The sequence below is a fragment of the Phoenix dactylifera genome, chromosome 2, assembly GCF_009389715.1.
Source record: "Phoenix dactylifera cultivar Barhee BC4 chromosome 2, palm_55x_up_171113_PBpolish2nd_filt_p, whole genome shotgun sequence".
In the NCBI taxonomy this organism is placed as follows: domain Eukaryota; kingdom Viridiplantae; phylum Streptophyta; class Magnoliopsida; order Arecales; family Arecaceae; genus Phoenix; species Phoenix dactylifera.
Window position 1 is genome coordinate 22043342 of NC_052393.1, and position 144179 is coordinate 22187520.

At 41.3% G+C, this 144179-nt stretch overlaps 5 protein-coding genes and 2 long non-coding RNA genes across 10 annotated transcripts; 3 read left to right on the top strand and 4 right to left on the bottom strand.

Moving 5' to 3' along the window:
• Positions 1–31033: 31033 nt before the first annotated feature.
• Positions 31034–33461, bottom strand: LOC103716999 (pistil-specific extensin-like protein). Its single transcript, XM_008805223.3, is given in 3 exon segments — positions 31034–31392; positions 31395–31579; positions 32122–33461. Coding segments are annotated over 3 exon segments (516 nt in total). The 5' UTR covers positions 32306–33461; the 3' UTR covers positions 31034–31245.
• A 160-nt stretch (positions 33462–33621) lies between these two features.
• LOC103717014 (phosphoglucan phosphatase DSP4, amyloplastic) lies at positions 33622–85670 on the bottom strand. 4 transcript variants are annotated; one of them, XM_039123663.1, is made up of 15 exons: positions 85504–85668; positions 85338–85401; positions 85184–85225; positions 68106–68208; positions 67890–67966; positions 67722–67798; positions 66453–66533; positions 61590–61722; positions 51470–51529; positions 46794–46850; positions 41673–41768; positions 37058–37117; positions 34390–34497; positions 34178–34309; positions 33622–34084 (listed from the first exon to the last, which is right to left on the bottom strand). In XM_039123663.1, the coding sequence occupies exons 1-14, from the start codon at positions 85527–85529 to the stop codon at positions 34190–34192; spliced, it is 1104 nt and encodes a 367-aa protein (XP_038979591.1). In that variant the 5' UTR covers positions 85530–85668; the 3' UTR covers positions 33622–34084; positions 34178–34189. The 4 variants fall into 4 exon arrangements, with proteins under 4 accessions (XP_038979591.1, XP_038979592.1, XP_038979593.1 ...); XM_039123664.1 differs by having other exon boundaries at positions 85338–85390; positions 85504–85667; XM_039123665.1 differs by lacking the exon at positions 46794–46850 and having other exon boundaries at positions 85504–85670.
• Positions 48892–49485, top strand: LOC120109914. Its single transcript, XR_005510720.1, has 2 exons — positions 48892–49250; positions 49440–49485. It is a non-coding gene; the product is annotated as an uncharacterized LOC120109914 (long non-coding RNA).
• An 11561-nt stretch (positions 85671–97231) lies between the features above and the next one.
• On the top strand, positions 97232–100153 carry LOC103717000 (probable glucuronosyltransferase Os03g0107900). The gene is made up of 3 exons (XM_039123666.1): positions 97232–98229; positions 98326–98567; positions 99210–100153. Exons 1-3 carry the CDS (start codon positions 97540–97542, stop codon positions 99691–99693), a joined length of 1416 nt encoding a protein of 471 aa, XP_038979594.1. The 5' UTR covers positions 97232–97539; the 3' UTR covers positions 99694–100153.
• Positions 100154–100800: 647 nt separating this feature from the next.
• On the bottom strand, positions 100801–102129 carry LOC120109915. The gene is made up of 2 exons (XR_005510721.1): positions 101991–102129; positions 100801–101294 (listed from the first exon to the last, which is right to left on the bottom strand). It is a non-coding gene; the product is annotated as an uncharacterized LOC120109915 (long non-coding RNA).
• Positions 102130–108983: 6854 nt separating this feature from the next.
• Positions 108984–132400, bottom strand: LOC103717001 (zinc finger MYND domain-containing protein 15; the record flags this gene model as incomplete). The annotated part of the gene is given in 10 exon segments (XM_039123955.1): positions 108984–109465; positions 109550–109663; positions 114157–114288; positions 121031–121089; positions 121092–121137; positions 122685–122785; positions 122854–122992; positions 124841–125008; positions 130752–130865; positions 132191–132400. Coding segments are annotated over 10 exon segments (1176 nt in total), but the record flags the coding sequence as incomplete, so codon positions are not given.
• A 7239-nt stretch (positions 132401–139639) lies between these two features.
• LOC103717002 (ACT domain-containing protein ACR10) lies at positions 139640–143743 on the top strand. The gene is made up of 6 exons (XM_008805228.3): positions 139640–140111; positions 140411–140647; positions 141237–141342; positions 141737–142076; positions 142667–142951; positions 143163–143743. Exons 1-6 carry the CDS (start codon positions 139958–139960, stop codon positions 143298–143300), a joined length of 1260 nt encoding a protein of 419 aa, XP_008803450.2. The 5' UTR covers positions 139640–139957; the 3' UTR covers positions 143301–143743.
• The last annotated feature ends 436 nt before the right edge of the window (positions 143744–144179 follow it).

Here is a 144179-nt window from a genome sequence, read left to right on the forward strand (position 1 = left end):
CTAGATTAGGCTAAGAGAAACCTTGTACTCATGCAAGGGAGTCCCTAATACACATAAATGATGAGTTAATTAATAGAAAAGAAAAAAAGAGAAAGAAAAGAAAAGATTTAGGGAACGGGGGAGTTGAATCAATTAAAGTTCCCTATATTATAATTGGCACGTAGATTATGGCCCTTGATACAAGACTAAATGTATTGTAAATGCATGTCACAGTTGGGCAAGAAGCTAGGGAACAAGAGGAAGAAGTTCCCCACTGCCTGCTGTAGATTTTTGGAGGCGTATCAGGGCTGTGCCGGATTGACAGGTGAGTGGGAGCCATGTACTTTGCACCATGAGCATTCTTAATTCATTTTCATGAATATCGCCAAGTGTGAATTGATTCCACTTGTGCATATTGACTGATATTGTAGTAGATTCCTCTATAATCTTGATTCTCCATGCTTGATTATTCTGTACATGCATTTGAGGGAACATTGAGAGGAATTACGAGAGGTTGATGAGTAATCAAATTGATTCCGAATTGTGAAATGATTTCTTTTGTAAATTGATTTCATTTCCTCTATTTCAAAGATTTGTAGAGCCTTTTTAGTGGTATATTGAGTTGTATTGCACTTCCTTGACCCTCACTTCTAACCCTGATGTTAGTTTATGATTGGGTCATGATTAAGTGAGTGGTAGTCTTGATTATGCTCCTTTTTAGTAGAGTATTGGGAGGGTGCATTATGGCATTTATGCATGGCTTGGCAGTATCTGCAGGACACCTATAGTCGATGGGGTTGAACATCGGCCTTTGTGCACATAGTAGCCTTCTGGGTGGGCGGAGCCCAGTCCCTTCCTAGGGGGGGACACGGCCCTAGGCGTAGGATCGGCCGGTCCTACGACTTATATTCTGCTTGCCGCCGGGCATAGTAAGACCCCGCGAGGTGCAGTATGGCTTTCCGCGGATGTAGAATTCCCGCGAGGTGCCGTTTAGTATGTAGATGTGAGATGGATTTCTGTTCTGGATACTGGCCAGTATTTATATGATCAGTGTGGTGTCTTATCCTGCATATGCATGTGACAGTAGGGAGTTGTTGCTGGTTCGCCTGGGGCGTAAAACCCACCTCCCGATAGCTGTCTAGCATTTATGTTATCGGTATGATGTCTTATCCTGCATATGCATGTGACAGTAGGGAGTTGTTGCTGGTTCGCCTGGGACGTAAAACCCACCTTCCGACAGCTGTCTAGTGATGATTTACATATTGGTGTGGTGTCATATTCGATGTATGCATATGGCAGTAGGGAGTTGTTGCTGGTTCGCCTGGGGCGTAAAACCCACCTCCCGATAGCTGTCTTGTTGATGATTCAGCCTATTGACACCTGATTTATATGATTCAGTACTATGACCTGTTGAACATATTCATGAGTAGCATATATGTTGACTTGATTATTCCATATATGCTTCAGATGAGTTGATATTGATTGTGGTGATATTGATGATTTACTCCATATTCTTTATGTTGAGTTCATGTTCATCTTGTTATTGATCTTGAGATTTTACCTCGAGCCATAATTATATCTTGTCTCATGTGCATAGTACTCTCTACTCCACTCACTGAGTATTTATATACTCACTCCCCAGTTTGGTGTTTTTGATTGCAGGGCAGGTATTGTATAGAGAAGAGCAAGATTAGTGGTTGCCTGCTAGCTGTGCCGCTCCATAGTATAGTATAGTATAATGTAGATAGAGGTTTATACCCTTTTGGTGTATTATAAACCTTCTATTGTATATAGTGTATAGTTACAGTCATAGATCCTGTTGTGGATATGGGTTTGACCATGGATGGATTGGGAAGCATGTATATATATATGTGTGTGCAGATCAGTTGTGTGCCTGTGATAATGTATTGCTATATATTGTCCAGGTTTATTATGTGACAGATTATGTGATTACTGCTCTGACAGGTAGTGTGTTATATGTATTGAGATAATCCTGACAGGTCACCATAGGAAAGGTGATCATTTTGTGCATGCATCATGCCAAAATTTTTCAGAATTTATGGATGATTGATAGGTAGTAGGGTTCTACGTGGTGGCTGGTGGCCTTATGCCTACCCGCACCCTAGGACCGTCGCGACGGCCCGCCGGGAACGGGGCGGGGGTCGTGACACTCTTGTAGATCGATCGCTTGTGATCGTTCGGGTGTGTGCTATCTCTGTAATCAGTTCATCCTTATTGAGATTTGGAGCGGTGGAGGACGTAGGCTATTTGTAGCCGAACCTCGTTACATTTTTTGTGTTTGCTTTGCTATTTTCTTCCTTCTTCTTCCTTTGATCTTTGATAATCCGTTGCGGTGCTCAAGTGTTTTATCCTACTGATACCACGGGGTAATCTTTTGCCCTTCGTAGGCGGAGCGAAGAGGTGATCCTTGAGTCCGGAGTCGAGGGAGCGAGAGAGTGCTTATCCGTTTGTATCTCTCATGCTTGTCCGACGTCGGTGGCAGCGCTGGTGTGAGTGGGTTCCGGTGCGGGGCGCCGACAACAATTGGTATCAGAGCTATTGGTTATTCTGCAATGGCGGATGAAGGGAAGTTGCGAATTGAAAAGTTCAATGGCACGAACTTCGGGTTTTGGAAGATGCAAATAGAAGATTACCTTTACCAGAAGGATCTCTATTTACCTCGTGGAGGTAGAGCAAAGAAACCAGAGAAGATGTCCGATGAAGACTGGGAGGTCCTCGATCGGAAGACGCTCGGCACCATCAGATTGTCACTTGCATCCCAAGTGGCATTCAACATCAAAAACGAGAAGACGACGATGGAGTTGATGGCAACATTGTCGCGGATGTACGAGAAACCCTCAGCATCAAACAAGATATTTCTCATGAAGAGGTTGTTTAATCTTCGTATGAAAAATGGCGGCAGCATAGCAGAATACCTCAACGAGTTCAATGGACTCACGGCCCAGTTGGAGTCAGTGGAGATTAGTTTTGACGTTGAGATTCGGGCATTGCTAATCCTCTCCGGATTGCCTGATAGCTGGGAGGGCCTGGTGATGGCGGTGAGCAACTCTTCGGCAACGGGAAAGTTGATTTTTGATGACGTTGTGGGAGTGCTTCTGAGTGAAGAAGCAAGAAGGAAATCTTCTGGAGCTACGGAGTCGTCTGGAAGTGCACTAAACACCTCTGACCGGGGAAGACAAAAGAAGGACGGTCGATTTCGAAGCGACTCGAAGTCGAGATCCAGCAGGTCTCGAGCACCTCAGAACAAGGGAGCGAAGTGCTGGAACTGCGGGAAGACGGGGCACTTTAGGAGGGATTGCAAATCTCCTAAAGGGAAGCAAGGCGACCACACCGAAGGAGTCAGCAAGGATCTGGCAAATCTTGCTGAAGACGGTGATATGGATGCCCTCGTTCTATCTTTGTCTACCTGTGACGAGTCTTGGGTGATAGACTCGGGCGCGTCTTTCCATGCTACATCCCAACGGAAGCTTCTTGAAGGATATGAGAAGGGAGACTTTGGCAAAGTCTACCTAGGGGATGGAGAGCCTTGCACCATACAAGGAAGGGGAAGCGCGGAAGTGAAGTTGGTTTCTGGATCTTCACTTGAGCTTGAGGACGTACGGCACGTACCTCAACTGCAGAGGAATCTGATTTCTGTTGGACAGTTGGCGAGCCAGGGGTACAAGGCTACTTTCACAGCTGATCAGTGGAAGATATCCAGAGGTTCGTTGACGGTGGCTAGTGGCAAGAAGGTTGGGACACTTTATGTCACCAACGGCACGGAGAACTCTATTGGAGTTGTTGCAGCAGATGTGGACACCAAGTTATGGCATTGTAGATTTGGGCACATGAGTTATCAGGGACTGGAGGTGATGCACCAGTTGGGAAAGCTGCAGGGTCTCAGGAGTGTTGAGATGGACTTCTGTGAGGATTGTGTTCTAAAAAAGCAGAAGCGTGTTTCATTCAACAAAGAAGGTAAACCTCGGAAGCAAGAAAAGCTAGATCTCGTGCACACGGACGTGTGGGGGCCTGCACCAGTTTCTTCCATTGGTGGATCTCAGTACTATGTTACTTTTATTGATGATGCTACCAGGAAGCTTTGGGTGTTCTTCTTGAAGCACAAGTCAGAGGTATTTGGGGTCTTCAGGAGATGGCAGGTGATGGTAGAACTCGAGACAGGAAAGAGGTTGAAATGCCTGAGATCGGACAACGGTGGTGAGTATTGTAGCAGGGAGTTTGAGGACTACTGTGCAGATGCTGGGATCGTCAGGCAAAGGACAGTTCCAGGAACACCACAACAAAATGGAGTTGCTGAAAGGATGAACAGAACAATTAATGAGCGTGCCAGGAGTATGAGGATACATGCTGGATTGCCACAGCAGTTTTGGGCGGAAGCAGTTAACACTGCTGCCTACTTGATCAACAGAGGGCCATCAAAGAAACTTGAATTTGGGATTCCTGAGGAAGCATGGACAGCGAAGAAGATTGATTTGGCGCACTTACGAGTATTCGGTTGTACCAGTTATGTCCATGTTGATTCCAGTCAAAGAAGCAAACTAGACGCCAAATCAAAGAAGTGTATTTTCGTTGGATACGGAGGTCAACAGTTTGGGTACCGGCTTTAGGATCCCGAACACAAGAAGATCATTCGTAGTAATGATGTGGTATTCAATGAAAAAATGCAGCAGAGCACTGAATCAGAAACAAAACCTGTTGAGCCGTGTTTTGTGGATCCTGAAGAGGAGTCTACAAATTCTGGTCAGAAGACTCAGTCAGAGCAAGAACCTGAAGCATTGGCACCCCCTCCACAACTAAGAAGGTCCACTCGTAGTACTCATGGGAAGCCTCCTCAAAGGTATGATGGGACTCTTAGTTATTTGCTGCTCACAGATAATGGCGAACCTGAATGCTTCACGGAGGCATTGGAGGTTGATACCAGGAAGGAGTGGGAGTTGGCCATGGATGATGAGATGAAGTCATTGGAGCAGAATCAAACGTGGGATTTGGTGGATCTGCCCAAGGGGAAGAAAGCACTGTCAAACAAATGGGTTTACAGGCTGAAGGAAGAGCAAGGCGGGAAGAAGCGATACAAGGCCTGGCTGGTTGTAAAAGGATTTCAGCAGAGAGCAGGTATCGACTTCACAGAGATCTTTTCTCCTATAGTCAAGATGAGTACTATTCGAGCGGTGCTGAGCATGGTGGCAGTAGAGGATCTTCACTTAGAGCAGCTTGATGTGAAGACGGCCTTTCTCCACGGAGATCTCGATGAGGAGATATATATGCAGCAGCCGGAGGGATACATTGCAGCTGGCACGGGTGACTTAGTCTGCAAACTAAAGAAAAGCCTCTATGGTTTGAAACAGGCACCCAGACAATGGTATCTCAAGTTCGATAGTTACATGCTTGAGATAGGATACAGGAGATGTCAGGAGGATCACTGTTGCTACTTCCGGGACTTCGGTACATCTTACATTATCTTGCTATTGTATGTTGATGACATGTTAGTTGCAGGAGCTAGCATGCATGAGATTGCAAAATTGAAGCTGAAGCTGTCAAGAAAATTTGCAATGAAGGATCTAGGAGCAGCAAAACAGATCCTTGGGATGCGGATCAGTAGAGATAGGTCTAAACATATCCTCAGACTATCTCAGGCGGAGTACATCAGCCGAGTACTCAGGAGATTCTGCATGGAGGGTGCCAAACCTGTTGGCACACCGCTGGGTGCCCATTTTAAGCTCTCAAAAGGGCAAAGTCCGAAGACGCGGGTGGAGGAGCTCAATATGTCAAAAATTCCGTATGCATCGGCAGTGGGGAGCTTGATGTACGCTATGGTGTGTACGAGACCAGACATTGCTCAAGCAGTGGGAGTTGTGAGTCGCTTCATGAGCTGCCCAGGCTTGGAGCATTGGCGCGCAGTCAAATGGATACTGAGGTATCTTAAAGGCACTGAGCACATGTCATTGTGCTATGGAGGTTCTGAGATCCGGTTACAGGGCTATGTGGACTCAGACATGGCAGGGGACTTGGACGGCAGGAGAAGCACGACAGGGTACTTGTTCACCTTGGGCAGTGGAGCCGTCAGTTGGATTTCCAGATTGCAACCAGTTGTTGCATTGTCGACTACGGAGGCGGAGTATGTGGCAGCCACAGAGGCGTGCAAGGAACTAATATGGCTTCAAGTCTTGATGAAGGAGCTTGGGAAGGAACAGAAGGATTGCATGTTATATTCAGATAGTCAAAGTGCAATTCATCTGGCAAAGAATTCAGCTTTCCATTCAAGGACGAAGCATATTGACATACGGTACCACTTCATGAGGTCATTGCTCGAGCAGGGACTCGTCAAGTTGGAGAAGATTCATACAAGTCAGAATCCTGCAGATATGTTGACGAAGGTCGTCACGGTGGAGAAGCTGAGGAGTTGTTCAGCTTCTGCTGGTCTTCATGCTTGAAGACGTTGAGGAGGCATCGTACCTATTTCACTAGGATGATTTAGTTTCAGTGGGAGCACAGAGGAGAGCCAAGTAACAAGAGGATATACCCAAGGTCTCCAAGTGGGAGATTGTTGGGGTATGTGGAGACCTTTGGTGATGAAGAGAATTGAAGGAAAATCAATTCTGCATAGTTTTCTGTCTGGCGAACTGTCGGAGTCGACTCGAGCTTCAGTCGAGTCGACTCGGGAACAGTCGAGTCGACTCGAGGTCTGTCGAGTCGACCTGAGAGGAGAAAGCCGCAAAAACCATGTTTCTGTCTGGACTGTCAGAGTCGACTCGAACTACAGTCGAGTCGACTCGGAGCATCGTCGAGTCGACTCGAGATACAGTGGAGTCGACTCGAGATCGTGCCAGTTAAACTGGAAGTTGTTCAGACGTGCCAGAGTCGACTCGGACTTCAGCCGAGTCGACTCGGGCTCGCGAAAAATCGTACGGACGATTTTCTTTTGGTGTTTTTGGTGGCGTTTCGACGGCTATGATCATCTGAAGGTCTTGAGACTATATATAGGACTCATGAGAGCCCTAGGGTAGGATTATTGGTCGTATATTTGAGAGAGACTCTTGTTTGTGAGGCTAGGGTTCTAGAGAAGAAGAGGATTGGGATCCTACTTCTTGTGCAAAGGGAATTCTGTGTGAATCTCTTGTAGATCGATCGCTTGTGATCGTTCGGGTGTGTGCTATCTCTGTAATCAGTTCATCCTTATTGAGATTTGGAGCGGTGGAGGACGTAGGCTATTTGTAGCCGAACCTCGTTACATTTTTTGTGTTTGCTTTGCTATTTTCTTCCTTCTTCTTCCTTTGATCTTTGATAATCCGTTGCGGTGCTCAAGTGTTTTATCCTACTGATACCACGGGGTAATCTTTTGCCCTTCGTAGGCGGAGCGAAGAGGTGATCCTTGAGTCCGGAGTCGAGGGAGCGAGAGAGTGCTTATCCGTTTGTATCTCTCTTGCTTGTCCGACGTCGGTGGCGGCGCTGGTGTGAGTGGGTTCCGGTGCGGGGCGCCGACAACATGTAATCCAAGGGGGTTATAGTGAAATTCCCAAGTGAGACTTGGGGAGTGGACGTAGGAGCAAGGGTTAGCTCCGAACCACTATAAAACTTTGTGTTTGTAGTGCATTGTCTCTCATCTTCTTCCCCGCACATTACTCACAGCACTAGGCTTTAATTAAATAACTTGCTATAGTTTTTAATTAATCATCCACAAAGTTTTAATTAGCCAAATTATTTTAAAAACCCAATTCACCCTCCCCCCTCTTGGGTTGTCTATCTGGGCAACAAGTGGTATCAGAGCCAAAAACTCTTCCACTCAAGAGTTAAAAGATCAAAATGACAATCCCATTTGGATCTTCTCACATTGAGGGTCAGTCCACCCAAAGACCCCCTTTCTTCAATGGATCTGACTACTCATACTGGAAGGCTAGGATGAGAATATTCATCCAAGCCCAAGGCTATGAGATGTGGTCCATTGTAGTAAATGGGCCATACATCCCATCCATTTACGTAGATGGTGTTAAGGTACCTAAACTAGAAATGGACTGGGATGAACATGACATGAGGAAGGCACAATTAAACTCTAAAGCAATGAATGTCTTCTATTGTGCCTTAGACCGTAATGAATTCAATAGGATTTCAACTTGTAATTCAGCAAAAGAAATTTGGGACAGACTTGAAGTGACCCATAAGGGCACGAATCAAGTCAAGGAATCCAAAATAAACATCTTGGTTCATAAATATGAACTATTTAAAATGGATTCAAATGAAATAATCACATCCATGTTCACTAGGTTTACTGATATTGTCAATGGTCTAAAAAGCCTTGGCAAGAACTATACTAACAGTGAGCTTGTCAGGAAAATCCTTCGGTGTCTACCGAGGTCGTGGGAAGCTAAAGTGACAGCAATCCAAGAAGCCAAGGACTTGAACAAGCTACCACTTGAGGAGCTTCTTGGATCCCTCATGACGCACGAGCTCACCATGAAACAACACAACGAGGAAGAGTCTTCCCATAAGAAAAAGGTAATAGCCCTTAAATCTACTTCTTCTAACAAGGACTTGTCTTGCAGCAGCAGCAGTGAAGAAGAAGAAGATGAGGAAGATGGTGGTGAGGCTCTTCTTGTGCGCAAGTTCAAGAAATTCATCAACCACAAGAAGTCCTATCATCAAAGGAGAGGCCCCTCAAATTCCTACCGCAAAGACAAAGGTAAGGAAAGGGAAAATGAGGGGATTGGTTGTTACGAGTGCAAGAAGCCGGGTCACATAAGAGCGGAGTGCCCCTTACTAAAGAAGGGGAGTAAGTACAAGAAGAAAAAGGCACTTGTCACTACCCTATCGGACTCCGACTCATCATCCTCCTCATCAGATGATGAACAAGAAGAGAAGGCCAATTTCTGTTTCATGGCCAACGAAAACGAGGTAACTTCCGACACGCATCCTGATTTTTCTTTTGATGAACTTTATGATGCATTTAATGAATTAATGGTAGAATATAAGGCTATAAATCTTAAGAATAAAGAACTGAAAATAACTAATCAATCATACCTACATAAATACGATAAATTAGTTAAGGATAAGGATTTAATCACCAAAGAAAATATAGAACTTAAAACAAGCAACCAACTTTTAACTCAAAAGACCAACACCTTAACTAAAGAAAATGAAAAACTAACTAAGAAATTTTCAGAACTTAAAAAATATAAACAAACCTTAGATAAGGATCTTACTAAAGAACTTAATGATCTAAAAGCCGAAAATCAGACACTAACTAAAGAACTTAACAAATACAAACCCTTAGTTGAAAGATTTACCTATAGTTCTGAAAAATTAAACATGATACTAAATAGTCAACGTGCAGTGTTTAATAAAGCCGGTTTAGGATATAAACCAAGGAATAAGCAAAAACTTCTTAGTAACTTCTTTGTTAAAGCTGGAAAAACAAAAACTAAGAAAATAACCTGCTTTTGTTGTGGTACAGTAGGCCATAAAGCAAATGTATGTAATTTTAGGAAAAGTAAAACTAAAAGAAAAATTAAAAGGGTATGGGTTCCAAAAGGAACCAACTTGACTAACCATGAAGGACCCAAGAAAACTTGGGTACCTAAGATGACATGATTTGCTTGTGTAGGAGTGTCTTGCAGCCAAGGTCAAAAAAAATTGCTGGTATTTGGATAGTGGCTGCTCAAGGCATATGACGGGTGATAACGACCAATTTTTCACCCTTGAAGCTAAGAAGGGAGGTGCTGTGACGTTTGGAGACAACAACCAAGGTCACATCATTGGTATTGGTAAAGTTCAAATCACCCCTTCTACTTTTATAGATAATGTTAGATATGTTGATGGTCTTAAGCATAACTTGTTAAGCATCAGTCAATTATGTGATAAAGGATATGATGTTATGTTTAAACCATCACTATGTATTATAACAAATCCTAATGATAATAGCTTAGTTTTTAAAGGGATTAGACGTGGAAATGTATATGTTGTAGTAGAAGATCTTGCAAAACATAACCAATGTCTAGTTGTAAATGAAACTAAAGATAATGATGCTAGTTGGTTATGGCACCGTAAGTTAGGTCATGCAAGCATGGACACAATAACTAAATTAGTTAAAAGAGACTCCGTGATAGGTTTGCCAAAATTAAAATTTGAAAAGAACAAAATATGTGAAGCATGTCAATTTGGCAAACAATTTAGGAACTCTTTTAAATCCATAAAATATGTCTCTACCTCTAGGCCTCTAGAATTATTACACATGGACCTATTTGGTCCAACTAGAATAACAAGCCTAGGTGGAAATAAATATGGTCTAGTCATAGTAGATGATTACTCTAGATACACATGGGTCATGTTTCTAGCACATAAGGACCAAGCATTTTCAATGTTTAAAAAGTTCCATAAGGAAGTAACAAATGCTAGAGAGTCTTCAGTCATAGCCATTAGAAGTGACCATGGTACCGAATTCGAAAATCAATTATTTGATGAATTTTGTAGTAAAAAGGGGATGACCCATAATTTTTCTGCACCTAGGACACCACAACAAAATGGAGTTGTGGAAAGGAAGAATAGAACTCTAGAGGAAATGGCTAGAACGATGTTATGTGAAAGTAACCTTCCTAAGTACTTTTGGGGAGAAGCCATTAATACTTCTTGCCATATATTAAATAGAGTTTTATTAAGACCCATTATAAAGAAAACACCTTATGAACTGTGGAAAAACAGAAAACCAAAAGTTAACTATTTTCATGTTTTTGGATGTAGGTGTTTTGTACATAATAATGGGAAAGATAATCTAGGGAAATTTGATCCTAAATCTGATGAAGGAATATTCCTAGGTTATTCTACAACTAGTAAAGCCTATAGAATCTTTAATAAAAGAACCCTAGTTATAGAAGAATCTATACATGTTGTTTTTGATGACTCTAGTGACATCTCATCTAGTAAGAAGGTTAATTTTGATGATGATATTGAAATACTTGAAGAAAAGATAGATGAGATGGGATTACAAGATGATAATCAAAAGTTGATTGAAGGAGAATCGTCAAACCAAGAGCCTATAGTGGATCATGGGCTAGCTAAAGCTTGGAGGTATGCTCACGGGCATCCTAAGGAACTAATTCTAGATGATCCATCACAACCGGTTAGGACTAGAGCATCCCTTAGGAATTTGAATAATCATCTAGCTTTTGTTTCACACTTTGAGCCCAAACATATAGAAGAAGCCGAAAATGATGTAAATTGGATAAATGCAATGCAAGAAGAACTAAATCAATTTACTAGAAACAAGGTTTGGGATCTAGTGGAGAGACCTTCTGAATATCCAATTATAGGTACTAAATGGATATATAAAAATAAGCTAGATGAAAATGGAATTGTTATAAGGAATAAGGCTAGACTAGTAGCAAAGGGTTATAATCAAGAAGAAGGCATAGATTTTGATGAAACCTTTGCTCCCGTAGCTAGACTTGAGGCAATTAGACTTCTATTAGCATATGCATGCTCTAAGGACTTCAAACTATATCAAATGGATGTAAAGAGTGCTTTTCTAAATGGGTTTATTAATGAGGAGGTGTATGTAGAACAACCTCCTGGTTTTGAAAATCATCAATACCCTAATCATGTGTATAAACTGAACAAAGCACTTTATGGACTAAAACAAGCACCTAGAGCATGGTATGAGAGACTTAGTAAATTCCTATTAGAACATGAATTCTCTAGGGAAAATGTAGATACAACATTATTTCTGAAAAAGAAAAATAAGGATATGTTATTAGTACAGATTTATGTTGATGATATCATTTTCGGTGCTACTAACAATCGCCTCTGCGAGAAATTTGCTGATTTGATGCAGAGTGAGTTTGAGATGAGCATGATGGGAGAGCTGAACTACTTCCTCGGGCTTCAAATCAAACAATCTGAAGGAGGCATCTTCATCAATCAAGCAAAATATATCAAGGAGATGCTCAAGAAGTTTGATATGGAGGGAAACAAGTCAATCAGCACCCCCATGAGCTCATCATGTAAGTTAGACCAAGATGAATCAGGTAAATCTGTAAATCAAAAACTTTATAGAGGTATGATAGGTTCTTTACTGTATCTTACTGCAAGTAGGCCTGATATTATGTTTAGTGTGTGCATGTGTGCTAGATATCAGGCTAATCCTAAAGAATCACACCTAGCTGCAGTTAAGAGAATCTTTAAATACTTAATTGGAACTAAGAACATAGGGCTGTGGTACTCTAAAGAATCTAGCCTAAACTTAATAGGGTACACAGATTCAGACTTTGCTGGATGTAAGCTTGATAGAAAAAGTACCAGCGGGTCCTGTCAATTTCTAGGAGAAAACCTAATCTCATGGTTTAGCAAGAAACAAAACTCGGTTGCATTATCCACTGTAGAAGCTGAATATGTTGCAGCCGGGAGTTGTTGTGCTCAAATCTTATGGATTAAACAACAATTAGAAGATTATGGCATTAAACAAGATAAAATCCCCATTAATTGTGATAACACAAGTGCCATAAATCTCACTAAAAATCCAATTCAACACTCAAGAACTAAACACATTGAGATAAGACATCACTTCATAAGAGATCATGTATTGAATGGTGATGTGTCACTCCAATTTGTGTGTACTGATAATCAATTAGCAGACATTTTTACAAAACCCCTAAGTGAAGAGAGGTTTAGTGTGCTTAGAAGGGGATTAGGAGTGATTGATCCATCCTAGTGGGGTTTTTCACTAGATTAATTGATTTTGATGATTAGAATGAGGTTAAAATAGAGTTTCTATGCAGTGATCATCAAATCAGTCCTTAATTAGGTGATTTTCCCTCATTTGGCACGATTATGGCATGGTTTTTAGGTGCGTGCCAAGGTTAGAGACGACTCGAGTAAGTTTCAGAGCCGGCTCCTAAGGGGGAGTCGACTCGCGCATTTGCGGGAGTCGACTCGCAAAGTTGGCAGCTGAGGGGGAGTCGACTCGCACACTGTCGGGAGTCGACTCGCGCATATTCTGGAGTCGACTCGAGGTCGAGTCGACTCGCGACTCAGGGGAGTCGACTCGCAGTCGGGATCCGACTTTTTAACCCTAGGTTTGTCGTTTCGCAAACACTTTTCCTCAAGCCGCCACTTTTCACAAAGCCCTAGAGCCGACTCCTAGGTCATCCCCGATCGTCTCCAAGCCCTTTTTCCGTCGATTTTTCGCCGGACATTGAGTTTCCGCCCGTTCCTAGGTCATTTCCGGTCCGTCCCGAGCTTCCTCTGTCGGTCCTTCACCGTCCTCTAGGTATTTTTCTTCCCGTTTAGGTCAAGATGCCTCGTAAGACCGTCGTTAGGAAGAGGTCCCGTCCCGAGGCCGGTCCCGAGCGGCGCTCCAAGGCGCGGCACGATCCCGCGAGGCAACCACCTCCGGATCGTTCCCCGCCTAGGGTGGTTCTCGTTAGGCCGTTGGCCGGGAAGGCCGTCACCTCCGGGAGGTTTGTCGATTTCGACTCTCTCTCCCGGGAGGGGTTCACCATAGGCGATAGGCTTAGAGCCCAGGGCCTAGAGTACTTCCTCACCTTGGACCTTCCCACCTATCCTGGCCTAGTTCAAGAGTTTTACAGTACCGTCCATCGGGGAGATGGAGGTATCGAGGGCACGATAGTAGGTGTCCCGTTGCGTGTCACAGAGGACCTCATTGCCCATATCCTTCACCTTCCATTAGTAGGGGTGGCTCCCGCACACCCTGAGGATAGAGTTGCGGCCCTTACGGTCGTCTTAGGGCATCCACCTCAGTCCCCCCTAGATGATGTTGGAAACCCGCCCATGCCGCTGATATTTCAAAAATTAAATCAGATGGTAGCGGAATCGGCATGCACGGGTTCGACGTTCATCGCATGAACGTTGTTTCGAGACCTTTCGTAATTAGGTAAGAATTAAAACTTTTAAAACTAATAGGAAGATCAAATCTTCATCTTGCGCGGGTAGATGATCACCGCAAATCTGAATTCGTGGTTTTTGGAAGAGGGTTCGCTTGAAGCCGTTCAAACGTCCGACCTCTACGGATATCCACACGAAGTAGAGGACCGATCAAATCTTTCTTGTCTTCCCGGGGTGCTAGCTCCCTTGCAAAGACTTCTTTTGATGGCTGATCTCCTCTCTTTCAATCAACCCTTGATTGTGCTTGAGAGGAGGAAGAAGAAGGATGAAGATGAGGAAGAAGAAAGAACCCCACGCAGCCTTCTTTTGTTCCTTGCGTTGGATGAAGGAAGGGAAGGGGAGGAGGCCGCCAACACTTGGAGATCCTTTTCCCTTGCTTGCGGCTGAACTAAGAGAGGAGAGGGGCTGGTGGCGGCAGCAAGAGGGGGAAGAGAGCACACACCTAGGGCGCCGGCCCTAGGTCCCTTTTTATAAGCATCAAGGGCTCCTACAAGTTAGGAGCCCTTGACAGCCTTCCTTCTTTGGAGCGCCGGCCACCTTCTCTCTTCTTGTCGCCCTAAGCAATTGGAGAGGGGCTGATGCCCCTCTTAGTTGGTTAACCTAATCCTCTTCCAAAGAGGATTAGGTGCCTCTCTCATGGTTTCATCCTAATCTAATTAGGATTAGCCAATTTTGGGTTCAACTATGCTAGTCCTAATCCAATTAGGACTTGGATGAATCATGACTCAATTGAACTCTTCAATCCTAATCCAATTAGGAGTCATGTTGATTCATTAGATTATTAATTAATTAGGACTTAAGGAATCCTAATCCAATTAGAATTTGTTTAATTCTAGTCCTAATCCAATTAGGACTCTAATTTGAATCCAAAGTCCTAATCCGATTAGGACTCTAGGAATCCTACTCCAAGTAGGAATCCAATTTTGATTCAAAACTCCTAATCTCATTAGGATTGAGGAATCCTATTCCAAGTAGGAATCCCAGTCCTACTCCAACTAGGATTTCCAGTCCTAATCCAATTAGAACTCTGGGTATCCTACCCAAAGTAGGATTTCTTGTTTCAAGTCCAATTAATTAATTCCCTTTCCTTCTTCAACTTCTTATCAATCAAATTGATTTCTTGTGATTCCTAATCACGATTTCAACCATTGGATCGGTCAATACTTCTAGTGTGTGTGACCCCATAGGTTCTATTCTGACTGGTAGTGAGATATATTGTGATCTCTATCACTATATCATTGAAAACTCCTTTCAATGGGTTGGAACGATTCCAACTCAACTCATTAGGGTTTATCGATCATCAAGATAATCCCTATGAGTCCCACCATCCACCAGTGACACCTAGCAGCATGTAGTGGCCACCCAGCAGAATGGAATGATGAACCTCTAGGTGCAGTTAACGTGTGATACAGTCCTACTATCGTGGATCCCTACAGGACGGAGGTCATGGACAACTCGTCAAACCCCATCGTCTGTCATATGTCAAGATTTATTCGACTTGAGTTCGATAGTGGAAAACTCTTTCTCCACTTTACTGCCCTGGCCAAGGTCTTAGAACTCAGTCTAACAAATCACATAGGATCACTCCTCTTCTATCAAGGTCGATAGATTCCTTGTAGGTGCATACCCTACTCCTACAGTGAACCTACTGCAGCCAATCTACACTGCATGGACCCATATGGCTAGAGACCATGTATGTGTGCAGTCAAACTACAATAACCTCACTGTGAGTAGCCGAAGCACCGCAGGTTAAAGAACCAGTCACACTACTGCAACATCAAGTAAGTCACTGACGAGTGGATAGACATCCAAGTGACTTCTTGTCTTGGTCACGCTCAGTACCCTTGTTCTCTAACAAGCACCTGCACTATCACTTCAGTGTCCCTACACTGTGGACTCAAGTCTCGTCCATCCAGAAGGAAAGTGATCTGTGCACTGATCGGATCGATCACCGTCCTCGTGATGATCCATTGATCAGGAGCATTTAGAAATTAATCACCAATGATACATGGCTCAAATTCTCAACTCTTGAGAATATGTATCATCATCTTATTAATTTCTTGGACGATTCATAGACACATAAACAATGTGAATGAAAAAGATGCCTTTTATTTATTCAATAATAAATAGTCAAGTACAAAATTATGTCCCTAGAATCAACAATGTGTCAGCCAAATTGGCTTCTAGGGCATACATCTAACAATCTCCCACTTGCACTAAAGCCAATTGGTCATATATCTTAGGCCCATCTTCTCAAGGTGGGCTTCAGTCTTTTGCTGACTCAGCTGCTTAGTGAACGGGTCTGCCACGTTATCCGCGGAGTCTACTCTCTGCACCTCTACATCATAGTCGCGTATGAAATGGAAGTGCCGCTCTATGTGCTTGGATTTCTGATGAGACCATGGCTCCATAGCTTGTGCTATGGTGCCAATGTTATCGCAGTAAAGTGTTATGGCATCTAATGACATTATACCTAACTCTGCAATTAACTTTTAATCAGAAGGTTTCCACTGCACCCTTAGATACGGCTTAACATTCAGCTTCTAAGGTAGAATCTATAATGATCGGTTGTTTGGAACTCTTCCAATTTACTGAACCACAATTGCACATATTCTGATGTAGACTTTCTATCATCAATATGTGTGCATCCTTCTACCTTCAACTCTGATCTTCTCCCAAAAACCAAGAACATGTCCTTAGTTCTTCTCAAGTACTTAAGACTGTTCTTTCACAGCTATCCAGTGCTTTTTGCCTGGATCCGACTGATATCTGCTTGTGACACTCACAGCAAGAGCTATATCAGGTCGTGTACATAGCATGGCATATATGAGGCTTCCTATTGCCGATGCATAAGGAATCTTGCTCATGCGTTGAATCTCCTCAGATGTGTTGGGGCACATCTTCTTGGAGAGATGAATTCCATGCCTTAGGGGTAAGAGACCCCTCTTGGAGTTTTCCATGCTGAACCTCTTCAGCACCTCCTCTATGTACATCTTCTGTGAAAGGCCAAGCATCCTTTTAGATCTATCTCTATAGACCTTTATTCCCAAAATATAGGATGCTTCCCCAAGGTCTTTCATGGAGAATTCTTTTGACAACCAGACCTTGACCGAGGTTAGCATGGGAATATCATTCCCAATCAGGAGAATGTCATCTACGTACAGTACGAGAAAAACGACAGCACTCCCACTAACCTTTTTATAAACACATGGTTCCTCTTCGTTTTTGATGAAATCAAACGTTTTGATTGCATCATCGAAACGAGTGTTCCAACTCCGAGAGGCTTGCTTTAGTCCATAGATGGACCTTTGCAGCTTGCAGACCTTGTGATCTCCATCACTGGAAGTGAAACCCAAAGGCTGTTCCATATAGATATCTTCATCAAGATATCCATTCAGGAAAGCAGTTTTCACATCCATCTGCCAGATTTCATAGTCATGAAATGCTGCAATGGCAAGCAATGTCCAGATGGATTTTAGCATGGCTACAGGTGAAAAGGTCTCCTGATAGTCAATACCTTCGCGCTGACTATACCCTTTCGCCACAAGCCTTGCCTTATAGGTCTCTACCTCTCCATCCGAACCTATCTTCCTTTTGTAGATCCATTTGCATCCAATAGGTACAATACCTTCTGGTGGATCTACTAAGGTCCAGACTTGGTTGGAATGCATGGAGTCTATCTCTGACTTCATAGCTTTCAGCCATTTCTCGGAATCGATATCAGATATCGCCTCGTTGTAGGTTTTGGGATCCTGTATGTGATCCCTATCTCCCACTAGGAACATTTCCTCGGTATCCTCTTCTAGTATACCTAAGTATCTATCGGGAGGATGGGAGACCCTACTAGATCTACGAGGTGGTTGAGGGACATCGTGTACTGGCTCCTTATGAATAGGTTCTATAGGATCCATGACTCGTTGCTTTTCAGAGACTTTCTCTTCAAGCTCAATTTTCCTCCCACTGCCTCTATCAAGGATAAACTGATTTTCCAAGAAGATGGCATGACGGCTCACAAACACATTGTGATCCTCTGAGACGTAAAAATTGTATCCTAATGACTCTTTAGGATATCCTATAAAACGAGCACTTATGGTCCTAGCCTCTAACTTGTCCGCCTGTAGTCGCTTGACGTGGGCCGGACACCCCCAAATCTTGAGATGACCCAGACTTGGTTTCTTACCATGCCATATCTCATATGGTGTGGTAGGAACGGATTTAGAGGGAACTCTATTCAATAAATAAATCGCTGTGAGTAAGGCATCTCCCCAAAGAAACATAGGTAAATCAGTGAAGCTCATCATGGACCTGACCATGTCCAACAGGGTCCGATTTCTCCTCTCTGACACCCCGTTGAGTTGAGGTGTACCCGGAGGTGTCCATTGTGAGACTATGCCGTTTTCTTTGAGATAGTCCCGGAATTCCCCACTAAGGTATTCTCCTCCTCGATCTGATCGAAGAGCCTTAAGAGGTTTTCCAGTTTGTTTTTCTACTTCATTCTTGAACTCTTTGAACTTTTCAAAGGATTCAGACTTGTGTCTCATAAGATACACATACCCATACCATGAATAATCATCGGTAAAGGTAATGAAGTATGAATAACGTCCCCTGGCTAGCACATCGAATGGGCCACATACATCTGTATGTACTAGGGTAAGTATTTCGGTGGTCCTCTCCCCATGTCCTACAAAGGGCAGTCTAGCCATCTTTCCTTGAAGACAGGACTCGCAAACTGGATATGACTCGGAAGTCAATGAGCCTAAGAGCCCATCTTTATCCATTTTGTTCATCCTATCTTCTCCAATATGGCCAAGTCTGAGGTGCCACAAATATCTTTGGTTTATCTCATCTCTGGATCTTTTGGATCCTTTGGCACTCACATCTTGCTCGGTAACATTCACAGATACATCCATATGTAAATGATAGAGACTGTCAATCATGAAACCACGTGTGACTATTTTATTTCTTAAATAAATAGAACAGCAGTCTTTGTCAAATGTAAAAACATGACCTTCCTGTGCTAGACATGAAACAGAAATCAAATTTCTGCTAGCAACAGGTACATAATAACAGTCTCTAAGTATTAAACTAAATCCAGACGGTAGTCGCAGATGGTAGGTGCCCACAGCCACAGCAGCAACTTTTGCCCCGTTGCCAACCCGAAGGGTTACCGCACCTTCCGCCAGCCTTCTACTTTCCTTTAGACTCTGCATGGTAGTGCACAAATGAGCACTAGAACCAGAATCTATAACCCAACTAGAAGTAGAAGAAACCGTTAGATTAGTTTCAATAATGAGCAAGTCTATACCTTCTGAAGGTGTGTCACCTTTCTTGTTCTTCAGGCTCTCGAGGTATGAAGGACAGTTTCTCTTCCAGTGGCCTTCGACATTGCAGTGGAAACATTTTTCTTTGTCGTTAGCCTTTTTCTTTTGAACTTCCTTCTTTGGCTTCTTGTCTTTCTTCTGCTTCTTTGCAGGCTTCTTTTTCTTCCAAGTAGACTTTCTCTTGGAACCAGAAGTCAACTCAGCAGCGAGGACATTGCCCCTTGAACCTTTCAAGGCTCCCTCAGCAGTTACCAACATGTTGATTAGTTCAGTCTTAGTGCATTCAATCTTATTCATGTGGTAGTTTACTATAAACTGACCAAATGAATCAGGAAGTGACTGTAGGATCAAATCCACTTGCAATTCCTTGTGCATGTCCATACCGAGCTTCTCAAGCTCCTCTAGGTCCTTGATCATGGTCAGACCGTGATCATGGACAGACTGCCCCTCGCGCATCTTCGCTTTGAAGAGCCTCTTGGACACTTTAAAACGAGCTGTGCGACTCTGCTCACCATACAACTCTTGCAGGTGTGCCAGTATGTCCCTAGCAGTCTTTATATTTTCATGCTGGCATTGGAGTTCATTAGACATAGATGCCATCATATAGCATTTTACTCTAATGTCATCGTCCAACCACTTTTTATGCATCTCACGCTGAACATCAGTGGGACGTGCTGGTAATGTGGGGATATCTGAATCGAGTATGTAGCCTATCTTCTCACAGTCCAAAACTATTTTGAGATTTCTAAGCCAGTCCTTGTAATTGGTTCCGGTCAGTCGGTTGGTCTCAAGAATACGGGTCAAAGGGTTTGAAGCCGACATTGTATCTGCAGAGAGTAAAGATTCTAGTTAGACTTTTGTACTTGATCCTAATCTGTCCTAAGGTCTTTTAGAACAAATATGACTCCCACTATTTTCTCGAATTCCTCACACTCCCCTGGTAGGAAAACGGAAATCCCACACGACTAGGGTTTCTAGTGGGTACTGCGGTCCCATCGATTTACATGCCACCTCACCTAACAGTTATTGGTGACACATAGATGGATGAGTGTACAACTCTTGTACAATGCTTCTCAAGCATGGTGCAGTGTAACTTGGTCTCTAAGCCATGAAGACCTCACCTAACAGTTATTGGTCCCATTTCTTAGTTAAGTCAGACCTACTGTATAACCGTAGGAATAAAGTCGTCATTGGGTCCTCACCTAACAGTTATTGGTGCCCAACCCCACCTTTACCCTACAACATCTCATGTCTATAGAGAGGTCCAGCCCCCCAATGCAACTTGACCACTGTGTCCAGCCGAGACAAGTCAACATCAGAAAGGCCTTAGCAGCTCTACTACAGTGGAAGACCTATTGACTTAATATTGGTTAATCAGGTCTTAGTGTTTGCAACTTGAGCCCTTCATAAGAGGTAATCGAACAATTGGCCAGGTAAGCAGGTGGGAGGCTCCCCTTACTCAGAGAGTAAGGTCCTAATTAAGTAACCACCTTTCATGCTTTCCTAGACACCAATTAGATCAATTAATCTAATATGACTTGCTCATGTCGGTTCACTCTCGACTTGATTGAGGAGGTTTTGATTTAGGTCTCAATTGGGTTTGCTACATCACATGTAGACCTATCTACCCGACTCTCATTCACATCACATGCAAACGGCGCATTGCAGGCAGTTATAATCGCGGCAATAATTAAAGCTAAACTTTAACTAGGTGATGATCATGGATTCCAATTAGGTCGTATTACAAGCACATGCACATCAATCGATCAAGTGGTCTTCAACTCTTGAATTGATTCCAAGCTTCCTTGATTCGATCCTTGATCAACTCTTGATCCCATCGCCATCAACCGCTTAGACCCCTGTTCATCTCATGCATCGTCTTCGACTTGATCGTTGATGTACATCACATCACAGAAATACAACCAGATGTAAAATAAAAATAAAAATAATTTACATCTCCTTTTAGGAGGCACGCAGGCCTCTCAAAACATCAAATAAGATGCATGCAAGCATCTGAAAAATTACATGACATCGCAGATCACATCGCAGGTCATTACATTTGATACCAAAAGGGGTTGAATCCTATGATCATCACCGTATGCAACAATTATAATTTTCAGATCTGAAAACTAACTGATTGTATCATGACATAGGTCGCTGATCATGCTAATCATGATTCTAAACTTTGTAATCCCATTAACAATGCATTTAGAATCATCTTTTTATCACATAAAAATCAGCATGCAAAAAATCAGCACCCCTGAAAAATCTGCATGCAGAATTTTTCAGCATGCATGATCATTCAATTTTCAGATCTAATAAGCCTTTAGATATTTAATTCTTACCTTAATCTACGAAGCCTAGGCTCTGATACCACTGTTGGAAACCCGCCCATGCCGCTGATATTTCAAAAATTAAATCAGATGGTAGCGGAATCGGCATGCACGGGTTCGACGTTCATCGCATGAACGTTGTTTCGAGACCTTTCGTAATTAGGTAAGAATTAAAACTTTTAAAACTAATAGGAAGATCAAATCTTCACCTTGCGCGGGTAGATGATCACCGCAAATCTGAATTCGTGGTTTTTGGAAGAGGGTTCGCTTGAAGCCGTTCAAACGTCCGGCCTCTATGGGTATCCACACGAAGTAGAGGACCGATCAAATCTTTCTTGTCTTCCTGGGGTGCTAGCTCCCTTGCAAAGACTTCTTTTGATGGCTGATCTCCTCTCTTTCAATCAACCCTTGATTGTGCTTGAGAGGAGGAAGAAGAAGGATGAAGATGAGGAAGAAGAAAGAACCCCACGCAACCTTCTTTTGTTCCTTGCGTTGGATGAAGGAAGGGAAGGGGAGGAGGCCGCCAACACTTGGAGATCCTTTTCCCTTGCTTGCAGCTGAACTAAGAGAGGAGAGGGGCTGGTGGCGGCAGCAAGAGGGGGAAGAGAGCACACACCTAGGGCGCCGGCCCTAGGTCCCTTTTTATAAGCATCAAGGGCTCCTACAAGTTAGGAGCCCTTGACAGCCTTCCTTCTTTGGAGCGCCGGCCACCTTCTCTCTTCTTGTCGCCCTAAGCAATTGGAGAGGGGCTGATGCCCCTCTTAGTTGGTTAACCTAATCCTCTTCCAAAGAGGATTAGGTGCCTCTCTCATGGTTTCATCCTAATCTAATTAGGATTAGCCAATTTTGGGTTCAACTATGCTAGTCCTAATCCAATTAGGACTTGGATGAATCATGACTCAATTGAACTCTTCAATCCTAATCCAATTAGGAGTCATGTTGATTCATTAGATTATTAATTAATTAGGACTTAAGGAATCCTAATCCAATTAGGATTTGTTTAATTCTAGTCCTAATCCAATTAGGACTCTAATTTGAATCCAAAGTCCTAATCCGATTAGGACTCTAGGAATCCTACTCCAAGTAGGAATCCAATTTTGATTCAAAACTCCTAATCTCATTAGGATTTTTGGAATCCTATTCCAAGTAGGAATCCCAGTCCTACTCCAACTAGGATTCCCAGTCCTAATCCAATTAGAACTCTGGGTATCCTACCCGAAGTAGGATTTCTTGTTTCAAGTCCAATTAATTAATTCCCTTTCCTTCTTCAACTTCTTATCAATCAAATTGATTTCTTGTGATTCCTAATCACGATTTCAACCATTGGATCGGTCAATACTTCTAGTGTGTGTGACCCCATAGGTTCTATTCTGACTGGTAGTGAGATATATTGTGATCTCTATCACTATATCATTGAAAACTCCTTTCAATGGGTTGGAACGATTCCAACTCAACTCATTAGGGTTTATCGATCATCATGATAATCCCTATGAGTCCCACCATCCACCAGTGACACCTAGCAGCATGTAGTGGCCACCCAGCAGAATGGAATGATGAACCTCTAGGTGCAGTTAACGTGTGATACAGTCCTACTATCGTGGATCCCTACAGGACGGAGGTCATGGACAACTCGTCAAACCCCATCGTCTGTCATATGTCAAGATTTATTCGACTTGAGTTCGATAGTGAAAAACTCTTTCTCCACTTTACTGCCCTGGCCAAGGTCTTAGAACTCAGTCTAACAAATCACATAGGATCACTCCTCTTCTATCAAGGTCGATAGATTCCTTGTAGGTGCATACCCTACTCCTACAGTGAACCTACTGCAGCCAATCTACACTGCATGGACCCATATGGCTAGAGACCATGTATGTGTGCAGTCAAACTACAATAACCTCACTGTGAGTAGCCGAAGCACCGCAGGTTAAAGAACCAGTCACACTACTGCAACATCAAGTAAGTCACTGACGAGTGGATAGACATCCAAGTGACTTCTTGTCTTGGTCACGCTCAGTACCCTTGTTCTCTAACAAGCACCTGCACTATCACTTCAGTGTCCCTACACTGTGGACTCAAGTCTCGTCCATCCAGAAGGAAAGTGATCTGTGCACTGATCGGATCGATCACCGTCCTCGTGATGATCCATTGATCAGGAGCATTTAGAAATTAATCACCAATGATACATGGCTCAAATTCTCAACTCTTGAGAATATGTATCATCATCTTATTAATTTCTTGGACGATTCATAGACACATAAACAATATGAATGAAAAAGATGCCTTTTATTTATTCAATAATAAATAGTCAAGTACAAAATTATGTCCCTAGAATCAACAATGTGTCAGCCAAATTGGCTTCTAGGGCATACATCTAACAGATGAGGTATCTGCTAGCTCACTTCCTATTGAAGTGAGAATCTTTTTGAGCATTCTGTCCAGGTCCATCTTCCCTAAGACAGGGAGATTTGATTTTGTGAATGAGAGGGACTTAGCTATTATGTCTTATATCCTTCAGGACACCCCGATCAACTTCCCAAAGCTCATTTATAGGTATATGTGTGAGCCCCTAGATAGACCTAGGCTCTCACTCCCATACGGGATGTTATTCACTCTTCTTTTTAGGCAGTACGAGATTCCCATTCCTGAGAGGGAACCCTCTCGTGCCTTGCGATGGACTGATCGCTTATGTACGGGGACTATGCACAGGATGGGGTTTCGGAAGAGAGAAGGGATCTGGGTTAGGAAGTCCACTCTCACTGCTCAGACCACCAGACCATCACCCAGTCCTGAGCCAGATTCAGACTACCCAGACCTTCCAGACCATCCAGACCTCCCATCCACTCCTCCTGCTCCTACCACCTCTGCCGGACCTTCCTCCTCAGTTCCACCATCTATGGAGGTCCGTATTGATACAGAGCAGCTCCGGGAGCTGCGGCAGGAGATCGTCCGAGATCTGAGGGATGAGCTGCTTCGGGAGCTCCGAGGTGCGGTGCCTGCCCCCACTCCTGCACCCGTATCTTCTCAGTTGGTCCCTTCCTTGACAGCCGTGACTGACATGACGGCTCATGTACGGGAAGAGATCTACAATGTCCGGAGTTTGGTCCAGGCCCAGTTCCACAGCATGAGTGAGGTCACGAGCTCCACTCGACAGATGCGAGAGGAGATAGGTCGTGACATGCACACCACCACCGAGGGGGCCGTGCGCTTGGCGAATGTACTCATCGACAAGCTGGACGCACTTCAGACATCGGTGACTGGGCTTCAGGCGTCGGTGACAGAGCTCTCCACTACACATAGCAGAGCCACCACGTCTATTATCACGCAGCTCGGACATGTGACAGATGCAGTCACCCTCCTCATGGAGCAGAGCCGATTGAGAGGAGGAGCACCATCCTCGAGAGGAGGTGCCACATCCTCCAGAGGAGGAGATGCATCCTCGAGAGGGGGAGCTTCATCCTCGAGGAGGACATAGATGTGTTTGAGTTGTGTTTTGTCTTGCTTTGCTTTACTTATTGTATTCTCACATGTATTCACATTCATATCAATACAATGAGTAGACATTTTATCTTCAATTATGTGCTTTGCTTTATGATTGATTGTGTGTGATTACCTCCTTTTTGGTATGATGACAAAAAGGGGGAGAAATATGTATAAAATGTGTAAAAGGGGAGAAATATGAAAAAATATGTAAAAGAAATCAATGGAAATAAATAAAAAGATAAACTCTTAAAAACACACTCAAATTTGTTCTAAGTGGATTCGGTACCTCGAGGCTCATTATCTCTCTTTTGGGGCTCCTAATGGAGTAATCTCCAGAATCTATTCAAGGGATATTCGGAGATTAGCTGAATCCTACTCAAGAACAAATTGACAGATTTTCCCTCTAAAAAGATAAAATTCAGTTCAAAAACTTCAAAGCATTAAAAGAAAATTAGAGAATCAAAACATAGTTGAATGCATATGTTGAGGGGGAGAATCTGAATTTTAATCAAGCTAAATCATTAATGACATATAAGCCAAACAATTGATTGCATAATATGAAGGCTTATATAATTCCAAATGAAAGGGGGAGCTTTAACTCCGAAATTTAATGTTTCACTCCTTTCAAACTTGGATAAATTAAATTATCAGACATTTGAATTCATTTATGGATTTTACTTCATTGTTTTATGAGCAATTCATTTTACATATACTCAAAGTTTTGTCATTATCAAAAAGGGGGAGATTGTGGAGTGATTGATTAAAACCCCATTTGATTTTGATGAGCTCAAAGCATTTGAGTATATCTTGTGATTACTAATGAATTCAATTGAGTGTTTCAGTGAAAATCCTGTCCAAGTGTCTCTAGATTTGATTCATAGTATTTTGGATAAAGTAAGAAGTCTGCTGAACCAAAGTCTGAGACTCGAGTCGACTCCCGAGTATCACGAGTCGACTCCAAGCGTATCAAGTTCACTGGCACGAGCTCGAATCGACTCCAGATCAGTACGAGTCGACTCCGACTGAGAACAGACAGAAGGACAGAAAGCTTCAACTCAGAAACTGTCAACGAGTCGACTCCCGAAGTGCGCGAGTCGACTCCAATGTTCAACGAGTCGACTCCAGGGTAGTAAGAGTCGACTCCAAGAGAAACACAAAGAAAAGTCAGAGAGCAGTTTTCGGGTCTGAGATTCGAGTCGACTCCAGTGGAACGCGAGTCGACTCCGATGGTTGGCAGGTCGACTCCAAAGAAGGTAAGAGTCGACTCTCAGAGGAACACAAGGAAAAAGTCAGAGAACGATTTTCGGACTCTGAGATTCGAGTCGATTCCCGCAGTACGCGAGTCGACTCCGAGACTGAGCGACCATCAACAGACAGAAGACCATGTTACTGCCTCTGAGATTCGAGTCGACTCACAGGCAGCTCGAGTCGACTCCGAGACAAGCTTCACGTCAAAAGGCAGAAGACCAATTCGGAAACTGAGAGCCGAGTCGACTCCAAGGAAGTTCGAGTCGACTCTAAGACTGGATGAGCCAAAAGACAGAGAATCGGGAGTTCGGGCTCTGAGATTCGAGTCGACTCCCAGGACAGTCGAGTCGACTCGAGTGGACAAAATTCAAAATTGGATCCACGGACTTCAGTGGATGAGCCGACTCCAAAATTGCCAGGTCAGCTCCAGAAGTTGGCGAGTCGACTCCAGGTCAAGACGAGTCGACTCCCAGTCAAGACGGCAACTTTAATTCAAATTTGGAACAGTTGCCGAGTCGACTCCGGAAAAGCGTGAGTCGACTCCTGCTACAGCCGAGTCGACTCCTGATCGCGCGAGTCGACTCCAACCCACCAACGGTCATATTGTCAGGCTGCGCAGAGTGTGCAGAACGGCCAGAAAAAGCAGAGTAACGGCTAGTTTCCGTGGAGGTTGGCTTAAATAGCCACAGAGGACTGTAGCAAGGAGGAGAACAGATTTTCCACTCCAAGCATTCAAGTTTTCAAGCTCTCCAAGTGCTCTTAAACGAAAAAGGGAAGATCTGCATTTACTGCTCCAACAACTTCTTCCCAACAATCAAAGCTTCCTCCTCCTGCATTCAAGTCGACCACTCTTTCAAGAGGAGACCGGAGTTCCAGAAGCCATACCTTTTCACCAACTTAAAAGCGTTTGAGGGCTTCTAACTCCTTTACGATTATATTGTTTTAAATCTGCTTTTTGAGAAGCTATTTTCTGTTTTCTTCTATCTCTTGTATTTACTTGATTCAATCGGGGGATTGAATCAAGGGGTTTAAGGTTGGTTGGTGAGCCAAGTTAAAACCAACGTGTGTAAGGGTTTGATTGTGAGCCCGGAAAAACAATCGGGGTTGGTTCTAGTCGGTGAGCCTGGGAAAACCGACCGAGTTCGTTGTGAGCTCGTAAAACAACAAGTTTGGTTGTGAGCTTGCAAAACAACCGGCTGTAATCCAAGGGGGTTATAGTGAAATTCCCAAGTGAGACTTGGGGAGTGGACGTAGGAGCAAGGGTTAGCTCCGAACCACTATAAAACTTTGTGTTTGTAGTGCATTGTCTCTCATCTTCTTCCCCGCACATTACTCACAGCACTAGGCTTTAATTAAATAACTTGCTATAGTTTTTAATTAATCATCCACAAAGTTTTAATTAGCCAAATTATTTTAAAAACCCAATTCACCCCCCCTCTTGGGTTGTCTATCTGGGCAACACATTCTGTCAGTGGAGATTATACATTGGCATATCAATTGATGTGGGGTCGGAACCCCGACACTAGCCCGCACACCGGGCGAGCAGGGAAAGCATCCGCGTCCTCCCCGAGGTATTGTCCGCTCTGGGATTGCCGCTTCGGGTCTGCGGGAGGTCGCCCAGGGCCGTGGCCCAATGACAGTCCCGAGCTCTGACGGCGCGGGGGTCCGCGGAGGTTGCCCCCTACCCTCACGGTTTTGTCCTACAAAAGGGCCCTCGGTGAGAAGAGGTGTTTGCACCCCCCCATTTAAGGCACAGACTTTTCCGCTGATTACCCGATGTGGGACTAAACTGGGAACCCCATCCCACAACACAGCCCCCCCAGCGGGAAGGTCTGTGCGTGACCGGGGCCCTTCCTCTAGCGCCATCTGATGTGGGGTCGGAACCCCGACACCAGCACGCACACCGGGCGAGCAGGGAAAGCATCCGCGTCCTCCCCGAGGTATTGTCCGCTCTGGGATTGCCGCTTCGGGTCTGCGGGAGGTCGCCCAGGGCCGTGGCCCAATGACAGTCCCGAGCTCTGACGGCGCGGGGGTCCGCGGAGGTTGCCCCCTACCCTCACGGTTTTGTCCTACAAAAGGGCCCTCGGTGAGAAGAGGTGTTTGCACCCCCCCATTTAAGGCACAGACCTTTCCGCTGATTACCCGATGTGGGACTAAACAGGGAACCCCATCCCACAACATCAATATCCTACCATTGGGGGTTATGCAGTGGCACTTTGATGTGATCATAGTTTTGAGCTCTCTAGATGAACTTGATGGTTTGAAAAATAATTAATTTATGAAACAAGATTTGAAATTTTGAAGTGATTGGATAGCATATTGATTTGTCTTTTGAATCGATGTATTTTGCATACTTAATTTCAGTATATTATTATTGCTCGATTTATTTAGCTTAAGTGTTCATTACTTACTGGGTTGTTTAGCTCATTATATGATTTCTTCTTATTTTCTTTTACAGATTCAAAAAATCAGCCTACCAGAATTTTCAATATGGGAGAGCGATTAGAAAAACTCTGGCATAAATTATCTTAGATTAGAGTTTATTTATAATTATTTATTATTTTAGACTAATGTTAGATATGTGAGATATTATAAGTTGTGTTAGTTAATAAAATAAAAATTATATATTATTAATTAAATTATTTATGCTGTCCGGTTTTGATGAGATGTTTTATATATTTATAAAAAAGTTATAAATGTACGGCAGTTACCGTGATTTCCGACTCATGATCTCGAGTTGGACCTTCTAATGAAAAAAAAAAAAAGACAAAGTACGAGACCGGCCTAATTTTGAATTGCGAATAGTTGGCATCTTATGTCATGCGTTAGATTCTTAAGAGTCCTGTACTCCGCAAGTTTGTCCCCACATGCTCACGGTGCTTTTATTGCCATGACCGTCTCTTTTATTTGTTGCGACCCCGCCGCCATAAGCCTCCTCTTCGTGAGCAGGGTGGCGCCCACCCGACTCCAGCAATATCTCCACTAATATCTGCCCTTATCACATCTACGACGCCGTTGGCCGCCGTCTCTTTCATCTCCTCCAACTTCATCTCCACCGACTCTTACCCTCGAATTTTCTAATTGAAAAGCGACGGCGTTTGCCGCCCCTAATTTTTTCACGATGTAGTTTGACGGTAGTATTAGAAAAAATGATAGGTATAATGCCGGATTTGTTATCAAGAACTACGAGACCAAATTTATGATGGTTAGGAGCCGACGAATTTTCGATCAGTCTATGCTTGACGCTAAGGTCAGGATCACGTAGAAGAAAGTTTTCTATGCGAGGAGAGTGTTGCGCGCGCATCGTCTTATCTTGGAGGAGTCTTAGCCACAGTGATCGAATGGGTCTAAGAGCTGAGCCATGCAGTAGACGGGTTGTGGCTGATACACGATATCTGCAGTATTTTTGAGGAAGTTTACTTCTCATCGGGCTACTCATGCCTTTCGAGAGGTTAATAATACGGCGGACTAGATGGCATCTTTTGCGGCTTATCACTTTGAAAATTTTGTTTGAAACACCTATGCCTCAATGCCGCCTTCAATATACCTTTTTTTTTTTTTTTCTAATTTTATGAACTGCATTATATTTGATGTGTGTGAGGCGCCGATGTAAAGCAGCAGCTCGTCACCTTTGCCACCCACGGCACTTGAGTCTCCCTCTCCTCCCGCGGCTCTTTTTTTTTTTTTTTTGGTCCAATTGGCGGCTCTTTCAATGGACCATCACCACCTTATCAAATGCTTCTCCTTGCAGGTCATTGGCGAACCCTTCGACATACACGGGCCCTTCTTTTTTATTCCTTTTTGCCCCTTCATCTATTCCGTCTTGGCTTGATTGGAGGACATGCCTCAATGATGTCGACTCTCCATTTGGATTAGATGTCACGAGAGTACTCGGTGAAGAGCTCGGATAGAACTCCAATGTAGGACCCAATTGCCCCTTTTCACCCTTTGATGAAGGGTCATAATTGCTCGATATGTTCTCTGGATCTTACAGCCACGAATGAACTTTTCGTGATTATCACCCAATACTTCCAAGGTTGCTTAGACACCTAACCACTTTCATTAGGGGTTTTCAACACAAGTCAACCTCCCTAAGACAAGGATATGCCAATTTTGATAATTTCGAAGTGTTTGGAGAAGGAAGATTAAAAAAAAAGAAAGGTTAATTTCGATGCAGGTAGATACATATGAACTAAAAACTAAAAAAAAATGAAATAATGATAGCATGAAGAATGAAAGGGATGTATTGGGCACGGCCTAATGGTCCCAATCGAGTCAAGAAGTGAAAAGTCTAGGTAGGTAAAATGAGACACGATTACAAACAATATATTCATAGCTATGTCGGATCCTGCAAATAGATCGAGTACTATATAGTGTTCATCAAGAAGCTAAGCAAGGAGGGCATGGCTTGTCCTGTGAGGATGAGCAAACTGTATCTACCTAAATGGATCGGCCATTTCCATACCTTAGTCTTGCTCTGGTTCAGCTGCCAATACAAGGTGGAAATGGAACACCTTATCGTTTCATACTTTTTTTTTTGGCTAAACCATCGTTTCATACTTCGCCAAAATCAAAAAAACGGATAAGGCTAGTCTTATCCATCTTTTTAAATGTGAACTTTAGCTTCCTTTTTTCAGCTCTTATTACAGCTAATATTTTCGACTGCTGCCCGGGGAGTAGCACTTACTGCAGTCACACAAAATTTTGATCCATCCAATAAATAAAATAATCTTGAAGGATTTCTTTTTTTCAATCCAGAACTTATCATTATCTTGAAGGTAAAAATAAGACTCATCTTCACCATCATTATTCTCTTGCTAACAAATCTAATCGTTCCTCTTTTTTGTTGGAATCTCAGGAATCTTTTTTGTAACACCCATAGTTAAAAATAAACGAAAAAAAAGAAAAGAGCAACACAAAAACCTCTTAATCCTTATTAAGACAACAAATATATTAGGCCAAACCAAGACATTGGAGCATCAGTAGCCACGTCCCTGGCGAGGTTCGTTGCAGATGGACGACGTGAAGTAGAAGGGCCCGACCGTGTACTTGACCAGGTTGGGATAGACGTGGGAGGGGCGGCGGAGCTTCACGCCGGTCTGGCCACCGCCGAAGTTGGTCATTATATATTTATATTGCAGGTGTGGTCAGGCGAGGAGACGAGCCTCACGGTGCAGCCCTCCGGCGGGAGCTCCTTACCGTAGATGTATTTGGTCACCAGCAGGTCGAACTCACCGTGCTCGTCGGTGTTGTCGCTTGCATAGTATACCACCCGCCGGCGGGCATCCATGCACGTCACGGCCACCCTGGAACCTAAATAAGATCGACACACTTCGGTGAAAGAGACTGGGAAAGCGGTGAGAATAAGAATAATCTTTAGTTACACCATTTTTCTTTGCTAAAAAGAAAAATCAATGAAGTTTTCTTGCGAAACTAGTTCGAGGGTATTCAAGTTTAGCTCGAGCTCAAGCAGACTCTGCTATGTCTATTTGCGCGGAGGCTTGCTTATTCATTAGTTAAGCTGCTCTTTAGATACATTGGTAGCTTAAGAATTAATTTTGGGGTCCTATGGATTCAAAAAAAGAAAAGAAAAGTTGGAAATACGATAACAAAATAAGTAAATTTCTAGCAATATTTTTTAGCAGCATTTCATGTTAAAAAACAACAAGAGGAAGTAGGTGATAGGATCAGAGGGATCACTATCTATGAATCATGGGAATGACCGGAAGAAGGGAGAGTTCAAGCTGAAAATTTTGGGAATATTCAGAATTTTATAATAAAGGTTTTCGCAGTTGCATGAGAATTACAGGAATCTACAGGAGCAAGGCTTGAGAGGGAAGAGAAGGTTTGGTTACCTTTGATTGGGTTGGCACCGTGGACCCATTGATTCCAGCCCTTTGTACAATCCTGGCACATCACTTTGCCTCCTACATGTATCACCTTACTCCCATCATAGTCCTTCCATCCTTCCACGCCATGGAACATCGTTCCGAGCGCAGCTGCAACACCAATCAATGCCAAGGTCCAACCACTTCCCATCTCTCTCTCTCCCCTTCGCTCTGAGGTGACGAGTTCCCCCCTCCTTTACCTTGATGGATAAATATATAGGTATCTTTTTATGTTTACAGATACTGTGACACGACGTGACACCAACTGACACGTCCTACGGACGTGCAGTCCACTTCATTTACCAACATAGGGATGAATCCAGATATACTTTTTTTTTCTTTGGCTAGGAAGGGCCCAAGTATGTATGCATGCCTGAATATTGAAAATCTATTGGGGTGGGAAGTTCCTGAAAAACACATATATTGTTGTAATGGAGAAATTTGAAGAGAGAAATGGTTATAGTTCCATTATTTCATAATTTTAGGGATAAAAAGGATCATACTTCTCTTGGGATCTAGTAATTGAATTTTTAGGATGGGAGAAATTGGCAATACCCAGCGATCTGTCAAAACTTCTTATATTTTGCGGAACAATTTCTAAGGCCATAAAATGAAAATGACAACTAATTACCACCTCACACTAGGATACTTCTATTGCTAACAAGATATGAGTCAAAACTTCTTGATTCGATTAAATTAATTATATTGTATGGATCAAAGTTTGATGAAAGTGCAGCACAAATAATTACATTAGTGAAATATAAACCCTAGACTTATTAGATGGCGAGCTGCATTAGTCATGCCAGGGGAAAATCTAAACAAAATGCAATCTAAAGGTTATAACTTGATCCAACCGTGCAAAAGAAATATACAAGCCTACCAAGTATCCACATGGATATCACAGCAAGAAGTAACTCTCCAGTGCAAACAGCATGATATACTGATTCACCATGATTGATATCGTTCAACAATATAGATAAATTTCTGATGAAGTATGACAGAGAATAAGTGATTTTTCCCTAAACATATGAATTACATTTCATTAACAAGCAACACAGAATTGGAATGATTATTAATGAAAATCAAAGGTTATATTTTGTTTTGTGCACATTTTTTTCAGAAAAGTGATCATTGGGAAAGAAACCAATCATTAGCGGTTTCTTTGAAACACTCCATAATTTTGGATTTTGCAGGAAAAGCTTTTTTGTTTATGTTGGCAATCAAAGCTGCCCGATTATGGATTTAAGCATAAAAATAGAAGCCATTACTCTGACCACACTGCAGAGCAATAATTGGATCTACTGTCAACAATCCACCTACCAAGATTCTTCAAACAATCATTTTCTAAACTTGGACAAAATAATTCTCTATTACTTTTATGTTTATTACTCCGTGTAACCACCAAGCAATAATTTTGGGGGCTTGATGCATTGTAACACCAACGAAAGGATGATCCTGTCCTCAGGTTTTGGCGAATGCTCAGATTTGAAATTTTAAGACATAGGGAGTTTAGAAGAACAGTGATTACAGCAAAAAGCCCAGTTCAATGTCAGAATTATAGTAGTTTCTGTACAAAGATTGATAGCAGTCTCACCAACATGTTTTAAGGACAGAGCGCAATGCTCTCAACTGGGCAAGGGTTTGTCCATAATAATGCAAATTTGAGGCAAAAGTGAGTTGCTCGCTGATTATTCTGTTCCAATTATTTGGATCATGTGCCCTTGAGCATTCAGGAATCCCCAAGAGGGAAGCAAATGGGCAAGACTAGGATGAACTTATATTGCGATATTGAATAATCACATATCTGACATGGCATTCATCTTTAGCACTCTATATAGGTTGTGTACTTAAAGTTGCATGGTGATTTACTGTTCCTCTCTTGCATGATTACTTCCATCACCAACCAAACGTGCCCATCCATGTCTGAGATCTGTAACATTACATAGTTGAGGTAATGGAAGATTCATTATTGATCCAACAAGATATGGTTGCGAGTTATACTACAAAAGCATAGAGAACTAACCCTTGCTACTCGCTATATGGACTCTAAATAATCTCTGATCATTTGCCGTTCCTCCATTGTGAGATCTGCATCTTCACCAGTTAAACGCTTTCGTAGCTCTCTAGTTTCCACACTAGAGTCATTTCTCAAGACCTACAAGCCAAAAGAAACACTTGTATTATACTATTCAAAGAGTTAGAGTTTATTATAAATGCTTCATGGTGGAATCTTACCTGGACATAATTGTTCACATGGCCATCATCATTTGGTCTGGTTACTAACTCATACTTATTGCATGTCCAATCACCATCTATTATGTACTTGTATTCATAGCATCCTTCCTACAATTAAGAATGCAAATAAATGTAACATTTCATAGTTACCAAATCAAAGGTTTAACTGAAATTACATAAGACTATCCTTTTATATATAGAGTACATTTCAGTGCACATATATATAAAATATGGAGATAAACTAGATATTAAACTAACACACACAAAATTTTGCTTTATGGAAGCAACTTAACAACAGAATGTTGGTTAAGGTACAATTACAAAGTTACATATCTATGAATACGGTCATATCTTGCAGTTTAAAGTACACAAGGATAATATGTTCTAGCAAGCAACTTGTGTCGCATAAGCAACATGGGGATTAATTTTATACGACAAAAGAATTCCCACACCTCCTAGACAAAGACCATACTATTACTCTTATGGCTCATTTTTATAAGCAGCAAGTACAGAATACTGCATTATATGGTAACAAGAATTCAGACGGTGATAGCACATTTTGGGTTGACTAAGTTATTACATCTTTTTTAAACACCTTGTAACAATTTTTCTTTCTATCCGCATTAGGTCTGGGTCACATAAGAGCATACTCTTCATAGGCGATCCCTCATAAAAGGAAAGACTGATCAATACACAACCTCCTCAATGTCATGTTAGATCTTGGACTCATGCCTGACACACTCCAAAAGTTGCTTACCAAATTTTCAGCTTGAGCCTTGCCTGATCCCAATTGATCTTCACCAATGACCTCTTTTGGCCTTCAAACTCTCCATCTGTTGCTTTTAGATCCTCCAAGTCATTTCCTTGCCATTTCCATCTTTATATTGGTTTTACACCCTTGGTTCCATTTCCTTTCTTCTTTGGGCTTAATTTACTATTAATGGATAGTATCCAAAGCTGATGCACAATGTTTCCTATTATAAACTTGAATAATTCGCAATTGAATACCACTAATTTTTCCTATTGATTGACTTAATCAGACCTTTCAATATTCTAATTTTTCATGCTTATTTATTTTTCAATTGTTTTTAGGCTTATGGTCTCTTTTCTTGATTTTGGGAGCTTCAAGAAGGGCCACAACCAACACAAAACACGATCCACACTTCCCACCTTATGCTCCCAGATTAGCTAATAGCAACCTTAATTACGTCCTTTCTTCATTTCTATTGAACTACACCTCAATTTTCACAACAAGAATAGATGTGAATCTCATAATATCATCAATCCTAAGCAGAATCATCAATAACCTATAGTGGCCTTTAGTAGCCCTGTAAATTAATCAAATTATCCCTCAATTTGATGCTTGACCCTTTTTTGGCGAGACTTATGATGCTCTAACTTCCCCATAGATGTTGCATAATGAAACCATTACCCTTGTACTAATCCAAAGTTCATACGTCATCATTTCTAGATAGCTTATTGCCATTGATAATGATTGGTTCCCTCTCTAGTCTGTGGTGTGCTTCTATACAACCGCATAATGGTTCTACTTTTCCAACCTGAATTTTGGTCCATATGCATTTCAAGGTGTATAAATCATGATAAGGAGTTTGAACTTAGAAATATCTCTATTTATATGACCCACCATGTATTTTTTTCTTTAACCTAGCTCAATTGTAAAAAAAACACATAAGTGAATCTTTACACCATGATTAGCTATATACAAGGTTTTAATACTGTACCAAACCTCATACATATCAGAACAGTATAGTATTGGTACGGTACCTATATGGACAAGTACATACTGAAACTGAAAACATCAAAAAGAATGAAAATTTGTTGGTACCAACCAATACGATATCGTTGGTACACACTAATATGGCTGGTACATACCAATGAAAAATTATTGGTACCAACTAGTACGATGTCGTTGGTACACACTACTATGGCCAGTACATGCCAGCACAGATGGTTTTGGCATCAGACAACTATTCATGTGCCGATGCCGGTTGGGCATCAGAATGGTATGGTACTGATGGTGAAATCCCATTCCAGCAATTTTGGCATCCATAGCCACACCTAAATTGGCTAATATCAAAATGAAAAAAGGTCTCATATGTTTCTTACTTTTCATATGTTAAAAGGACAACTTCATTTCATTATAACTTGTTAAATTTTGGTGCCTATGAATTTTAAGTGGTAAATCAATTTTGGATAGAGCGATCCTCAGTTCCATTGGTGTGCTACACCATACAATAACACATGTTTATCGTCACTGTCCATTTGGGTTCACTTATTGCATTAAGAAACTGCCAGTTTTCATTTTTAGTTTTTAGGCATTTTAAACATTGTAGATCATGATTGACGATGTGGATTCTCAATTTCCACTGCTATGATTTGGGATCAAATTTTAATGTATGCTTCTAGCTCAACTCTCTCTCTCTCTCTCTCTCACACACACACACACACACACACAATCTCTCAATCTCTCTATATGTACACACACAACATGGGTCACGGGTCAAATAGTGCGAGCATATCATTCCAAATGTACTTTAATAACATTTCACTAAACGTTTATGAAAGTAGGAAATTTCATGGACATGGAAAAGTTAAATTGAACATAATGGCATCTTCTTAAATGTAAGTAACAGATCACTATACTCACAGGTAAGTCTCTCTCAACAATCCATAATCTTTGGTCTTCATCAAATTTCAGAGGGAGTCTCTGCAAAAATATTAAAAGTTCAACATAAGCACCTTAAGCAAAGAGTTGAACTTTTGAATAACAAGCTGAAAAAAGAATCTAAGCATTTATTATTAAAAATCATGGTAATGACAAGGTCAACATCAATTAAATTAGATGGGAAAAAGAAAGCTATGAGTGCAGGACATCCTGACGAAATTTTAAATAAAACAGGAAGAATGATAGCACCTGTCAGGGCATTCCATCACTTTGAAACACTTTTAAATGTTGTTTCCTCCATCATCATGTCGCTTAGATAGTTCGATGTATATTTTCAAGGTTTTCTCTAATCCAAGGTGAATATAGAAATTTCCATGTCCGATGCACATAACTTTCAGGCACTGCTGATAACAGTTCTATGTGACAAACAAATATGTTGATCATAGAAAAAAAATGACTTTTTTTGTGAACTGAGAATCATCCAAGTAGTCATACTCACCCGATTGGGCATGTTTATTTCCATGTAAGTGAACAGCCCAAGTTGCATTTCTATTGTTATTGGTTCGTTCTAGATGTGTGTTTCCACAAATGCAGCCCAACGTGGAGAACTTGAATTCCAGCTTCAGCAGAAAAGCAAACTTGACTTCGGCCTGGGCCTATGAAGTCAAGTTCAATGTGGGTACTACTTAAGTGCCCTCCCATTCATCCCCTCTTATAAATGCGCCATTTATATAGTATTAGGTGATAATTATCATGAATAATAACTTGACAAATTAATACCTAAAAATTGTTCTTCGCATGTATTGGCTTCCTCCTTACATGGTTTCACTCACTTTTTACACTTAAATGGAGACAAACACACCCACTGGAATGTCCCAAGTTTGGAACTCAGATGAGTTTTCATGTCCATCACCACTTTGAAGTTGAAAACTTTGTGTATTTGATACTCGAACAAAAGCAAGAGATTGCAAAAAGAAACAGAAGAAATGAGGACCAAACAGAAGCTTGGTGCCTTCATAGATCAATACCCTCGGAGCCTCTTCATGTAGAATAGTTGCTAGCAAGGATTAAAATAATGGTAGTGAGCCTTGTCCTGGCATTTAACAAGAGCAGTATCGTACGATACTGTCTCGACTTTAGGGATAGTCTTGCTTCTAGGTACTATATTGGGGCATTTTTTTATTGTTTTCAACTCAACTTTTTATCTTAAATAAACCTTCAGCGAATATTGATATATTTTGGCAAGACTTTCCCTATCTATATATATTTTTTTATTTTTTGCTAAATTAGTGGTCGAAAAAAGGGAAGTGGTGAAATACTAGATGCTATAGAGGAAGGGTCAACAACATATATGCGCCCTAGACTATACCGGTAAAGGGATAATCAAGTTATGACAGACTGGAATTAGGATAACAGATAACTGGAGATAATTAAATAATAACCAAATTGGAGGAAATCAAACTCAAGTTCTCTAGCAAAACTGAGCTTTTGTATCATGTTGAGTAAACTTAAGTCGATAGAGAAGGCGTCAACAATATATGAGAGGTTTAACACTCCCTCCTCGATAGCTCTCTTTTTTTTCATTGAAAATCAAGCGACTCTGTCAGGTCATGCCTTGGTATCGGACAGTCCCAACCGGTTTCAATCTTGGCCCATAAAGGGATCAATGTCCTGCATCTGCTAGAGTGTTGGTTTTTGGTCGAAAAACTACAAACCCAGTGGTATTGACTAGACCTGCTGATACCATAATCCATGGTTGCTAGTATCATGCTTTGTGGAAATTTGTAAAACTTAAGATGGTAAGGACTTGTCCTTAACACAAGCATCCCTCATAAGCCTCTCCATGTAATCCATCATCCTATCCCACTCTTTCAGTAAGGCATGTGATGTGGATTGTGGAGTGTAACGAAGTAGGAGATAATTAGTTAGAACCTCTTCCTAGAAGATAAGTACTTTTGTTCATGCAGATAGACTTTGTTCCAATATCTGATCATTTAAGTCCCCCGGATCTTCTATGCCTTCTCAAAGAAAGGATAACGCCAGAGTCGTGAGAACGCTAAAAAGAATACATAACATTCCCTCAATCTCATGATTTTTAGTAAAACCCTTAATATCATCATAGCCATCTATATAATCCTTAATCTTACTAAAATCATATAATGACAGGTCATCAATAGATGCTGTCTGTAATTGTGTTGAATATATTCAAAAATTTTGGATCATCTACAGCCTCCATTTAAATGCCACAGGTTCTAAAGAACTGAAGCATGGATAATAGGTCCCTCTATCAGTGCATCTTGCTGATCAGCATGTTGAAGAAATACGCTCAGGATGACAAGTCATGCTTGCTTTCCTAAAACTCCCCATCCCTAAGCTTCGCAAGATAACTAAACAAATTATCCTAGGACACTAAGTAGTACAGTTAGAACAAACATCTGACAATTATGACAACTAACAAGGGACATGCAAATACCACTTATTGTCTCCTTCAAACTCATCTTAGGTATGCCTAAGTTGCATAGCATCTCCGCCAAATTCTACATATATGCAATACATAGATTTCAAATTTTTCTAACCCAACACTTTTGGTCCATAGGACAATAGCACATACAGCCACACATACAATATCTAGTGAAAAAAACCTGGCAAACTATAATTAAAGATTAACTAACAAAAATGTAAATATATTTATTAAGTTACCAAATATGATGTAAGATTAAAATTTAAAACAATTTCAATATTATGTTTGCAATAGTTTCGGATTTTCTAAATGATCAGACATGGATCAAATACTAGTATATCCAAATCTTTATTTGTATTTATTTGGTGGATAGGAATATGCATATATTGGACATTGGCCCAAGGTTCGCTGGACCGACCGTACCGACGCACCGGTGAGCACCGGTACCGATTCCACCGAACCGGAGACGTGGGCGTCCGCGGCGCACGCGGACGTCAAAAAAAAAAATGAAAAAACAACGCGTCCACGGACGCGTTAAGTGCCACACTGTGGCATTAAATGGCCCACACAGGCTGGCAGTCCGCGTGGGCGCGCTGCCTGCTAGAAAATCGGCCGCATGCGCGGTTCCGGCACGAGCACGATTTCCTGCTAGGGAAGCGGCCGCAGGAGCGGTTCCGGTGCAGGAAATCGCACGCGGGATTCTCCGCTCGTGCGTCCGCGCGCGATTCCCAAAAAAAAATCTACGCCGCGGACGCGCTAAATGCCACAAAGTGGCATTAAGTGGCCCACACGGGCTCCAGCGTGGGCGCTCTTCCCCATGCATGGGCGCGTGGGGAAAAAGCGTTTGGGCCAGTGCGAACCGGCCCAGTTCACACAGGTACAAGTATGGAACCAACCGGTTAGGTCGGAACCGTTTTTATATGCAGGGTTGGAACCGTTTTTATATGCTGTACCATACTGGTGCATATCGGCACTGGTTCGGTACAGGCGGAACCGACCGGTTCCGGCCGGTTTACCATACCTTGCATTGGCCACATGGCCCACATCCATATTTGTTCATATTACTATGCTAAAATTTGTATCCCTCTAGATAAATTCAGATGAGGGTACGAGTACGGAGCTGGAGAACAAACAAAATGGACGAATTTTCCTTTGTACAATTCATTGATTAATTTTTCTAGGAAAATTTGTAGGAAAACCATTTTTCTCATAAAGTACCTTAGATTTGGCTTCATTCCAGAAGAAAAGATATGAAATCTGGGAAGAACATATGTAAATGCCTTCCTGAAAAGATTCATTCACTGTTGCATAGGCCATCATATGTGATTGAAAAGGAAGTATCAAAATTCCCCTAATCACGTTGAGCACATTTATACCACGAGATGGAGAATCTAGAGCCAGATTCAAAGTCAAACCTATGTAAATAGAATTCTATGGGATAAAGTACTTGAAACCCAACAATCTTGACTAAGAAACACAGATTTGGGATTTGTTCAACTGCAAAGCTGTCCCAGTCTTTGCTGAATTGCGATGGCACAGATCAAAGTCTATTATCTATATGCTATGGGACCAGGATGACAGTACTATACATAATGGACTCTGTAATCAACCCTTATATTGTATGGGAGATTTGCAGCAAGATTAAGGAACCACTGAATATAGTAATGCACTTAATTATGTAACTACCATTTAATGGTGAGCCATGAGAAACATAAAAATTTTAGAAACAGCAATCACTAATTATGATGATGAACTTGTTCTTAAAGCACATTTGTTCCTTTTGTCACTCGGTCACCCCCCATTTCTTGTTTCACCGTGAATTATGGGTAACATTTAATTTATGATTCCATCTGAGGATTCATGTTCCCTTCCTGCTCCATGTCTCTAACTGTAGTCAAAAGATTTCTAGCTAATCTCTGTTGTAGTTCTGAAGTTTCTATATGTCATGTCTACTTATCCTTGCACAATTTGTCATTGACCATATAGAAGGACATTTTATTCACTGCTAGTGGCTTTAAAACTGTCATATGTCAGATAACTAACGTCCTATAATGAAAAAAAGGTGCTTACCATCAACAGAATCCATTTTTTAATTGGAAAACTTATTGTAATTAATTTCTATATTTTCAAAGATACCTGCTCCCATCCGATATCAAGTCCAGATATTTCTACCGAGGAGCAGTTATCACCTTCCCACATTAGAGTGACACGGTGCTTGGATAGACCTGTGAGCTGTAAACAAGAATTTAGGTTAATAGAAATGAGTAATATTGCTTAAATTCATAAGATGGTCTTATGTGATTACTTGTTAAAAAAAAGATTCATCAAGCATAACTCAGAGCATGTAGGTATAACCAAGGATAAGGCGAGTTTGATATGTAGTTTCTCAGTATGCCACAGAGAATGATACTATAGTTGAGCATATATTCCCTTACAGTTCAGCATACTAACCCAGTTCAACTAGGGCAAATAAACAACAGCATAATAGCTTGTTAAATAAAAACTCAAACTAAACAAGAATTACTGGTACATTTGATACGATGGATGCTAATGTAAGGATTAGTTCTTTGTTAGATCAACAGTCAGAACATTAAAAGATTTAAGCTAGATACATATAAAGAGAATCATACATGATTTTACATCGTTCAGATATATAGCAAAGGATAACAACTTAGCAAAAGTCAAGGTAAATTATCTAAACAGAGGTCCAACAGGATAATGAATAGTTGAGGTACTAATCAGCTACAATCTGGAATAATCAATAGTCTAGAAGAAATAAATCAACTCTAAAACAAATACAACTTTATTCTCAAACACACAGTAATTTCCATGTAGAAGTTGATCAACAGTACCTACAAATCGCTAAGAAGATTCTGCTCTACATGATTTTAATGTCCAATATATTGGGTTGGCTCTCATAGGGAATCAGGTGTAACCTTCACACGAGATACAACTGAAAATTAAATGGGATCCTTGAAGCAGGCACACTTTCATGCACTCAGTTGGACTCAGTTACCAGAAGCAGGTACAAGTGCCAAAGCAGATTTGGGTGCGGATACAGGACGCAAATCTGATTAAATTATGATAAGAACAAGGAAATGCTCAGGAAGGGGGCATTGGGATGAGTTTCAAAAGAAAATATATTGCAGGTGTGCCTCTCAAAATGGAAGTTTCCAGCTGCAGCTACGCACTCAAAAGGTAGATTTCATTCTGTCAACTTGGCCCTTCAAAATATGTGCTTTTCATGGAAGTAGTGATATGATTGAAGTAAGAAATTTAACAACTACAACATCAAGATAATTTCTTTTCCTCAGACAACAAGTGTGTGAAGTTAAGGAAAAAAAAAAGGAGTTAAACTAAAATATTGCACATGGTCAGCCTTTATTGGGAAAAAGACTAACAACTCTAAATGCATTGTGGAAGTAAAAGAGATCACCTGGATGTCATAACACGTTAAGCTTGAAGTTGCAAATCAATTCAAAATCCACTAACTCTTTGTTAACAGTGCCAACTATGCAATTGTCAAAAATGTTGCTGGATGGGCAAGCCCTACTGAAGTACCAAACCCTTAAGCGAGAGGGCCAAGGTTCTTTGTTGGCACTTAATATCTAGGAAATTCCCAGGTTCTGGTCCTATTCTTACTGACTTTCTCCTTCCCCTCGCCCAAAGGTAACTTCACTCTTTATAGCAAGGAGCCAAAGAGCTGACCTAAAGGCGGAAGCACTATCAAAGAAAGACCTATCTTTATAAAACCATCAGCCAAATAATCAGCATAATATTCAACATCATTTACCAAAACTATTCTGGGTTCAGTTTTATGATTGACATAGATAGAGCCATTCTGCAATAGATTATGCTGGATTGCTAGTAAATTCAAGTAGTGGTAAAGTGGCATAGAAGTATGATTTTTCACTTCTAACAATTGTCGAACATGACAATGGAAACAAGTGGATCCCATGACTGCTATCTTGCAACAAAAAGACAAGCTGGAATAAGGCCATGATGAAAGAAACTACTTGCAAGTTGGGGAAGTAACTAGTCTCGAAGATATGACAATGTCAGGATGCTGACACAAGGGCTGTCAGGGTAGATATTTTGATAGTCAGAATATTAGTGGGTAAAGAAGCAGGCACATGAATTATGAGGTATAATCAAAATGATGATTGAAGCACAAGGGATTCAATGATGGAGAAATCAGGCTATGTTGTGAAGAAATCAAAAACCAAAATATGAATTAAAAGATTAGCCATAGCGAGGTAACAACAATAAAAACAACAAGGAAATATGAAGAGTATACCAGATTTATGAACAAGGTTTCAGATCTTGTGGTATGACCCCGTAGTTCATGTACTGTTACAGTATGCTCCTTGTGTCTTCTCATGGTTCACCGAACCGGATGATACCCCGATCTCTTACAAATCAATACAACACGCGACACAGGTCTTTATTGTATGGTGCGGTCAAGATATGAAGCCTTGGTTAAGACGATTAGAATTTATGGCCAAGGTTGATGGTATGATGTATTAGACTTTTCATTGAAGTCCATTTGGCTGTAGTGGTAGATTATAGTCACCGTCACCCTTCTTCTTCTTCCACCACTTTAGTCTTCTCCCTTCTGTGCCGAGGAGATTGATAAGATCAATTGGTACAAGAGAAACAGTCTCATCACCATCCTTCTTATTGTCTACCATCTTCATCAATTGACAAATATGCCATTTTATCAGATCATGAATGCATCCCAGGGCAACCATGGGCATGGTTTCCAACAAAATTACTAGGAGTCATACCAGCAACATGAAGACCAAATCATTTGAATGGAAGGTTGAGCATATTAAGGTTTCAAAGAACAAACAAAAACATACATGATTAATTCCAATAACTTCACACCATTGTCTCAGATCATGAAAACATAATTTCTTCAACAGATTAACCATTACCCCAGAGGTTGTTCATCCCATATAACATCAAGATCATCAAAATGGCGAGTGCATATAAGCATAAATCCATGCTGTTGTCTACTCTCCTCCGTACCAGCCACATAAAGTACATTCTTGTTATAGATGGGCCCTTGGTGCTGTTTTGTGAGTGCAAAATATTGAAAAGTACATGGAGTATTTTAAATAATTCCTATAATGGTAACAAAGTAAATGAGCTTCTCATAATAACAACATTATGTATGTAGCACTTATAATATTCCATTCAGTGCAAATATATTTACATGCCCCATTATAAATTTTATGGGGAACTTTGATCTTCTTTCTGCTGTTAAGGTTTAAATATAAATTGTGCATTTCAGATTTAGGCAAATTTAGGCGAGAGAGAAAATTTACCATGAAACATATAAGGCTAGTGGCAGGTACTGCACCTTAAACTCTAACCAATAAGCAGACCTCCGAAATTAACATAAGCTTAGAAAGATACTGGACAAAGAGAGAGGATGACAACTTTTAAGAAAAGAAATTGCATTTTCGTATCCAGCGCTGAAGTAAAAAAGCCAAAGTAAATGCACTATTAATAGTAAATCACTATTTGCTAAAGATTCTGCATCCAAAGAGTTACTTTAGATCGTTTATTAAATTACTTCTCTGCAATACGCGTGATTAACTGGAAGCAAACCTGATTATCTAAGGTAATCTTACATGCTAGAATTCCACATGGTAGCCAAAAACTATGTTTCTTTGTCCAGAATATAACTATACATTATCAAGACCTCTAGGTTGACAGTTGTTAGTGTTAACTCTAGATACATGTTGTACTTTACATCTGACATAGACAATAATCTTCTGTATTCTTGTATTATTATTTGCCACTATGGCGACTGCATCACCATATAATTGGACCATCCATGTATAAGTGGATGGATGACTTTGAAGCTTTCCTAAACTCCTGTTCTCCAAATAACTATGGTCTCTATAATTATAATACACATACATATACATACATGCATTTATCTGAAGTCTGAACTCTGAACACTGTTGTTAAAATCTCATGATCCAGGATCTGGATCTTATGATCCTAATCTCATTCTTGGATCAGGATTCAATAAACCATGATATCTAAATCTATATTATGCATTATATAGTCCCTTTTGATCATAAGATCCAATGGATCATGTTATTTAGATATTAAATCATGTGGAAGTCCATTGTATGGATTTTAGAATTACTTATGTATCTCAAACCCAGACACGTAAAATTAGTGAAAAAGATTTGGAGTTCAAGGAATTAAGATCAAGAGGCAGAATTTTTCATATTTCTACAACCATTTGTTAAAATCTGATTATTTTCGTAAAAACATTCTACATAAAAGTTTCATTTATTATTAGATTGCATATAAATATCCAGAATAATTAAATATGATGCTTGTCTCATTAGACATGTTATATGTGGATGCATGATTGTTGAAACAAGATATCTTATATTATGGCATTTGACTCTTTGTTCATCTACTTTATAACTGACACATTTTCAATTTTCACAGTTTTTTTAGATTTCTAAATTTTGAAGATCAAAATAAAAAACTATGGTCAGCGACACAATCCAATCTAACCACCTACATAACTTCAGACTCAATCCCTCATCCTAATAATATTGGGTGTGTCTTCAATGTTTTATGGAGATACAAAAGAAAAAGAAACCAATGTCAACCTCATCATTTAAGTTTTGGTCAAAGAATGCAAATTTTAAAACTCAAATTTTATTAAAAAAAAAACTTTGCATATTAGTTTTCTTATTACTTTCAACACATGGAGAATCCTTGCCAAAATGATGGTACATGCCTGACAAAATGATGGCAAAATGAAGAATTCACGAAACATAACTTATGAGGTTTTATGTTAAGCTCCTCAAAGAAAGATATTCCCAAATCTCCAGATTTTTGGTTTTTGATAAGAGTTATCTATGTTGAGCTACTTGTTTGGTTTAGCAGCATTCATTATTGTATTACAGTTACTAGAAGATTTATTGGTCAATGCTCAATTGAAACAAAAGAGCAAGTCTCAGGTTAAGAGGAAAAGTTAGATATCATTACACCAAATGTGTCATAAATGATGCTGAGCTCCAGCAATCAATACTGTAACCAAGAGCAAGAACACTATAAACACAAAATTAACATAATATAGGGTAAGAATAAATGTAGATATATTGCCTATTAAATACTAATATTTGAAAAAAATATACAATACATTACAGGTTGTAGATCGATAGACAATAACATATAGAACTTGTAATATCTTGAGATACAGATTATTTGACTTACAATATCAATAGTTGCATTCTTAATGGCATCCAGTTTCGGGAAGCAAGGTCGCTTACTCTACAATCAAATTAAGGATCATAGAAGAACAAGTCAAAATGAACAAAAAAGTTATAGCTCGATACAGTTTAATTCAATTATTCATGCTAAAAGGCATATCTAATTGAAAAACCATGTACAGTTCCATGTGAATTAATCATATGAAACAGTTTAATATAATTATCTAGTATTAATTCTCTAATCAAGATCTCATGATATATATGTCGAGCCTAGTATCATGCAAATTTAAATCAGTCTTACCATGTAAACACAAATCAAAACCATTACAGGATGCAAAATAAAGGCACTAAGGAGAGTAAGCAACAAAAAAAATAAAATCACACACCCGGAGATCACGATGTTCATGCAAAAGTTTTCTCGATTGAACATGCCTCCAAAGTTCAGTGTGTTACGTACCTAAACACATAAATTTATATCATTTGGGTTTCTAGTCACAATTAGTCACTCTAAGGTGTCGAGTAATGATATTTGCTCCAGTATATCCAGTAAGTCATTGCTCAAATTCGAAACCTGGGCCTAGCTCAACATGGAGGGTGATAGAAGTTAGGGGAACTGAGATGAAGAGGAGGAAACATAAAATTCAGCAACAAAATCTGAAGAACCATGTCGAACGGGCCGATTTGAAGCATACTGAACTGGACCGGCCGTTTACCAGCACGATTCATCCCATCGGTTCGAGACATAAATCCTAGCATGGCATTCGAGCTACTATGGACTCATCTCTCCCCTCCCGATGATTTCAATGCTTGTTCAATGCTCCCCTCTCCCTCTCTACCAGTTCCAACCTCGAATCCCTCTCTCCCTCTCTCATCACCTCCTTCGTCTCTTCGAAGATTCATTCAACTCTCAAGTTGAGTCTCGCTCTCCCTCTCCTTCTCCATCTCTCTCTCCACCCTCTCCCTCCTCTCTCTCCCCTTGCTGAAATAGGGGGTTGCCATTGTTTTGAAATGGGATGCCTAGATTTTTCTCCGTAAATCTCGAATTGAAATTAGCAAATGATTTGCCAACCTCACTCAAAAGAAAGTTGGCAAAGCATTTGCCAATTTCAATTCAAACTTTACAAAAAAAAGGGCATCCCCTGTTTCGAAACAAGACAGGGGCAACCCCCTTTCCAGCCCTCTCTCTCTCCCTCCCTTCATCCCTCTCCCTCTCTCTTTTCCTCTCTCTCCTCCCTCTCCCCCTCCAACTCTGGCTTGTCCTGTGTCGGTACGCCTCGAAACACCACAGCATGGACCTATACCCTACCGGGCCAATTGCCAGCCAATACCCCCTCTGACACTGGTACGGTGAACCTTATTCATCGATGATCAAAATCTTGTCTAAGTCCTCTTTCATTCTAAAATCATTGTGAGGTACCATGATTTCTTTCAATCTAGAGGTTGAAACAAAATGCCTTAAAAATAAAAATAGCTTTTTGATGATTTTCTGATTTGTGAATGTCCTGAAAGTTGAAACATAATATTATTGACAAAGATTACAATCTCAGTACCAAACAAGTATGCTTGGTATGTTATGCCTCTACGTTAACACATGTTATGTTGCTAGAGTTAGTACAACAACTATACCATGTGTCAGTATAGCAATATATTGAACCTCTATACACTCCTAATACGTTACTAGGTTGGTATGGTAAGACTATACCAGGCAGTATAAGTCGATATTGAAAACCTTGATTATGAAAGCATTGCTTCTCGTTTGTGGTCTCAAAAAAGATAAAATGGTCCTTTGTTCCAAAAAATTTGCACCTCATGGCTCCATTCAAGCATCTCACATACTTTTATGTTTCAACATAAAGCCCACAACCAATCTACTCAAGGTCTGCAAAACCATCCTGAACTGGCCCGTTTCGGGGCATCCCGGGCCGTATCAGCGGCGGACCGAAACGATTCTAGCATTGAAACCAAGACGTTGTCGCCAAAGGGGGCGAAGGAGAAGAAAAAAGAAGAGAGAGAGAGAGAGCGAGAGGTAGAGGAAGGAAGAGAGGCCGGTAGAAGCCGGGGAAACTCCGCGCGGAGGTAGAGGCTTGGAGAGACACGAGGCGGGGCTCCACCTCCGGTCCCCTGTTTCTTTCGAAATAGGGGCCCGGAGGGGGCCCTTTTTATTTTTGCATTTTTTGTGTCTCCCCGGCCTCCACCTCCTCCGTGCGGAGGCTCTCCGGCTTCTGCTGGCCAACCTCTCTCTTTCTTTCTCTCCCTCCCTCCCCCACTCTCTCTCTCTCTTTTCCTCTCTTGTTCTTTCTCTCCCCCATCTCTTCTATTGTGTCGGTACGGGCCCGACACAGTATGGTGTGGGCCCGTACCGACTCGTCCTGCCGGACAACCAGTACAGTGCCCTACCAGTTCCAGGCAACGTTGAATCTACTACCTAATATTTCCTTTTAACCATGGCATCAAAAGTGAGGTCCAAGGTTCGCCGTACCGGTACCGAACCCCGTACCGGTGCCGCACTAGTATAGGCGTACCGAGTGTCGGTACGGTACGCTCGGTACCAACCGTACCGATATTGGTGTACCGATACCGGTATCCATCGGTACGGGTACGGTACGCTCGGTACCGACCAGTACCGACCGGTACAGCGAACCTTGGTGAGGTCATTCTCCACGACATCTACCAAAAGGAGGCTCATAATTTTGGACTAGATATTCTTCAGCTATATAAGTTTTATGTCACAACTCTACATAAATCACTATTTGCTTAGAATTCAAGACTTGCATTTCTGATAAGTGGAATCAGTTGAACTAGAGACATCACAAAAAGATCTTCAAGGCTTAACAAGTGTGATAATAATCAGTCCAGATTCTCGCATGAATGACATCAGATCTGTATTGCCATTGTTTGTCATTCCCACTGCACTCTATGAGCTCAAACAGGCTTCTTTTGCTTGGTTCGAACACCTTTCATCCATTGTTCTTTAGAAAAGACTCACGTAGACCTAGTATGCATGCTCTTTGTTAGACAATCCTGATGTAGCATACATATTCTTTTCCTCGAAGCCAAGGACACGTACTGGAGATGATACTGCCACATTTCTGAAAATGAAGCAGCGTTGCAAGGTGAATTTGATATAAAGAAACTTAACCTTTTCTCTACTTCTTCGATCTTGAGTTATCTTATCTTGCGAACCAGTTGTGGCAGTATATTTTTGATATACGCAGTCATTCCCACCTCTATGGTTCTGACCCAATTAATACCATGACAAAGATTCATCAGAAGCTTTCCTTTAAAAATGGTAAGGTGTTTGATCATCCCACTTGTTATTGACAGCTTGGTGATAACTAGTTTGCCTAATAATTTCTCAGTATAACTTGCACAAGGTGTCCACATAACAACTGGTTCACCGATACCACTCATTTTGTTTCTTGCATTTGTCTCGTGCAATTTTGATACCTTCATGAAAACCCTAGCATGCTACTCTTCACCTCCACCACGGCTCCTAGTTCTAGAGCCTGAAGCTTATATTTACATTGAATAAGCTTGTGATATACCGATAATCATTAATTCATTCTGGTTTCTGTATCTCCATTAAGGATAATTCATCTCTCGAAAAAGCTATAAGCAAGATGACATGCCTTGCTCTGCTTTTGATGTAGAATAAAGTTCAGCTTTTGTTAGCTCCTCTCTGATGTGTGTCAGCCAGCTTTTCTTCCCCTACTCCACTATATTGTGATAATCAGAGTGCGATCCAGATCACTGACAATAAGGCTTCTTGCAAGTGGACAAGACATATAGTGATTAAGGTTGCTTCATCTGTTCGTTCCATTATATTATTTCACCTTTTCCTGCATACCATCTACCAAGGAAAAAAGTAAATCTCATCATGAAGGCATATGACTCTTGTTTCTAATATCTTAGACACTATTGTTGAGCCACTGAAATTTTAATGATGTTACAAGATATGCTGTAGCTTGTTGATGTGGCTGTGCATACATGTTTTACATAAACTATTTCTCATTTATGTGTTTTGTGTAACATTCTTATCTGTCGCAGGCCATACACAGGTTGTATATATCTGTATAGACTAAAGCACAAATACAACCCTAAGTCTCTAAGTTTTCAGATGGGAAACAGTCTAAGATTTGATTATTTCCCATTTGGAATAAGAACTCCTTGTTAGAAACCTCAGAATATTTGCACCAAAAAACAAAAGAAACCTCAGAATATATCCTGACAACCACACTCATTTTCTAAAACATTCAATCACTCTCATTTTATGTCAGATCTTAATATTTAGTTATGACTTATGAGAATCACCAATGTAGACTATGGTGATTATAAACCAATATAATGTTCGGAGTGCTCATAATTTCTTATTATATTTTGCAGCGCTCAAGATTTTTTAACACAAGCATCTCAAGGTCACATATATTTTTGACATGATCAGAGAAGGAAAACAACAAAATCATGTTTATGATATAGGTATGGAATGTTTTCACTAATTCAGCAATGTACACAAAATCTTTTATCCAAAGTGTGTGTGTGTTGTTTGTGGGGGGGGGGGGGGGGGGGGGGGGGGGGGGGGGGGGGGGCGCGTAATATTTCACCATGTCCCCAACATTTGTATTAGAAATGATCCAAAAAAGATCCCAATACATCATCTTGACTGAAGATTTTGAGGATTACCAGCAGTAGTTGATGTGCTTCACTAAGTTTATAGCCTTGGATCCAATACATGTAAGCCAGCTGCGTTTACAGAAGCATTAGTAAGCTACTATCTGAAAATTCCCTGGGAATGATACATGATGAAATCATCATAACTTCAACCACAAGAACTATTCCTTCAGAATCATGAGCCAGAACTATGCCAAGAAAATAACATAAACATAAACAAGATTCTAATCTAGCTCACAAAACATATAGTTAGCAAAAGCATGTCAATAATCTGAGCAAGATACACAAATCAAAGCAACCATCACTACCACATCAGAAACGTGAGGCAAAAAAAAACACCAAAAGAGAAGGGAAAAAACATAAAAAAATGTAATCATAATCCAGCTTGTAAAAGATATGCTTAGCAAAATGAGGACAATATTTCCTTTTCAACCAACGAGGTCGAAACATTTACCAAGCCGAGAGAAAACATCATGTTATACTAGCAAATTACATACTTTAAAGTTAGAATTAATCTCAAGTTACTAGAAATTATTCAATTGTCATACCAGACTAAGAGGCTTCTTGGCTATTACGTTTTTTAGTAATGTCTTTATACAAAACATGAGCCTTACAAAAAAAAAAAAAAGATTTCTTTTGATAAAACATATATTGTGGTTCAAATTTGGCCCGAGGGTGACCACGCCGGGCGAGTCGAGGGAGTTGCCGCTGGAGTGGAAAAAGAAGAGCCACCACCCGCGCGACGGCGTACCTGCACAAAGCCTCACCGGTTGTTCCGGTGAGGGCCCTCCGACGCTCAAGTTAGAGCGGATCTTAATTGGTCCAAGGGTCCCCCTTTATGTTACCTGATGGGGCTATTTATAGTTCCGGTAGGGGTGTCCAGGTGACGGAGGTATGGCCCGTCCTCATTATGGGAGGAGATGGGTTTTAGACAGGTGGCACGCAGCTAATGCTTGCTTGAAGTGCACGGCGTAGGCCGTTCTTGTGAACGGTAAGGCATTGATAGGTGTAACGGAGTATGGCTGGAGTAGCATGGCGTTGTCCTTGGCTATCGTCGGCCAGCAAGCAAAGCATGGCACGGTGATATTGTAACGTACAACCACGCAAGTGGGCATGGGCACGCACGCACGTGGATGCGGTCGTGGGCGAGGCCGAACTCGATGAGAGGTCGTATCATGTATTTGGCAAGGTCGGCTTGGCGGGTATTGAGGTCGGCCTAGCTTTTCCGATTTCGAGGTTTGCTCGGTAGGGCGCCCCGAGTTCGGCTAGGGCGCGTCGTCGAATAGATAAGGGGCGCCCCGAGCTCGGTCGGGGCGCGTCGACGAACAGATAGAAGCGCCTCAAGCTCGGTCGGGGCGTATCGGCGAATAGATAAAGGGGCGCCCCGAGCTCAGTCGGAGCGCATCGGCGAATAGATAAGGAGCGCCCCGAACCGGCGAATATAAGGGCGCCCCGAGCTCGGTCGGGGCGCGTTGGCGAATATAAGGGCGCTCCGAACTCGGTCGGGCCGCGTCGGCGAATAGTCTCGCAGTCGAAGGAGCTCTTTGGCTTGCAGCTGACACAGCAGGGCATTCCGAGCTCGGGCCCGGGATGCCATTATAAACATCAGAGGAGGTCACTGCAAGTCGTAGTAGCCGAGAGATCCGGCCGAGGTTAACTGAGCCTTCGGCGGAGTCCGAGATTGGGCTGGTTCTGGGCAAGGCCAAGATCCTGCTTGTTTGGTGTTGTGGCCTGCCCAGCCGGGGTGGGACAATCGCTTGCCCTGAGCAGGACGATCTATTTTGCCCCCATCATTTGCCCTCTGACTTCCGAGGTCGAGTCGCTCTTTGGCTCGGGCGAAGGAAGTAGCTGGATTGTTGGTCGTTCTGCGTTGTGATTAAGTGCCTATGAAGACGTACGCACCGAGCAGGGAACACTTGGTGTGTTGTCAGGGCCGATGGCTTCGAGCCAGGCTTCCTGAGCAGGGCTTGTGTGGCTTAGGTTGCTACGTTACTCTAAGCAGAAACGGTCGTGGGAGCTCTTTAATGTGCCACGTGCGCACTTTTTTTCAAGGCATTGCTGGATGGAACGCAAGGGGGTCAATCATTAATGCCCCGTCCCTCGAAGTGCCTCGCCTGATGGAACACGAGGGGCCGGTTATTAATATCTCGTTCTCCGAAACGCCCCCCCATAATAATCAGCTTTTAGTGCCACGATCCAGGAAGATTTGCTGAGGTCGCTTCTGGGCCTGCCACTCGGTGGGATTTGGCTCGCTTCATCGCTTAGGTTAGCCGATCAGAGCCATTGTAGTGGGCTATATAAGGCCTGGAAGGGACCCTAAGGTCCTTATTTGATCCTTCTTGCCCCTACTTCTTTTCTCTCTGGCTGCCGTTGCTGTGGTGTTCGAGCTTCTCATTAGGTGTTTTTGGAGCTCCTGGCGACCTTTGCGACGAGCCTTGCTCTCGATTTCCGGCGATCATCCTTCTTCTCCCGGTCATCTTCTTCGGCGAACTCTTAGGTAGGTGTTTTATCCCTTTTCGGTCGCTCAGAGAACTTCTTGTCTTTTTCTTTTTTTTTTTTGATTTTGTGACAAAAGCAATGAGGTCGCCTACAAGGGCCCTGATGCTCGGCACAGGTTCATCCCGAGCCTAGGCTTCTTCAGATGTGGAGGCTGAAATCGAGGTGAACCAAGGTCCGTATGGGACTAGCTCGAGCATCAGTGTAGAGAAGCTGGGCTTGATTCAGGCTCGTTTTTTTTTTCTCTTGAGTTCATCCTCGAGCTTCCGGAGCCCGGGGCTCGAGCCGTTGACCCCCTTAGAGGTCGAATCGGGGTGTATATAGAAACACTCCGAGCAGGGTTGAGGTTTCCTCTGCACGGGTTTGTGAACGAGCTCTTGACGACTTACCGTCTCGTCCCCGCGCAGCTCGCTCCGAACTCGTGGAGAATGATAATCGGCTTCCTCGCTCTTTGCCTTGCACATGGTCTACCCTCCTTGATGAGCGTCTTTTGGAGTTGCTTTATATTAAAAGGCAACCTCGCATACAGAGGATGGTGGTACTTCTCCTTTCAGGGAGGCCGCAAGCTCTTCCAGGGCGTTCCTTCCTCCATTCATGGGTGGAAGGATAAATTCTTCTTTGTTTCCTCCGAGCGATCGTGGGGGTTTAACCCGACCTGGAGCTTTCCGTGGGCCACGGTGAATAACAAGCTCCCCCAGTTGTCACAGTTCAAGCAGGGCGTTCTAGACAGGCTGCTCAGGCTGGAAGGGACTCCATGGCTTTCCGACCTGCTCAGCGAGGCGGCCTTGTTGAATGTCGCCCCGAGCTCGGCTCGTCCCGATGGTAAGGGCGGCGCAGCTACTTCTCTTTTCTTTTTCCTATGCCGAATTCTAACAAAGTCTTTTTGCCAGAAATCGCAGGGATGATCTTCAGTGCTGAGATATTGATGACCAGGTATAGGAAGAGGGTGGTCGCCTCGGATGGAGCTCAGTCCGAGAGAAAGCCGAAGAAGGCCAGAGCTGCCTCTAGCTCTGGGATTGAGCGGGGTGAGCTCGCTCAGATTGAGGCTGCCGACCCTGCTCGGGCTGGGTTCGAGCAAGTCCCCTCGGTGGAGGTCGAGGTGCCCCCATCAACGATAGGGGGGCACCAGTGAACAAGTGGCCGCTGTGTCTGTCGGCCAAACTCAGGAGGTTCACGAGGCCACCCAACCGCGTGAATTGGGTCTCGAGCCGAGGAGCGGGCTTGAGGTCCCAACTTCTTCCAAGGTCCCGACTCCTGTTGGGGCTAGGACTCCTCCCGAGGTCTTGAGCTCAGCCGGTGTCCCGACTCCAGTCGAGGCTGCGACCGCAGCCAGGGTCCCGACCTCAGCTGGGGTAGAGTCTACTCCCTCCGAGATCGGAAGGAGGCGATTCCGGCCGGAGTGTCGTTTGTTCGAAGACGACATGGCTCTTGAGTCCGGCAACGTCGCCCACGAGCTTGTTCGCTGCGCCACGCTTTCGGGCGACCGGTCTTTTTTGGACCAGCTGGGGTTCGATGTGTTTGCCGACGAGGCCTATACCGTCAGCATCTTGGTAAGTGATACCACTCTTTTTCTTTTCACACATTTGAGTGTTCAATTTCGGTTAACATTTCGTTTCTTGCGCCATATTCTCCATATGATCGACATGCTTGTGTCCGGCGTGTCTAGCTATCGGGGGGAGTTGAGGGCGCTTCGGCCGAGGATGGAGCACGCCGAGCTTCTGAGACAGGAGGCCGAGACTCGAGCACTGACTGCCGCTCAGCAGCAGCAAGAGACCGAAGAACGAGCGACGACTGCCGAGCAACAACGGCGTGAGGCCGAGCAAAGGGCTGCGGCCGCCGAGCAGCGGCAGCACGAGGCTGAGGAGAGGGCGGCAACCGCCGAGCAGCAACATCAAAGGGCCAGGAAGAAAGCACGGGCGGCCGAAGCTCTGATTAAAGACGGACTCGCCCGGATCCAGAATATGGAGGTCGAGCACGCCCGGGCTTGTTCATCCGCTGAAGGTCGTATCTTTGAGCTCGAAGCTGCACTAAACAGCCAGCGGAACGAAGCCAAGGCCCTGAGGCTGAAGGCCGACCGACTTGAAAGGCTCGTGGGGGAGTCTGCTCGGGAAGCCGTTGAGAATTTTTGTCAATCCAAGGAATACCTCGACGAGCTGGCGAAGGGGGCTACCAGCGCTATGATCCAGGGCTTTGAGAATTGTCGTGATCAAGCCCAATAGTTCTGCCCTGGAGTCGACCTCAGCGGCCTTGAACCGAACCTGGGCGACACTGCCGAGGTGAAGGACGGGGGTGCTGCAGAGGCCATTACTGAAGTTGGGCCAGAGATTATCCCCGAAGTCGCCACTGGGATGGAATTAGAAGCCGTTTCCGAGGCTGGCGTCGAAACTGAAGCTGCTCCTGAGGTCGGTGCCGAGGTCGTCCAAGTCGACTGAGCTAGCTTTTGTTTTTCTTTTTGTAAAGTCGGCCACTCGGGCCTTTTGTATTCAACCCGACCTCAAGGTCAATTTCTCTTGTACTCGGCCCTTGGCCCTTTTAATATCAATGAAGTACATTTTTTTTCAATGCTTTGCATTTTGAAGTCCGACGAAGTATTTGAACTCGTCTCACTTGGTACTTGGCGTTGGGCTTTTGTGTTCGGCTAAATAGGGTCCAAGCTATATAGCTTAAGTGCTAGCTTAACCTTCACATAGTAGGACCTTTGTGTGAAGTTTTTGCCAAGTCTCTGCACTTGGCATTTACTTCCAACTCAGAGATAACCTTGCAAAGCCGGTGAAGAGTTCATTTATTCCGGAGCCCGTCCACTGGTGTGCTTTAGGCGTCTAGGTCGAACATCAGGTCTGCTTCGGACCTTTTGCGGGGACTGAGCCCAAGGTCTTCTTTTTGCACTATAGTGTGCCAGGGGGCTTTTTAGGTAGGAGATTGTCGCAAGCTTTAGCACCTTTTTGCCTCGTAGATCTCTGTGGACCTCAGCTGGGGCACTTGGTTCGGGCTCGGGTCGCCCTCGAGTTTTTCCCAAGACCCAGGTTGGGAGAGCTCTTTCGGCTTGTGGTCGATTTTGCAAGACGATCTTGGAGGATAAAAGTACCTGCAGTCGAACGAGCTCGCAGCTCTTCATTCGGTACTGCAGGGCACTTCGAGGCCGGCTCAAGAGGTGACATTGGAGAGTAAGGAAAACTAGCTCGAGGGTAGAAACCAGCTCGAGGGTAGGCACCAGCCCGATAGAAGCGAGCTCGAGGACCAGCTCGAAAATAAAAACCAGCGCGAGGGTAGAAATGGACTTGAGGGTAGGCACCAGCTCGAGTGTAGAAACGAGCCCGAGGGTAGGGACTAGCTCAAGAGTAGAAACCAGCTCGAGGGTAAGCACCAGCTCGAGGATAGAAATGGACTTGAGGGTAAGCACCAGCTCGAGGATTGAAATGGACTCGAGGGTAGGCACTGGCTTGAGGATAGAAATGGACTCGAGGGTAGGCACCGGCTTGAGGATAGAAACCAGCTCGAGGGTAAAAACCGGCTCGAGGATAGAAACCAGCTCGAGGGTAAAGACCAGCTCGAGGGTAGAAACGGACTCGAGGGTAGGCACCAGCTCGAGGATAGAAGCGAACTCGAGGGTAGGGACCAGCTCGAGAGCAGAAACCAGCTCGAGAGTAAGCACCAGCTCGAGGATAGAAACAGACTCGAGGGTAGGCACCGGCTCAAGGGTAGAAACCAGCTCGAGGGTAAGCATCGGTTCGAGGGTAGAAACCAACTCGAAGGCAAGCACCAGCTCGAGTATAAAAGCGAATTCGAGGGTAGGCACCAGCTCGAGGATAGAAACTAGCTCGAGGGTAAGCACCAGCTCGAGGATGGAGACGCCCCCACTCAGATCAGGGTGCCTCTTCTTCTCTTCCTGACTCTACAGGACGCCCCACTCAGATCAGGGCGCCTGCGGTCGATGGGCCTCTTCGGCTCTTCCTGACTCTGTAGGACGCCCCCACTCAGACCAGGGCGCCTGCAGTCGATGGGCATCTTCGGCTCTTCCTGACTCTACAGGACGCCCTCACTCAGATTAGGGCGCCTGCGGTCTCCTGCAGTCGCAGAGCACTTTGGCTCGCAGTCGTCACTGTAGGGCATCCCGAGCCGAGCTCGAGGGATGAATTTCTTAATTTGGATCCTATAGTTGCGGAGCACTTTGGCTCGCAGTCGACATTGCAAGGCGTCCCGAGCCGATTTCGAGGGACGACTTTGATGATTTGGATCTTGCAGTCGCGGAGCACTTTGGCTCGCAGTCGACACTGCAGGGCATTCCGACCCGAGCTCGAGGGACGACATTGTTGATTTGGATCCCGCAGTTGCGGAGCATTTTGGCTCGCAGTCGATACTGCAGGGAGTCCCGAGCTGAGCTCGAGGGGCGACTTTATAGATTTATCGCTATATATATAACTCATGTCGTGGGGCCAATCAGGGCATGTCGAGTCCATTAAGACATTTCAAAGATGCTTCAAAGAAGTCCTATAGGATAATTTTATTGATAACACATTTTGGGATTTAAAATCCTAATCTGGAGGGGCTAAAGTTCCGTCCAGGGGTTGTAGCTTGAGTCTCGGATCGTTAGACCCGGGCTGATGGGGATGAGGCCTCTTCACTGCCCCCGAGGTCAAGGAGCCGCTAGCATGTGGGATACACGGCTACAGCGTTGATGGTGCTCGTGATGGGACAGTTGTCGTTCTGCCCGTCGCGTGGCTCTGGGCTCTGTCCCTCGGGCTCCCTTCTGTTAGCTTGACCACGAACAAACCGACCCAGCAGGCCTTGGCAGATAAGTGCCTTGATCTTATCGCGGAGCTGGTAGCAGTCCTTCGTGTCATGACCGTAATTCCTATGGAAGTGGCAGTACTTGTCTGAGCGCTTCCGCGACCCTGATGGTCGCATCTTTGATGGAGGTTGGAGATAGCCATGACCCTCGATCTCCATGAGAATCCCTGCCTGGGTGGATGTGAGGGGAGTGTACTTTCCAAACCTTTGGAGGGAGCATATTTTTCGGGCTTCTGGAGGGGAGACATCGGATGAACCGTGCTTCTAGGCCGGGAAAGATCTCTCTTGCGCCGGAGGGATTTGCTCCTTGACCGACTACGCTCCTTATGGCGCTTCGCAACTTAGTCCCGGAGCGTCTGGATTTGTTGCTCCAATTTCTCAACATTCTTGCTGAGTTCGGCGACGGACGAAGCTCCCATCTGCTGGAGGCCTTGAACAGCCGCAGTAAGCGTTTGGACTTGCTGGGCGAGCCGGTAAAACTGCTCTGGCTGGACCTGAAGAGCTTGGTCCGCCGGCGTAGGTGATGCAGGGGGTGGACTTTGAAGCGAGTTGCCGGGTGTTGGTATCCGGCTACTCGATGCATTTGGAGTTCCGTGACTCCTTGACCTCATGATTACGACTTAGGCCCTTAATCTAGAGACAAATGTTGTGGTTCAAATTTGGCCCGAGGGTGACCACACCGGGGGAGTCGAGAGAGCTGCCAGCTGGAGCGGAGAAAGGAGAGCCACCACCTGCGCGACGGCGTACCTGCACGAAGCCTCACCGGTGGTTCCGGTGAGGGCCCTCCGACGTTCAAGTTAGAGTGGATCTTAATTGGTCCAAGAGTCCCCCTTTATGTTACCTGATGGGGCTATTTATAGTTCCGGTAGGGGTGTCCGGGTGGCGGAGGTATGGCATGTCCTCATTATGGGAGGAGATGGATTTTAGACAGGTGGTGCGTAGTTAATGCTTGCTTGAAGCGCACGGTGTAGGCCGTTCCTGCGAACGATAAGACATTAATAAGTGTGACGGGGTATGGCTGGAGCAGCATGGCATTTTCTTTGGCTATCGTCGGCAGCAAGCAAAGCATGGTTCGGTGATGTTGTAACGTACGGCCACGCAGGTGGGCGTGGGCACGCACGTGGATGCGGTCATGGGCGAGGTTGAGCTCGATGAGAGGTCGCATCATCTATTTGGCAAGGTCGGCTTGGCACGTACTGAAGTCGGCCTAGCTTTTCCGATTCCGAGGTTTGCTCGGTAGGGCACCCCGAGTTCGAATAGATAAGGGGCGCCCCGAGCTCGGCCGGGGCGCGTCGGTGAATAGATAAAGGGGCGCCCCGAGCTCGGCTGGGGCGCGTCGGTGAATAGATAAGGAGCGCCCTGAGCTCGGTCGGGGCCCGTCGGCGAATATAAGGGCGCCCCGAGCTCGGTTGGGCCGCATCGGCGAATAGTCCCGCGGTCGAAGGAGCTCTCTGGCTTGCAGCTGACACAGCAGGGCATTCCGAGCTCGGGCTCGGGACACCATTATAAACATCAGAGGAGGTCACTACAAGTCGTAGTAGCCGAGAGATCCGGCTGAGGCTAACTGAGCCTTCGGCGGAGTCCGAGATTGGGCTGGTTCTGGGCACGACCAAGGTCCTGCCTGTTTGGTGTTGCAGCCTGCCCAGCCGGGGTGGGACGATCCCTTGCCCTGAGAAGGACGATCCATTTTGCCCCCCCATCAAAATATTTTAGAAAAATTGACAGGTCATAAGTCCTAAAAAATGAATTTTATGAAAAATAAGTCCCTTTAGTTTCCTAAAACCTGTTTTATACAATCATGCTTAATGTTTATCTGTCAAACTAAAACTGATAGCAACTAGACAGCCACTAAAACTAAGCAGTCATGATTTGTTAATGAAGACTGATCAATGTAACAAAATACAAGCTTCAATTAAGACAGATCAAATAAGTTTGTTATGGTCAGGAAATCTGACACTCTTTAATCACTGAGTGCAACAATAATTCAATACTGCATTATATGACTATTGGTAGGAAGTAACTTTTAGAAACTGATAATGGTGCTTCAGATCTTTTGACCTTAGAAAATGCATGCAAGCCATGAATTTACATATGTATATCTATGCTCTTTGCAAGCAATAACATGAGAGCGATCGATACAAATTGCCGTAGCTCAATATGCCAACCAAAGCAAAGAAAATTAATTTGGTATTGGTATTCAGTATGGGTGGCGTACCGACACTCGGTATGCTGGTGAATCTTAAACTTGATTATTGAGAATCTATATGTTATTAGAAATCAAATTGTCTGCATGACTCCATAAGGTGTGGCAAACCTATAAAATAATCCAAGCAATGAGTCCATTTTGTTTTTTTTTTTTCTTGTCCCTCCCGGATAAAGTCTCTCTTTCTTCTATGCCAATTTTCTAAACTACCATGAGCAGAACTGGGCTTCAATTGTCTTTTCTTTTTTCTTTTTTTCTTTTTTTTTGTTGGGGGGGGGGGGGGGGGGGGGGGGGTGTTAAACCTGGGATGCAATTGTCAAACCAGTCAAATATAGGTTTGATCCCCACAAGGTGCCGGTTCAGCATATCATGTAAAAGTTGGAAGAGCAGAAAAATCTCTCCATTAGATCATTATAACTATCTGCCTCAGACAGAATATATAAGATAAAATAAGAATATAAACAATGATTAATCAATTTCAATGGACAACAAACTGATCGAGCAGTGCTACATGAAAAATGTCAAAGAAGCAATAGAAATGTTTAAAAGATCCTGTAAATAATCTTAGATAAATGTAAAATAAGTCTAAGAAAATATAATAAGAGCAAATACAGATTATTATGCTGTTGATAAACCGGTGTGTACCGCAATGGCTGGAGCTCTTCCAAGACCAGCAGTGCAATGTACATAAGTCACACCACCATTACGGTTTATGGTCTTGTGTAATTTGCTAACCACAGCTGGAAGCCTCATCCTCAAATCAAATGCATCAAAATCCCTGCAGCATTTCACATCAGGGCATATAGAAGGCACTATATAATGCAGTAAATTTGCCATGTATATTGAATTTTCAAAGTAGTCCTGTTCCGAGCAAAATATTAACAGATCTGATAGATTTGGAGTAATTAAGAGTACTATAATCAGGTATAAGTTAGTATATGGAACTTTGAAAACAGAACCTTAAAAAGAAGCCACTGATTAAAATGACATGCTGGAAAAGTTCTTACCTCCAAACGTTGCTTTTAGCCCATCAGACGCCACATATAATACTAAGAACAGAAGATAAGAGGTTTACATGCAAAAATTCTATGCAATATATGTATCAATGAATCAGTAGATCAAACTCTCCCAAGAAAGAGTCCTCTCAATAATTTTTAGAATGTTCACTAACCTGCATGCTGTTGGGCATGAAGAATGACTATGCAAATAAAGGTGCATGCCTATGAACCCAAGCATGTAAAGACATGGACACACATGCAACAGTCCTTAGGAAGAGAAAGAGACAGGGGAGGGGGGCAGAGAGAGCAATCTGACTGATAATGGAAAAGATGAGCACCCAGCTCACTTATACTCCTCCCCAATCTGGGAGAAGATAGTTACATCTTACATGTATTACCACCAATATCATAGTATTATCTCCACATATTCAATGGAATACCTATATCTTACTGAAATATATTGCTTCTCACATTTGTAGCATTTCATAAGATATGAAACCTTCTCATGTTTAAGCATAGATAATGTTTAGTCACATGCTTTTGGGATAACATCAATAAGAATCAAGATGGCCTCTACCAATGAGTCCTACAGAAATTACTGAACAATGACTAATATCCACAGATAAAACAAAACTTCTTTGCTATCATAAATGGCAGATCCTGTCAGATCATCATGGGTTGGGTTGTGTATTCTACTTTGCTACTCATTCCTACCAAAGAATCCTTCAGAATACAATGTCTTCATCCCAGCTTTCTCTAGTTCCCATTTATGCAACCTCTAACAACATCTACTTGTCATGTTGTGTGGCCTATTATCCACATGTCAGAACCACTTTAAATGGTTTTACTTGTCCTCTAATGATCCCACTCATAACAAACCTGATGTCATTGAATTCTCTCTCTTCTATTTTCAGCATATCCATTGTTGACAGACTCCAATCAAACTACCACCAAAAAATCAGCTAAAGGAACCTGGTCTTGCATGTCTCCATGGTATTTATAGAGCACGACATGAAATAAGCATCTCTACATCATATACTTTGCTTTAGTTCTATTGCAGACACCTTGACAAGCACTTCAGTCTTCCATAGAATAGTATTACGATAGTGAAAATGGTTCATTTTGGGAATCGCTTGTCCCTTAACTCCTCCCACAAGCACATTGGAATTTGCACTTGCACGTCATGTTCTCCATCTCGATCTGAAAAACTTTATCCTCAAAGAGCTTCCACTTAGGTACCAAAAAAAAGAGAGCTTCCACTTACAACTTTGCTATCAGGACCACATTTTCCCTACTATCACCCAAGAACATTATATATTGACGTTGTATGCAATTATCATATCAAACTCTTGGAATATCAGTATTTTAGTGCATGCACAGACAAGAAATAAGAAACTTAAAGCACATCAACTAAAGACCTACTTCCACTGTTAAATCAGTATTTACTCCAATAGTTGGTTGCTTCAAGTGATCCTCTGCCCAGACAAGTTATAAAGGGAAAATCCAGTTCAGGATCACTAAGAATGTAGGCAGAACATGGAGGATTTGAGTCTTTTACTCTGTAATAGTGGGAACATGAGCTTTGAGTCAGGATCCACCCCAATTGTCTTAGTGTTACAAGCCTAAGTGAGCCAAGATCAAGCAGGTTCAGTAATGAGCTAAGCATAAGCTGGTTATTCTCTAGCTCAACTTGAGCTCAACCTAGACATCAGCTCAACTGCTTCTCCACCCAAGATGGCAAGTTTCATCTCTTTTTGCTTCTATTTGCTAACTCCAATTTATTTTTCTTTAATGCCTATGATTGTCACTAAGCAATGTAACGGCATGAGTATTGACCAAGCCTTACTTTCTAAAATGATAGTAAACAGGTCTATTGTCTTGAGTTCATCCTTTGAAGCCTAGGAACATTGCATATCTGATCTAATAAACAAAACAAAGATTATGGAACATATGTAGACATGGTAGATCATATCTTCGACTTCTACTATTGTTTCAAGAAACCAGTTATGATGTCTCCAATGGAAGTCACTACACCTGCTCTATCTTTCACCATGAAAACATCTTCTCCTGATATACAAATGTTCATGCCAATAGCTTAAAAATCTTCATTGACTACTCAAACATCATTCCCTCTCGTTGATGAAGGCAAGGAACATGATAGAAATGTTTTAAATCTATGGGAAGAAATCTTTCTTTCGGAGACTTTGCTGCATCCCATCTGCTCATCATATTGAGTCTACAAGTTGATTTTCTTTGTGGATGCAACTTCACCACATGCACAAGCTCCTTTAGCTCTATCAACATAAAACTCACCTATCATTGAAAAAAGAAATTGTCAAGAACAAATGGGCCGATTCATAAATATTTTGGGAAACTCAATCTTCACTAGTTTCAATTTGAGAAGAATCATGTGAATTCTGAGGACCACAGGAACCCAAAGGAAGGTCTCTTGGATCATAAATTTAAAATTACAAGCTAAAAAGAACTAAAAAAGAAAATAGAACTTTCTTAACAAATCACTGAAATATGTAATATGCTGTGAAAGCATATAACTTCCAGTCCATTGGCATTGAAATCTCTTCTTTGCTGTGCCCACATTCAAGTCACCCATACACTGCTCTGCAATATGACAAGCATGAAATGACTTTCCATAATCTGAAATTCTGAATAAAATAGAGATTATTTTCCATGGTCCAAATTTCATTATGTTATCATTCCAGGCCTTCTGTAGATCAATTAAGTTATTTAACCTATCAAACAACTTATATATTCTTTGATCTTCTTAGCTGAAGAAAAAGATGGATATTTCTGACTTAGCTTTGTCATATTGAACAGTTAATACAGATTTCCTCCCCTTCATGAAAATTATAAACAATTCTTTCTCTGATAAATTGAAGATATACTTGCATCTCGATGATGGTAACATTGACTTGGCCCAACCTTTCATCTTCTAGCTGCAGCTTCTCATTGAAATTGGCATTTGTCATTACGATGAAGTTTGCTATTGAAAGAATGATGTTACGACTGATAATGGCATCTTGCAGCTCTAAACCAATCATGATCTGTTTCCTTTTATATTGGATCACATGAGGCAATTTCTAAATACAATCAGTTCCTTGATATATATACATATGTACTGTATCTATGTATGTATGTATGTATCGGCAGCTCTTTGGCCTGTAAAATTAGAAAGAGTTGAACATGAAAGGGAATATCTTTATCTTCATTCTTTTCTGGACAACAGAGCAACATAAACAACCTAACTTCTCCTAGAGATCTCTCTCCAAGAAAAAAGAAAAAAAATATACATCCCTATTGTCCAGGAACTAAAGAGTGCATGGAACTCAAATACATCATGACGTGGCTAACTTTTCCAAAGAAAATACCTATTGACGTATTCCTATATGTCCTGCAACCCCTAAGAATCCTTTTAATCAAATCTACCAAATACCGACCACTCCTTGAGTCCTCCATCGCTTAAAATGTGGACTGAAATAACTACTTGTTGAAGAAAAATGCTCAAGGAATAAGAACTTAAAAACTGGCTTACGATTCGTACTGCCAGTACCATACCATTCCAACACAAAACCAGCACCAGTACGAGTGCCAGGATGCTGAACCATTCATTTCAATACATACCGGTCCATATTGGTGCAGACCGATGGTATCCTACCAACCATACCGATCGGTATTGATGGTTTGCATTCTTTTTGATGCTGTCAGTTTCAGTACCGCTACTGTATTGATGCTGCATAGATCCGATGAGAAAATAATGTGGGGTTCGGTACAGATATTTAAGACCTCATTAGGATCCTCTTTCCCAATTATCACATGGGCATGTGCAATGGAACACATAATATTCCAATAACTAGAGGGACTCAATTTTTCTATAATCAAGAAAAGAGAGGTGAACAATATAGAACAGCTAGTTGGTGACTGTGAGAAACAGTTTTCATCAAAAAAAAGACTCTGAGAAACAGTTTAAAATACTCGCATTCAAACAGTAATTATATAAGCAATGAAAAATGTCAAAGTATTATATGAGGATAATAATGCTGATGAAAAAATAATAAACGAACTACACTAACATGTCAAGAGTAATTTGCATGGTGTATATGGATACAGCAAGATGAATACAATAAACTTCACCATCACTAATTACAGACTAACTTTTCATTAAATATTGATGGAATATGGATAAGATTAAAAGGTATTGTGTTTTTAGTAGCAAGAATATCCATTCCCAGAGAATTGCAATTTTTAAAATCTGACCAACATTTGTTCAAAACTATCCAAACTACAAAACAAATAACCAGTGAAAAATACAGTATAAGATTAAGCCATGAGACACTTACAAGGATAAGGTGTAATGAGTATTGAAAAAGCAATAACTGCTAGGTTAGCAAAGCATTGAAACAGATTATAATGGCTTACTGAAACAAGAAACAGATGGCATCAGCTTGATAATGACATGGTGATATCATATTATACTATATCTTCATCAACTGACCTGATTTCAGCACGACAGTGCTCAATATCATCGAATTTCATGGCATATTCTTGAATGGCACCAATGTCAACCCCAAAATATCTAAAGATATTAGTGAAGGAAACTGGAGCTCTTAATATACATATTGATACCTTTGAAGGAACTTATGAGAGAGCAAAGAGTAGACTCAGAACTATGCATGCAGAGACTGGTCAATATCCAGCAAAACAAACCAAAGAACCAGGAATTACACTTAGGTCAATATATTTACAACAAATAGATCATGGGAGGAAATAAGTCAAAAATAACAAAGCGCAGATAAAGGAGAGAAGTATGGTATAATGTGATAACAACTTGAAAGCCATAACAATAAAAAAAATTAAAATAAATAGCAGCTGATCCAATTAAGTTGGAGGATCATCCTTCTAAGACGAGGTTTCTTGGACTGGTATCTTAGCTAGGTACTGTGTACATGAAACCTTTTGGTATTGCTTTTAGGAATTTTCATATCATAAGTGGGGGCCTAATAGCCATCTCGAGAAGAACATATGAATGAGAAATTGTAGAAGTGTAACTCCTTGTTGGAGTTTGGAGCCCCTCATTAGTAGCCAGATTCTTGAGGATTATTCCGCAACATTTTTGAGGTAGGTGATATAGGGTTGATGGCTCTAGGAAGTCGCCATATTATTCTCACAGATGATTAGGAATTTTTTAGTCCCTTGAAGATTCAAGATTTGCTAATAGTGAACCTAGAAGAAATGCTTAAGTATGACAACGTCACAAAAAAGGCAAGGATGTGTAAAGAAGCTAAAGAGGACATAAGTTCTGAAAGATTACTTACAAGTTACAACCATGGACTGCCATACCATCCTAAACCACCTAGTACAAGACATGCCGTACAAGGCCGGAACCAGTACGAAATTCATGTTCGGGTTGATACAGGCCCGATACTGCCCCATACAACATTTCTTAATACCAAATAGTGGGAGGTATAGAAAGAACAATAAGAAGCACGTTAACAAAAATTTTCAGTTAAGTTTGTTCCCACTTCTTTTATGTGGAAATTCAGTTCCTTTTTCCATCCTTTATCTTCTGGCATTAATTAAATTTTGGTTTGGTGGAACAATTTCTTCTTGGTGTCGACCATATATTTTGTTAAATCTATGACAATCCAAAGCTTAAACCAATTCCTTTTAAAAGACATGTTACTAAATTTCAGATTACATAAATCAAAAGAACAGGTTACAAAAAAATCAAGAAAGACTACTGATGAAGAAACAGTCAGGATACTCAAGGTCTGAGTCTTGTTGCAAGCAGAAAATGGTTTTCACTCCTATCTTGCGAAGCTTGTCAACGTCTGATGGGATCTGTAATAGGATATATCAAACTAAGATTGGAAGAAAAAGGAAGCACAATAGATAAACCTTACAGTGATTAAATAGCAGATGACAAGAGAACCTGTAAGCAGGAGCCAACAATCAAGTCTGGACGAATAAAATTATAGTTCATTCCAAGTTCATGCCTATATGTTAGCACTGGATCACATTTATCAAAACATAAAAATTAGAAAATTCCATTTATGATAAACATAGTCCCAAGTCCCAACTAGGAAAATCTTGGAAATTTCTTTAGAACACAATGATGCTGTATGAGTATAAAATGTTGCAGCTTTACCTGCACCCATTGCCTGTGTCATATTATTGCTATATATGTCAGATTTCTCATCCTGCACTTCAGCATCACTCTTCTCAGTACTGGAAGCAGAAATAGAAAATGCCTGAAAAAAAATCCATCAACAGCCATCATAACAAGAACAACAGTCATGGAAACTAAAAAAGCCCTCTTTGGAAGTCAAAAACGTAAAATTCCAACTTGAAATATTCAAGAGGTGGTAGAGTTTTCAAATATATTTTAGGATCCATCTACCGGAAGTTCTTTCATATTCCACTTACACGAATTTTCTATCACAAGTTGAACCCTGGTGAAGCCTTTCTCCTGAACAAATGTCAATGTTCTCCAGATTGCACCAATGCCTTTTCTAACTAGACATAAGGGTTCTGAACTATGACTTGCAACACACCATATGTACAGAAATAGCTGGCTACAGCAACAATTCTTGCACATGCATATCATTCTAATGAAGCGGGGTAACAAGCAGGTTAGACTTTGCATACAAAATATGTGTCTCTTTTAAACAAAACAAAAGATAAAAGAACTTGACTAGAGATATTATTTTTCACTTCAGATTATTTTACTAGCCTTATAGTTGATGGTGGTGCTTTTTTTATTGAATCATCTTTCAAAATAAATGAAGGATAGAGCTGGAAGAAAGAGGTAAACTGTATGAAATTTCAACAGCCAAAAGCATTTAATTCCATGTTGATACACAGAAGTTGACTATACACATTTGTCATCTTTATGAACCAAGATGATTGAAGTTTCAGTTAGTGCTAATGGATATGCAAAGTAAGATTGGGAAGATCAGGAAAAGAGTTGTTAGATATTTAGAAGTAAGATGAAGTTTCAATTAAAGCCCATTGATGCATCAGCAATGGGGGAATCAGCCAGGCAAGCGAGGTTAGTTAATGTGGAAGCAGCTTACTTTTACTCTGACAACAAGTACCCTGCAAGAGAAGGTTACCTCGAGAGATGGATTGAAACTTCTTTCAAGCTAATGAAGTCATTACTACAAGTAGCTTTTAATAGAAACATAATTACCAATGATTATCATAATATTGCCGACATGGAGTCCATGAAGGGCTATATTTGGGGGAGAATTTCAATGGAACAGAATTTGACTAGTCACTGTTTTGAGAAAAACTTGCCAAAAGTTGACCTTTTGGAAGGATAAGTCAAATCAGGCAGGAGCTGGGTGGTTTGCCGTATCTTGACATCAAACAATTAAAAATTGATTTTTTTTATTAAAAAAAAAGTTATCTAGGTTTCGCTTTATCTTTCTTTTCTTTTCTTTTCTTTTTATGAGTGCAGGTTGGGTGTGTGCGGGTTTGGGGGTTTGTATAAGGTTATGGGCATGATAGACAAATTGAGAGCGAGATAAACTGACTTTAGTTGGAAACCCATATACCAAGCTGAAGCAGCCAAGGCACCAAATTTAGAGAACAAGGGTACTGAGCGTGATTAAGACAAGAAGTCACTTGGATGTCTATCCACTCGTCAGTGACTTGCTTGATGTTGCAGTAGTATGACTGGTCCTTTGACCTGCGGTGCTTCGGCTACTCACAGTGAGGTTATTGTAGTTTGACTACACGTATACATGGTCTCTAGCCATATGGGTCCTTGTAGTGTAGATTGGCTGCAGTAAGTTCACTGTAGGAGTAGGATATGCACTTACATGGAATCTATCGACCTTGATAGAAGAGGAGTGATCCTATGTGATTTATTAGACTGAGTTCTAAGACCTTGGCCAGGGCAGTAATATAAAGTGGAGAAAGAGTTTTCCACTATCGAACTCAAGTCGAATAAATCTAGACATATGACAGACGACGGGGTTTGACGAGTTATCCATGACCTCCGGTCTGTAGGGATCCACGATAGAAGGACTGTATCATACGATAACTGCACCTAGAGGTTCATCATTCTATTCTGCTGGGTGGCCACTACATACTGCTAGGTGTCACTGGTGGATGGTGAGACTCACAGGGATCATCTTGATGGTCGATAAACCCTGATGAGTTGAGTTGAAATTGTTTCAACCCATTGAAAGGAGTTTTCAATGATATTGTGATAGAGATCGCAATATATCTCACTACCAGTCAGAATAGAACCTATGGGGTCACACACATTAGAGGTATTGACCGATCCGATGGTTGAATGTGATTAGAAATCACAAATAATCAATTAGATTGATAAATGGATAACCCGCTAAGAGTTAGTGGTTGGAAGAAGGAACAATTGCAATCGAATTGCAATTTAATTTAATTAATTAAATTTAATTAATTGGACTTGATCACGAGTCCTACTTGGAGTAGGATCCTTGGAGTCCTAATTGGATTAGGATTTCAAATTAAATTAGAATCCTATTTGGAATAGGATTTCTAAAGTCCTAATTGTCTTAGGGCTGAAATTTAATAAGTCCTAATCAGATTAGGATTATTTTAAGTCCTAATTAATTTTAAATTTAATTTAATTAATTTTATAACTCCTAGTTAGATTAGGATTGAAGAGTTCAATAGAGTCATGGCTCAATTAAATTCTAATTGGATTAGGAATTGGAGGAAATTGAAATGGGTTCATAAAAATCCTATTTTGACTAGGATTGGACTCATAAAATGAACCCAAACCATCTTGCCACTTAATTTGATTAAATGGCTAATAAAATGGGATATGAGGGAGGGGCCCACGCCCCTCCCCTTGGGAAGTGCGTGGAAGAAAAAGGAGGGGCGTAAGCCCCTCCTTGCTGCCGAATTGGGGAGATAAGGGTGAGCTCCTAAAAATAAGGAGCTCATCCTTATCTCATGGAGAAATAAAAGGAGGAGGGGTTCGGCCCTTCCTCTAATCCCTCTTTTGGTGTTCACGGCAGCAAATAGGACCCCCTTCCTCCTCCTTTCATCTGCAAGCAAGAGAAGAGGAAGAAGAATCCTTGGTGGCTCTCCTCCTTCTTCATTCTTGGTGCCAACAAAAGAAAAGGGAAAAAGGCTGAAAGTGTTTTGTTCTTGTTCCCTTTGATCCGTCTTTCTTCCTCCTCCTCCCTAAGCATTCAAGAGTTGATTGAAAGGGAGGACTTCAGCCATCAAAAGCCATCTCTGCAAGGGAGCTAGCACCCCGGTGAGATACGTAGGCTTCGATCGAATCATTACCTCGTGTGGATACCCGTAGAGGCCGGACGCGTGTGCGGCTTCCATCGAACCTTCTACAAATCCACGTAAATCAGATTTGCGGAGACCATCTACCCGCACAAGGTGAAGATCTGATCTTCTTAATAATTTTAAAATAGTTTAAAATAATTTAATTCTAATCTATCTACAAACGAATGGTTAAAAAATACGTTCATGCGATGAACGGATCCCGCATAGTTTTTCCGCTGCAATCTGAAAATTATTCGAAATTTTCATGGCATATGTGGGATGCTAACAGTGGTATCAGAGCCAGGTTATGTAGATTAAGATTAGAATTAAATTTTTCAAGGCATTTTAGATTTGAAATTTAAGGGATTATGCTTGCTGAAATTTATATATGCAGAATTTTCAGCTTGCTGATTTTTCTGCATACTAATTTTTAGATGCTTAGATTAATGATTCTAAAGCTTTGATAATGTGATTACAAATATTTAGAGTCAAATCTAGCATGATCAGCAAGTCATGAGATGAAATAATCAGTTAAATATCAGATCTAAAAAAAAATTTTTTATGCATGTGATGCGTATGGTGATGATCATGGATGGACCCTTTGAATGTGCTGAAATGTTCTGCGATGTTCTGTGATGGATGTAATTTTAATTTTCAGATGCCTGCGTGCATCTTACATTCATGTATTAGAGACCTGCGTGTCTCATAAAAAAGGGTTGTAATTTATTATTTTATTTTTATTTAATTTTTTAAGCAATCTGGGATGTAAACTGTGATGTGTGTTGCACGTCGATGGTTGATCGATATGTACATCAACAAGCTCAACATGCGCGGATCAAGATCAAGGGTTGATTGAAGATGGATCAAGGAGTTGATCACAATTGGACCTAGAGGATCAAGATCGAGTCAAGAGTTGAAGACGATCAAACCAATTGACGTGCATGTGCTTGTAAAATGACCCCATCTTGGATCCATGATCATCACCATTTAATTTTATTTTGATAAATGCCTGGATGTTTAATGCTTATGTCTATGCGGGTAGACTTATATTTGCATGAGATGTGAATACGCGATCGAGTGAGACCTAAATCGAAACCTCCCTATCAGTCGAGGGTGAACCAACATGAGTTAGTCATATTAGATTAATTGATCTAATTGGTGTCTAGGCAAGCCTAAAAGGTGGTTACTTAATTAGGACCTTACTCTCTGAGTAAGGAGAGCCTCCCACCTGCTTACCTGGCCAATTGTTCGATTACCTCTTATGAAGAACTCAAGTTGCAAACACTAAGACTTGATTATGCAATATTAAGTCCATAGGTCTTCCACCGTAGTAGAGCTGCTAAGGTCTTTTCGGTGTTGATTTGTCTCGGCTGGACACAGTGGGCAAGTTGCATCGGGGGGCTGGACCTCTCTATTAGACATGAGATGTTGTGGGGTAAAGGTGGGGTTGGGCACCAATAACTGTTAGGTGAGGACCCAATGACGACTTTATTTCTGCGGTTATACGGTGGGTCTGACTTAACTAAGTAACGGGGCCAATAACTGTTAGGTGAGGTCTTCATCACTTAGAGACCAAGTACCACTGCAATTTGCTTGAGAAGCATTGTACAAGAGTTGTACACTCATCCATTTATATGTCACCAATAACTGTTAGGTGAGGCGGCATGTAAATCGGTGAGACCGCAGTACCCACTAAAAATCCTAGTCGCGTAGGGTTTTCGTTTCTCCATCAGGGGAGTATGAGGGATTCGAGAAAATAGTGGGAGCATATTTGTTTTAAAAGTCCCTAGAACAAATTAAGTTCAAGTACAAAGTCTAACTAGAATCTTTACTCTCTACAGATCACAATGTCAGCTTCAAACCCTTTGACCCGAATCCTTGAAACCAACAGACTGACCGGAACCAACTATAAAGACTGGCTTAGGAACCTGAAAATTGTTCTGAATTGTGAGAAAATAGGGTATGTGCTCGAGAATGATATCCCTAGGCTACCAGCACGTCCTACTGATGATCAGCGTGAGACGCATCAGAAGTGGACTGATGACGACATTAGGGTCAAGTGCTATATCATGGCATCCATGACTAACGAACTTCAATGCCAGCATGAGAACATAAAGACTGCTAGAAAAATACTGGCTCACCTGCAAGAGTTGTATGGTGAGCAGAGCCGCACTGCATACTTTGAAGTGTCCAAGAGGCTCTTCAAGGCAAAGATGCGCGAGGGGCAGTCTGTCCATGATCATTGTCTGACTATGATCAAGGACCTCGAGGAGCTTGAGAAGCTCAGTATGTCCATGCATAAGGAACTGCAGATAGATCTGATCCTGCAATCCCTTCCTAATTTATTTGGTCAGTTTATAGTAAACTACCATATGAATAAAATTGAATGCACAAAGACCGAATTGTTGAATATGTTGGTAACTGCTGAAGGGGCCTTGAAAGGTTCAAGGGGCTCTGTTCTGGCTGCTGAGTTGACTTCTGGTTCCAAGAGAAAATCTACTTGGAAGAAAAAGAAGCCTGCAAAGAAGCACAAGAAAGACAAAAAGCCTAAGAAGGAAGTTCATAAGAAAAGGGCTGATGACAAAGGAAAATGTTTCCACTGCAACGTCAACGGCCACTGGAAAAGGAACTGCCCTTCATACCTCGAGAGCCTGAAGAACAAAAAGGACACACCTTCTGAAGGTATGCTAGACTTGCTCGTGATTGAAACTAACCTTACGGTTTCTTCTACTTCTAGTTGGGTTATAGATTCTGGTTCTAGTGCTCATTTGTGCACTACTATGCAGGGTCTAAAGGAAAGTAGGAGGCTGGCGGAAGGTGCAGTGACCCTTCGGGTTGGCAACGGGGCAAGAGTTGCTGCTGTAGCTGTGGGCACCTACCCTCTGTGATTACCGTCTGGATTTAGTTTATTGCTTAGAAACTGTTATTATGTCCCTGCTGCTAGCAGGAATTTGATTTCTGTTTCGTGTTTAGCACAGGATGGTCATGTTTTGACTTTTGACAAAGACTGCTGTTCTATTTATTTCAGAAATAAATTAGTTGCACGTGGTTTCATGATTGACAGTCTCTATCACTTGCATATTGATGTGTCTGTGAATGTGTCTGAGCAAGTAGTGGATGCCATAGGATCTAAAAGATCGAGAGATGAGATAAACCAGAAGTATTTGTGGCACCTCAGGCTTGGCCATATTGGAGAGGACAGAATGAACAAATTGGAGAAAGATGGGCTTCTCGGCTTATTGACTTCGGAGTCATATCCAGTTTGTGAGTCCTGTCTTCAAGGAAAAATGGCTAGATTACCCTTTGTAGGACATGGGGAGAGGACCACTGAAATACTTACCCTGGTACACACTGATGTGTGTGGCCCATTCGATGTGCTAGCCAGGGGTCGTTATTCATACTTCATTACCTTTACCGATGACTATTCACGATATGGGTATGTGTATCTTATGAGATACAAATCTGAGTCTTTTGAAAAGTTCAAAGAGTTCAGAAATGAAGTAGAAAAACAGACTGGAAAAATCCTTAAGGTTCTTCGATCAGATCGAGAAGGAGAATACCTTAGTAGGAAATTCCGGAATTATCTCAAGAAAAATGGTATAGTCTCACAATGGACACTTCCGGGTACACCTCAACTCAACGGGGTGTCAGAAAGGAGGAATCGGACTCTATTGGATATGGTCCGATCCATGATGAGCTTCACTGATCTACCTATGTTTCTTTGGGGAGATGCCTTATTATCCGCAATTTATTTATTGAATAGAGTTCCCTCTAAATCCGTTCCTACCACATCGTATGAGATATGGCATGGTAAGAAGCTGAGTCTTGGTCATCTCAAGATTTGGAGATGTCCGGCCCACGTCAAGCGACTACAGGCGGACAAGTTAGAGCCTAGGACCATAAGTGCTCGTTTCATTGGATATCCTAAAGAGTCATTAGGATACAATTTTTACATCTCAGAGGATCACAATGTGTTTGTGAGCCGACATGCCGTCTTTCTGGAAAAACAGTTTATCCTTGATAGAGGCAGTGGGAGAAAAATTGAGCTTGAAGAGAGAGTCTCTGAAAAGCAACGAGTCATGGATCCTATAGAACCTATTCATACAGAGCCAGTACACGTAGTACCTCCTCCACCTCGTAGATCTAGTAGGGTCTCCCATCCTCCCGATAGATACTTAGGTATACTAGTAGAGGACACCGAGAAAATGTTCCTCATGGGAGATAGGGAACATATACAAGATCACAATACCTACAACGAGGCGATATCTGATATCGATTCCGAGAAATGGCTGGAAGCCATGAGTCAGAGATAGACTCCATGTATTCCAACCAAGTCTGGACCTTAGTAGATCCACCAGAAGGTATAGTACCTATTGGATGCAAATGGATCTACAAAAGGAAGATAGGTTCGGATGGAAAGGTAGAGACCTATAAGGCAAGGCTAGTAGCGAAAGGGTATAGTCAGTGCGAAGGCATTGACTATCAGGAGACCTTTTCACCTGTAGCCATGCTGAAATCCATTCGAACATTGCTTGCCATTGCAGCATTTCATGATTATGAAATATGGCAGATGGATGTGAAAACTGCTTTCTTGAATGGATATCTTGATGAAGATATCTATATGGAGCAGCCTTTGGGTTTCACTTCTAGTGATGGTGATCACAAGGTCTGCAAGCTGCAAAGGTCCATCTATGGACTAAAGCAAGCATCTCGGAGTTGGAACACTCGTTTTAATGATGTGATCAAATCGTTTGAGTTCATCAAGAACGAAGAGGAACCATGTGTTTACAAGAAGGTTAGTGGGAGTGCTGTTGTGTTCCTCGTACTGTACGTGGATGACATCCTCCTGATAGGAAATGATATTCCTATGCTAACCTCGGTCAAGGTCTGGTTATCAAAAGAGTTCTCCATGAAAGACCTTGGGGAAGCATCCTACATTTTGGGGATAAAGGTCTATAGGGATAGATCTAAAAGGATGCTTGGCCTATCACAAAAGATGTACATAGAGGAGGTACTGAAGAGGTTCAGTATGGAAAACTCCAAGAGGGGTCTATTACCCCTTAGGCATGGGATTCATCTCTCCAAAAAGATGTGCCCCAACACATCTGAAGAGATTCAACGCATGAGCAGGATTCCTTATGCTTTTGCAATAGGAAGCCTCATGTATGCCATGCTGTGTACACGACATGATATAGTCTTTGCTGTGAGTGTCACTAGCAGATATCAGTCGAATCCAGGTGAAGAGCACTGGACTGCTGTGAAGAACATTCTTAAGTACTTAAGAAGAACTAAGGATTTGTTCTTGGTCTTTGGAGGAGCATCGGAGTTAAAGGTAGAAGGATACACAGATTCAGACTTTATGACTGATATTGATGATAGAAAGTCTACATCTGGATATGTGTTCTTGTGCAATGGTGGTACGGTTAATTGGAAGAGTTCCAAACAACCGATCATTGCTGATTCTACCATGGAAGCTGAGTATATCGCCGCCTCTGAAGCTGCAAAGGAAGCCTTCTGGTTCAAGAAATTCATTGCAGAACTAGATGTAATGCCATCAGATGCCATCACACTCTACTGCGATAATAATGGCGCCATAGCTCTTGCTAAGGAGCCAAGGTCTCATCAGAAGTCCAAGCACATAGAGCGGCACTTTCACCTCATACGCGAATACCTCGAGAAAAAATATGTCGAGGTGCAGAGAGTAGACTCCGCGGACAACGTGGCAGACCCGCTCACTAAGCAGTTAAATCAGCAGAAGACAGAAGCCCACCTTGAGAAGATGGGACTTAGATATATGTCTGATTGGCTTTAGTGCAAGTGGGAGATTGTTAGATGTATGCCCTAGAAGCCAATCTGGCGGACACATTATTAATTCTAGGACATAAATTTGTACTTGACTTTATTATTATTGAATAATAAATGGGCATCTTTTTCATTCATATTGTTTATGTGTCTATGAATCGTCCAAGAAATTAATAAGATGATGATATATATTCTCAAGAGTTGAGAATTTGAGCCATGTATCATTGGTGATTAATTTCTAAATGCTCCTGATCAATGGATCATCACGAGGACGGTGATCGATCCGATCAGTGCACAGATCACTATTCTTCTGGATGGACGAGACTCGAGTCCACAGTGTAGGGACACTGAAGTGATAGTGCAGGTGCTTGTTAGAGAACAAGAGTACTGAGCGTGACCAAGACAAGAAGTCACTTGGATGTCTATCCACTCGTCAGTGACTTGCTTGATGTTGCAGTAGTATGACTGGTCCTTTGACCTGCGGTGCTTCGGCTACTCACAGTGAGGTTATTGTAGTTTGACTACACGTATACATGGTCTCTAGCCATATGGGTCCTTGTAGTGTAGACTGGCTGCAGTAAGTTCACTGTAGGAGTAGGGTATGCACTTACATGGAATCTATCGACCTTGATAGAAGAGGAGTGATCCTATGTGATTTATTAGACTGAGTTCTAAGACCTTGGCCAGGGCAGTAATATAAAGTGGAGAAAGAGTTTTCCACTATCGAACTCAAGTCGAATAAATCTAGACATATGACAGACGACGGGGTTTGACGAGTTATCCATGACCTCCGGTCTGTAGGGATCCACGATAGAAGGACTGTATCATACGATAACTGCACCTAGAGGTTCATCATTCTATTCTGCTGGGTGGCCACTACATACTGCTAGGTGTCACTGGTGGATGGTGAGACTCACAGGGATCATCTTGATGGTCGATAAACCCTGATGAGTTGAGTTGAAATTGTTTCAACCCATTGAAAGGAGTTTTCAATGATATTGTGATAGAGATCGCAATATATCTCACTACCAGTCAGAATAGAACCTATGGGATCACACACATTAGAGGTATTGACCGATCCGATGGTTGAATGTGATTAGAAATCACAAATAATCAATTAGATTGATAAATGGATAACCCGCTAAGAGTTAGTGGTTGGAAGAAGGAACAATTGCAATCGAATTGCAATTTAATTTAATTAATTAAATTTAATTAATTGGACTTGATCACGAGTCCTACTTGGAGTAGGATCCTTGGAGTCCTAATTGGATTAGGATTTCAAATTAAATTAGAATCCTATTTGGAATAGGATTTCTAAAGTCCTAATTGTCTTAGGGCTGAAATTTAATAAGTCCTAATTAGATTAGGATTATTTTAAGTCCTAATTAATTTTAAATTTAATTTAATTAATTTCATGACTCCTAATTAGATTAGGATTGAAGAGTTCAATAGAGTCATGGCTCAATTAAATTCTAATTGGATTAGGAATTGGAGGAAATTGAAATGGATTCATAAAAATCCTATTTTGACTAGGATTGGACTCATAAAATGAACCCAAACCATCTTGCCACTTAATTTGATTAAATGGCTAATAAAATGGGATATGAGGGAGGGGCCCACGCCCCTCCCCTTGGGAAGTGCGTGGAAGAAAAAGGAGGGGTGTAAGCCCCTCCTTGCTGCCGAATTGGGGAGATAAGGGTGAGCTCCTAAAAATAAGGAGCTCATCCTTATCTCATGGAGAAATAAAAGGAGAAGGGGTTCGGCCCTTCCTCTAATCCCTCTTTTGGTGTTCACGGCAGCAAATAGGACCCCCTTCCTCCTCCTTTCATCTGCAAGCAAGAGAAGAGGAAGAAGAATCCTTGGTGGCTCTCCTCCTTCTTCATTCTTGGTGCCAACAAAAGAAAAGGGAAAAAGGCTGAAAGTGTTTTGTTCTTGTTCCCTTTGATCCGTCTTTCTTCCTCCTCCTCCCTAAGCATTCAAGAGTTGATTGAAAGGGAGGACTTCAGCCATCAAAAGCCATCTCTGCAAGGGAGCTAGCACCCCGGTGAGATACGTAGGCTTCGATCGAATCATTACCTCGTGTGGATACCCGTAGAGGCCGGACGCGTGTGCGGCTTCCATCGAACCTTCTACAAATCCACGTAAATCAGATTTGCGGAGACCATCTACCCGCACAAGGTGAAGATCTGATCTTCTTAATGATTTTAAAATGGTTTAAAATAATTTAATTCTAATCTATCTACAAACGAATGGTTAAAAAATACGTTCATGCGATGAACGGATCCCGCATAGTTTTTCCGCTGCAATCTGAAAATTATTCGAAATTTTCATGGCATATGTGGGATGCTAACAGCTGAAGCAGCCAAGGCACCAAATTTAGGGTAACTTTGGGGTCAGGTTCAACCAAAATTAATTTAAAATAGCCCGAGCAAATCAAATTTGTTTAACCTAAAAGCATAATTAGCATGCCCAAAAGGCATAGGAGGCTACTACCGCAATCAAACACTCTAAGCTATACTACTCTTCAAATCATCTTCAGTTTGACACTCTCTCAACTACAAAAATCTAAAAATGTCGGAAAATAAGATGATTGTGTCGGAGATACCCTAGTAAACATGTCGGAGTTCCGCCTAAGGAAATATTTGTAAAGCCGAGCGGAGATCTGAGGTTCTCCGCCGCCCTATACCAGGACTGAATATAGGGCGGCGGAGAACCCAGTATCGACCCCAGGACGCCCCCTATTAAGCAACCTCCTCGGAGGAAGAGGATTAAGCTGGAAGAAAAAATTATTGGCGAGACCACGAAGTTGAAATTCAATGCGGGAGACTGAATCCTTTTATTTTGCATTTTCCGACTCTTTTTTCGACAAAAACCATGTAAAAAACATACAACTCGACCTACTTTGAGGGAAGGAGTAAACAAGGCCTCGCCGTTTGAGAGGACCCCACGCCCTAAGGCTTCGCCGTTTGAGAACCCCGGCTTCAGCCGGCTTCCTCGGTTACTGGGTTACAGGTATTGAATGCCATCTCCGGGTGGAAGGGCACGATGATTGAATGCATAACCCATTCTTGATTAAAGCAATCATCAAACCATAGGAGGGGACTGCTTCCAAAATCCTTCTTCTCCCACAGTTGGGTAAGGGGGAAGTAAATTACCTATCATGGTAATCAATTTTCCACCTTGTATTACACTTGGCAAATCCAAAATAAGAAATCTTTCATTTTCAAGCATCATTCAATTAATACCACCTTTTTCATATTTGTTGCTATTACATTCCATTGAAAAGGTCAGCTCCCTATGCACTCCTATAAAGACACCCCAAAAAAAAATCCACAGATACTCAAAGGTTAGCAGGCACCATGCCATCTCAGCACCTCACCAACAGTGACCTTAGGCTGGCGAAACTTTAAATTCTAAAAGCATACTCTTTTGTGTGTGTTCTAAACTCATTTAAAAGAAAATGCAATATGCAATGATAAGTTTTAGATTAACAGAAGAAAAGCATGAGGGCAAAAATATTTTTCCTAGTTTTTGTCTAATTGGGGCCAAAGTCAAGATAGTAGTCATGAAGAGCAAAAATAGAGAATATTGTAAATTTTATCCTTATGAGATGGCATACATGAAATTAAGAAAAAAAAAGTAAATGCATAAAAAGAAAAGCAAGCAATACTTTTCAATTTTTAATTTAACATGTTTTTATGACTATTTCACATGCCATGATTGGCTAATTAATGTTTTCTTAAGTAACAAAAATTGGCATGTTCAAATGCAAGTATATAATGCATGTGTTTCGAAATTTCTTTTTCAAAAAATAGCTAACATTAGAGCCTTGTTTTCAAAAAATACTACCTTCCTTTATTACCAGTCTTAAAGGAACAAATACGTTTCAAACAGAAAGATATCTGATGGGATGCAGAATGGATCGTCCGAGCCGATCTCAGAAGCCCGAGCCGACATCAGAAGGCCAACCTCAGAAGGCCAAGCTCAGAAGGCCAAGACGACCTCAGAAGATCGAGCCAACCTCAGAAGGCCGACCCCAGAAGGCCGATCTTGTCGTCCACATGTTACGGCCATACCCTGCAGCAGCCTCACCACACCATGTTTTGCTTGTTGTCCACGCCACGACATATCAATCAGGGACGATGCCCTGCTACTAAGGGTCGTACCCTGTCACGTCTGCCAACGCCATGCCATTCATAAGAACGGCCTACATCTTGTGCCTCAAACAAGCCCTAGCTGCACGCCATCTGCCCAACGCCATCTCCTCCCATGATGAGGACGAGCCATACCTCCGCCATCTGGGTACCTTTACGGAAACTATAAATAGCCCTATCAGGTAACGCCTAAGAAACTTTTGGAACAACTAAGATCCACTCTAACTTGAGCGTCGGAGGGCCCTCACCGGAACCACCGGTGAGGCTTTGTGCAGGTACGCCGGCGCACGGGAGGTGGCGTTCTTTCTCTGTCTCGACCGGCAGCTTCCCCGACTCCTCCGGCGTGGTCACCCTCGAGCCAAATTTGAACCACAACATCTGGCGCTAGAAGGAGGGCCTGAGTCGTGATCATGAGGTTAAGAAGTCATGGAGCTTCAAATGCATCGAAGAGCCAGGCACCAGCTCCCGCCAACTCGCTCCAAAGTCCACCCCCTGCAGAACCGACGGACGGAATTTCTCAGGTCCAGCCGGAGCAATTCAACCTGCTTGTCCAACAAGTCCAAGCACTCACTGTGGCCGTTCAAGGCCTGCAGCAAGCAGGAGACCAACCTGTACTCCCTCCTCACGAGCATGAGTCCTCAGGACGCTGCTCGTGACGTCATTCTCCTGTAGAGCGTCGCCACCACCGAAGCTCCCACCGAGCTCGGTCCCCAAGCCAGGAGGGTCCGTTGCGCAGCCACTATCCTGAGAGCTTGCGCTGAAGTTTGATGCTCCGAGCACGGGAACAACCCTCAGAGGCGGGGTCTGCCCCAGGCCGGGTGCCCTATAGTATCGACTAAGAGCCGAAAAGGCTCCGTTGAACACAGGCGATGACACCCCCGCCCGAGCTTGGCAGAAAAGTTGAGGAGTTGGAGCGACAGATCTAGACGCTCCAAGACTAAGCTCCAAAGCGCGACGCCGATCTCGATTTCACAACCGAGTCTCCATTTTCTCGGCGGATCATAGATGAGCCGATCCCCATGAGGTTTAAGATGCCACAAATCGAGCCGTATGATGGCTCATCCGACCTCCTAGATTATTTGGAGAGCTACAAAGCCCTCATGACACTCCAAGAGGCTACGGATGCCCTGCTTTGCAGGGCCTTTCCGACGACTCTCCGCAAGACAGCTCGTCTTTGGTTCTCCGAGCTGAGGCCCAGCTCGGTTCTGTCCTTTGAGCAGCTGGGTAGACAGCTTGCAACCTACTTCACTGCCAGCCGATGTCAGCATCGGACCTCAGATTTCCTCCTTGACATCAAGCAAGAGGAGGAAGAGTCTCTAAAAGACTACATCGATCGCTTCACCTTGGCCACATGGGAGGTTCGCGATCTTGACCAGTCCATTGCCATGTCGATGTTGAAGACTGGAGCTCGGTCCTACAAGTTCCTCTTCTCTATCAAGAAAAATTTTTCTGCCTACTTTGCAGAGATGCTAGCTCGGGTTCGGAAGTACGTCAAGGCTGAAGAAGCCATGGCCTCCCGGTGGGAGGCGGCCGAGCGATCTTCCAAGATGCAGAAGGAGCGCTCCCGACCAAGGAGCAGATCCCCCCGATGCGAGAAAGATCCTCCTTAGCCCAAGAGCCCGGCTCGCCCGATGTCTCCCCTTCAGAAGTTTCGGACATGCACTCCCCTCACATCCACCCGAGCGGAGATTCTCATTGAGATTGAGGGTCAGGGCTACCTCCGACCTCCACAGAGGATGCGACCGATAGAGTCGTGGAAGCGCTCGAAGAAGTACTGCCACTTCCACCGAGATCACGGTCATGATACAGAGGATTGCTACGAGCTCTGTGATGAGTTCGATGCACTTATCCGCTGAGGTCGGTTGAGTTGTTTTGTCCATGATCAAGCTTACAGGAGAGAGCCCGAGGAATAAAACCCAGTGCCGCGTGAGGAGCGGAACGACAACCGACCTCTCGCGGGCATCATCAACACCATCAGAGGGCGGGCGAGTAGAGGCACCTAAAGCATCGAGCTTGGGAGAAGGAGCTTTCTCAAAGCATCCGTGTACTGCAGAAGTCATCTCCTTTTCCGATGAAAACCAAAAGGATGTTGAGCCCCCTTATGATGACGTTGTAGCTATTTCCCTTATCATTGCAAGGTTTGATGTAAAAAGAGTCTTAGTACATAATGGAAGCTTAGCTGATGCCTTATTTTGTAAAGCCTTCCAAAGGATGAGCGCTCCTCTGGTCAGATTCACAGAAGATTCCGCCCCAAGAAAGTACTATGAAGTTAAATCTTCTCATGGCCCAGGTCGGCTCGGCCTACAATGCTATTCTTGGCCAACCAGGGCTGAATGCCCTCCGAGCTGTGGCCTTTACCTACCACTTGCTCATGCGGTGCCCCCCAAGTCAAGGGGTCGGGGAACTCCGAGGAGATCAAGCAAGCATCCAGCTGAGGTCTCGGCTCAAGCAATGTTCATTAAAGGGCTAGATGTATGGGACAAACCAAGATAACAACGAGGTGAGCCTGGTGGTGACCTCTCTGCACCCCTTGAAGGATGACCGACCCAAGCAGACTGTGCAGATCGGGTCTGGCCTGGCAAAAGAAAATGCTCTTGGATAGCCATGGATCCTGCATGATGATGGCTCCTCGATCACGAGGGGGCAGGGGCACGGGCCTTATGCTCATCAGCCCACATGGAATAGCAGCAGAGCAGACCTGCTGTACAAACGACGACGCGCCCCAGCTCGAGCTCGGAGCGCTGCCGACCGTGAGCTGAAGGGGCTCTCTCGATCGTAGGACCATTCGACGCCATTTCGACGACATTCGACGCTAATTCCGAGCCATTTCGATGACATTCAACGCCAATTCGACGCCTTCTGCAACGACGTGCCCCGATCTGAGTGGGGCGCCCTGCAGAGTCGGCCATGAGCCAAAGAAGGCCGCTAAAGTCAACCTTAGAGCAGAGTCGCTTAGCTCAGCTCGGAAAGCTCGACTTAAAGCCGTTAGCTTCAACAACATGAGAGGTACACCTTACTCAGCATACATATTTTCACAAATATTTGACTGAATTACAGGACGATCAACGACTCGGCTACTTCCTTTGCTCGAGCCAATAAACGACTCGAACTCAGAAGTCGAGGGAAAATGATGGGAGGCAACATGGATCGTCCTGTTTTCGGCATGAAGTCACCCAATTCTGGCCGAGCCGACCTCAGAGGGCCGAGCTGACCTCAAAAAGCCGATCTCGTCGTCCACATGCTACGGCCATGTCCTACAGCAGCCTCACCACACCATGTTTTGCTTGCTGGCCACGCCATGACATATCAATCAAGGATCATGCCCTGCTGCTAAGGGCCATACCCTGCCACATCTGCCAACGCCATGCTGTTCATAAGAACGGCCTACACTGTGTATCTCAAGCAAGGCCTGGCTGCATGCCATCTGCCCAACGCCATCTCCTCCCATGATGAGGACGGGCCATACCTCCACCACCTGGGCACCTCTATGGAGACTATAAATAGCTCCATCAGATAACGCTTAAGGAACTTTTGGACCAACTAAGATCCTCTCTAACCTGAGCATCGGAGGGCCCTCACTGGAACCACCGGTGAGGCTTTGTGCAGGTACGCTGGTGCACGGGAGGTGGTGTCATTTTTCCGTCTCGACCGCCAGGTCCCCTGACTCCTCTGGCGTGGTCACCCTCGGGCCAAATTTGAACCACAACAATATCCTTCTGCGACACAATTTCACAACTTGAATTCAACTCAAACCCATCCAAGTCTTACAAACCTAGTATCACCATATCATAAATTCCGCCAAATTAAAGCTCCATCGGCGAGCCATTCTAATTATTCCCCAATAATTGAGGGCCAGATATAGAATCTAGATCAGAAAACACTTGTGCTTAAAGGGACTAAAACCAGTTAAAGTTTTATAATTCAAGAATCAAACATATCAAAAAGGAACAACAGTAGATTGAAAGGATTAAAGAAAGAAAGAACGACTTACATTCATGCCGATATTTCCACCAAGATCGCCCCGAATCATCCCCTGCTCAAGAATCCAAAAGCAGATTCCCAAATAAAGCAAGAACAGAATCCGAAATCCATTGCCAAAAACCACAAACCCATTCAAGAAGGCGAAAAGAATCGGAAACCCGTACCAGATTCAAGATTGGAGGTCTTCTTGAGTTGTTTTTCATGGCATGTAAAGGGGCTGTAGGGGATCTGGAATCAAACATCGGTAAAAAGTAGAGAAATAAAGGAGACACTAAAAGAAACAAAAGAAATAGAAAGAAGAATAAAGGGGGGGATTGGAATTTCATTCACCTGGGAAGGTTCTGAAGGCAGTTCATGGCCGTATGAATCTCCGGTGTGAGTCCGGAGAAAAGATGAAAGAGAGAGGAGTAAGAGCGAGCTGCAGTACACCCAAGATGCGATTTTTTTTTCCTTCTCCTCAATTCCGTTATTTTACTAATTAGTGATATATTGTGGCGTCTCGGATCCACAACCACAGGCTGCTTCTTATATGGAAGGAGAGTGGAGTCAGAGCGAGCCGTGGTACACCCACGATGCGATTTTTTTTTTTCCCTTTTCCTCAATTCCGTTATTTTACTAATTAGTAATATATTGTGGCGTCTCGGATCCACAACCACAGGCTAGACGTAGTTGATGAGATCACAATATCCATCGGGCTAGCCACGGAAGAACGTGGACGGCGGAGGGGAGGAGGTGGCATGTGTCTGAGGATGGATTGATTGATTGATTGATTGATTGGTGAAAGATTCGCAGCTGACTTGGTCGTCGTGAAGCGAGCCCCAGCGACGTGTCTCCGAGAAGTTCCTATTCACTTTCAATCCGCGATTACATTCACTATTTAAGTGGGTACATACCATGTTGATGCCAATTTTATGTTGTTCTGTTTCCGATGATATGAGTGGCTGTGGCAATAGTAGTTCTCATCTGAGATTCAAACCCAACCCCATCTTATTAAAATTTAAATAGAGATTTTGGATTTAGGATAGGTATCGATTAAATTTCTTTTACTCAAATTTTATGTATGCCAAATAGTGTTATGAGTTTAGGCTGGACCCGAGTCAACAAGAGTGGAGGTTTATTTGGACTGAGGAGGGTATAGGTTAGGTTCATGAAAGTAAATTATTGCGATCAAATCTGGACCGAGGTTGGAGTTCAGCTCGGACGACCTTGAGGTCGGTTAGAGACAAGCTGAGCAGGCTGGTGATGGCGTCGGATATCGGTCTCCTTCGACACGTGCTAATGGGCTCCTCGGTCAGGGCCGAACTCGCTCACCTCAAGTGGTCGAATCCTCGGTTGGGGCCGAAGTCGTTCACCTCGGGCAATTGGCTCCTCGGTCGGGGCCAAAATCGTCTGAGGTCGAGGTTGGTCTTGTTCGAGATTAATGTGTCCAATATTTTTTTCATCACTTACCCTCTACTTCCGAGGCCAAACTACATTCTAGTTTAGACGATGGAAGTCGAGCTGTCACCTTAGCCGAGGACAGGGCCATTGTTAGGAGGCAATAAATGTGTCAATCAATCATCTTAAAGCATCTCCGTATTTGGGGTGTCCCAAGATGTCATCATGGCGGGATGACTCCAAGATGTCATTAATGCAGGGCTATCTCAAGGCGTCATTACTGTAGCAATCTTGGCGAATTGCCCGCATCGTACCCCTAGCTGACACATCGCTCAATCTGCCCGGGTAGTCAAACCGATGCTTTGATCGGGGTTGTCTGCACCCCTATATCAAGGTGGACCCTTCTTTCAGCTTATACTTCTTGCTTCACTTGCTCCTTCGCCCAAGTGCCCAAGCGTCCAAGCTCCCATGTGGTGCTCCAATGACATCCTTTGTCTCTAGCTCCAGCGCTTTCCACATTCTTTGATTTTCGGTGGGTTTCTGCTCCTTAGCTGCTCAGCCACTCTTGTTCGTCTTCTTCTCTAGTTCAGTCTTCTTCTATCCCTTTCTCGATTTTTTGTCGGTATTTTCCTTCATCTTTTCCTTGCCACTATGAATGGCGTTGAGGCCAATGCTCCAGAGGGGAGTCGGTCGTCTGATAGCTCCTCTCGAGCTCGGCAATCATCACCTTTGTGTGAGACTGAGTCCGAGGTTTGGTCAGGCCTGGATCATAAGGCGTCCGTCCTTACTCAAGAGGAAATGGGCTTCATTCAAGCTCAGCATTTTGTGCCGCTCGAGTTTACATTTGAGCTCGCTGATTTTGGTGATCGAGTGACCAACCCTCGTCCTTCTTGGCTCGGCTTGTATGAGGAGACTCTGAGGGCTAGGCTGAGACTTCCTCTCTACCCCTTCTTTGTGTAATTGATGAAGTCTTACAACCTACTTCCGACCCAGCTGGTGTCAAACTCCTGGTGGGTTTTAGTTAGTTTCCTTTCTCTTTGTTTTCTTTGGATTATTCGAGCCACGGTGTCTTTTTTTTGAGGATGCTTCGCCCTGAAAAGGCACCCTCAGGATAGTAGCTGGGGGTATTTTTCTCCTCGGAAAGACCGTCAGCTGCTCTAAGGTACCTCTCTTCTATTCACGGATGGAAAAGGGAGGTTCTTCTTCATTCATTCCGAGAAGCCATGGGGGTTTGAGACCGAGTGAAAGGTGCCTCGAAGAGACCTGAATCGGCCCCCAAGGTTGTCCGAGAATGATCAAAGGCCTTGGACAAGCTTCAGAAATCTCGGTCCGAGATTTCTGCCTTGCAGGAGCTGTTGTCTGATGAGACTCTAATCAATACTGGTCTGAGTCATTCCGACCCTTGGGGTAATCATCTTCCAAAATTTCTCCTATCTTTTGACTTCGTCACGTCCTTTCTGACCTGTGCTCAGTATTGCAGCACTCTCCACCATGAAGACCAACCTTGCGTTAATCCGCCACAGGAGAAAATTGAAGAAGTCGTTCGTAGCTGTTGAGGCCAAGGCCCTCCAGAGGAAGAAGTAGAGGTAGGAGTCCTCCTCGGCCCCTACTGTCGATGCTAATATCGAGGTTGCCAAAGTTGCCGTCGTGGCCGCTATCAAGGCCTCTGTCCCTGAGGTGTCCAAGGTCTCCCCCGAGGTGCCCAAGGTCTCCCCTAAGGTGCCCGTATCTCGGGGGAAGACCATGGACCTTGACCCCAAGGTCAAGGCTATATCGCCGATCAGGTCAGCTCCTCCAGAAGGAGTTGCCCTTGCCCAACCCTTTGTTGCTGCAATGCCTCCACATCGATCGTCCCTGAGGTCCATGCCCTAGCTCGATCAGGTTTGAGCTCGTTGCCTCGACCAAGGTGGGCCCCTCAGCTCCAGCCCATGCCATCAGGACCTACTTCCTAGAGTGGTCGGTCGAAGAGTCCGATTCAGCTCTAGAGGGCCCCAAGGTTGCGAGAGAGTTGGCTCAAGTCATACAGCTTTAGACTGATAGGGAGGTTGTGTGCTCCCTCAGCTACGCCTAGTTCTTCAGTGGGGCTTTTTCCAGAGTGTTCCGAGTAAGCTTCTGACTCATAAGTCTTCATCAAGTCGTTTACTTTGGCAACTAACCCTCCTTCTTTTCAGCATGCCCTTAAGGTCGGCTGCATGCATGGGAGGATCATGATACATTCGAGGCTCAGCTCGGAGCTCAGGGTGAGGGTCGAGGGTGGAGGGTGCCGAGGAGCAGGTTAGGGAGACTAAGGAAGCAGGCCGAGCGAACCGAGGAGCGGGTAGAGCAGGCCAAGGAGCGGGCCGAGGAGAGGGCGAAGACCGCTGAAGAGAAGGTCAAGTCGGCGAAAACCCACACCTCGACCATGCAGGCCTGGGCGATAATCAAAGAGAGCAACCTCTCCGCGGCCAGGGAGGCCTTGAAAGTCGTTAAGGAGAAGGTCGCGAAACGTTCTACGAAGCTAGTTTGGGCAGAGTAGGAGGTCAATGAGGCCCAACAATTCACTAGTTGAGCTGAGAAAAAAATCATCGAGGCCTGAAAGCTCGTTGCCCAAGCCGAGAAGAAAGGTACAAGATGATCGAGGAATACCACACGTCAGAGAAGTTTCGAGAGGAGACTTTGGAGAATGCTGCAGATGCCTTTGGAAAGGACTTTGAAGAATGCTGAGCTCGAGCCCAATGGCTCTTCTTGGAGTAGGATTTCTCCAGCCTCGACGATGACGACAACAACAAAGACGGGGATGGCGAAGGCGGCAACATCGGTGGCGATGGCGAAGGCGGCGACATCGGTTGCGATGGCGAAGGCAGCGAGATTGGTGGTAGCAGCAACGGCAAAGGCACCGAAGGAGGCAAAGGATTCTTTCCAGAGGGACGCCCTCCTTGTCCTAGATCTAGGTCTTGATGTTGTAGATTGCGTCCGAGGACCCAACCTCGGGGTGATGGTTCTGTCAGTGCGGGTCTTCGCAAAGATCTGATCTTGCAAAATCGGATTAGGAACTCCTCTTTTTAGCCAAAGGAAACTGGGTACCTCGGCGGCGGCAGAGGCGGTGAAGGCGAGGAATGAAATCCTTAACCTCAATATTTTTGCTTTTTTGCTTTTATCTCAAGTAAACTGAGCTTAATGCACTTTTCTTTTTGTTCGGCCTTTACTGAGATTAGTGTAAAGATTCAAAACTAATGAAAGCAAAGAATTTACCATAGTATGTGACTTTGGCTTTTACCCCTGTTTGTTCTGTTTGAGTTCAGATCGTCGCCCCAAGTTTTGACCTTCTCTTGCTATAGCTCTTTTCGTTCAGGCTCTAGCGAGCTCAATGTATATACTAAAAGATTATGAGAAGTAATTTTTTTTAAAAAGTACTTGACTTCGGCCTTTGCTTGTGTTTGATTATTTCATGATTTGAGTTCGGGTTGTCGCACCAAACTCTTCCTTTTGTGGAGCTTCAGCCTGTCTTGGGCACCTCGATTGATCTTTCCGGAGTTTGGCTCCCGAGGAACTTCCAGCGAGTTCAGCTGAAGGAGATCCCGAGTCGGCCCAAGGTGTCTCCTTAGTTGTTGATCATCTTTGGAGTCCTGCGTTAGGAGGATTATGAGCGAGCTCGACTTTATTCATCTCTAGATTATGGTCCTGGAGGTATCCAAGAGGGCCTGAGTTGAGGAGATCCTAGGTCGGTCCCTGCAGTGTCTCATTTCATCTCTAGACTACAGTCCTATAGGCATCTCTAGTCTATGGACCTAGAGAAATCCAAGGGGGCTCGATCTTGAGGAGGTCCCAGGTCGGCCCCTGGGGTGTCTCCTTTTATCTCTGGACTATGTCCTGGAGGCATATCTGATCTATGGATCCAGAGAAATTCGAGTGGGCTCGGTCTTGAGGAGGTCCCAAGTCGGTCCCCGGGGTGTCTCCTTGTTTAGATTTTTTTCTAAATTTTGAAAAGGGTAGAGTTGTTCTCTCCATTCTATTTTATAAGTATTAAGAAGAGACCAAACGGTCAAATTGAAAAAGTCTAAAATGTTTATATACTTTTACTTTCACATTATATATATATATATATATATATATATATATATATATATATATATATATATATATATATATATATATATATATATATATATATATATTTGTAATTTGTAATTTGTAATTTTGAATATTTACTTTTTTTTGGCTGGAATGCCTTTTGTGTATATATTGCTCGATCTCTCTCCCCTCCTTGCCCCTCCCCTTCACACAAAATCCTTGTATTCTTATATGTGATTTGTTCCTCTCCTTTCTCGTTTCTTTTCTTTTGAAGTCCAATCCAAAGACATCTCCATACATGATGGTGCTCCATCCCTATCCTCTCTGTAGTGAGAATAAACCATCCCTCGGAAGTACATGCAAGAGGTACTCTACGGTGGCATCATACTTCTGGCAAAAGGTCGAAGGTGGTAGTCTGGAGGTCAAGTAGGGAAGCAAGGAACCAAGTGTAGGAGTATACCAACAAAGGTTGAGCACCAATCATTCAACAAAAGAGTCGATGTCATCTAAGGGACAATGTGATAGGATCAAGAGCTTTGATGGTTGTTGTCGCCGTATCTGGACCGAGGTAAGAGGGCAGCTCAGACGGCCCTGAGGTCGGCCATAGATGGGCTAAGCAGGTTGGTTAAGGCGTTGGGCGCCAGACTCCTCCACTGAGTGGCCTACAAGAAGTTCACTTGATAAAAAATTTCCGGCGAGGATCCCCCGATGCCTAAGTCAGAACAACGAGGCAATAGTATGGAAAGAAGAGATTTTAGTGGAGTGAGGGCTTTGTGAGAAGGGTAGCATATTGTGTGTATCTTGTCTCTCCGAGGTTTTTCAAGTTACTCTCTTTATATAGGAAAGCCAATTTCTTATTACTTGGACCGACATGGCATGCAATGATGGCCAAGCAGTGGCCGGTGGTACGCGACAACATGGGGTCAGTCCATGTGGGCAGTAGAGTGCGTTAGTGGGGCACAAGATGCAATGCCACTGCGACTGCAAACTGCTAGGGCTGTCAGTCATTGGGGTTATCAGCCCTCATCGATGCGTGTCGATTGTTCTCCGTGGCTGGTGACTCCTCATCAGAGTTGAAGTCGTTACCAAGCCAAAGTCATTTGCCTCAATTTACATCCGAGGATAGGAAGGTCGGTCAAGCCCAGGGTCGAAATGTCTAGTATTTCCTCCATCACTTGCCCTCCTACTTCCGAGGCTAAATAGTACTTTGGTTAGGGCGATGGAAGTTGAGTAGTTACCTCGATCGAGGGCGAGACCTTCGTATGGTTTTCACTTTGGTTACTGACTCTTATTCCCCTTTTCAGCATGTCCATGTGGTCAGTGAGACAGAGCGGTTGGTCGAGAGGTCCACGGAGCATATTTCGATGTTCGAGAAAAATAAAAAGCGGTCTTTGAGTGAGCCGAGCTGCGTGAGACGAAGGCCAAGTCGGCCAAGGATGAGTCTAGGTCGGCAGAAGCCCGCGCATCGACCACGCGAACCCAGGAAGGGAACCTCAACCAGAAAGGCCCTCAATGCTGCTGATCAGAGAGTGGCAGACCTTTCTACGGAGCTAGCCCATTCCGAATAGAGGGCCCAAGAGGCTGAATAGCGGTCCGCTGTAGCCAAGCAACGAGCTGACGAGGCCGGGTGGCAAGCTGAGGAGGCTGAGCGGCGGGCCAATGAGGCTGACTGATGGGTTGTCGAGGCCAAGGAGCATGCCCTTCGAGCCGAGGCAAAGGTTATGGGAGTGGTCAAAGAGTACCGCACCTCGGAGGAGTTTCGAGAGGAAGTTATGGAGACTGCGGCTGATGCCTTTGGGAAGGGCTTCGAAATATGCCAAGCTCAAGCTCAACAATTTTTCCCTGGGATGGACTTCTCCATCCTCGATGTCGATGATGGCGACACTAGTGAAGATGGCGACCTTGATGGCGATGAAGGCAAGGATGTCAGCCATAATGAAAGTGCCTAATGGGAGGTAAAATGGATCGTCTTGCTCCAGTATAGGACCACCCAAACCCCGCCAAATGAGCCGACCTCGGCCAAAGACCAAGGCGACCTCTGCCGAAGACTGACCTCAACCTCGGCCAGAGACCGAGGTGACCTCATAGCCGAAAAGGCTAAAAAAACTCCCTCGACCACAGGCAGACCTCGGCCCCACCAAGAGCCAGGCTGACCTCGGCTCCGTGAAGAGCCAAGCTGACCTCGGACCCCCCGAAGGCCGAGCCGATCTCAGCCAGAGGCCAGAGCCGACCTCCGGTCCCGCCAAAGATCGAGCCGATCTCGCCAAATATATGCTGCAGCCATAGCCTGCCGCAACCTCACCACGCCATACTTTGCTTGTTGGCCATGCTATGACGTGTCTGCTAGGGGCCATATCCTGCTACACCTGCCAGAGGCCATACCCTACTATACCTGCCACGAGCCATAACCTACCTACCAGGGCACCCTAGTAATAAATATAAAAGAGGCCATGAACAGGTACTCCGGGGACGCTCGACACTCCTCCTCCCCCCAGGGAAAACAAGGGACTCTCGCTCCCAAAATAGGACCCTCCAATACTCTGCTAACTTAGGCATCGGAGGGCATTCATCGGAACCCCCAGCAAAAGCTTTGTGTAGGTACCCCGAACTGTAGGAGGTGGCACCCTTTCTCCGCCCCGGCCGACGTCTTCCCGGAGGCACTCCAAAGCACCGGAGGCGGCTCTCTTCTCCGTCCCGGCCGGTAGCTCCTTTACTCCCTCCGCCGTGGTCGCCCTCAGGCCGAATTTCAACCACAACAGTGCCAATGGGTGCCAATGGGATGTCGGCCTCATTATTTTTGCTTGCTTTTCTTTTTGCTCGAGTGTGTTGAGCTTAATGTGCCTTCTTTTTGTTTGGCCTCTGCTGGGTCACTGTATATGGATACAACTTTAATGAAAGTGAGGAGTTTCCCAAGTACCAAGCTTTGGTCCTGATTCGCATCATACTATTATTTGCTCTCTATTTGAGTCAGAGTCGTTGTCCCAAGCTTTGACCTTTTATTGTAACTCTTTTTGCTTGGTTTCTGCTGAGGTTACTGTACATACCAGAAGATAATAAAAGCAGAGAAATCTTTTGAAGTACCTGACTTCAGTTTTTGCTTATTGTCGAGCCTTCGACATAGCAGTTGGTTCCTTTGCTCGGGCCATTGCCGATCTGAAGAGGCCGGTAGACTCACCGAACCTTCTCCTACTCGGGTTATTATGGACCTAAAGAGGTCGCTTGACTCGTCGAGCCTTCGCGCGGCAGCTGATTCTCCTACTTGGGTTATTATAGACCTAAAGAGGTCACGACTCGTCGAGCCTTCACGCGGCAATCGGTTCTCCTGCTTGAATCATTATGGACATGAAGAGATAGTTTGACTCGCCATGCCTTCGGCGATATGGCCGGTTCTCCTACTCGGATCATTATGGACCTTAAGAGGTTACTTGACTCGCCGAGCCTTCGGTGTGGCAGCCGATTCTCTTGCTCGAGTCATTATGAACCTGAAGAGGTCGCTTAACTTGCCGAGCCTTCGACGCAGCAGCCGGTCTTCCTATCTTGGGAATATGCTTCTCGAGGCATCTCTAGGATTGGCTATTAGAGAAAATTCGAGTGGGCTTAGTCTTCGGAAGGTCGGCGCCTCCGTTCATTTTCGGAGTATGCTCCCAGAGGCATCTCTGATCTTGGCTACTAGAGAAAATTCAAGTGAGTTCGATCTTTGAAAGGTCGATACCTCCGTTCATCTTTGGAATATGTTCTCCGAGGCATCTCTGGGGTTGGCTACCAGAAGAAATTCGAGTGGGCTCGATCTTCTCATCTTGAGAGTATGCTCATCGAGGCATCTCTAGAGTTAGCTACTAGAAAAAATCTGAGTGCAATCGGTCTTCTCATCTGAAGATATGCTCCTTGAAATATCTTTGGGGTTGGCTACTAGAGAAAATTTAAGGGGGATCGGTCTTCTCATCTGGAGAATATGCTCTCTGAAACATCTTTGGGATTGGCTACTAGAGAAAATTCGATTGGAATCAGTCTTCTCATCTGGAGAGTATGCTCCCTGAAGCATCTTTGGGGTGGGCTACTAGGGGAAATCCAAGTAGACTCGGTCTTCAGAAGGTCGACGCCTCCTTTCCTTTTCGGATTGGGGTCTCGAAGGGATCCTGAGAGAGCTTGGTTTAGGAAGCCCCAAGCATCCCCAAGGTGTCTCCTTTATTGGGGCCTGGGCGTCCTTGAGGTGTCTCTTTTATTAGGGCCCGGGCGTCCCCGGGGTTTTCCAAATCGAGTATAATTGGCACAGTCGTCCAATCTAGAAAATAAACACAACGTAGTTCTAAGCCCACGAGATCAGAATGTTATTGAGGTCACCCAACTTGTACGCTATAGCGACCTCGGTTGCCAGATTTTAAGTTGTCAGGCCCGAAGTTGGCATGTCCAATATTTCTTTCATCAATGATGATGAAATCTTCACAATCACCGACAACAAGATGAAGCTAAAAATTGGAGGCTATAAGAGTGGGGCTGTCAAGACCAGTGGTGAAAAGGCAAGGGCTTTTGACTGCGTGGAGTAGGTGGCGACACCACCATTGAAGGAATAAGGGTAGAGGTAGTGGGCAGACATGGGAAAAAACTTAAGAAGAGTTGCATAAATTGGGAATCGACAGTGAGATTCATGGATGGAGCCGCTGATTACTTGGTGCCAATGTTGGTGGCAAGGTGGGGGTGAAGTTTAATACACTCAGATTTTATTTGACATTTTTTCGGGATGGAAAAAGAGAAGTTTGATATACTCGCATTTTGTGATACTCAAAGTCAAGGTCCATAGATCCACTATCAATTAATCCTTGAATCAATTCGGTATGAGAAAAATAGACATAGTACCTTACGGTGGAACAATAGGATCGCTCAACAAGAATAGTAAAGGAGATCGATCGGTTCGACTGCTTGGCCTGAAGGCAACAAGGGACTAGGCTAAACATAGTAAAGGTCTATGTGAACGGCACGTCATCAACAACTAGAAAGAACATGAATTAAAGACGAAAACCAGTTGCATGATAAGGACAGACAACCCCATGAGACAGGTTGGAATTGGTTTGAGAATACGATACCCGAACCACCCAAACAGTTTGGAATTGGTCTGAGAATGCGATGCCCGATCCACTCAATGAAAGCCCCTGTTTTACTGTTCGGGCTCGTTTGGTTTGCAAGAAGCATTTTCTCTTCTAGAAATATGGTTTCTGGAAAGCAAATTTCTAGAAAGAGGATGCATAAGAAAGTACTTTTGGCATGTTTGGTTGACCATAGGAAAGTGACAGATTTCCAAAGTGTTTATGTTTGGTTAACCATCCACTTTCCTGAAAAAGTTATGTATAATTTCTATTATACCCTTAATAAAAATTAGGTCTTTAATGCTTCTTTAATGCTGAAGGATTTTTTTGGAAAAAAATAAAAATGGAGTGATTTCTGCCTCATGAGAAAATAACGTTCCCATAATGAGATGCCTCTTGTTTGGTTGGAGTTTTCAAAGGAGAGAGACGGGAAAGTTGTATTCCCATGGGAATATGATTCCTATATTTCATGGGAAAGTCTTTTCAATGAAAAACATGGGAAAGTTACTTTCCCATAAGGCGGGAATCACTCCATTTTTACTTTTTTCCAAAAAGGTTCTTCAGCATTAAAGAAGCATTAAAAAGACATTAAAGACCTAATTTTTATTAAAGATATAATAGAAATTATAGATAACTTTCTCAGGAAAATGGATGACCAACCAAACATAAGCATTTTGGAAATTTGTCACTTTCCTATGTCAACCAAACATGTCAAAAGTACTTTCCTAGGCATTCTTTTCCTAAGAATTTGTTTCCCAAGAATCATATTTATAGGAGGGAAAATGCTTCCCGCGATCCAAACGAGCCCTAAGAAACATGGAAAAGTTATTTTTCTATGAAATGTAGGAATCATATTCTCATAGGAATACAACTTTTTCGTCTCTCTTATTTAAAAATTTGAACCAAATAAAAAATATCTTATTATTTTTTTTTTTTTTTTTTTTCCGCGGATCAAACGTCCCCTTAAATTTTTCTGGTTCAAATTGAAGTATTCAACGAGCAACGATCCCATAAGGTCAACGGGAAAAACAAATTATAGGGTCACATCCAGCCCACGGTCATGTGAACAACCCCAGAACCCACTGTCTCTGATAAATATATAACAACTCAAAGAAATCTGAAACTTCACCTAAATTAATTAGAAAAATAGTTCTTGAGTTCAATAATGGCCAAAGACTTAGTTGGGCATTCCCCTTCTTTTCTTTCACATCATCTCCTTCCTCTCTCCCTGGACTCTGGAAAGCTTCTGTTCAAAAGTACCCGGAACTGAGTACCCATCAGACCCCATAAATCTAGTTGTTAAAAAATAGGCGGCAGGAGGTTCCTACGGATGTATATATTGTAGATTTGTTTAGTAAATTTAGATTTTTTTTTATAATAATGGCTCACACACAATGAATCTAATTGTGACCGACAAAATCATAAAAATGATAGTTCACTCAAAAGCTCAGCCAGTTTAGCTTGATTTTCCTATACAAAGCCATTGAAATGGTGAGAAAAAAAAAAATCTAACCAACCATATTATTTGCCTCTCTCTATGGATATGCATAACCATATAAAAGTTATATAATGTTTTTTAAGAAGTCTACCGATGTTGTAGAGCCGCGGCCACCCTCCTATGGCGCCTCTCCGACCCGGATCCACTCGTTTAATAAATCCGGTTTTTTTTACCAAAAAAAAAAAGAAACCACGACGTTCTCTCTTCTCCCACCAACTCTCTGATCCTCATCCTCTCTCTTGAGTAATACTCCTCTAATTTCCCTTCACGTCTACTCCACTTCCTACTCCGAAAACCCCATCCCACCCTCTTCCAAATCCACCAAACTCCTTCCCTTTTCTCCATCCCTTCTAACCACCCATGCAGGAGCTCAAAGCTTCCGGCCATCACTCCAGACGCTACTTCCCCTCCCACCCATCCTCCTCCTCCTCCTCCTCCTCCGGTCCCATGAAGCTCCTCCCCAGAAGAACCCACCTCCACCACCCCCACCAGCACTACGAGAAAGCCCTCCACCTCAAGAAGTACTCCAAATGGCTCCTCTGGCTTGCCCTCTCCGTCTACCTCTTCTCCTCCTCCTTCTCCTCTTTCTCCCTCTTCCCTCGCCCCACCCCTACTTCCCTCCCCAAAACCACCCTTCCCCTCAAAACCACCCCTCGCGCTCTCATCGAAGCTCGCAATACTTCAACTCAGCCTCCTCCTCCTCTCAAAATCTATGTGTACGATCTGCCCTCCAAGTATAATAGAGACTGGCTGGCGGACCGGCGGTGCGAGACCCATTTGTTTGGGGCGGAGGTGGCTCTCCACGAGGCGTTCCTCGACTTCTCCGGCCGCGCTCTGGACCCCAACGATGCGGATTTCTTCTTTGTCCCTGTCTACGTGTCTTGTAATTTTAGCACTCCAAATGGATTCCCTTCGCTCCACCACGCCCGCCCTCTTCTCACCTCCGCCGTGGAGCTCGTCTCTTCCCATCTCCCTTTCTGGAATCGCTCCGGCGGCCGCGACCATATCTTCGTCGCCTCCCACGACTACGGCGCATGCTTCCACACCATGGTATCATTATTTTTATTATTTTTATTGTTACTATTATTTCTATTGTCATTATTATTTGAGTATATTAATTACTTTCTTTGTGGGGGGTGCGAATAGGAGGACAGGGCGATAGAGGATGGAATCCCGGAGATCTTGAGGGAGTCCATTATTCTGCAGACCTTTGGGGTGCGGACGCCGCACGCGTGCCAGGAGGTGGAGCACGTGCAGATACCCCCGTACGTTCCACCGGATATTGAACGGTGGCCGGCGCCGGAGACGGTGAAGAGGGATATCTGGGTGTTTTTCCGGGGGAAGATGGAGGTCCATCCCAAGAACATCAGCGGCCGCTTCTACAGCAAGTAAGTTGTGGTGGTGACGCGTTTTTCTTTTTCTTTTTTCTTTTTTTGGGTGGGTGGGTGGGGGAGAGGGAGGATGGTGGTGACTGGTGACGTTTACTTATCCTTCTCCGTGGAGCAAATAAGCTTTGTGGATTCTTTTGGATGCCGATGGTCTAAAGTGACGGCCGCTGACGTCTAAAATTTTCAATGCTGGGCGGCATTGTCCTTGACAGTAGCTTGGACTTCTTGATTTCCCGTTATCTCGAGAACAACGGCCGTTTGGTAATGCAAGCTCCGTTATTTTTAAATTGCAAAACTTTTCGTCTATTCCAAGGCTGTCTTTATAACCGTTGCGAATTGCGATGCCTCCCGGCACGATATTCTGGAATTTTGAATACTAGATGCCATTTGATTTATTCGCTATTCCTGGAATAAGACAATCCTTAAATTATTTCTTTCCAACAAGAGAAATAAGGTATTTTGATTTTTTTTCCCCCTCAGAGATGACGTCATCAAATGGTAGCTAGATTTTACGGTTATTATCTGTTATTGGGGTATGTTATAGCGGGACTTTGAAACTTCCACATGTATCAATAAGGCTTCATGGAGCCAGTGACGTCCGTTACTTTTTATTAATTACGCATTATTTTTTCCCCGGTGCAGGAGGGTGAGGACCGAGATCTGGCACCGCTACGGCACCAACCCTCGGTTTTATCTCCGGCGAAAGCGGTTCGCCGGGTACCAGTTAGAGATCGCGCGCTCGGTTTTCTGCCTCTGCCCCCTCGGGTGGGCTCCATGGAGCCCGCGCCTCGTGGAGGCCGTCGCCTTGGGCTGCGTCCCCGTCATCATCGCCGATGGCATCCGCCTCCCGTTCCCGTCGGCTGTCCGGTGGCCGGAGATCTCCCTCGCGGTGGCGGAGCGCGACGTGGGCCGGCTGGAGGCCATCCTGGACCACGTGGCGGCCACCAACCTCTCCGCGATCCAGCGCAGGCTGTGGGACCCGCCCAGGCGGCGGGCACTTCTCTTCCACCGTCGGATCGAGGAGGGCGATGCCACGTGGCAGGTGCTGAAGGAGCTCGAGGGGAAACTGGATCGGTCCTGGCGGAGGCGGCGGGAGGACCAATTGGAGGTCGACGCGTGGAGGTAGCGGGGAAGGTGGGGGACAGCTGGCTGTTTTTTTTAGGCTTCTCGCTTTCACGGGAGCGGCGGGCCGACCCACGGGCGATTATCGCTGGGTTGCTGAGTTGGCGTCACGTGATTCGGTGATTGTACAGGGACCACGGTAAACTATACTTTATTTTGAACAAAAAGATGACTAAATAAATAAATAAACAGAATTGGTTTGAAAGGTAAATAAGAATCAAATATGATACCGGAATATACTCGAGATCATGAAAGGAAATTTTCGGTGAGGACAAAAGAAATTTTTTTATTTGAAATTTTGTTTGTTTAATAATGAGCATTGGATAGGTACCAAGGGTTTTGGGTGGCTGGATGAGATTAAAGTAGTGGAGATTAGGTACACGTGGGAGGAAAGCGGACAGGGTTGTAATAATTATGAATTAATTCTGATATAAATGAAACAGGACGGTTGGTGCCTTTTTCAATGGATTATTTAATTGGGTTTCTGTTGGCAGAAGGGAACCGTAAGTTACCAGGGGAAGGAGACTCCGTTAATTATTTATATTTTTTATTGATAATCTTAATTATTTTTTTTAAAAATAAAATTGGTAATTTAAAATTGTTTATAGAGATTCGAGTTGCAAAATGTTAAATAGCAAATAAAAGATCACAACGTTCATTTTATGCAGTGAAATATTGAAAATTAATTGAATTTTTTGCTTATCTTATGGCTCACGGTCACCACACAATCACAACCAAGATATTTTTTGCATGTCTTGTTTTAGAAGGCTACTAGAGTCCTTTTGTTGATTCCATTCTTCAAGTTTCTAGGGTCGAGAATGGTTATCCTAATGACAATCCATCTAGAGATGATTTTTTAATGGTGAAGACTTTTTCACTCACTGTATCTCTCTAACTGTCTATGTATGAATCACCGTTGATTTAATGACTCTATATATAAATGGTGTAGAGGCTTTCTTTTTATAGTGCCTTAGAGAAGAGGAGATAGCAACCTTTCAGGGTTTGACAAAGTCAAAACCGCATCTGTTTTCAACACAAAAGTACGTATTAAAGACTCTAGAGTTTATGGGGCAGGAGAACGGATGTCTCATTTTATGGAGAACCTCTGTCCTACCAGAATTAAAACCTTGATCATACATTGCCTAATTAGAGTTTTATACCATTTTCACTAACAAAAGGTATACAAGAATTTTGCAACTTATGGTATATGCCATGCATCATGCATGGCTGCCTCTGCATTTGTGAGTAAGATTTGTTTAAATAAATAATATTAGCAGTGAAATTTATAAATAATTTAATTATTTTAAAATGTGTTAAGCAGAATATTCAACATTTTGTTCTGTCGATTTAGCTTGCTGCTTCCTCTGCCGATTTAGCTTGGAATTAGAAGATCCTGCTATTCCGTTCTTTCCATATACGCCAGCTCCCTGTGACTATTAAACTTTCTAGAGCCGGAGACGCTGTTTCACAGAGTTAATAGCTAACCACCCTTCCCATAGCTCGGAGTAATAAGCCGGAAGCTGCATACATTCTTTCTTGGCAGCATCAGGTGGTCGGTCGTCTCCTCGCTTCGTCTTCTTTTTTTTTTTTTCGCCAGTATCTCGGCTGCAAGAAGTTTGTTATTATAACATAGCAAAAATTTTTAGGGCTCATTTGGCTCGCAAAAAAAGAAATAAAAAAATGGTCAACAAAACAAAATATACAAATATCTCGTGTTTGCTTAGATTTTTTTTTTTTTAAAAAATGGCTTTTTTATAAAGCTTCATAAGGAAAAAAAAATTCAATTTTTATTGGCTGAGAATTATAAAACATGTTGTAAGAGGTTTGTTATTATAATGTAACCAACAGAAAAGCTTTAGTTTCTCAGAAAGAGGGAGTTTCCAGATTGACGACCTGAATTGAGAAATTATTATAATGTAAGCTCATAATACCTACCAACTTTTAAAAGAGTGAAATTTTCGTATTTATTTTCTGAAGTTGCTAATTTTTTGAATTCATTTGTTTATTCTCTTGGTCACTAATTTTATTGAATTAAATAGAAAGCCTGGTTTCGTGTCGTGATAGAGCCATTTACAAATTTTTTTTTGTAAATTCCTATTTTCACAAAACTTCCTGTATGATTTATACAGCTCTAGTTTACTTTTTAGCAAATAGCAGAGGCTGAGCGATTCAATTTTTGAAAAAAATAAAATAAAATCAAGTACTACTCCTAGAAATTTAAAAAACATCCGTCCCAGTTGTTAGTAAAGTGAGATATAGATATCATGGAAGTAAGATGTCGGATTCTGTGTTGGATATTACCTAATAATTCTGGTAGGCCGCAGCCATCATGCTTCACGTGAAGGAGAAAGTGCCGCTTTCTCCAGTTGCCAAGGACGGGCTTGTAGGGCCCATCGTCACAAAGGTCTTGGCCCACTGATGTACGACGAGGAAGCCATGATCGGAGGACGTAGGGTGGTTCTATATACACCCCCCCTATTGCTCAGGACACCCCCCAAAAATTAAAAAAAAATTAAATACTCTCTGCACCCCCCCATTTGCTAAGGACACTCCTAAAAAATTAAAAATTCCTAAATTACCCCCCACCCTCCCCACCCCCTCACCTAAATTGCTCTCTACACCCCCCAAACCCCCCCCACCCCGCTCTTCCCCTCCAAAACACCCGCCGGCTTCTCCCTTCCGCCCAAAAAACCTCGCCTCAAGCACCTCGCCGGCGGCCAAACCCCCTCCGTCTCCCTTTGAACTGTTCCGCCCAAAGCACCTCGCCAACGCCCAAAACCCCCCCGTTCCCCCTTCTCCCTCTCGTCGCCGGCATTCTCCCGATCTCCGACCACCTCGCCGGCTTCTCCCGGAACCACCTCCCCGGCCATCTCCCGAGCAACGAGCACCTCGCCGGCGCCTCCACGACCACCTCGAGGTAGCTCCCCCTCCCCCCCCCCCCCCCCCCCCCCCCCCCCCCCCCCCCCCCCCCCGCCTCCCCAAATCGTTCGGCACTGGTTCTTTGAACCAGTGCCTTCGGTTCGGCCCCATGGGGCCGACCCGCTGCAATTGGGTCGGCCCCATGGGGCCGACCCAATGTATCTTGGTCCCCATGGGGCCGAATCCAATTTTTTTTTTTTTTTTCTGTTGCTAGACTAAGGATTATTTTTATTCCCAAATTTTAGCCTAGATCACGTCCTTAGGGTGAATTGGATACCCAACATCAAGGACAAGTTTTTCATTACTAGATTAGATAGTAATTTGAGAAGTAGGGATAATTTAGAATCATTATCATATAGCATTAACATGGTGCATCCAAATATGATGATCTTGTTACCTTCATCGATGTCATTCTTGATCTTGGAATGATTATCTCATATCAAATGCTCTATCAAATAATAAAACCACAACATTAGTTAACGAACAAAAACTAAAAACAAAAACTAAGAACTGCGGCATAGTTTTAGGTAAAGTCTATTATTGAGTTATGTCTTGAGTTTACGAGTCGTATACTTTTGAATTATCATTTATGTATGCAATTGAAGTAACATTGAATTATTTATCACAAAACCCAATCATGTAGATTCCAAGAAGTAACTTGTTTCTTTTTTGGCTTGTTTTATCATTTATCATTTATGTATGCAATTGAATTATTTTCTTTGATATAGCCTAACATTGAATTTCTATATTTTCAGACATGGATCCCGGTCCCTCCAGAGTTAGACCTACGGCGTCAGCTAGGAGACGTCGTGCTAGGATTGCTTCTCCCGAGCCTGCTCATATGCCATCGCCCTCTCCTGAGTCAGAGCATGATGATATGCCCGCTAGGGGCGAAGACGATGAGTCCGTTGGACCATGTCCAGGAGGTCCAGAGGATGAGTCCGTCCTGATCAGTTTCAGGACGCATATAGCAGCTTCCATCTGGAGGCAACAGGTATTGTTTATTTGTTATAGCATTATATTTTGTTTATTGATGTTTTATAAAGTAGTAGTAATTATACATTTATATTACAGGAACGGGCTCCACTAAAGTGCATGAACCATACTGCCAAGGTTGGTGAATGGAAGTGGTGGTCTTCAAACCAACCAAATACCAGGTTCAAAGTACTATTGAGGCAGTCGGGCCTCATAGAGTTAGTACAGTGCTCTTATCGATTCACCGATAAGATTCTGATTTCGGGCTTCGTAGAGAGATGGCAGCCCGAGACGAACACCTTCCATATACCATTTGGCGAGATCACTATCACGTTGGATGATGTATCCGCCATTTTAGGGATTCCTGTCGCAGGTGCCTCAGTAGCAGTTTCTCCTGAGAGGATGAGTGATCGGGATGCTGAGGAGCTACTTGTGGAGTTGTTGGGGGTGTCAGCTGGAGACGCGCGTCAGGAGGTACTGTCATCGCGCGGTCAGTCTGTGAGGATGGAGTGGCTGAGGACTCAGTTTCACTCTGTATCTGATAGAGACAGCCAGCAGAGGATAGAGTGTGCAGCACGAGCCTATTTGTTATTTTTGTTAGGCTGCACACTCTTTGCTGATAAGAGTGGGACCAGGGTGCCTATAGCGTATCTGTGTTTACTGCGGGATCTGGATAGGGTGAGCACATATGCCTGGGGTACAGCTGCCTTAGCATATTTGTATCGGCAGTTGGAGATTGCGTCGAGGTCATCAGTGAGACAGATCAGTGGTTATATGACGCTTCTGCAGGCATGGATTTATGAGCATTTTCCAGCACTCAGCCTCACCCGTCGCTTGAGTATACTGATGCCAGTCCCCGCATGCACCGCTGGATGCCCGGTACTCCATCCCGTACCACGATGGACCATTTAGTGGTTCTACGTGAGTCATTGGACCTTTTGAGCATCGATGAGGTACGTATCATATTACCATTTGCTTGTGTTTGTCAGTACTTTTAATATGCGATATAGTATAAAACTGAAATGGACCTTTTGTTTTGCAGGTTATTTGGGATCCCCATCATCGGCTTCGGGGAGATCGCCCATATGTTGATATCGCATTTTTTAGTGGCTCCATCAAGTGCCTTGATATCGTAGAACCCTATCATCCAGAAAGGGTTCTTAGACAGTTTGGTCGTATTCAGACCATCCCTCGAGCGCCACTAGCCCCTACGCGAGCCAACAGAGGTTCCACAGCAGGCTCGTACCGGATACATTACTCCTATATGGATCAGCTTTGGGAGCGGTGGGAGGACCACGTGCTGAGCCAGGCGAGCAGGAGCCACCCAGTTACCCGGCCATCAGACAGCGTACCGGGATACATGGAGTGGTATCTCCGTATCACGCACGTTGCAGTTCAGCCTCCTCATCTGCGCTCGAGTACTCATTCTGGAGCTAGGGGAGGTCATGATGATGCTGACATGCACCGGCGGCGTATTGCAGATGCACTCGGTATCAGTACCGACATTGTACGGATGGGTCCCTCAGAGGCTACGTCACTAGGTGCCGGGCACCTATTTCATGCTATTTGTCAGATGCATCAGTTACTTCTGGGTGATGAGCCTGGCCCGAGTATAGCACCCTCTCATTCGGATCCAGCACCCTCTCATTCGGACGTACAGCAGTACACGCGTCGACGACGGCGTCATAGGGATTGATGATGGAGCCTTTATTTTGATTATGTAGCTTCGACTTTTTTTTTTGTGTAATTTGAAACTGTTGATATTAATGAAAAATATATATTTTTGGTACATTTACGTGTAATCTTTGTAAAGCCTGGCCCGTTCTATTTTACACAAATATAACAGTGCACATAACAATCAATCTAACAATGCGAAGACAGATATTTTTTGATTTATATTGATGATGGAGTTTCACAGTACATGACTCTAAGAGCCCAAAAAAATTTACAACTTTCAAAAATTGTACATATATAAACAATCAATCTAACTCTACTGTCTCGCTAATTATAACATTAGGTGAGATGCTCTCTTTGAACTGTTGAATCCGGGCTTCATATGAATTTTCCCATCCGGTAGCATAAGGAAGATGATATTTTCGCCAGTTGGTCGCTACTGGCGGAACGGGATGTCCCGGCAACAAGAACACCTTCAAAATTAGAAATAAGAAAATATTAATAGCTACAAAATTATAAATAAGCAAAATTAAATAAGCAAAATTAAATATTCGCAAGTGTTGTGAACGTAGTACCTCAGCACGGCACGCGATTTGGCACCAGAAGCCTTCTGTTCGGCTGCACAGTGCCGAACAGAAGGCTTCTGTTCGGCTGCACAGAGCCGGACAGAACCCTTCTGTTCGGCTGCACAGTGCCGGACAGAAGCCTTCTGTTCGGCACTGTGCAGCCGAACAGAAGGCTTCTGTTCGGTTGAGGGTTGCCGAACAGAAGGCTTCTGTTCGGCACTGTTCAGCTGAACAGAAGCCTTTTGTTCGGCGATCCAGTGCCGAACGGAGCACGAACCGTGAAAAAAAAAAAATTTCGAAACAAGGTGGAACACGTACCTTTGCGGCCGATTCTTCGTCCCAAATCACTAGTTGCTTGTCCATGCTTCGAATGGGGCTTAAATCTCCTTCAAAGATCGCCTAAACGATGTAAATGGATCGAGGGGTTTAAGGGGGGTTTGAGGGGTGTTTTTTTTTTTTCTTTTCAAAACGAAATGGAGGAGGAGGAAGGGGGGGGGTGTACTGAAAAAATTTCAAGGGCAATATGGTAATTACACTAAAGGTTAGTTTGGGTATTTTTTTTTTTGGTTTTTGGGGGGTGTCCTGAGCAATAGGGGGGGTGTATATAGAACCACCCGAGGAGGTAGCATAATAATAACTACAAAAAATAATTCCATAGTTTTGACATTATCTTCATTTTGAATAAAAATTGAACCAAGTGGTAAGGATGCATATAGAATAGATGCCCATCTCAAATTTATACTAAAAAAATACTCATATTTATATTAAAAAATCATGATGTTATATTCGGTTCCACACATAAACCTGAACACAAAGGCTTTTGTATCATTTAAGTATTATCCTGTTAGAACAGTTTTTAATGTTTTCATTGTACATCCAAATAAAAACTGATACTTTATAAAATAGTTCTATTTGCTCTTATCTATGATAATAAAATTATAATCTAATGGTGCAAGAGAAAGGGTGCCCACCGATCGAATTGGCACTTTTTTCTTTACATTTTCAAAATATTCATCCCTGTTGACAAAGTGATTGATGACATGTAATAGAGTGATCGACTTATGCACATATTACTGCAAAAAAGTTTAAAAAAAAGAAAAAAAAGATTGAAACTTTATCAAGAATCAGGAGGGGAAGGCAGTTACTCCATGATGACGATGATTCAAAGGGAGTGGATGGCCAGAATGAAAACGGAGAAAATTAAGGGCAGCTGAATGAACTTCAAAGATGTCTCAAAGGTATTTTGTTCTTTCAAAATGATGGGCTAATAGCGTTGGCTTGTTGACAAGTGTTAAACTTTTAAGTCATTTTGAAAATTTGAAAAGCTAGTTTAAAAGTTTTCGTTGAATCATTTTGAAAATTTGAAGGATTAATCTTAAAAAATTAAAAATAAGATGAAGTGTATAAAAACCGTGAAACTGTAATTTTTATTTTATTCACCCAAATTCCCTTATCATGCAAGAGTCTCTCATTTTTAATTTTATTTTTATTACATTTGAGATAATTGGCTATCCACCTGGTGGACAATGGTGGGTCCTTCGGAGTAAAATTCATAGCAGGACTACAATTGGTTTAGAGATGTAATCACACCAGGCTTGATTTTGGATTTAACTATACTTGGTTTGAAAATAGTTTTGAGCTTGAAGTCCAAAATCATGCTTGATTTGTTTGCCATTATTTCAAGCTCAACTAAAGCTTAATTTGGAGTCGAGCCAAACACAAGCGCAATAAGCTTGATATTTTAATTGAGCAGAAATCAACTGGAGATAAATCAAACTCAGTTAAAGCTTTAACTTGATTCTTAATTTCACGCTTTGTTTCAAAGGTTGGTTCAGCCCTAAATTAATATTGATCCAAAGAATAAAAAAGATACACCACTTACAACCTTAATTTAATGATCCATTATATATAAGATGTACATTAATCTTTATCCTTAAATCCCTTCCGTAAACTATATGAAAGTGAGTTACTTTTTAATTTTTCAATTTAAAAATGACCCTAATCAAAGTACTCCATTAAATAGCTCATAATAGTTAAATTAGTTCTCTCTAAAAGGCTTAAATATTCTGAAGTTCTACAAAACAGGGATCATAATATTGACAAACTTTGAGAGAAAATTTGATTTAGAAAGAAAGTAAGAATTCAGAACTTCTAAGACGATATATTAAAATATCTAGAGTTTAAAAACTCTCAAGGGAGGAGAAAGAGAGACTTGTTTTCCGCATTAAAAAAAAGTTAGTATTAAATATTTTTTAACTTGAGATTTTTGTTAAATTATCCTAAATCTAAATTTTTAGCAACCCCTAAATAAATGCAGCTTAATGTCTTACAAAAATAACCCTAATCAAATAAATCTGTTAAGTAACTTGCAAACGTTAGATTTCTCTCCTAAACGCTTTAATATACTAGAGTTTAGAATGGATCCCGTGATTGATGGACCATCAGAGAAGTCTGATTTAGCAAGAAAGAATTAAACAACTTTTAAGATATTTTAGCATTTCTGAGACTCCAAAAACTTCCACGGAAAGAGGAAGAAAGATACTTTTAAACCAAGAGAAGGCGAAATCCAACACATTAGGAAAATAGTTAATTATTTTACACTCTTGAGATTTTAGTTAAATTATCCTAAATCTAAGATATTTAGCAGCAATTTGCATATGCCCATGCATGAGTATAATTTAAATACGCTCAAGCCTGTTTGTTAGTTCAAGCATGGTTTGTTTAGCTTCCAAACAAGCTTGATTTGGTCTTTTCTCAAGCCGAGCTTGAGCAACTCAGTTCATGTGACTGCCCTAGTTTGGCTGGGGAATAATAAGGAATGAGTTATTTAGCACGTCTATTGCATCCTTTTTCGACCGTATATTTATTTGAGCATCCAGACCAGATCATTTTCTCAGAAAGATAAAACAAGTATTCTGAAAAATTGGTACAGAACAGATATTTCATGTTTGGTCTTTCTAACCTATTTACCCCACTAAACCGAGGGGAAAAAGTTTTCTATGAAAGGATGGCATAGTTTAAACCAGATTCTCAACCAAACACAGCCTAAAAGATTGTGCTTATTGACAATTGAATTTGCACTTCTCTACTCTATGCACCATTATTCACTTCAATATCATCTGAAAAATTAAAGATCTGGACACCACACAAAAAATAACCAAACAGGAAACTAGTCTATTCTTGCATCTTGTACTATTCTTCTCATGAAAATTGAGCACTATTTGCAGATGATAATCTAACAGATGCATAACTAAAGAATTAGGACTGCATAAATTTCCCAAAAAAGGGACTCACATGGACTAGTTACATGAAAGTTCTTGTTCCTTTCAGATTAAGAGACTGCTCTACAGCTACCACTATGATATATTTGCTTTTACACTAGCAAATACAAACCTATTAATTCCTATTTTCTTTGTAGATCTTCTGTTCCGCCATTAAGAGAGATCATGTTCTGTTTATCAGTTCTGAAGCTAAAAATTCTACACCAATGATTTGACAGGTTAGAAGAAGGAAAAATACCAGAGCATCCAGTGTCGCACTTCCATAACATCAAATGCCAAACAGAAAGCAATTTGAATAGCAGGGGAGATATACTGCACTATCTTCCACCTCCATCGGCTGCCTGAATGGATTTATCTGAATCTACAGCACAGGTTGCATCACCATCATCAAAGCTTAATTTCAGATGAGAATCATCAGACAGATAAAACAGGAGAACAAACATACTGGTGGCTTGAGAGGTTGACAAGTCATAGTGCTTATGCAACGGGCACCAAGATATGCAGCTTCTTCGCAGAAGTCAGAAAATACCGCTGGGACACCCATCTCCTTGATAAGTTTCTGAAAGACATAGCATGTGTAAGCTGTATGCAACTTTTCAACTTACCTGCAGTAACTAGTGCAGCGTCTCTAAAACATTGTACTGCAAGCAGCAAAGATGCAATGTTTGGTGATTATCTCGAAGTCCACGCAATTTGATGATCATTCAAAGTTTTTACACAAATAACCAACTTGGAAAGAAGCATGAAACAAATCAACAAATTCGAGGGCATAGTGACCAAATTTACGTACATGAAATACAGTAGTGAGGTCATGCCAACTATGCTTCTATACAAGCATGCAAAATAGCAGTTCATACATAAAATGTTATTTGAAATTGTATATAACTATCACCACCCTCAGTAATAACAATACAAAAGAAAACTTAGAAACAGAGACTCCCGTGTGGGTTTCAAGGTGTTGAAGCAAGTTTGTGGAGAGCAATACTGCTGTGCTTCTTCAGTTTCCCATAGAGAGAACACTTCGAAAAGACAATAACCAGAAAATGAATGATAATAGCTGAATTTGTATATGAGCAGGCTACAAACGGTAGAAATGTCGTGGGCAAGAAGAGAGCTTAGTGATGGTATCTTAAAGACAGCAAATGACACAAAAATACTGCAGTGCAATCAGAGGCACATAAGGTAACAATAGACTCACAGTTTGCCCATCACAGGCATTGTAAGGCTGATAGATGGTAAGATGAATGAAATTTTTAACAAGCTAAAGATAATGTGCAAAATCAGGAAGAGGCTAACCATTATGTGATCAAACATTCAGCTCAGGCTTGATTTGCACATGGCACAGCTGGCTTAAGCATTTTGGGGTGGTTTTACCATCAATCAAATGAACCTAAATCTGACATTGTTTTGTCGAGAAAGTAGATATCCCAGATAATAGAAATCTCAATTTCATAACAGTAAGAGGACTGAGGTCATGCCAAACTGCAAGTCCTCCTTGATTGAATGAATGTGAAATAAGATAATACCTAGTAATAATCAGGTTGTCCATAGAGCAAAATTGGAAAATACTATCCCCTATAGAGATATTTAAATTAACAAAAAATGGTTAGGCTTTGCTTCTAAAAGGGGGCCACCAAAACCAAATTTCTCGAACAAGGCCCAAGGTTCTTATTTGGGAGCAGAACTAGCTTGATGAAGACAAATATGTTGAGAAAGACAATTTATTCTGGAAAGAACAAACTTTTATCAAGTAGAAATATTGTACAGATCCAAGACCTCTCCATAAATGGCTAGCCGGAAGGTATTGTTTATGTGCCTTGGCCCTGCATAAGTACCTAATATCTTTCGAGCAGACAACCAATGTAAGACTAAATATACGCCCGAACAAGTCTTCACATACTCCCCCTACTTAAACCCTGGCATCCTTGCAAGGTTAGGAGTCCAGATCCAATTAAATACAAATCAAATCAAATCCAATCACAAATATTACAATCAGCTTGTGGTTAGCCTCAAAAGGGCTAATATTGCAGTGTCTCCTAGCCCACATGGGTCATAGGCCGGATCCATTCTGATACCATTTGTAGACACCCAGGTACTCACGAAAATGGCTAGCTGGTAGGTATCGTTTAAGATCCTTGGCTTTGTATAAGCACGCAAGATCTCCTCAAAGCACAACTAATGTGGGACTAAATGCACACTTGCATGGGTCCTCACAAATGTGGTCTTCATTCCTAACAAGTAGAGGAGCCCACCCATGAATTACAACAACAATCATCAACAGCCAATAATGGTCATTTGAGCATGGCCAAAAATCTCCTCATAATCAATATGATGCTCTTGATTAAATCCAAATGCCACCATCTTGCAAAAAAAAAAAGAAAACATTTGGATCCACATTATTAAGGGATACTTGCATAACATATGGATCGTGATCACTTTGGAAAGAAATTAGATACCAGGTCTGTGTGCAGCAGATTGTATTAAGCTTCTCAATCTTAGCCTCCTTGTAAGAGATAAGTATGTGTACAACAATCCATATGAACATACAAATGTAAAAGGACAATGAAAACTCAATTAATTAGCACCATTGAAGGTCAGAAAAGGCTTAGGAGTCATTTGATCACAGATAATTTTGAAAATGCTAGCCGTGCCTAGGAGAAATCAAAGAGGTAGTGTTGTCATCTATAGACACCTCAGCAGGACACTGCTGAATGAAAATGTTGAGAAATGAGATGTTGGGGAATTCGCAAAAGGTCAAACCTCCAAATAGAGGTAGATAAGGAGCACAAGTGGGATTCAGAAAAACTGATGACTATAGTTAGGAAGGACATAAAGATCATGGAAGGTGTGGAAGTGAAAAATAGGCAAAAGAGAGGATGGCAACATTTCATGGGCAAGACCGCTGGTTAAATACATCAATGAAAATGGAGGCACACCCATAAGACAAAAACCAGTTAAGAAACTTATATTTACTAGAAAGGTGATATCTACCAATAAGAGGAGAGAGACTAAGAAAATAGAGAAAGAGCGAAAGAGAAAAACTGAGCTCCTATGGTGAAGGAAAAGCACCTCTGCAGTATTGCTTCACTAGCGAGAATTAAGGCAATATGAGTGTCATTGTTCCAGTGGTGGGAATAGGGTGCAAGTAGCAGTGGAGCTGCAACTGGTATGCATGGAGAAGAAATGGGAGGGCCCAGGTTTCAGGAATGAAGATAGACCAATGGATATCGATTTATGGACGTCTATTGGCAAGCTTAAGGCAAAGCCATGAGGAGAAGGGGGTACAAAAATTATCGCAAACAAAGAGCAGTAAGGAAGCTAGGGTTTTCGTTTAAAGGGGAGGTAGCATTACTTTATAGGTCAAGGCCATCCATCGAAAAGCAAATTATATGGCTGTTGGAACATCTGGAAAGGGCGTTAACTGTGGAGGGTTTTTTTTCCTTTTTTCTTTTGTAGTAGAAAAGCAGTGCGATGCAAGTTCTATGGAATGCTATGAAATATTCTACAAATGGGACTCACCATGCTCTCCCAAGACCCATAATGCTCCACTGAGGTGCTTATGAAGTTGGGTGGTTTAGTCCTAAATGGATAAGAATGCGGCAGATGCTTCCCAGAAGCCTGTGGTCCCAGTAAGAAGTTTGGGTCCTGTCATCCTTGTTTTGTTTTCTGCCTTCTATTTGTCTTTCTTGTTTAGTTACTTTCCTTATTGCATTTCTTTAATAATACTTTAGGTGGGAGGCTTCCACCTCTCTCCTTATTCTCAAAAAAAAGTATCTAATATAAAACATATATATGATGTATATTAATGCTACACATGTATAAATTTTGTAACATACATGTTCACTGTTTATGAAGGATTCAGCTTGAATCCAAGCTCAAGCCTAAACAGGAGATGCCCAAACCCAGCCCCAAAGCAACCAGGCCTTGACTTTCTACTCATTGGAGAAACACTGGTGACTACTTAGTGGTTTTGTTAACTATAACACTCATCTCATTTCTTTGTTTGAACTTTGCATTATAGCACCTCCAATCTAGATAAATTCTTGTACCTTCTCTGGAGCAGAGCATCATTTGGTAAAATTCAACCCTCTGGAACATCATTTCGTAAAAGTCAACCCTCTGCATATACTACATTCTTAATGACCAATCTGGTTTTTTAAAGCAAAACTTGTATGATCCAACAAAGTTTCAGGGAGGCATTTGCAAGAGTATCAGGGGAAAAAATTGCACTTACATCTTAACATCTATTCTAATATTAAACCCAAACTCCAAACTGCCTCTTTGTTTGTGAGCCTTCAAGTCATTTGTCTCCAGATCTCTCCCTCTTCAAACCGCTATAGACAAAACCCATCTTAAATTAAAATGCCCCTCTTACTTCTTGCTCATGGGAGAGAAAAAGGAGATGTGCACCTCCCAAAATTGCGGGGTGTCATTATCAATATCCAGGTTAGGTGATAACAACCATGGATACTACCTCCCATGTGCATTGCATGGGCTAGATTTCTAGTGCTTATTGTACTATCCATATTTACAGTCTTTTTTTCTTGCTCATGCATATTATAATCATTCTTTGTATGACAAAGTTCATATATAGGTGATATATAAAAACCGTAGATTGTGTCATTCAATCATTGGGCATCAGTCCTTTATATAGTATACATTGTGACTCATGCCCTAATAAAACACTGTTTTCACTCCAATAAATGCTTGTAGTTTCTTGATGCATAAGGTATTTTGTTCTTCCTTCAGAAAAGAACAGCAAGTGCAATTTTGTCATTACAAATTTGGAACACAAGAAGCATCAAGTACATGACAGATCCTAATATATGACAGGTTTTAAAGAATGGAAACATGTACAATTAGAACCAAGTATGAAAAAGCAAAACTTTCAACTAAATGTTCGATGCTTCATATGTAGATATCATACATGGCAACAATCACATTATGTCATTGTAAATGTCAACAGAATAAAAATTCAAACCCCTGCAAAATAGTTAGAATTGATAATGAACTCAAGAAGAGTGAAAGTTTGTGAGAACTGAGAAGACATACAATTGTTGGTAACCAATTGGAATAAGCAGCAACACCAGCATTTGATGCAACAATCAGCTGAGGATAGGAAATCCTGTTAAAAGTTTGGGAGAAAGTTAAGAAATAACAAATAACACATCTAAAAGATTTGGATATGCACAAGGAAATTCAAATTTTTTCAAAAGATCAGACATAAATGTGGTACTTAAATTGATAAATATCAACTCCTTACATATATGACGACTTCACACTTGATTTTAAGCTAATTTTTTTGGGGTAAGATAGAAAAATAATTTATGAGCTTTCTATGTAAAGAACAAGCTCATGAAAAACACATGATAGGGTCATTCTTAATCTACAGGAACATAGCATAAATCTGAACATACGAAATCAAGTACTACACTTACTCTCTGGGAATTCACAGAAAGCAAATAGAGTTAAAGCTAACTTGCCTCGGTTTTATCTATATCAATTATCAGGATCAGGACTTCACATGTATGGAGCTTGAAACAATTTAAGTTGAAGATCAAGTAGAAACTCATTGACCACCAAGCCTTTTATAGTAAGGACCTTTTAGATTAGTTAAAAATTTAAGTCATTTCTTATTAGATGAAAATATCATATTGATGCCTCTCAAATCTGTTTGGCTATCTCAAAAAAGGTCACAAGCAGATCCAAGGTTCCAAATTGTACATGATCTATGTAGCCACATGAGCAACTCTTCGATCTTGACATAAGTGAAGTATTTCTCCTTCCCTTGAGCCCTTGTAAAGGATTTGAATGTTGTTGGCATGGGAAGAGTTATTAAAAATCAACTTAATAGAAGTAGAAATATCTCAAGTGTTTAAATTATAAATTTTAAAATTGGAGTACAAAACAAAAAGATACCAACAAAAATATTTATTACCGACAGAGAATCAACCTAAGGTTTGCCGGACCAATCGGTACCATACCATATCGGTAAACCAGTATGTAGTCTTGTACCGTACCGATACTTGGTACGTCTCGTCGTGTACCGTACCGCATACCGACATTGTAATGGATTAGTACCGATATGGGGTTTGGCACTGAGACAGTGAACCTTGAATCAACCAAACAAGAATTAAAGTATAAAAACATAATGTGACAAACTGTGCATCACTTAGATACCAGTTTATATAAGACTTTAGGCTTACATAATAGATCAAAAATAAGACCCTTAAATCAAAAAAATATGACGAATATTTAGGATTTCATAAAATATTAGAAAACTAAAAGATGCAAAAAGATTAGTAAGGCCAAATATGCAGCATATGATAATTTATATGATAAGCTTGAGTTAGAAAAAGTGAGAATGAAATTTACAAAATAGCTAAAACTAGCGTAAAGAAAACTAAAGATATTGATCAAGTTAGATGCATTAAGGTGAGGATAATAGGATAATCAGTGATCACTGAACCAACCCAAATCAGCCAGTTCAGTTCATACCAAATCGAACTGACACCAAGTCAAGATGGTTCAGCAGGTCAAATCAGTTCGGTTATAAAACCTCCACCTTTGTTTGATGGTTCAAGAGCCTTCGAGAGCTCTCTCATCCACTTAGACATGGACACCGCTCACTCCCCCATCTTTGACGCCGACCATCACCGATAGGCCTCCCTCACTCCCTCTCTCTCCGCCAAATGCCGCTCGCTCCCCCCTTTATAATGCCGACTATCGCCAATAAGCCTCCCCCCACTCCCCCCTTCCTTTGTCTCTCCATTTGATGCCGCTTGCTCCCCTCTCTTCAACAATGTGACGTCATCGCTAGTAAGCCTCCCTACTCTCTCCCCTTCCTCATTCCCTCCCTCCCTCTCCATCCCTCTTTCTTCCTCTCTCTGCTTCTCCCTCTCCTTGTTTCAGTAATGCCTCAGAACGGCATGGTGCAAACCTATATCATGCCGAACTAGTCGCCGACCGATATGAGCCTTAGTATTGGTCCAGCAGACCTTGAGGATACTAATGAAAGATGAGGAAATTAAAGAATGATGGAGGTATTATTTTAAAAATTCCTAAATGAGAATCTTACTGAAGAAATATTTATTGAAAAAGTACAAGCAAGAAAAGGCCGAGGTTTTAGTCTTACAATTCATAAAAGTGAAGTAGATAGCTTTGAAAGAAAAGCAAAGAGGTAAAATATTACGATTGGATGAGATACCTTATTATGGTTTGAAAGAACATGGAAGATATTACATTAATTGGATTGCTAACTTATTTAAATTATGAAAAATAAAAAATAACAAATGGGTGGAGAAAAGTATTGAAGTACCAGCTTATAAGAATAAAAGTCATCTATAAATTATTCTAACCATGGTCTGTTGTGCCGGTACCGGGCATCGGACCGGTTGCCCTATGGCACGGGTCGGTACAGGCCCGCATCGTGTCGTGCTGGGCTTGTACCGACACAGTAGAGAAGGTGGGGGAGAGGGCGAATGAGAGGAAAAGAGAGAAGGGGAAGAGAGAAAATGCCGTGCTGGGCTCGTACTGACACAGTACGACCGGAACCGTCTAGTTTGGGATGGTTCCGCTGACCCTTGTTCTAACTATCAAGAGTTAAGCTTATGAATCACACAATGAAATTATAGAAAATGATAATTGAACAAAGATTAAGAAAAGTAACAACAATTTCAGATGACCAATTTAGAGTTATGCCTGAAAGATCAACAATGGAGGGTATCTTTTCACTTAACAAATGATAGAAAAATATGAGAAAAAGGAAAAGTCATTAATGATCTTTATTGGATTTAGAGAAAGCTTGTTATAGAGTGTGAAGAAAATGATTTGATGGGCTTTAAGAAGGAAAGGTATACATAAACAGTGTATTGAACAAATTAAATACATGTATGCTGCCATTAATAAGTGTTAGAAGTTGTTGCAGAACAATAAATATTTTTCTAGTCCATACTAAGCTTACATCAAGGATTGACAAAGCTCAAATCTTTTTGAATTAATTATAGATAAACTCAGCTAATATTCAGGAAGATAGGGTGTTTGTTATTTGCGGATGATATAGTATTAATTGATGAAAAAAACTAAATTAAATACTAAATTGGACTTATGGAGAAAAACTTTAGAGGATAAGGGCTTAAAAAGAGAAGAGTGTGGAAGAAATAAGAATGTTAAGATGGATGTATCATAAAACTAGAATAGATAGATTAAGAAATGAGCATACCAAAAGAGTTGTAGGAGTTGCACAGCTTAAGGACAAAATGATAGAAAATCGAGTGAAATGGTATGGACATATGCAAAGAAATTTTAAGAAGGTTCTTGTAAGGATAGGTACTTTAGTTTGTGTTAACATGGATAGAGGTTGTAAGGAATCATATGAAGAAACTTAGAATAACATCAAAGGTGACCATAGAAAGGAACACTTACTGAATAAGGATCCATAAAGCCGATTCCACATAGTTGGCAAAATGCTAGATAATTATGATCATAATTATGATACTAATTTAAAGTAAAAGGAAGTTAGAGTGATATTGTTATCTCTATGTAATCATTAGATTTATTTCTTTGGTTGTCGTTTCAACATTTATAATTTATTTGTCTATTGAAAGTAAAATTTAATGTTAAAGATTTACCCAATATTTGCATGGAAAATTAATTTAGCAAGCAATCTGATTAATTACTTCTAAATAAAATACAAGAACAACATTATAGGGAGTTCACTACTACCTAAAAGAAATGCTAGATCCTAGAAGAGTGTTTTGCTATTATCATATATGAATCTGCAACATGTACACTCACAAGGCAGCTCTTCAGAAAATGTCATGGCACAACTTACAAAGGTTAAGTTTCACTTTGCATTTAATGAATGATCTGGTAGTATATTAGTAAAAAACTAGTAGTAAGATGGAAATAACTTTATTATATCCATATATCTGTCATGATAGAAACCCTTGTGAAGCTTTAGCACACTTTAGATGTTTGTCCATTTGATCCCCAGTATCAGAATCCATGCATGAAGATTTACATGGGCAGCTCTCCTCAGAACACCTTAACATATTCGCAAAGCTCTAACATCAATGCCATCCTATTAGCCGAAATACAATAAGAAATAGGGTCAATTGAAAGCAACTAGGAAAATAATGATTGCTCTATAAAGAAAACAAAATTATAGATGAATATTAGCTCATCTTATAGATGAATAATGATTGCTCTATAAAAGAAACAAAATTATAGATGAATATTTAGCTCATCTTATAGCCAATTAAAAACAAATCAGCATACACCGCACACTAACAGGTGTGGAGAAAAAGAAGTATAGAGATAATTGTGGAGATGAGACTATAACCAATAAGCTCAAAACAAATTATTTGTTAAAGGTTCTAAATTTCTTCTAGTCATTCACAATTACAAAGGTCATACTTTATTGTCCAACCATTCTCTTCCTGATCCTTCAACATGAATTCCTTCCATGCTTCTCAAGTTACCCTCCTTTTTTATTCCTCCAGGCAAATTCTACCTCTATCCAAACTAACACCTTCTGTCTTTGCTGTACATAATTAAGCCATATTGAATACTTTCTTCACTTGCTAACCCTCTAGAATACTTCCTTCCAAAGGAACAAAAAAAGAGCATATATAGTAAGTAGTTTAATTGCAATATAATAGATGACAATGGTAACCAATTCTAAACTTCTTTGACCGTTTATTAGAGTGATAAGCACCTCTAAATGTCATACCTTCCTTTGAATGCCTAAAAGGTTAAATTTATCAATACTTTGCGATCTACGTACCTCACGATGATATTTTGCCTGCACTCATGAACATTGACCGATTAACTATTTTAGATTCTTCCAAACCAAAGTACGCCATACTGTACTGACCAGACGATATGGAGCATACCATACTGTACCGGTTTAATACCAGTAGAGGGGATACCAATACTCGGTACACTGAACCAACCCCCACATCAAGCGTACTGCCACAGTAATAGCATGGCATTGGTACGAGACCTGGTACCGAGACGACATACCTTGCTCCAAACACTCTCACTCACTTTCTCAAGTTATTTCTCTCCCTGTTTACATTTAAATCGCACAAAAACCAGAATCAATGTTTTGGAGGTATGTAATATTTGATACACTTATGAAGAATATCAATTGAATTTTGGACGTCTCCTGCCAACAACTTAAGTGCTTACAATGTGCAACTGAACCATATATGTTTACTCACTGTACTTGCACGAACTACCAACATTTCATTGCTGGTCCTCGCCATGCTGGATGTCAATCATGACCGACAATGTGGTTTCTTAATTCAAATGACCATCAGGTCAAGCATCCTTACTGGCAAGGTCTAAGCTAAAATCCTCACCTAATTGTTGGTCATCTGATCATCTCTGACTATGTTAAGGGTGTGTAATACATAAATGAAAATCAATATATAAAATAAAACTTTAAAAATGGAAAACAATAGGCTCATATTCTCAGTGATTATGTTGTGATATATAAATGCAATTCTCTACACTTTTAATTGCATTTCAGAATATTGTTACCTGTGTTGTTTAAAATCTTGACTGCTATAACAGTTTAGAGGTCCTCGTCATGTCAAAAATAATATACAAATAGTCAACAGCAGTTATTCACTATCAGCCTGATTTGAGCCTTCTAGTGTTTCACAAAGCAATTATTTTATACTAAATTATACTATAATACAGGATAGTTTATCTGAAAATTAATCGGTAGACAGCTTTTGTAGCATGAGACTGATTTTTAACTGATTATCCAGTAACATGTTATCCCAATAAAAGTCGAGCAACAAAGTGGAATGGGCAAATAAAGGCCAAATCCTAGCTGCCAGTTAAGCAGAATTAGATATTAAGCATTTCTGTTGCATACTTTTCATTTGACCCTTTAATCTATATCTATCCACTTTAGCATCACTCTTCAGTATCCAATAGAAGTCAAAACACAGGCAACCCAAACTTATTCATTTGTTACACTTGATCAATTCATTTAAACTAGTGTTTCAGAAAGTTATAGATAAATTTTTTAATATATAGGATGAGCAACCGATATACATAAGGAGGGTGCTTCTCAGAATCTATGGTAAATCAGTAGATGTGGAAATGACAAGCAGTCAAAATAGAACCAGGAAGCAGATATAAGTAGGGGGAACCCTCTTAAGATCTATGGATTGTGTAATTTGTTAAAATGCTGACTTGGCAAGTTTTAAATTATAATTAGACATATGAGTAAGAAAGAATACTCTCTTAAATATCTAGCATGAAGTGGAGATGAAAACAACATAAATTGGGGAACTGCTGGTCCAACAGTTCTATTTGCAGCTGAAAGCAGGAAAAAGTGCCCGAACTCTCCAAACACCGCAAGTTGCCAAAGCTTTATCAGGACCTTTAGACATTGATTTACAAAATCAATTGTAATGAAAATTTATGAGAATATGAATAAAATATAACATATTTACATCCAAACATTGATTTGCGATTATATTTTGAATAGTAACTTGAATATGGAATTATGGGCCTCCCTAATGATAATAGAAAGTTAGAAACAATTGAGATCAAATGCTTCACAGAAGAAGAAGAAATTTGAAAAACAGTCTGATCCTACTCCACAATTAACTCTTCATAAGCCAAAAGTTTCATTGGTAACCTCAAATACGCTCAGTTGTTAACAAGAAGAAGACTTTTCTTTAAATTACAAGAAGCAGATAATTTTGTTATCTGAGCACTAATTATCATGAAACTCAAAGTGGATGAGATATAGCAGACATCAGAAACTAGCCTTGCAACTACATCTAGATGCGTTGAGCTCCATCACTAGGAGTTTACAAGAATATTGTAAGAAAAAACTATCACTGATAATTCAATAATAATCCAATTTCTAAAATATAACCTTACATATCCATAATCAGGAAGTTTCAAGAGTTGTTACTAAATAATGTATGCACAATCTGTTGCCAACTTCTGAATTAAACTTCGAACAGCTAAGAGTTGATAGCAGTGGTATATGGTAAGTGGCTGTAAGAGAAGATGACAAAGCTAGATGACTATCAATCACACAGATTTTCTATATCATTGAAAAGAATATTGAAGTCACGTAAAACATGTTTTCAACGTTCTACGGATGTGCAATATATTATATAAGTTTTTGAAAGAATTTTGGGTATAAATACCATATGAAGATACAAACCAATGACAAAAGAGTTGACTACAGCAGATAAACTTGTAGGCACTCTCAAATATTGATTCAATATAAGGGTCTTTTAATATATTGACATCAAGTAGGTGACTAACCTAAACTTTTTCTTTTAAAAAGATAAGCTTTAGTTGACTAAGAATAACAGGTAAAGAATTATAAAAGTGTTGATTATGTTTATATGAGCAAGGATTAGTCTGTCATATAATGTATTATATTGTACTAAGCGCACGTCATATGCGTTGGCAAGGAAAGATTGTGACATTGCCTAAGACACACAATATAGCACATTATGGGCTGTTTGGATGCCCCAACGCTAATCTCCATGTTAAATATTCTTCAATGAGAATCTGCCAAATTAAGGTTGGTGATCCATAAATAGAGGAATATGAGGAGCCTAAGATTCCATTTTTCCTGATTTTATAGTAAATCAAATTTAGCGTGTTTTATTATCCCTAAAAAAATTGGAACAACTGATTAGTAAGCCCCTTCGCTCCCTCAAACTCCTACTAATCTTAATCAACAAAAATACAGAATATTGCCCTGCAGGGTTTTAAATACCAGTGGGACAGCAAGGCTTCCACCGTCCCAACTGTCAGACAAGGCACCATGCCAAGTGTCCAAATGGGACAAGTTGGGAAGGAACAGGAAAGGGACGAACATCCACCATCTTGAGTCTGGACATGTGTATGGCAATCCACAATATTAAGAGAACCGATGCGGCATATTTGCCTCATGCTATAATGACAACATGTGAGACATCTTATGGAGAGACAGCATTGACAACATAAGATTATTCTCTAAAAAATTCTTGTTCTCCTTGTTTCTGTCTTCTTAGACGATAATATTATGATCAGAATAGTTATAGGCTACATATTTTGTTCAGAACATAATCTGGAGTATAATGGGTGAGTCGGTGAGAAGAAAATTAAATATGACATGTCTATACCAGAAGCAAAACATCTATCTAGAAAGGGGTCGAATTTTACTATGGCTTGCCAAATGATGCATAAACTATTGTCTTGTTTTTGGCTGACAACAGCAGGCACCAGTTAACACTATCCTGCAAGTAGACTGTCATTACAATTACATTTGGTTTAGAAACTATAGCCTTTTAATAATTCAGTATACGCTGTTCATCAAATAATTCCATGATGAGTTTTAGGCCGCAGAAAGCTTATGCAATAAAATGGCAATTGGCTAGCACATGCAGATGGCTTACCGTTCCAAAACTGTCTGAAAAAAAAAAGTTGAACTTTGTGTACCACAGCATGCATTACTAACACAAACTAGAACTAAAAACAAGTTACGGAATGTCCAGAAATAAGCTTCAAGGTATATATATTGTAAAATTAAAATTCTGACATACCCAATGAAGTAATAAAGCAACTGGTGAATCAAATGGAAGGCATCGCCATTCATAATAATCTTTCCAACTCCTCAAACAAGTTGATAGTGGACTTTTTGGTTCTGTTGCAGTGAAATAGTAGTAATCAAACAAAAGGTCAAAACAAGGATGACAAGAAGCAGAAACTTACCAGTACATGGGCATAGGGAACTTGGAAGTTTCCAATCATCAAGTATCCTGCTAACGAAATAGTAGTTAAACAGACATATAAAACAAACTGCCAATTGTTTGCAAAGAAAGGCATAAATTAAACTTATATTGCATGAATATCAAGTATTCTTGATCGAAAGCAAGTATTCTGATTTCAATATTTACAAAATTCAGAGGATTCTCAAAAAGCCCAATTAAGATAATACTATCCTATTGAGGCCGTGTTTGAATTCAGGACAGCTAACTTGGGGTTGGTTATCTTTAACTCTAGAGGACCCTTATTCACTTATTGATGGTTAGCAATATCCCTTATTTGGTTGAAGTTTGAGGGTTAGTGGGATAAATTGTGGGGAACAAGAAATGAAAAGTAAGAGGGAGAAGAGAGCTCCATGGGTTGATCTTATTTAAAACTTATTTCAGCAAGGGGTGAAATAAGTTCGCACAAATAAGCATCTTTTTCGTTGCACTGACTGGGCGAACCTAACCTGGGGAAATAAGCTGGTGTCTTGGATGTTAATGGATAAACCCCACACTAACCCCCATTAACTTGGCATCAAACAGGACCTAAGTATTTTAGCTACAATATTGAAAACATGGTTGCAACGTGCTGATAAGGATCAAAGACATAGTTCTTCCTATCCAACACTACAACTTTAGAGTGTTGATTTATCTAAAACATTTTTGTATCAAGTTTTTTATTTTAACATACCATGAGCACACTAATTAAGGATTTGATCTAGATCTGTCAATAATTAGAAAGCTGGATAAGTTACTATGTGCACAACATTATCATAAAGGTTGTGCAAGCGTAAACGTAAAAAAAGAGGTAACTGATATTGTTTATTTGTGACTGTCAGCTGGGAGCAATGTCGTGATCAATTTTATTAGAATCAACCTTCATCCTGTAGCCTGAGTGCAGCTCCTGTCCAATACTTGGGACTAAATATAGGAAAAAAGCAACAAAAAAAAGAAAAGAAAAAAGTAGAAAATGGAAAATACAAAAAATTGTAGGAAATACATAAAAGATTGTTTGAATTATTTTTCTATAAAAAAAACAGCTGTCATTAGAAGAGAGGTGTTTCATCTGAACATGATAGGATCATTGGATGGAGCAAAGACAGCATAATTTTCAGTTTTGTCTGAAGTATATAAGTTGTGTTAGCACTTAGCAACATAAGGAGTAAGTTAATTTCCAAAAGTCTAGCGCAAAAACAATCAGGTGACTGCATGATGTTTGGATTAAAATCAATTCTTGCCATTATGGTATGTCATCTAAGTTTCTCTAGTATATCTCAGAAATATGTTGAGGAGGCAACAGGTTAAAGGCATTTAAATTGTCATATTTAGTATTGATTTATTTTCCCATAATAGGCCATGACGAGATATTAGGCATATGTTGATTTCCAATATTTCTGTTATTCTATTACTATCAAAAAAATGCCTAGAAAAGAAATTTCATAGATATTTAAAACTATGTTGGAACTGCATAATTATGTTACATCTCTGCAAAATCCACATTTGGTGTAACTGAGTTGGTTTTGATTTAGAAATAAAAAGATTTAATCTCTTCAGAAATATTGTCTATGCATCCATTTATCGCATAATCCAACTCTTCCTTGATTACAAATTCACATGAATTTCTTTCTGTTTAATGTAGATAAGCCCACATCAAATGGCATTGCAGCAATCATGTATAGCTTGGAGCTCTGAAAATGAGTGGATCCATTAACATATTGTGTCAGACAAGACTTGAGAAAGAAGAAATAGTCCATTAAGAACCACAAAGTCTACATTATCCCTTCAAACCTAAAATTAGAACAGTTAACTAACACAAGGTTGACAATGACATATTCGAACAAGTAACATTTTAATATTTTATATTTATAACAGTAATAAAAAAAAGGTAAAATCTTTGAGAAACCCCAAAGAACAAGTCATGTAATGACATAGAAGGTTGTTTTTTTTTAAAGTAACAAGTCATAGTAGGCAGTTTCCCACGATGCGCCAATGAAAAATATGATGGAGAAAAACCATGAATAATTGGTAGAAACCACTGCTGGTTTACAGCTGCATTCTGATTTCCATAGCCCAATTTGGTGAAGACCCTTAGACATTAAAAAAGAACATCTCGTGACCTGCTTTCCACGCCCATAGTAGAAAATGGAAATAATGTAATTAAAAGGTAATTGACTAATTGCACAATATAGAAAATGCATTACTTAATTAAGATTCAAAGAATATGAAGCAGAATACATAGTATTGTTTTATGGTTAGTATAGAATCCGGGAATTGTGGGCAAGGCTGCTAATTGAAAAGAAAACAAACGTATTTTAGAACAACTGTTCAGGCATTGATTCTTAAAAGTCAATGTCATGACCATAAAATGAACAAATGTGACTGCATACCATAGAACTATCATATTGTGCATGAGTCAGTGCAGAATAATAGTTTTCACGCATAGAGAAGGTAATTTTTGGGATTTGTTAGAGCAGTCAAACAATCTGAAACTACATAAAAAGACATAAGATTCCATGAGAGAGATATGTACCGATAACAATAAGAATGCAACAAAGTTTACATCAAGGATCTCACTCTGCCCTTCATAAATTAGGTGAAAGTGGACTTTTAGATAATAATTCTACTAGCTAAACCTTTTGTGCATTAAAATGTGCCTAAACTGGAAGAAAAGAAGATAATATTGGAGACAGCAAGGAAAGCTAACAACCAGGAGAATTATTGACATTTAACCAAAAATAGGGATCTGAAAAAGACATACAGTGTCAAGCCTAGCCGCTAACACAAGCTTCCTCAAGATTGTTGAAACGAAGAAAAATTCAAGTTATCACAACCGCAAAACTTTGTTTAGCAGATGTAGATTGAAAGAAATCAAAAAAACTTGATGGAGACAGTCCAGGAATTCGTTTACTCTGTCGAAGAAACTTGTTGAAAAGATAATGATCAATGAACACAACTGTGAGCTCAAACAAATAAATATTGCAAGCAACCAAAAATTCAGATTAGGAGTTCCACTTAATGACAAAAAAGTTGCTATAAAGCAATGCAGCTAGAACAATATGCAAGAGGTCATTTGAAACAAAAAATTCTGCAGAGACTAGTGGATTATCTGTAGATCAGGAAACAAAAATGATTCTAGCTTTTGCAAGATTAGCCAGTAAAACAGGAGCAAATCCTTGGAGTTAGCGAGTTGCCAAAAGGCTCCAAATTGATGGGGACTTCAGCTCACAGCTTATATAACCAACTTGAATATTGAAACCAAGGTTTACCATACTGGTCGGTGCATAACAACCGTACCACACCGGTAGTATGCAGTACAGAGGGTGTACCAACACTCGGTATGCCAAACCAAGTACTATACCAGGTGTGCCGACATTGTAATTGGATGGTACCAGTATAGAGTCCAGTACTGATATGGCGACCCTTGATTGAAACTGATCTAAAACTAGTAGAAAGCTCAAAAAAGAGGATAGTAGCAATGTTTGAGAAGTCACAAGTCTCTTTCTCATATAAGGCAGCGCTGCTGCATATAGTTAATCAATTATACAATATAAGGAGATAATGAGACAAGCCTGTAGAACAGATTTTCTCATATAATGGACTCTGATTAGGGTCTGGACCTGCATATAGTTAATCAATTATACATACAAGGAGATAATGAGACAAGCCTGTAGATCAGATTTTCTCATATAATGGGCTCTGATCAGGGTCTGGACAGCATAAGTGTCACCAAGAAGTGCAAAAGGAACCAAAAGCTGAAAATATGTTCATTTTATTTTGCATACAGCATGAATGCCGTTCCTAATACCAGTATTAAAGTAATTAAGAAAACAGGCTTTGAATATGAAAACAGGACAACATGTGTCGTTCTGATGATATCTTCAAGAACAGACTTCTCAATCCAGATTCCTTTAATATAACATAAACCAGGACTCAGATCCCCCATTCCATGTGTCCACATGGTATTCAGGCTGTGAAACCTGCTCCCAACATATGGTTTTTTTGTGAAATTGGAGTCATAATTCCAAAGCCCTGGTTCTTGAGCATCAGCTGCAGCAATATTATAAAACTTCAGCATTTTATGAAACCGAAAAAATTAAGAAAATATCAAGACATTGAACCTTTCTTATGATGATAGAGATGGAAATATATGGGATATTTAAAAAAAATCATAATATTGAAAAATAGTTTATTGCTGAAATTGCATTTGTTAGATTATAGTTTGAAGCAAGGTCTACCGTACCAACCCATACCAATCATGCCGTACCAATACGGCATTGAGGTTTGGTTGGGTATATGAGTCAAATCATCCGTACTAGTCCAAACATAGCAGAACTGCTCCATACCATCAGGTATTGTCCGAAACTAAGGTGCATAACGTACTATACTGATCCGTACTGGCTAGTTTCAGACAGTAATGTGATAAAAAGTAAGAAAAAGAAAGCCAAGAGCTATCTCTGTACATGGTACACATTATCATACCGACCGTACCATACCAAACTAGTAGATCCCGCTATGGTACCCGACAACCAAGATTGAAGACCTTGGTTTGAAGCTACATAAGTTAATTTTCTTAAAAATGAAATTAGCAACATTATGTTTATAATGTTTCAAAAAAATGAAATTCAAGCAACCAAGTTTAAAAACTCATTTTTGGTTTCTACCACCCACCAAATAATTTTGTCTCACAACTTTGCTGGTTTTAGAAGGACCCGTCCGGTATCAATACTTTCTGAAAGAACATTTATAAATATCAAAATAATTGAAAAATCCAAAATAAAGAAGAAAATGAATAGACATCATCCTGAGACATGTTGTACTACTTGGAACTTTAGGTGCATCAAGTTATAGTAGATTCATGCCGAAACAGTCAAAAGTTATATTTTCAAACATAAAGAAGAAAAAGTTAGATTTCACATCAGCTAAAATGTAACATATCATTGGTTATTTGATGAAAATGTCAATGTCTTTGAGACTTAGGCTCTAGAATATTCAAATCTATCAGCAAATTTACTTCTTTAAGTTTCATTGAAACCCTGAATCAAAATGTTTCCAATTCTTCTATAGACTTGCAAAATTCAAAATAAACTTTATAAAAAGCTTAACAATATTTGAATATATGAAGAAATGAAGAAAGCTATAGAAATTCACATTTACGAAATAAATTCCGCTACATCAATTAGTTTTAGCAATAACTAGACCTAGTTATAGATCAGAGATCAGTTCAAACCAAAATTGAAACATTTTGATTTCAATATCCAACTTTCAACTAAAAGTATGAATCATCTCTAGCAAATTACCACTTGATATGTGTATATCAAGGTCGGAGGAACCGATACCGGACCCCATACCGGTTCCTCGACAGGACGGTACGGGCCGTGCCAGGCCCGTACCGACACAGTGAACAGATGGGAGAGAGGCAAAACGAGAGAGAAAAAGAGAGAGCAAGGGAGGGAGGAAGAGGACGCTGGAGGAGGGATGGCGGAGCCCGCGAAGGGGCCGGCGCCACGGAAGAAGGCCGCTTAAGTAGCCGACCCCCTATTTCGTTCGATTCGTAAGGGAAGTCGGCATATCGATTGCCGACTTCACTTATGAATTGGCAAATTTTTTAAGCGACCAACTCCTATTTCGAACAAAACAGGGGTGGCCGGCCGCTTAAGCAGCCTTCTTCCTTGGTAACGGCCCCCTCGCGGGCTCCACCGGCGTCCCTCCCCGCTCTCTCTTTCTCTCTCTCTTCCTCTCTCGTTCTGCCTCTTTCAGAGGTCGGCCGCTTAAGCGGCCCTTCTTTCCCGACACTGGCCCCCTCGCGGCCTCTGTCAGGCTCCGCCAGCCCTCCACCAGCATCTCCTTCCTCTCCCTCTCCCTCCCTTTCGCGCTCGCTCTCTCTTTCTTTCTTCTCCAGCTCCGAAAATGCGTCCCATTTTCTGAGCCCGATCTGTACCAATGAGCCACCTGTACGGTTCGAAACAGGCGAAACCGGCCAGTTTGGGTCGGTTCCACTGACATTAATGCATATCATTGCACATCATTCAAAAATCAACAAATTTTTAATTATTATCAAGTCCCAAATTAAGGACAACTTAGAAAAATATATTATAGTAGCTATAGGAGTTGTACAAATTAAGAACAACGAAAAAGAAAATTGATTGAGATGGCATGAATACGTACAATGAAGATCTGAGGAGTCTTCTATAAGGATACATACTTTAGTTTTGTTAAAACTAGGAAGAAAGGAGGAGGATGGAGGCTGTGAGGAAGGATATGAGGAGAAATTTGTAATAACATCAGTGGTGGCCCTAGATAGGACTACTTGGCGAATGAGGATCCATAAAGCCGACCCAAATAGTTGGAAAAAGGCTAAATGATTATGATTATGAAGTCACAAATTAGAATTTCAAAATGTAATGTTTCTTAGTCTACAAACAATAAAGGAAGATAACTAAAAGATAAAAACTACTTGACATAAACTTTTGCATCTGACTAGAATATACAACAAAAAGCATGCTACTGCATTGATTCCGATATCTAATATCTAAGTCTAAAACTTAGTACTCACCAATACATCTCTAGGACAATTAGCACTCTCCGATGCCTCCCCACTGAAAATTGAGAAAGGACACAATGTTGAAATTTCTCCGTGTTCCCAAATTCATAATTTCCTTGGAGATACTAGAAGTTGGAAAACTCTGATACCCCTTAACTAGATAACATGTAGGCCAAAACATTAAATTTTCTAAGTGCTTTCAATCTTCCATGCAATAACATCCCTAATGAACTCCTGCAGATAAGGATTCCCGATGCCAACATAAAAGAGCTTGATGATTGGGGTTCTAATTACCCAAAACATTGTATAAATCTAAAATAAATGATAAACCTCTAGTATCCCATCATTCAAGCAATACGTCCAAGTGTTATTAAAAAGTTTTTATTATATAATTAGCTCATAAATAAGTTAGAATTAATTGAAGAACAATTTTAGCTATTGTCATGGGAGCAGCTGCTTTAGTTGTCTGTATCACCTACAGCAATTCAGAACTTATCAACTCTATATAAAGAGCACATTTGGCAGCATAATGAAGTTAGGTATTCGCTTTCAATAGATACTGTTTTCTAATCTTTTCAAACCTTTTAAAGTGGAAAACACAAAGAACTGAGAATAAAATTTCTGAGAGTGCTTTGTTGTTTTACTGCAATTAGCCAAATACACTTGTGGGCTGACAGCTATGACATGAGAAGAAGTTTGACGAAGGAAATCAAGAAACAAGCAACCCATTAACTAAGGGCGACCACCTAAAATAACACAAATGCACACACAAGCACAAGACACAGGTAGTTCATTCATTAATAAGGTAATCATACCATCAGCAGTAAGAAAGAATAACATATACATTGCACACTAATAGTGTACAGACATGAAGTCAACACTGTGAGTCTCAACTTCATCCATGTTAAGAACTGCTATTTGTTAACACAACATGCTTCAACACAGCCAAAGCTGATGTTGCATGCAAAGAGTCTAGATTTACAAAAATATTTTTTTGGGAAATAAATAGATATAAAGCAATTTCTTAAGAAATTACCTCCAAGCTTTGTTGAATATTAAGATTAATATGATTAAAAAAATAAAATCTGAAATAACAACATGGTAAAATCAGGTTTCTTTTGCATGCACCAATTTCCTTATAGTGAATATTCAGCAATCAATTGGCAAAAATTTAAATATATCGAAGCACCACTGATGAAAAAGCAGAACAAATGGAGAAAAAAATACAGCATCCTTAGGTTTCAATATTATCTACAACACAAAAGCTGTTATTTTAGTATAATAATAGCAAACAATTCAAACAAACACATGCTAGTTACCGAGCGTATCACTTCCATAGAGAATGTAAAGGGAAAATCATTCAAGAAATCTGCATGTCTCATCTGTTCTTCAAGCCTTGCACATTCGTCTTTATGTTCATTCCAATGCAACATCTGGGAGAGGAAAACATGTAAGACGATGATCGTACGTATCCTATTACATTCACTAGCATATATGGTGTGAACACAAGAGAAATACAAAGTTTTTTAGCACTGATTATCTACACTGAAATATGCAATAGTACCTGAAAGAATTTTTCCTAAGTTCTTAAATAGCTAATAAAGTTGAGATTAGTAACAATAAATTGTGCACCAGTCCTGCATATTGAAAGTGCCTAGATAACAATCATCAGATTCAAGGAAATGAAGGAAAAAAGAATTCCACTCTTTGCATGCAGCAACCTCCGATATATAAGATACATGCAGGATCAGTATGAAAAGCATGGCGCTCTCTAAATACATTGTACAGTATTTTATTTATATTTATTTATATATTAATATTATTTTTTTTATTTATTTTTTATGATATTTATTTACCCATAACTCTCTAAAAAAGACATTGCAGTTTTCTATACTTTTATTCTAGAGCACCATATTTACATGAGTATTGTCCATGCTGGTCCCTTTACGCATCCTTCTAGCCTTTTGTTTCTTCATTTTTTGATATTCTCCTCTTTCCTTGTCTGCTCTTGCCCCATTATGAGCTTGAAAGAAGTCGGTTTTGGTTTCTTCATTATTTTTTCAATATATAAATCATATTTTTGACAAACTCTGACAAATTTTGCAGTATTTTATGTTTATCATATGTAGATAGGGCCACACTGTAATTTTTTGGATTTGACTATTATTATCTTAATCCTGTATCAGGTCATCAGATATCCAAATGTAAATATATAGGCTATTCCACTAAAATTCCTCTTATAAAGTAAGTTTTTCGACCTCGGCATACATCAGAAACCTGGAATCAATCAGCATGCGTCGTAGGTCATATTTCGATGACACATGACAGTCATTTGTTCCTTTTCTTTCTGTTTTTCTTTTTCCTTTTTTTTTTTGGTTGCCTTCAATTCTTTGCCGAATTATGGTCGGGTTAGTGGGGAAATTTGGTTAACACCTGATAGGCGTATTTATTACTGGTACGTTGAATAGATAGAGATTATCATCAGATTTCACCCACCGTTCTCTTGAGTATAGAAATTGGAGCAAGATCGCCCTCGAGATGGATCACTTATCCTTTTTGTTATTATCTTTCACCCGGAACAGACCCACCCATTCAAGAATTTTTTTAAATAACCCTAACACGTATTTATTCTACTGTTTGGAATTCTCTGTGATCATAAGCGTAGTCTCTGCCTCATAAACCAACGAATCATATATTAATCAAAAGGAAAAACGAAAGTAGAAGAGATCTTAGCAAGAAAAATAGAACAAGAGAGAACCTGGTGGGAGGGGGAGCAGTAAGCGACGGCACCGCAGAGGCCACAGCGACGGGTGGGCGGGCCGGAGACGCATGGCCCTCCCCTGCCCTCGCAGCACACTCCATGCCCTTCTCCCCTTTGTCTTTGCTTCTTTTTTTTTCTCAGAAAAACACCTAGAGGCAATGCTCCGGGATCTTGATAGCTTGAAGTAGCGCTGTCCCCTCTCCCTGCTTAAACTTGGCCGTCCGACCGCGAATTCAGAACGTGGTTCCGCTCCTGAGAGCCCACACCGGCTACCTCGAGGTGAACTTCGACGGGAGAAGCAGCTAACAAGGGAGAAGCAGTGAGTTCTCTAGGCCCGTTTGGGGAGTTGTTGGTTTCTTTTTTCGGTGAAGTAGAGCTTTTATAAAAAAATAATTTACTATTTAATAACTAAAATATTATGCTATTTTAACGTATGTTTGATAATCAAATCAAACTGTAAAAATATTTTTTGGTACGATGATCATAAAGGACATTATACAATAAAATAATATATATTTATATATAAATATATAATATTATAATATTACTATAATATAATATAATATTATTATAATATTATAATAATATTAATACTATAGTATAATAATTAAATATATAATATATTATAATATTATTCTAAAAGTAGTTTTGAAGGATCAGAAAGTGCTTTTTGGTCCTCAAAAAACTCCTCCAAATAAGGCTTTAGAGAACACGCCAGACTAATAGCGGCAGGGCATCGGCGGATCTACGATATATATATCGTCAGTGCCGAGCTCAGAGCCGTATGCGAGGTGTGTTGGGTGCAAACTGCATTCTCCTCGAGAAAGACTCGACCACTTGAATGAGTGTTTATCGGGCCTCCTCCGTGGTGGTGGTGTTTTTTTGTTTTTATTTCCCCGCAAATCAAATTAGTTGAAATTATGTTGGAAACAGCATTTGCACAAGACTCCTGTCATTCCATACCTCTTAATTTCATGTTTTTTTACAAAAATGTAAATTTGGCTGCCGAAAAGCTCTATCCTTTTAATATTTCTGTTAGATACATGTCCAACCTGAAAATTTGATGCACTATCTTCTGTAAAAAGATTCATATATAAATGTAAGCTGAAATGGTTTTCTACACTCGGGGGAAAAACTCATATTTAACATCTTCTGCAAAAAAGATTCATATATAACAAAATTTGATGGACTATCTCTGTTATGAAAAAGAGTTTACAAAGAAACATGAAATTGACAAATGGAGAAATATGTAAACTGAAGGGTTTTAAAAGAATTTCAGAAAGTTGAATGAATTTTATGGAATAATTAGATAACATGAAAACAGCATATTATCAAGATGGATATCCCATGTCGCTGCATCAGGCAAATATTGTAAATATTAATAATATTTGCTGGAATTTCAGATGAGAACTTTGCAAATACAAATAATATGATATCCATGTCATTACATCAGGAGAATCATTGTCAGCTTTTCGTTAGCACAAGCAGCAGATAATGCACATTTTTGATAGATAAAACAAAGCATTTTTATTTCACATAAAAATTGTGAGATGCCCCTCAATGTGATATGATGCTTTTAGCATGCTTGCCAAGCAGAACGGATGGGTTAGTTACTGATCTAAAACTAGAGGTGTGTTCTAAATAGGAGGGTTAGTTATATGGAGACGGTAATATGGACTCCCCATGAAATACACGTTCAGTATAACCTTTTAGGAAACCATTCTACACCAAATATTCTTCAACAGATTTTGGGAGCGAGAGAAGAAATAATTTATATATTTTTGACATGGACATTTAATATTTCTGTTATCTTAGATTTCTCAAAGCAAATTTAATGAAATTCTGTACTCCATCCAAAAAAATTTTTTATTGGATCTCGACATATTTATCTAACTTTTGTCTATTCTATTAGAATGTTGATTGAACTGCAACTTATCTAAAAAAGATAAACAAAATTAGACATGTGATCTATTAAATATACTTCAATATATTTAAGTATACTTCAACTTTAATTTTAATATAGCTTCATGCAACTCCCCATGGTAGATGGCCTGGTCCGCATATCAAAATACTTGATTATTCTACTATTAATCCCTAGGTTTATTTAAATGGCGCTTCTTGCCGCTCTGCTGCTGGTACCACTATGTGGTTCCATTACTTTATAACACATAAAATCTCTTAACTATGTCATCAGTAATTCATGAATGAGTGTAAAATTCATGTGTATCGGAGAACAATTGAATAGTTCTAGATTAATTCATTTTTGGAGAATAATTAGGGATTTTTCTATCAAAAGAAAAATTAAGAATAATTGGAGAATTTCTCAATGACACAGGAAATACTGTACTATACTTTTAAGTTTCAGTTTTTCTCTCAAAAAAAATCCCAATCGTTGCACTGATAGCTTACCATGCAAAGAAAGGATCTTGTGTGGCTTAATCAAGGACCTGTTTGGGTAATCTATTAAGAGAGAGAGCTGAATTTCCTACTGGATTCATGAATTGGGCTTCTCGTTTTAGCATGGCTGTATCAACCAAAATACCTCGCAGCTCAAATTCTATAGGAAGAATAAAATGACTTTCATAGCTCCATTTCTTCTTCCTGTAGCCTAACAGATCCACAAGCTGTGATTTAGGCTGGAATTTGGGCAGGCTCTTAGACGGGTCGACAAGCCTGACTATTGTACAATTTTCAGTCCCAAGCCTGCAAGAATATCATAATAGGTCCTCGTGTTCTTTCCTTTCTTACGTTCCTCTAGGTCGGGCGTTACAACTTACAACTACTAGGATTTTTTTTTGCAATAGTGATAATTCAATGATACTGCTCAGGGATTAAATATGTGCGATTAACCATAATACCCTAGTGACTGATATTTAACATCACTCCCCAATCCCCAACCCGCTTTTTTAAAGAAAAAGGGAGAAAAACTAATATCTAGGTTAAAGTTTCCATGCCATGTTGGTTAAGATTTTTTAGCAGTTAACACGAATGCATTTTCTCCAAGACATCTTTAATAACATCTAGGTTTTCATGTCCCTTGATGCTAGATCGGCATAGCCTTCTTCACCTAAAACCATGCTGTCATCAACCAAGCCATTGAGACTAATTTGTCATTCAAATGCCAACCCTACGTCACGATGTTTCGTTCAAGTATTAAACTCCCTCAGGAGCAGCCTAATGTATTTGGAGGCTTAAGATCGTTTTGTCTTTGATCCTACAGTGAGTCAGCCTAAGACGAATTCACAAAAAAATCTTTTTTCTTTTTATTTTATCTTTGACGCCTTTTCTACAATGGACCTTTTTTGGGCTGGGGTCTAAGACGACCGCCTCAATCACCTAAGAGTTGGACCGGCCCTGAACTCTCCCGATATATGGAGCAATGAGTTGCTGCTTCGCTTCACGGCGATAAGCCGTTTTGATAGAAGAGGATGGATTTAACTCGCCATCAATGGGAGGATGTTGGGAGGATGCCTACGATATGGGGAGGATTATAACGCCCATCGCCAGTGGCGGGGAGCTCAATCATTTCCTAATGAAAGGACCACGTGCGATTTGTGACCATCCAAAGTTATTAGTTAGTCAAACCTACTCGCCTCTAGGATTTGTGACCATCCGGTTTCGAGTCTTTCTTGTACCCATCTTGACAAGACCGGACTATAGGTGGAGCCCCATTTACATACATGAGGGCAAGTAAAACGTAACTTCAGGGAGATAAAAGATAGGGGATGCTTTTATTAAAAGAAAAGTAAGAGATAGGGTAAGACTGGATAGAAGCCCAGGCGGTGGGTAGGGTTTGGTTGTATCCTTCTTGCGAATCAACCGTCGAATCGCCGTACTGCTCTCAAGGCATTTCGACTCTTGCTTTCATCCACCCGACCATTTCACTGTCCAACAGTTGAAGCAGCGAAAGAAGGTAAACGATAAACAATTTCAGAGTCACATTATTTTACAATGTCAATTATTGGATTGCACCTCATACAACTTTCAAAGCATTTCACATATATCTCAAAACGGTTATTTCACGATCCAATAGTTGATGTCAGGAAACAAGGTGAATCATTCTTTTCGAACGTGCAACTTAAACTAGGTCAGTAAGCAAACAGTTCAGTTTTTAACTCAAACTTATATTCAATTAACTATGATCATATTGAACCCATCAAGGTTTCACCAACAATCTTGTTTTATCATATTAGATCTTCATCGGAATTTTTATTGAGCATTATATCCGATATAGTAAATATTTGTTAACCTAATATCAAGAGAAATCGAAGTTTCTGGCCTTAGTATAGTCCGAAGTACTTTACTTCAGTGCTAGCTAAAGTACCATTTCAGCCTAATCTAGCAATAGAAAATGCCATGTGTCTCGTTAGAGACTTTTAAAAGACGGTTAATGCATATCGAGAACATGGCTATGATTTTCAGCAAGTTGTTGTTGCCTAATAATTATTGTATATCCATCTTTTATATAGAGAGAATCGAGGGATCCTTAAATAGGTCATTTTCTTGGTCCTACTCTCTCTCTCTTATACTATTTTTTGTGGAATTCGACTGACTTATTGTCGGATGATTCACTGCTGGAAAATCTCTGAAAATTTTGATTTCATGTTGGATTTCTTTCGTGGATTTCAGTAGGCATTTCACTTTGGATCAAAGCTGACGTCACCTTCAACTCAGGTGTGAGCTGACCTCAGCAGACTTTTGGATTCTAGCGGCAACAATACCTATTATGTAGTTGTTATTTGCCTAGCCTAGAATGATGGGAAGAGAACGGCCAACCTCCAATAATTTGGAATTTTAAAAAAAGGAAAGTGCAAATATCAGGTAAAACTGTCATGTATGATGTTACTTGTAATATCAGAAAAGAGTTCGAAACTAGTACAACGGATGTTATTTTAAGCCATATGAGAAGGGATTTAGGTGGAACTTGTCTTGAAGCATCCGTGAAGAAATGGCACGCGGAAGTTCCCAAGAGAAAATGGATGGGACACGAGGCGGCTCCGCAGTCCCAATCCTCAGCCGACCCCTTACCCCGGTAACTTCCCCGCAGGTGAGATATCACCACCGATATAGGCTGCAAGGGCTCGTTTGGTCCACGATAAGTTTTTTTTTTTTTACTAAAAATATAATTTTTGAAAAGTAAATTTTTAAGAACTAAATATCTAAAAAAAATATTTTTGGCATGTTTGGTTAATCATAAAAAAGTGATAAATTTATAAAATGCTTATATTTGGTTAACCATCCACTTTCTTAGGAAAGTTATGTATAATTCCTATTATGCTCTTAATAAAAATTAGGTCTTTAATGCTTTTTTAATGTTGAAGGGTATTTTTGAAAAAAAATAAAAATGGAGTGATTTTCGCCTCATGAAAAAGTAACTTTTCTATATTTTTCATTGAAAATGTGGAAATCATATTCACATGGGAATACAACTTTTCCATCACTCTCTTTTGAAAACTCCAACCAAACAAGAGATATCCCATTACTTACAATTTCCCCCCTTTTTCCCTGGCTTCCTGCGAACCAAACGAACCCTAAAAGCCTTAGATCGTAAGTTGGGCGGGGACCACCCTCTACTTCAGAGTATTTGGTTCATGGTCTGAAACAAAATGGCATTTCAGACCAAGCATATTTTTATAAAAGCTAATGTGCTGCAGACTGAATGATCGCGTATGTGCCCAATCACTCTCGCGGCACATTGTGAATCTGAAAATTGAATTGTTTAGAACATTTCGTGATGTGTTGTTTTCTGATTTTATTAGGTGTGTCCGTACTCGTATAGTCTGACTCATCTGCTTAAGTAAAAAAAAAACCTTGACCGTCCACATGGCCGGCGCCAAGGTTATACTCGAACTGGAAACTTTTTCTCTCTCTCAACTATAGGCATCACTTCGTTGAATAAATAGTAAAATTTGATTATATCGATCAATCTCCTTGAAATATTTCCTATGCCCAGCTAATACATTTATAGAATCATGCAAGTGAAATTTAATTTCACAAGAGCTATACGAAGCAAAAGATGGTGGCCGTGGTAGGTCCGAGGATCTTACGCAGGAGAGCAAACTCTTCTTAGGCGATGAAGTATAGCATTTTTTCAAGTCACCTTCTCCATTCTTCTTTCCAACCGGGGAGGCTTGTCTCAAGTCGGGAACTCGTTTTTTCAATTATGAAGTATGGCTAAGTGATCCTATTTATATTGGATCTTTTTTAGTTTGCAGGATGAATAAATTAAAATATTTTTGGTTATTTGCTAGTGACCTTTACGTTTTCCCTTGTTATAATTATTTTCAAGAAGAAGAGGTCCCTCGACAGGAGGGGTCATTGGTTTATGGTCATTATTTTTAAATTAAAATATTTTAGAATATGCAAAACTAATAATAGTAGTAATTATTAATAATAGTTATTAGCAATTTCAGTAAATGTTCATTGTAACAATATAATAATATTTTCAAAATTTTAGCTTAAGAGTACATAAATGACAAGAAGTAGCTCAAAATTACTCAACCCACTATCTCCAAAGTGTAGATAAAAATTTTAAATGATATTACGATTTGACCTTCATCATAAATTGTCGATAGATGATACAATGACCCGCATACAAGATATAAAGAGGTCCTTCATCTTAACCTTTCTTGAGTACTCTTTGATCATTAATTAATAACTTATTATTATTTAAATTTTACTTAGGAGGAGAGGCCCAAATAAACAAGGAATAATCTATAAGAGGCATTTGGTATGGATGATCATTTTAAGATCAAAAATAATAAAGATGGAGGTGACGAGATTACTATATATAGCTGCACCATGGTAATTTCATGCGGCAATGATTCAAAATCATCCTCACTTCTCAAATTACTGCCCAATACAGTAATGAAAAATCCATCCTTGAAGTTCAGCATTCAAGATCACCAAGAGTAATAAACTAATAATCTTGTGCTAAAATTTGGAGATAAAAATACTCCTCAATAAAAAAATTTGATATATCAATATACCTATAATATCGATATTACATATATTATATTATAATATATTATTAATCATATCATATTATATTCAATTATATTTTTAAATTATAATAAAAAATATATTATGATACTTTATATTTATCTTATAAGATTATTTAATATATTACTTCTATTTGTCTTATTTTCTAAGTATTAAAATAACAATATATTATAAGTATAAATAAAAATATTAATTTTATAAGAATAATGAATATATTGTTTAGTATTAAGAATTTATATGATTAATAAATATATTTTATGGAATAGATTAAGAATAGTTTTAGTATTATATGATCAATTTAATTTTAAATTTTTATAGAATACTAAATAGATTATTCATAAATATCTAAAAAAATTTAATTATTAAAATATAGCATATCAGATTTTATCTTAAACCACCCAAGATAAGATTATCCTCAAATAAGAATCATCAATGTTCTAATATTATACGCCGGCGATCCCACTTGGCTCACCAAACGCCACCATAAGGAGAGCAACGCCCGCAGCTCCTCAGAGATAGAGATTGAGAGGAAAAGCCAATCCAAGCAGAGGACGAACCCCACTATCGCTACCTTCTCTCCTCTCCAAATCCTTCTCTTTTTTGCGCCTTCTCTGATGGATACTCCACTCCTACGCGGAATTCAACCACACTGGCTCTGAATCCCCTGCTCTCGCCAATTAGAAGGATAAAAGGGGAGAGAAGGGAAGGAGGAGTGGTTTAGAAGAAGGGAAGGGTGAAGAAGAGAAGGACAAGAAAAGGGAGATGGGCATCCCTAGCGACGATGTGGTGGTCATCCGGCAGCCGGAAAGCGCCGGCGAGCCCAGCGTGATCACCGTCAGCTGCCCCGATAAGACCGGCCTTGGCTGCGACCTCTGCCGTGTGATCCTCTTCTTCGGATTAAGCATTGTGAGAGGAGGTGAGCCCTAAGTCCCCCCAATTTCATGTACTTCTCTTCCTCTTTTTTCCACTAAAAAATGATTTGTACGAGGTTTGTGGATTCAGTTTTGAGGATGGTTCCTCTTTTTCTGCTGAAGATTGAGTTTTGCTGGTTGTTGTTTATGGAACTTCGATGCAACTTTCTCTTTTTCTGCTAAAAATTGAACTTTTTCGAGGATCGTGTGTATAACTTTGATGCGAATTCCTCTTTTGCTACTAAAGATTGGAGTTTTGAAAGGATTTGTGTGGAAATTTATGGTGGGTTTTGCGTTGTTGTAGATGTGAGCACGGATGGGAAGTGGTGTTTTATAGTGCTTTGGGTGGTGGGGAGAGGGGAGGGGGCGACGAGGTGGGGGCTCCTGAAGAAGAGGCTACTGGGGGTGTGCCCGGCGGTGCTGTCAGCGTCAGGCCTGTACAATAGCTGCTACAGGCAGCAGGAGATGGTGGCGGCACAGCAGCAGGCGCAGTTGTTTCTCCTAAAGTTCTCGTGCTACGATCGGATGGGCCTCTTGCATGGTGGGTGCTTAATTTCTTGCCCTTCTTCTTGTTTTCTAAGTTCTGAATATTTCTAAGGATGGAGGCTTTATTCTTATTTCTTGTTAAACCTGAATTTGCTGCTGCTCTTCTCTCTTCCTAAGTTCCTTTCCTTTCCTTCAATGTTCTACTTTTGATAGTTAAAAGATTTTAGGTTTTTCTTTTGGAGAGTTCGGAATCTATGTTTTCCTTTTCAGTTGATGGTGATTCTGTGTAATGATTGCAGATTCTTTCTGTGGAGGTCTTGTTAGCAATAAATTTTGGGGAGATCAAGTGAAGATTCATATTCTTGATTTTTGGATATGTTGCTTCTTCTACCTTTTGATCTAGATTCTCTTTCTATAATTCTTAGAATTTAAGCTACGTTTGCAGTGCTTTGTTTTACTGGATTTAAAAGTCTTTTTTGCAGTGCTTCTAATTTTTCAAGTTTAGTGTGGGTATGTGTCTATATATGTAAGTGTATGTGTGTAGTTAAGGAAGCAGCTGGGTGTTAATTTGAGAATTCAGGATGTATAATTTAAAAGTTTTGTGGGAGAAAATTAGAGTTTATAATGCTTGTGAGGCTGTGCAGATGTGACCCAGGTACTTTGTGAGCTGGAGCTCACTATAAGGAGGGTGAAGGTGTCGACCACCCCAGATGGGAGAGTTATGGACCTCTTCTTTATCACGGACACCAGGTGCCATATAATGCCTTCTCTCTCTCTCTGTTGTCAAACTTTTACATCTCTCTCATTGGAAACAATCTTCTGTTCTCATATTTTAAATTGCTAATCATATATCCAAAAAGGTTTAGTGCTTTAATAGAAACTTTAGTCTTTGAAAGTCTTCACAAATGTACGGAAAGTCTTCCAACTTTTAGTGACATGTAGCTTATCTTTCCTTTCCCCATTGTTTTATGTAATTGTTGTTAATAACATTCAGTTTGTAATCAGCTATAAGACTTCCTATGTTTCTGTTCATGTAGATTGCTTGGAGTCTTGGTGTTGCTTGTTTTAGATGAAGGTCTTCTTTTAAGGTGTATTTACCTCTTCTATCTTATCTTTCGATCACATTTTTCACTATTGGTTTCAGGGAACTTCTTCATACGAGAGGGAGAAAGGAAGAGACGTATGATCAATTAAGAGCTGTTTTAGGGGACTTCATGACAAATTGTGATATTGAACTGGCTGGTGCAGAGATTGCCTCATATATGCAAGCTTCACCTTTTCTTCCCCCTGCAATCACAGAAGAAATGCTTCACTTGGAGCTTCCTGAAGAATCACCTAAGGAATCTCCTTTCCCATCTAATAATCCTTCTGTCATAATGGACAACTCCCTTAGCCCTGGTCATACACTTATTCAGATCCTTTGCGGTGACCACAAGGGCCTGCTATATGACATAATGAGGACTCTTAAAGATTATAACATCCAGGTAACAATGTCAAATTACATTTTATAAAGCATCTTTCTATTAGACTTATGGTTTGTTTTTCACCATTTTCATGTTTGATATAATCATAATTTATCTGCACTGTGCTTCTGTATGCTCATTCTTAAGTTTTTGGTGAACTAATTAGATGCATTTAGCATTACCAAATAGAGCTGTTTATCATCTGATGATGTTTTTCAAATTCATTCGATCATGATAAAGAGAACTTCTAGTTGTGGTGATGCACTGTTAAATAGCCATGTCATTGTTTATAGGGAGGCAAACTGTGCTGCCGACTGGGTTGTCTCCTTTGCTGCACATCACTCAAGGGGCTTCATCTGGGTGAACCACGTGTTTGCGCCAGCTCCTCTATGTAGTCATTTGTTTTCTGATTTTGTTGGCCGCATTCACACTCGTCGGGTGTGAACCGCCGATGTACTAAAAAAAAAAAATCCATGTCATAAGACTACCATCTTATTGCTGTATTTCTGCCAGCTTGCATATGTAGGGGGAGAAACCTTTCATCTAATGAAGTCTTGCATCCTTTCTATGTATGCATATAAACTGAAATACTCGTATCCAATGCATGCCAGATATCCTATGGGCGGTGCTATGCAGCCCAAAATGGAAGCTGCGAGATTGACTTGTTTGTGATGCAAATGGATGGGAAGAAGATTGTGGACACAAACAAGCGGAAGGCATTATGTTCGCGCTTGAGAATGGAGTTGTTCAGCCCACTCAGAGTAACTGTGGTGAGCCGTGGGCCTGATACAGAGCTCCTAGTTGCAAATCCTGTTGAATTATCCGGCAAGGGCCGCCCTCTTGTTTTTCACGACATCACCCTTGCCCTCAAAATGCTCCGCATACGCATCTTTTTGGTATGTTTTTTTCCTACTTGCATCTTTATTGACTGATGCAAACTCATCTTGCCATTCTCTTTCTTTCTTTGATGTTGAAGCTTTTGCCTTCTATTCCTGCAAACTGGAGTATAAACCCTTGAAATCTTCCTCTTATTTTTTTGTTTTTCCCTTTTCAAAATGATTGGTTTTCTGATAAAATTCAGGCTAAAATGCGATTTTTGATTTTCAGGCTGAGATTGGGAGGCATGTTGTTGGTGATAGGGAGTGGGAAGTCTACAGAATCCTCCTTGGTGATGATTATGAACTGTCTGCATCGAAGACTAAGATTGTAGATGGGGTGACTAAGATGTTAATGGGTTGGGAATGATGGGCATCAACTCTCATTTTCTTCCAAGCTCTGACAAATTGCTAAATCTCAGCAGGCTCTGTAGATGGGGTGATTTAGATGTTAATTAGCTGAGGAATGATGGGCATCAAGACTCATTTGCTTCCAAGCTTTTAGAATTGCTAAAACCCTGCAGGCGAAGGAGCTTTTTTTTTTTTTTAAAAAAAACTTATTTTTGTACAGCATATCTCATGTATTTTTTGAGAAAATCGAAGTGTGAGATAGCCTTTTTATATACTTTTTCTTATATATAATAATTCACAAATACTTAGGGGTCGCTGCAGATGAAAGGAGAAGATATAGGAGACAAAATTATTGCTGATATAACTTTGTAAAATAGTAGTAGAAAAGATTATATTTGTTCAGTATCAACTTAGAGCTTATTGTAACAAATTTCGAATGTGTGCATATGTCAAATTCAACAATACATTTTGTACTGTTTTGAAATAGTTGTGCATATGAAAGAGTTTCTGGAGAGCATATTTATTGAAGATAATTTTAAATTTTTTGAAATATCATTTCAAATCTGGCCATTGCTTCCACCTTGCAAGCATGCCAGGAAATGTAGTTTCTCACCTACAGAATCTTGCCATCCCTTCGGCTTGGCAAGCATGCTAGAGACATCATATTACATTGAGGAGTGTCTCACAATTTTTATGTGAAATAAAAATTATTATGTTTTCATCTATCAAAATGTGCATTTTCTGCTCTCAATGAATTCAGGCTCATGAGGTTTTGTGCCAAAATACGACCATCTTGGATGCTTAAATGGAAATTTAACATAAAGAATTAGAGAGAATGCCATCGTCGAGTTCGTCGATGAAGATCTTAGGGAGAATGCCATGCCATCTGATGCCTAAG

Excerpts from the sequence above, each read along its gene's own strand:
- LOC103717014 (XM_039123663.1), bottom strand. The coding sequence starts at position 85,529 with ATGAACTGCCTTCAGAACCTTCCCAG. Across the intron at positions 85,402-85,503 it reads TGCCTTCAGAACCTTCCCAG|ATCCCCTACAGCCCCTTTAC; the intron begins GTGAATGAAATT and ends GTTTGATTCCAG. Across the intron at positions 67,799-67,889 it reads TTGTTGGCTCCTGCTTACAG|ATCCCATCAGACGTTGACAA; the intron begins GTTCTCTTGTCA and ends ATCCTATTACAG.
- LOC103717000 (XM_039123666.1), top strand. The coding sequence starts at position 97,540 with ATGCAGGAGCTCAAAGCTTCCGGCCATCACTCCAGACGCTACTTCCCC. Across the intron at positions 98,230-98,325 it reads GCGCATGCTTCCACACCATG|GAGGACAGGGCGATAGAGGA; the intron begins GTATCATTATTT and ends GGGTGCGAATAG. Across the intron at positions 98,568-99,209 it reads AGCGGCCGCTTCTACAGCAA|GAGGGTGAGGACCGAGATCT; the intron begins GTAAGTTGTGGT and ends TCCCCGGTGCAG.
- LOC103717002 (XM_008805228.3), top strand. The coding sequence starts at position 139,958 with ATGGGCATCCCTAGCGACGATGTGGTGGTCATCCGGCAGCCGGAAAGC. Across the intron at positions 140,648-141,236 it reads TCGGATGGGCCTCTTGCATG|ATGTGACCCAGGTACTTTGT; the intron begins GTGGGTGCTTAA and ends GAGGCTGTGCAG. Across the intron at positions 141,343-141,736 it reads TTCTTTATCACGGACACCAG|GGAACTTCTTCATACGAGAG; the intron begins GTGCCATATAAT and ends TATTGGTTTCAG.